The sequence below is a fragment of the Ammodytes marinus genome, assembly GCF_949987685.1.
Source record: "Ammodytes marinus genome assembly, chromosome: 10".
NCBI classification, from domain to species: Eukaryota; Metazoa; Chordata; class Actinopteri; order Uranoscopiformes; family Ammodytidae; genus Ammodytes; species Ammodytes marinus.
The window spans coordinates 21,741,480-21,885,658 of record NC_137214.1 but is presented as its reverse complement, the minus strand read 5'-3'; the positions used below and the strand labels follow the sequence as shown (position 1 = coordinate 21,885,658).

Below are 144,179 nucleotides of genomic sequence, written 5' to 3'. Positions count from 1 at the left end.
GATAAGTGCAGCGACGGATGTGTGTGGGGTGAAAATAGCAGGGGTTGGCTGGTGGAGGGCTGGAGGGGTGGATGAAGGATATGGAAAGATAGAGAGAAAAAGAGAGAGAGGGGGAGATGGATCACCCAGTCTCAGGATTCATAATGGCAAACAAAAGGGGAAGGGAAGGGAAGTGGAAGGGCAAAAGTGGAGATGAGATCTGCGTGGCTTGCTTTTCACACAAGCTAGAGAATTATCACGAGTTAAAAGTCAAACCACAAGAACGTGACTGGTGGCACCAATTTGAAAGATAAAGCCGAAGCTGCTCTGTTGCTACTCTGGTGGCCGTCACTCAGCCTACAAATGCATAACTCTGGTGACCTTTGCTTCTGCAGATCAATGAGACCCTGCTAGGTTGGAAATGCGTCGGTGCTGCGTCCTCTTGCCGTGGCCCCAGACCGCATGCAGCCCTGTTGTAACCCCCCAGTGCACAGCAGCTCTGAAAAGCACAATTAGGCAGCAATCTGCTCCCACCAAGCCAGCTTTCAGTCACTCCAGCATGGCTACACGATGTCCTGCAGACCCTCCTGGCTGGAGATGGCAGGATGAAGGTCTGAGAGGGAAAGAGAGAGAGACTGATGACCTGTTGATCCTATTTGACTCTGCAGGCTGCAAAGACATTAAGGATGAGGAACCATTATGCAACTAGGGCCGTTTGAGACCCCATACAAATGTTGCACTCAGTATACTGTATGTATTTTTCTGAGTATTGGGCTCATTCAGACAAGACTTAAAGTCAGGACAGTTAAGTGTTACAAGCTGAGTCAAGGTTCCTAAATGCACTGAAAGTATCAATGGTTGTTTGTTAGAATTAAAATGAGCTACAAAACATCCATACAATGTACTTTGCTCACGTTCTTTTCTCAGCGATGCCTTGTATGATTCCATCATATTCATTTGCTTTTTAATGAAAATAAATCTATCATATGTTTACAAAATGGATGCTTTTTGTTCTTTTAATTTGAGTTTTTTCAGTCATCGATGGAGATACATACAGAGGAAAAAGCACCTTTTGGGAAGTCCATTCGGAGTCTAAAGTTATAAAGTTAGTGCAAAATCTTCACAACAAACACACACATTTAACCAGAAAAACAACCATGTTTTCAGCTTTGTGACAATGCAATTTTCCAGCTAATCCAAGGGTGTTTTACAGAGTTTATTTGGTTTGAGAAGTTGGAGAATTCTCTCACTTTTTACTTCAGACACATTCAGATTCAGAATAACAACATTTGGACAGGCATTGTTTTCACTGGACATGATGGGAAAACCTCATCCTAAAATAAACTATGTAACTAAAGCTGTTCTGAGTTAGATTCCACCTCTGAGGCACAATGACTCACACTGTACATCCCAAAATGTATTTCATGGAAAGAGTTGACAATTGAAAAGGCCACATCAGAGTTGAAGAGCATCAGGGTGTTTTGATGAACGGGAATCTGCGAGGGAAACTACAGATCCGCAACCAGAAGTACGCAACAGACCTCCAGAGGTGACAGAACGGCTGAACACAATTTTCAGCAAAGAAGCATGCACTCTTCCTTATCATGGTTACACAACATTAGGAGATGGTTACACACCTCATGCTAGTCAACAAACCAAAAAACTGACTTTAGAAATAACTGTTCAGATGCACCCTGAAGCCACATGGTGCTCACTCTCATCCTCGCTAATATTTGACTCATTATGAAGTATAATAATGTTTTCAGGATTGTAATCAACGACTTACACTATTAACTAATGAACCTAAAACAGCCTAACTAGCATCAAATTACACCTTATTGCTTTACAGCCAATTAAAGCTGCACATAATCTATGTGAGCAGTTCAAAAGCAATAGGCTTATCAAAGCATAACAGTCTAACACGTCTTTATTGATATGTGATTAGTGTGGGGGGCTTGTTCGTGGGGTATCCATAACTTGATTCTGCCTCGGAATTTAATTGCCTAATTGGAGTAATAATTTAGCAATGGGAAACCGTTCCACCTGTTCCTGTTCTGTACTTCTGGAAGAGTCAATAGTGGTTGATAGGCATGTTGTCAGTTTCCTCATCTTGGAAGAAGTAGAACAGAGAAAATACTTGTTTACAAGTCCTGCATTCAAAATCCCACTGAATATATAGAGGTATAGTCAGCAAAATGGGCTTAAAGTATCAAAGTAAAAGTACTCGTTCTGTATCACCAATTATTTCTGCATTATAGGGCTCTGTCCTATAGCAGCTTTATACATTATTACATTTACCAAATTATGAGTCAGAACTTTAGTACATCTGAGTTTTTGAGTTTTGACAGTTAAGAAGGTGCTATGCAAAGATCAAAAATAGGAAATAGGGTTGTGAAATGAGTGAGTAATACTTTACATAATGGCCCCCAACATATAGCACTAAACCAGTTGATACATACATGCAGGTTAGAGGGAACAATGAAATAATAGAAAAGATCACTATTGTGTTAAAGTACTTCGGAGCTGCTAGCTTCTAGCCGAGATGCGAGGCTTAGGCTACAGAGCTCTGGTAAACTAACTTATTTCTAACTCCACACCTCCCAACTGACGTGTTTGTCAGATTTAGAGCGGCTCCCTCTGGAGACACTGAAGGCTCTGTATGTGCAATGCTACTCCCCAAGACCTATAAACAGACTCTGATGTGTAGAACTGGTGGAGTTTAACTTAAAAATTCTACTTGAGTACGATATTTAGTTATTTTCCACCACCACCTCCCTGTTTGAAAAAGAAAAATGACTCATCTAATACATAGGCCTACATCAAATATATCAATATGTATGCATCCAAAATATGATTCATGATGTCCCCTTTATGATTGACATGGTATTAACCTGTTTCTGTGCAGCATGAACAAATGTAATCCAGTTCGGGCTATCGGGCTGAGCCATTACCCCTCACTAAGCTGTTTCATATCACGGCTGTTGTTGTGTGCATAGTTGGTGGGCAGAGGTTAACAAAAGGCCAAGGCAAATCCAAGCCACCGGCGTTGGCCGCATGGGGAGATGTTGGCAAGCGAGCCAGAGAATAATCATAGGCTAATCTGATTTCCAACTCTGATAATGGAGGGCAGGCTAAATAAGAAAAATTCCAGGCAAATTTGTGCAAATGAAAAAGGATTCCTCCTGACATAATGGTATGGTGCAAGGCAGCCTCTAATGAGCAATAATCTGTCTAAGAGCTTGCCTGCCTCTCTCTCTCTCTCCTTGCTCCCTCCATCTTCTATCTCATCCTGTCTCACCTCTCCCCCCCATTCCCCCACTGCTCCAGCTCTCATCAGCTTATTGTCTTTTGCTGAGGAGGTGCCTGCCCCAGCTGTATGACACACATATGGAAGAGAGGAGGAGTAAAACCGCTGTGTTTACAGTATTCTTTGAGACCAGTCTAAGTTTTTTTTTTTTTTTACATTATTATGAAGGTTTATCACCAGGATATTACTGCATTACTCTTTTTTTGCATTAAGCCCTTAACAGTATGTTCTCTAAAGAAATTAAAAATAAATCAGTCAGTGCAGTTGGACAATATTTATGATTCATTATAATTATAATTGTTCAGAATTATGTGACATTTTCAGAATAATGTGACATTTTTGTGCCCTATATACAGTATTACCATTTAATTTGGGTCACCAAGCTAAGCATCTGAAAAACTGGAGCTCAGTTATGCTTTTACGACAGGTATGCTGTGCAGCAATGTGTGTAATCAAAGTCCTTGTTTTGTTTGTATCTTGCACACAGTAATAGAATTTACTGTAGAATCTTGAGATATATTCTTGCAGTTTAAAGTAAAGGGTCAAAGCCAAAGGTTAAGCTTGAACATAGCATTGATGCCTTGTCAAAAGCCCATAATACCTTTTTCCCCCAGTTTGAATGCACCTGTATCATATTACATATACATTTGTTGTCGATCAAAAAGCATTATTTAGCTTTAGCAGAACATCAAATATTGTGTATTTGTTTCATGACGTACACTTTTTAAAAATACAATTTACAAGGTCACATTGGTCCAGAAACATAAACTGTCATACAGTAAGCATGAAGAACACCAACATTACAATAACAACCTGACTACACCATGTGTGAAAATGGCACACAGTATATTCACACAGCAACAGCAGCTGTAAGGCAATTTTACCTCCATAGGAAAATAACACCCTGACTCCCCCTACCTCCCGCCTCTCTCCTCTCGGCCAGCAGTAGCAGCAGCTTGGCTCTGTGTTCCCGACAACTTCCATAAATTATTGGAGATTTTCATATTTCAAATTTCATCTGCATTCATGTGTAGCGGCCAAGGGCCCGGCTGAGGCTAGCGTCGGGGTGTCGGGTGTGGAGGCAGCAGCCCCCTCGGTAGCAGCGCTGCCACCGGCTGCCTGGCTCCGTGGCCCCAGAGACCCTTGGCTAATTGAATTGCATCCCCTGATTAGATTATCCTTGCGGCAGCTTGCTGCCAATCTGAAGTATGGGTGCCTTCTATCCTACTTAACCCTTCTGCCCCCCACCCGCTGCTGCTGCAGGCAAACACACACACACACACACACACACACACACACACACACACACACACACACACACACACACACACACACACACACACACACACACACACACACACACACACACACACACACACACACACACACACACACACACACACACACACACACGGCAGAGTGCCCAATATATTCAGGGGGCCATCAAAGTTGGCCAGTTTTGTTATTTTTCTTTTGCATTGTCTTACCTTGTAAAAGTGGCCATCTTTCAGCGCCTGGCCCTCACCACCGCTCTCTCTTTACCAAACAGCCGACCCTGGCAAAGCGTGAGTGTGATTACTCCCACTTAGTTGTTGTGTTTGTTCTGCTTATTCTCCACAGGTTTTGTTTAGAGATGGTGTGGCTGACTTACTGAGAGACTGGCTCACACTAACATGCAGGTCCAATCAGACCAAGTGGATGCTTTATTCACCACCTACTGTCATTTCTCAAGAGCAATTTAACATTAATCTATCACAACATAATTATAGTTATTTGTGTTTCAACAACACACTTTCAATGTGTCCTATTTGAGTATGGAACATTTAATAACGTTATTGTCTTTCTATTGTGTATTGTAGATGCTCATAACATATTAATTGTTACTTTTCTGTATTATCTTTTTTTTCTTTTGCATATCTACTTGCTACTGTGAAATTTTAATTTCAATGTTTGGCTTCATGTTGGGTTTGTGCATTATAACCAAGGTATTCAACTTATGTCTGCACATGTTGTGACTGCATTACATGTAGAACCCTTTTAAAATGGTTGTGATGACAAATTATTATATTGTCACAGTACTGTTCTACAATAAAGCCTATTGTAAACAAGCAGTGGTTACATAAGTATGTACTAAATGACAATTTGGAGGTACTTGTGCGTAACAGTCTTGCTAGTTGGTTCTTATATACTTCAGAGTTAAATAAAATATATTACATTCAATAATATGATCAGTTTATAAAATAGGATGCATTGTTATCGATTAAACTACCCAAAAATTAACATTTGAGAAGGAGGAACCAGTCAGAGAATTGTGTTATGACTGCACCCATCCCCCCCCCCCCCCCCCCCCCCCCCCCGCGCGCACACACACACAGTCTGTGGCATTAGCAGGCCATGTCAATGTCATCTCATGCAATGCCGCATTTCAGTTTTGGGCCAATGCATAACCTAGAAGATGAATATGAGTGTTCGCTGAGAAAAAGTCATGCTTTGATGTAATTATCATCTATTGCTTCCTGTAATCGTATCAGACCTCTTTTTGAACAATAATCTCATGGTGAACGCCTGGATCCGAGCCCTCCTCCCTGTTTATTGTTCTCCACTCCGGTAAAACACAATTGAATTGAGGACTCGGCTATTAGATTTTTTGCTCTGTAGAATAAACTGAAATCGTATTTTTGCTGGAAATTATCAATATATCTTGAAGAACAAAAGTAAGAAGACACAGAGCAAAAGTAGACCCTGGGTAGAGAGAGAGGGAGGGCAAAATGGATGAAAGATGAGGAAGAGTTGATGGGAAGACTTTCACCATCTGGAAAAGGGGATTTATTGACATACTGAGGTCAGATGTATATACTACAGTTTGTAAATCACATTGAAACGGCAAAATACTGCTGAGGGTACTTTATTGTGTGTTAAATCTAGTAGCTGTGTAAATCTAGTAGGCAAACTGGGTATATTGAAATGGGGAGCGGAAGTACAGTACATACAAATACCATTTCACTGTTACCAAGAATATAAAAAAACGTGGAGCATTGAAAATAAAGACAATTTTCTCAGTGAGCATGTCTGAAAGTTACACAAGTGACTTTAGCTCATTTATCAGACAAATGAGCATGTCAACCATTAAACACAAGAACAAAAAGCAACAACACTGCAATCAGGGGAAGATGATATTCTGAACTCCATTCCACACGTATACTGAACAGATAGCAATAACTAAAAAATAAAACACACAACAACTAACATAGTTTCAGTTCTGAACACAGTTTTCTGTTTTCTTTCTTAGTGTAAATGATTCTGACAACACACTCCAAAAAGGAAGCGAAATAATACTTGCCATGCCTGAGGTCTGCAGTGTTTTGCATCTGGTCTGCTGAAAAATTGATGACACAGGGTTTGAGGCGAACCAATATATCTTTAATTCAATCAGCCAACAGAGACAGTACACATGGACAGCTAAAGAAATCAGTTTTGAAATGGGATTTAGAAAAAGCTTCGAGACATTTGCAAATGAAAAATATCAGGAGAAATATACAAATATGTATCTACAATTACACAAGCAACTGGAATGCCTGTATGTTAGTACTTGGTGTTTAATGGTTTGTGACTGATCAGATGTATTGCTCAGAACTTTGGTTTGTTGTGAAAAGAACTGCCGTTTGACTCCAACTGTGACACCAAAAAATTAATAAAAATGGGTGACTGAAAAACCGGACACATGAAATAAATAAAATTCAATGATTGTTCTTAATAAAAACAATACGGTCAAATCAATCCTTGTTTAAGGAAGTAACACCAGTTTATTAGTCAGAATTATTACATTTTTTGAGACTGAATGACAAAAATCTGATAATGTGATAGGGGAGAGTGGCCTAAGTTGTGCGGTTGGGGAAGTGTGCCATCCCTTGTTTCTAGAAAAACATAGAAGAAATTGGAAATGTGACCACATATTTAAGAAGAGCCATCCATTTGACTCATCCTGTAAAGAAGAGAAACATGGAATAAGATATAAGCACATTCAAGCTCAAAAAACTGTTTTTTGCCTTTCAAATTAAACTTCCATGATCATGGTTTTTTGATTATTGTGTCTGATCAATTATAGACACGTTTGAAAACATTTTTTTATTTTTTTTAAAGATATTTTTTGGGAGTGACATGCAGAGAACGACCGCGGGCGGGAATCGAACCCGGGTCTGCTGCTGGGCCCGGCCCGGGAGGGGGACGCCTTACCGACTGAGCTAAAGGCGCCCCCACGTTTGAAAACATTTGACACATGTTTTAGTGCTTTAGTATGCTACACTTTGTGTCTATATAGTTAGCACAATGTCAGCCCTAAACTGCTGCATCATGCCTATTATCCAAAATTCTGGGGTTGGGGTGATTTGTGCCAAAGGGCCTATGTGAGTTATAAGTAAGTAGGTAAGTAAAATATATTTATAAAAGCACATTTATGACAGTTTGCACTGTCCAAAGTGCTGTACATAGTGCATTCAGTAAATAAACAATGAAGGTAAAATAACAATAACAAAAATAAAAGACATAAAGCCCATACATCCACAAATACAAACAAAGATAGTAGTGCAGAGGTAAGATAGTTAATGGGGAGGAAAAACCAGGGTGTAAAGATGGGGTTTGAGCCTTGATTTAAAGGCAGAAATGGAGGGGGAATCACATTTGTCAGGTGGCAGTCACAAGCACGGAGCAACTAGTACGAAGTACATTTCTGAGAGTTGTGCCAGTGGCATGGCTGTATACGCTGGTCACCAAAAAGAAAGTGATTGTCTACAGTAGCTCAGAAGAGACTGACATCTCCATTCCACTTAACAACACCACAGATGAGAGTTCAGATGGCCAGAAAGATGATAATGGTGACTTTGTCATTGTGAGCTTTGCAGGCAAAACCACCTAGATCTGCTAGGCCTTGTTTAAGAAAATTGACCTTCAATCTTTGCAAAATATTTACTTTATTTACTTTAAATAAACCTTAAATAAGTAATTGTCTTATGGATTTGTCTTGCATTACAGTTTATGAGATATATATCAATGGCACAATTTACCCCATGGTATTCTCTCTTGTGGCACAACTTACACCACACCGGGGGCAAGTTGTGCCACAAGACAACTTTTTTTCCGAAAGCTATATTTCTTAAACAGTTTATTCCAGATCCAAAGTTTTTATTGCCAGGGATGCACAACATCCTGAAATATATGTACATATTTGAGTTGGAGACACAACTGTCAAGGCCTCACTTTATAATCACTTTGAATAAAAAGTTGCACAACTTAGGCCACTCTCCCCTAATTTGTTTTTGGACACTTTTCTGAGCTCTGTAAGGCTGGAGGGTCATATCTTCTTGTTTAGCCTGTCCAAAACCAAACAAGCTGTAAGGTTAAATATTTAAGGATTAAACAATATTTTTAATCTTATCTAATACAGGGTGTGCGTTTTTTCCATTCCACATGTCTATTTCAAATGTTATTTACCGGTATATCAATTATTGATCCTCAATGTAATTTTGGATGGTAATATTCTGGATAATGTAACAGTCCTCCAGGTTTACCTTACAGCCAGTTTTACTTTTTTTTGTTTGCTTCTAAGAAAAATTGACTGATGTAAAAACTACAGTACCCATGAGCCTCAGTCAGTAAACAAAACACAGAGCCATTGTTGCTGATCCCATCCAAAAATGACCCAGAATCCTGAATTAAATTGATTTTATCTGCACATTCTGTTATGTTTTCCCAACAGTGTAATCTTCCACCTGCTGTTAGCGACGTACTTAAAATTGGTGATCGAGTCTTAATTAGCACTGGTGAATTTGGCCTTTTAAAAAAAATCTGCGCCAGTTGTCTTCCCTTCCCGTCAATGCTGGTCTGGATGATTGAGATAGAAATGTGCTCACCTGTGTCTGCCTGGCCAGGAGGGGGAGGATGCTCAGGCATGTGCAGAGGGACCGGCAGCCTCTCTGCCTCCCTCAGCAGCCAGCCAGCCAGCCATCCATCCATCCAGCCAGCTCTCATGAGTCACTTTTCATAATTATTGAATTACATTCCTGGCAACCCATTAAGCAGGACATTCTCTTCTTAACCACCTGCTCTTCCCCCCTCCTCAACCCCATTTTACGCCATCAATCTTTCAGCGTTACCGGAGCCCCTAAAAGCTTTCTGACTGCTCTATAATGGGGGACAGCATGGGGTCAGGGGGTGCTACAGGACTGTGTGCTCAGGAGCAGTGATGCCTCAGCATTTTGGCGGGGAGCAGGGCAAATGGACGGGCAGTGGGGGTCACTCTGTGCAGCCTGGCTGGAGCAGGTCACTGACTGGAGCTTTGGCTGGGAACAAGAGGGAAAAAACATGTTTGTTTGATTATGTGATTCTCTCTCTCCCTCTGTGAGTGCATATTGTGTGTTTATGTTGCCTGTCCATGTTATTCTTGAACAGATATTTTTCAGATATTATAAAGCTGTCATGTTTGTTACATTTCATTTTGATAATACAATTTAAGTTTGCATCTTTGTTCACCTAATGTTCTTCATTTCCCAGAATGCTTTTGACATCCTCCAAAGAGTCAGAATAAACCTGAAGCATCAGATGATGGGTCCAGATATTAATCACCCTATGTTCATTTGAAATGTTAGTATAAACAGTTGTATTTTACTAAGATGTAAAAAGCAGTTTCTGTTACCTCTAGTGAAAGTGGTTTCTATAGGTGATATCCCTAGCAACCTACACCATAATGTTGTGGGTTTATCTATTTGCTCAGTATTGCTCAGTTTCAAAACATTTATCAAATCGCTAAAATATGGCCAATTATGTTACTGGACTTTCAGAGCTTTGAGGAGGCGAGCAGATGACACAGACAGTGTGTGAGTGGTTTGAGGAGTTTGTGTGGAATTTTTGATACTTTTATTTTGCATTGAAAATCAGTAAGGTCACTCTTCTGCCAAACATGCCACCCTGGGACTGGAGAAATATGCCCCCTTGAATGTAAACTTCCCACTGCAAAAACTAAAAATCAAGACTCAGAGATTGAGATGAACAGACTTTCAAAAAGCATGACACTGCATGGTGGCTATTATAAGGAAGTGAACATTGGATTTTTAGGTTGGAGTCTGAAAAGCAAAACATCTTCAAAATAATCTAAATTGAAATTAAACACGTCCAAAAAAAGACAAATGTTTTGGAATGCCTGGAAGGTGCTGTAAAACATGAGCTTTGATTAACATTCCTTGAACCACTGCTATCATAGTGCTAAAGGTTCAGGGTATTAAACTACAAGTTGCTATAGCAACAGGCAGCCCTGTATGCTGTGTTGGGAATCTCTCCCTTGTTCTATCAAGGAGAAGTGTTAAATTAGGCCTATGGGGAAAATTAGCGGAAATCAGTTGGCATGCTTTCGACATTATTTGGTTTGTTCGAGTGAAAGTTCGGTCACTTAGATAAAATGGTGGAAATGACCAATATTGTGCTAGGTAGCATATTTACGGTGAAGTCATTTGTGGAAAGGGACCCAACATGGGTTAATGCTTTAGTATTCCCAAACCGAAGTCTCTCACACAATTCTGGACAGGCCATTATATCACTCACAGCGTAACAAGGGTTGATTGTCATGTTGTAATGTATCAGACTACTTATTATAAAACAGTACCAACTATAGAGGGAAAGTCACTTCATTTCCATTTTGTTATTTTTTTGTTAGTTGAATAGGCTACATCATATATTTTCCTTCTGGAAATATCTTTCAAAAACACACTTAACAAACCACAGATAACACTTCGCTCAGAGTTATATCATAATAGTGAGCCCTGTTGAAATGCTAAATGTTTTGACACTCAGAACATCGCTAACATTTTGGTATTTTTACTTGCAGTGCTCTTTTCATTGTGTTGTCCAGGAGATTCCACTCAAGTCAATGTTAATTGAATAGTAAGGTTAGGTTTGTCTTTACCCTGCTGGCTTATTGACTCGCCTGTCAATACCACTGCAAGGAAAATCCATAAAGCCTGCAAATGTTATCTCAACATCCGTTGTGTGTTCACTCGTGCACGTGAGGCTTTAAAGGTCTCACACAATTTTACTAGACTGTAGTCTACAACATGAATACTCCTCTTGCATAGGTTGGACAATTATCTTCATGAAATGGATTTTTATTCCCATGTCTTATAAGGGCAAGTGTCCTCATAAGAAGAGATATGAGAAATATCAAAAGGAACTCATGTGTAAGACCTGAGTTTACGTCAAAGCGGTGACAATGATTTGCTTGGTCAAAATGTACTCATACAGGCGGACAGACACTTTGCCTCATAAATATGTTTATCATTTTAAATGATGGGTTTTAAAGTCCAGTATCCAGTGTCAGCATTTAAAAGTAAAATTGCTTTCAGTTTCACCAATATCTGTGCATGCCAACAATCACTGTAAAGGTTGGGTAAATATTCTGTTTAAGGCATATGAGCCCGATAGGTGAATGTTAATTGCTGATCCCGACTGCACAACATTATTCATTGCTTTGCTAAAGGACATTAGAAATGAATAGGGGAAAAAAAACTTAACTAGCTCACAATTTCAGGGACGTTTTTGTGAAATTACTACGTTTTGCATGCGGACCAATGGAGTGTGGGCCTTGTGCAAAAGCATCAAACATTGATGTGATTCTAAGCTAAACTGATCTGTAGCAAACAGCAAACACGTCCAGCAGCAGCTCTTTTTGTTCTTCACCAACTCCTGTGAACAATATCTGTGTATTTAGCTGACAAAGACTCCTCTGTGTTCAACAGTTAGCTGCTAACTTATCCAGCAATCTAACATTTGGTGTTGGGAAAGATACTGTACTAGGGTTTTATCAGAAAGTTTCTGTTCTGCTGCTGCTGGAAACAAGGTGAATGCATGAAGACTGAGCTATAGTCCATACTATACTAGAGAGACTATAGCTCAATCTTCGTGCTGTTTAGGTTAAATGTGGGATGAAACAAAAACATTTAGCTAAAGAAGGCTAACAATCCCCATAAATCAGGTGTGATAGTCGTTTGTAGATTCTCATTTGCAATTCATTTGGTTTAAATATTAATGTAAACGTAAGATGTTTATGAGAGAATGAATAGATGTCCTCACAAGGATAGTATTATAAATGTGTGTGGATATAAGTAAACAGTAACGGTGCAAATGGCGGGCTTTTGCCTCACCTCACAGCATGCTGCTCATTACCTAACGCTCAGATCCCAACACCTATTATTCATCTCTGACAGCTCATCCGCTTTGCAGTAAACAAACACTCACAAACCAACATCTACTGCTCACACTCAAGAACACATGAATACTTATGTATACTGTACACAAAGCCAATGTACTGTGTATGTGGACACACAGCACAAATATGCTGTGTGCTAAAGTGACCTTGCACTCCATACTTCAGCATATGCCACACACACACACACACACACACACACACACACACACACACACACACACACACACACACACACACACACACACACACACACACACACACACACACACACACACACACACACACACACACACACACACACACACACACACACACACACACAATCACACACAATATGAGTAATGAACAACCTTAATAACACCTCTAACTTTTCCCTCTTCTCTCTGCTGGCTGTTTAAATTCACATCCCCCTTTAACGTCGGTCTAATCTGATTACCGCAGGGCTAATGGCTCTCCTTCTGCTCCTCCCAGACGCTCTGCCCAGACCTTGGAAAACACAAACACACACACACACACATCGAGAATGTTCAGGGTGTGTGCTGCTGCAAAAGAGCTTCATCTGGAAAGTATGGCCCAGGGAAAGAGCTGAGAGAAAGGGAAAGAGGGAGAAGTTGGTGTATGGTGTTTATATGCATGTGGGTGAGTGTTTCTGGGGGGTGTGGGGGGGGGGGGTGTAGTGGATCAGCAGCCAACTCCACTCCTAAACCCTCCCCTCACTCTCCCTTTCTCTTCCCTGCAACACCCCCCTCCCCTGGACTAAATCTATAGGGAGGGAAGGCAGAGACAGGTGCATTTCTCTACAAATTGAGTTAGCCAAGACATGCCACATCCAATTGGACTAAATTGATGTGAGAGTTTGTGATGTCTGCCGTGGGTATTACAGCAAAGGTCAGTGTGCCGAGACAATGACATCAATCTGGTCCACGTGGCCGAACTCTCGGGCCCCCGCCAGCCCCGATTCAGATGCAAACCTGCAAACACAGCCAGGGGAAGGAGAGGGCGGACAAACGCGGGTTGCGAACTGGTGGGCATTTTGTGATTGCTTTTGAATGGAAGCTAAACAAGACCTCGACATACACCGACTGTTGCCTTTGGGTGTTACATGCTGCTGATGGCCAATGAGCATTATAGATACCCCATAGACAAAGAATGATGATGACTGCTGCTGCTTTCCCATGTTATTGTTTTGATTGTAAAGCAGCCAAACCAGAGTCAGGAGGTATCGAGCGGCTTCAAGACTGCAATTCTGTGCAGAGTCACTCAGGGATTCAGTGATATTCAGTATTTTTGTCTTACCTCATGAAGCCACTTGGCAGATTGTTAATGTACTACTTTGCTGTCAAATCATATTGAATCCATAATGTCTTGTTGGTGCACTTTGTGTAATGCTCATATTAATAAAGGTGATACCATGCTACAGTAATTTTGCTAATACAGCTAATTTGATTAAACTGCTATATAAAATAATGGCATTCATTCATGTTTTCTCAATGCTGTCATGTTATTCATATAGAACCCATACCAACAATGAACACATATTGCCTATCAATTTCACATCCAACACGAGAGTGGTAGTGGTTTACGGCTACTTTGCCCTACTCTCAGGAAATCCAATAGAAACTTCATCATGCTGTCACCTCCGTCAGGGCCTGCAAACCCCGATTTCAGGGGTATGGCTTTCAGCTCTCCTCCATTCAGAGAGCCATTTTCTTTGATCACATTAGCTTTATTGCTCCTCTTACGGTTGCCTCCGTCTTCTCACTGCTACTCTATATCAGCCTGGGGCTATTGGTTTTCATTCTGTGGCTTCAATCTGGACCTGGACCAGGCTGAGCTAGGCCAGCTTACACCAACGTGAATTCATATAAAAGTTATATAAACAGCCAAGTTCATCTCCTGACTTCTCAAGCTCACTACATCAGAGGGACATTACATTTTAGAGTGTATTGAAAGGTTAATATATAATGTAACACTAATTTAAGGTCAAACTATTATTCTCCCTGAAGTGCTTCTGTTTATTTAGTTTGCTTGGCAGTATATTCATTTTATCAAATACCAAAATACATTTAAAAACATATGAACACAATACTTAAGAGTATTGAAGATACAATTAGGCGGTTTTCAGTGCAGCTTTACTTCCACTTTAATTTAACCAGCTAATATCAATACTGTGAGACTAACTGTGCAATTTGGTTTTGTACAATCTCACCTTCGTATTCGCCAAATGACCATAAGTGACCAATTTCACAGAAAAAAAGTATCCACTAATCCCAGCCGACTAAGGACAAGTCATGAGCTCTCTTTGACAAGGTTTCCTGGAACCCATGGGAGCCACGAAGAAGGTTCAATTCATCCCCAGTCGGTGGAGTCCCAGACCAGAGATTTATCTGAGAAGCAATTTACTGTCATTCGCCGAGAGAGTGCTGGCCTGATGCATAAACATCGTTCCTAATACGCCAATTCATCATCAGGCAGCCGGGGGGATTCAGGGTGTGTTCTGATCAAATTTGCAGCCAGCGATGATGAGGGGCATGTTGGTTTTGATGCAGAAAAGTGCAGATCCAGCTATTTGTCACGTCAAGCTTCCACAGGGGGAGGTAGAGGAGAAAAGATACACAGTGTAGAAATAGAAGCGATAGAATACCAGCTGAGTTACCTACCATAGCAGTTTGTTTGGAAAACTAAGCCTGACATCAGATATCATGTTGTGGTTGTAGCAGTTGTCATGCTGCAAATGGCCAGGTGTGCAAAGGTGATAAAGTAAGCAGCACTTGACCTTTAAAGTTCTTCGCAAGAGTGAGCCGTTATTAATACAATTGTCTTTGCTTAGTTTGCTATTTAACAGTGTTTGAGATTCAAACATGTGGAATAATCTGTCTTTGCAGAAGTCACTTTTAAAGAATAAGGCTGGTGTTTTTATGTTTGTCTTCCAGTCAAATCAGATCCAAAGAAAATACAAAAACTAACAATAATCCATGTTTCAATACTTTACTACCGAAGCTCCCCTGTGGATTCCAGCAAAAAGCCCATTAACTCTTGCTGGAGACTGAACATTTTTTTTTTTTTTTCGCTTAAAAAATAAAGGCTGAATAATTTGAGGAAACAGCTGGGAACTGTCGTTTTTAGCTCAGTCAAACAGATGTAAACCGTGCATTTGTTTAGGGACTATTTTCAGTAGCAGATTTGCTGCACCAAGGAGTATATTTACCGGCGCAAGATTATATATGAAGGATTGCCTCAAAATAGTCTACAGCGCCAAGGTTCATGATTGTACAGGAAAATGTTACCCAGATACACACTGATCTGTAATGAAATGTTATTGCACATATGAATGAGATGGCTCAGGATTTGGAAACAGACAATACTTGACAGGAACAGTTAATGGTTGGTTTGGTTTTTGCACCGGATTTATTGTGAATAAGAAAAACATACAATATCACAGACTTTTCCTTTAATGATGTTGTCAATGCTGCATCTGTCAGACTATTGTAGAATTTCAAATATGGTAGCTCATCCAGCCTTATTGCTGCTAAAAATCAAGTTAAGATCGTTGGTAACACTTTACAATAAGGTACACAAAAAAAGAGTAGGTACCCTTTTAAAAAGGGCAGTTTACTTTTGGTAAATGTACCTTTTTAAAAGGTAAACTTACCTTTTTTGAAAGGTAAACTTACCTTTTTAAAAGGTAAACTACCCTTTTTAAAAGGTAAACTACCCTTTTTAAAAGGGTAACTACTCTTTTTTTTCTGTACCTTATTGTAAAGTGTTACCAGATCGTTTAACAACTAACATATACTGAAGCTGTGTGCAATGCAACCCACTAACACGTATTTTCTGACAGCAATATAAAACATTTGAGGACATCCATTTCGCCCACCAGCCAACTCACAAACAGTATATTGATTTTGAGTTGAATACCGCATCTATGTCTTCCAGCTCTGTGTTGCAGCATCATCCTTCAGAGCCCAGAGAGCGGCCTTCTGGGAACAGGAAGTGAATCAGAGCCTGCAGTGGACAGACTGGCTCTGACGGCTCCCATCTGGCTGTTCTTTAAGGATTCCATCCAATCAAATTAGGTTTGATTGATCAACAGGCGTTGCCATTGGATGGTGGTCATGGCAATATAATTCACCCTCTGCCATTAATATGGATGGCTTTCCTGAGGAAGAGCAATAGTGACAAAGTGTACATGAAATTCAAGGTTGACTTCATTGTTGCCAATATAGTTTGTTTGTGAAGAGAGAGATAAGGATATAATAATGATTGTGATTAAAGATAGTTTACCATAAACTACTTTAAAACAAACAGGAAATCAAGACATTTTATGGTATGAAAAGATCATTATCAATTAAAGTTATGTGGTCAGGTTGTTCATACTTTACCAAATTCCCAAATAGTAAGTGCATGGTGTTGTGAATGCTTGACCCCTAGATTGAGGGGAACTGGTGTCTCTGTTATGCTATGGGGGGCATTGTTCTGCCATGGTTTGGGTCCTCTTGTCCCCTTGGAGGGAAGGGTCTCTGGAAATCCTTACAAGGTTGTTCTGCGTGATCACCGTTATCCTTTGATGAAATATTTCTATCCTTTTCCAGAATGACAATGTCCGAGTCCATAAGGCTCACTGAATGGTTTGAAGAGTATGAGTTTTCTAACAATCATGTGGCCCCTGCAAGCACCAGACCTCAACCAAATCAAACACCTATTGCAGATTTGGATCATGTTAGATGGCACTCTGGACCACCATCATCAAAACACCAAATGGAGGGAAAATCTTTGGAAGAAAAGTTCAGAGACTTGAAGAATCTTTGCTAAGGAGCATTAAAGCTCTTCTGGCAAAATATGACGATGTAACACCTCACTAAGGCACTTTATGTTGGTTTTCCTTATTTTGTCACCCATAAGTAGCACTACAATTTTTCTAAATTCAGGATGTGTTCAATAATTGATTAATGATTGAGTTTTATTTGAAACAATATTGGCCAGAGTATCCTGTTGTGTGCATGTTAGGACTATTGGAGGCCCTCCTTGGGACTCTTTTGACTATATGGAAATAATAATTAATATGAGCTGCCTGATGGTTTATGCAGATGGCGGCTGGGGGGCAAAACACAAAGTCTAATGTAAAACTGGGGTCACGTGTTCAGTCATAACATGAAAAGAATATGAGAACAAGAGGGGGGTGCATGAGGCGAGAAAAATTAGCAGCTTTAGAAATTGATAGCAGGTGTGTACATGTGGTAGTAAATTTTGCATATTATAATCAATATAATTCACAATGACCTTGACGTTTTATGATGGATTGGGAGACATAGCCTACTGTAATTGCTGCCCATTCTTCCCTGCCGCCTTTCACCCCTGACGCCTCCATTCCTACTGGCAATCTCTCTCTCTACTTTTTTTGACATTAAAAACCGCTCCATCATTCTCGATGCGCCGCCTTGTCGCCTGCCGCTCAGATGACCATTAATCGCTTAATTCCAGTAAACCTACGTGCGCACAAAAGACCGCTGTCTGCCGCTTAATGCATGTGTGATTAAGCTTTTAGGGCCGACCACACGGCATTATTAGCCAGCAGGTCCTTGTATAGAGGGGCCAAATGCCTTCAGGGGGCCCGAGGGTGGTGTGGGGTAGAGGAGGGTTTGGGGAGGAGGGGGCAAGTTAATGACACTGACCCTCACTTCCCCAACAGCTATTCAATTCAACAATAATAACGGGTCACGCAGCTGATTTATGAGGCAGGGGCTAATAATTGTCAATTGCTAATGTGGGGTTGGGGAGGGGGGTAATACCAGTAGACTATGCTAAATAAAATATGCTTTGACCCCGATGGGGGTGAAACGCAGGGGGGCGAAAAAAGAAAAAATTACATGATGTTTCAGATTGCAAACATTCAGCGAGAATGTGCAGCAGCAGCAATAGCCTAGCCTCGGCCATGCAGACTCAGGCTAGCCTGCATGCCCCATCCACCCGCCTGAATGGCTGCAATAAATTAATAACAACCAAACAATGTGTCGTGGAGAGGCGGATTCGATTACTTAGTTTATTTACAGGGAAAATCTCATGAAGGCCATTGACCAACGTTAAACAGCGCGAGATGAAACGATGACAAGAGCTCCGATAAGAATTTAATTCCATCTCATTTCAGACGATTTTATGAATCAAATTCTTGAACACTGGCAAGAGATCTAATGATCGCATCTTTGCGAAATCTTATTTCAGAGGCGGTCGATGGCATTTCTCTGCGTTAATGTCGACTTAGAGGTTGGAGTAATTTAGTAATTGATTCCTTGCCTGGCTCTCGCCCGTGCCAAGGCTGCGTTTGAGGGTAATATGTTTCCTAATCTTATCCCCTGGAATAAGATTTTTATGTTAATCCAGTGGCTGGTCCCTTTGGTCATTTGGGAAGCACAGATAAAAGCTCAGAGGGGCCGGAGAGGCCATGGGGAGAGGAGCCATGTGCTGCACGAGCCACGGCTGCAGCATCTGGAAAACAACAAGATAACAGGGACATGTCACAAACAGAGGAGGCTACACAACACTATAGTATGTAGCCTACCTCTTCTCCTCGTGTAGAATCTGAAAAAGAATAATTTTGTCTCCATGTAGGCTGAATAAAAGGTTAATAAGGGTTATACATATGTGTATACTTCCAATGTATGTAGTTATAGGTTGTTCTACTCTCCGAGGCCCACAACACCGTCACATGTGTACAAGACACAAAACAAAAGATACATCAAATGAAAATACGTCAGAAAACGTCCGATAACAACACGACCCTGCACGCGGAGACTGAGACACTGAAGTCTTTTGTGCAGTTTTGTTTTGGTGTGCAGACACAGAGAGAGGACACCAGCGTCTAATTTAATTTACCTCTTCTCCAGATGTCACTTTCCATCTGTGCGCTTGGAAACGCGATGCGCTTTTTACGCACCAGCCTGGAACACCTTTAACTCAGATACTCGACCCCACCTCCCTCTCTCTTGTGTAAAAAGTATCCATATATGCAGTTTCATAGATAAAGCCATTGCAGCATAGACACATTATCATTTATTACGAAACATGAATTACTTTTGATAATTATTTAGCCTAATGTTGTGAAGCAAATCAGATTTTTTTTCAGGCATTTTTCAGGTGACAGCGCGACCCCTCCATCCAGCTGTCAAATTGAGACATCAGACTAAATTGTCAGAATGAACAAAATGAATGAATTTTGTATGTGCTGGCGAGCCCCTCCTCTGCAACACGCGGCCTTATTAATAACCGTTTTGATAAGCGTAGGATTTCCTCGGGCGGAGGAGTGAGACATTGTAGGTGAAATGTGACAGCGGGACCCTCCCATCGCGCTCTCTATCTCTTTATCCTCCTCTGTTTCTTTTGCCTTTTCGGGGGAGTGGATCCATCCAATCCATCCAGAGACAATGGCATTTTGTTCCTCTTTTTGTCCCTCCTGTCGACCCGCATTCCTATATTGCTGAGCAACGATAGAGCGCACTAAATGGAGAGGAGTTCCTCCCGTATCCCGCCTATTGTCCGGCACTTGCCAGGGGAATTTAGGGTCTCGCGCACATCGCATCTTCCTGATTTATTTAAGTGAAGGCATACGGTTCAAGCCCTTGATTTGCCACATAATTAAGAATTAACTACCGCTTTACTTGAATTAGAGGATCATTATGTTACTGTAAATCACCGTTTGAACACGCTGGTGATGTTTGGGTGCACAATATACGAAGAGCAACCTGCAGCCTCCAGCAAAGGACTTAAACGGCTGGTTTTGCATCTTGCAATATAGATTAAAGAGACATAAACATGAAAAATAATAAATAGAGAATTTAAAAAAATCTATTTAACTGTACTCATTGCTTTGCCTTTAAAATGTAACATTCTCACATCAAAATATCAAACTGCGGCTTCCCATCTCATCCCAACCGAGCCAGCTGAAAGAATTAAAAGATGTTGAAACTATAAAGGGAGGCGTTTCAATAGCTGGTGGACTATGGTGTAGGGACTATAGACCACAAGAATAAAGAGTGGCTTCAGTGAAAGAAACCGATGGCTAAAAGCTATAATTGTATTTGCCTCGGCGAAATATCAGAAAAGACTTCTCGTTTCTTTGAGCTTTATTAGATTAATTCCCAGAGATGGTTTCTTTTCTCGCTGCCAGACGCGTGGAGGGAGGACGGTGAACCATTTGGCTCTTTGGTTTCAATAATCAAATTAACCATTTGGTACAACTTTTGGGTCCCAGCTCGTGTGTAGAAAGGAGAAAATAAAAAAATAAACATTTACATAATAGGCACCGGGTTGTGTCAAGAAAGAATTAACTTTTTTTCTCGCTTTTTTTGTTGTCGCTCTCTGGTTGATCTCTGAAAAGACAATGTACACACCAAAGAAAAGGCACAAAACACACTGCAACACGTCAGCAATTGTGGAGAAAAATAATTGATGCGCGCGGGTCTGGTCTTATTTTAAGGGATAATGTGGGAGCCGATTTTTTCTTCTTTTTTTCATGAATAAAAGCGACTGGTGCCACATTCAATCTGAAAACTTATTGATTTATTTTTCCTAAAACAATTAAATATTTTATCAAACGCCCACTTTTTTCTATAAATTGAAGCAGGTTGTGAAGTTGTGAGGTTTATCTGAACATATGACAATATTAAGAAAGCTGGAGTGCTGATTTCACATTTTCAGAGAAACAGATTATAGAAAATAAATTTTAGAGCAGTGACTTCAGACACTCACCTTTCTTTTTTTTAATATCTCACTCTATAGTCCCGATTTAAAACAAACAAATGTTTATTTATTATTTTTCCAGTCGTGTTTAATTTTGATGAAAAATGAAATCAATATTGTGAAGAATGAAATCAAATCAAAAGAAAAAAATAGTCAAAGCCACGATCTATAATAATCCTATAAAAAATTTCATAGGTTGTGAGACAAAGGTTTTATAATATCGAGTGTTGAAAATGAGGCTGCAGCCACCTATAATAAAAAAATAGCACCGTAGATAAACTCAGTCCCTATTGACTTATTAAAGGGACATTATAGAGATTTCTCAGAGTCTCAGAGATCAACACTTATCTGCGAAATTTAATTGGAGCAGCAGAATTCCTGTTGCGCCTTTTTTATGGTTGGATCTTTTGAAAGAGAAAAAAAAACTTGCAGCTTCACACGCGGACTTGAACTCGATCCGATGAAAAAAAAGAAAGAAAAAAAGAAAGAATGAAATGCTCAGAGTGTGTGTACGCGCCATACAAAACGGTTCACCTTATTACACAAACCAAATTAACCACTCAGCCAATATTGTGAGCCTAAGAGGTCCGATGACTGCCTCGCCAGTTCGTTACTTCCATTAGAAAGATGTTATTTGCCAAATAAACGGAATAATGAAAGTAATGAAGACAATTACAAACTCATTTGAATCATAAAAACACACCCGGAAGTTTAGCAGAGATTACACTGCAGCAGAGCGGGGAACGAATTGGGGAGGGAAAAACCTTGTATTTATTTGGCAAAAAAGGGGCATTATTAAATCGAAGCCGATATTCGTTCATGTATGCTCTAATATGTTGTTTTCTTAGTTACAATATATATCCAACATCCGTTTTTTAGCTACTATATAACCATGGACCAGGCCTGATTTAAAAGTCTAAATTACAATTAAGAAAAAGTCATAACCTGTGGAAATAATGCGAAATGCATCAAAAATAAATAAAAACAAATGGGCTTTCGGCAGAGACATTTTATCATCAGTGCAACAATAAGCATACAGTAAAAATCATATTTCCCTTCAAAAAAAGAAATGGTGAAAAATCAGGTGGTCGGTGGGGTGATAATATTTACTTCAGAGCACATTGTTGTTTGAGTGGTTTTCTTGCAAACAGTGTTCTAAAACATCGCAAAATAATGCGGGCCACACAAGGGGAAAAACAGCATCAAAACCAATTGTACTTGAAACAGGTAACCTGAATAGTCGTCATACCTGAACGACAACATCGGTCGTTACACATGATAAAAATCTACGTGGTTTGCTTCTTCGTCGCAGAAAACCACAGTCCAAAAAACAACAACAGAAGATTCTGAGCAGACGGGCAGAGAGAAGAGGCAGAGGGGGAATACTATGTGAAATCCTGCCCAAGGTATACGGTCGCTTAAAAGGCTTAAAAGCTTGGAGAAAATTGGATCAGGGAGAATCGTCACCCAACTTTCATTATTTCCAAGTGGTGTGATTGAATTAAAGGGCAAGATGGTGGTTGGAGAGGAGTGGGGTGGATGGGGAGAGGGGTGGAGTGGGGTAGAGAGCGGTGGTGGAGGGGTGCGTAATGGCGTGGTATTAAATTCTAATTAGAGATGCAGGGGATCAATGATAGGGAGGTTGGACAGCCCGGGCCCCCAGTGCCAGCCCAATAGACTGATGAGTTATTGTCATGTAAAAAAGCGCTAGCAATAAGACCAAACGCTTTGCTATTGTCCAAGCGGAAAGAGCCAAGTTTATTATGAGGACTATATGCTCTAGAGACCTCGGGCTAGGCGGCTCTTAGGGGGCTTTTCATAAAACAGGGCTAGGTTCCTATAAAGGAGGCCAGTTTTGGAGCAGGCGCTGAGCAGTGAACATCTACCCACCGTCCAGCCTCTTTCCAAACCAGTTCAAACCAAACAAGTCATCTTTCCCCCTCACAACTCAGACCGCGCGTCCTCCTCATTTAGATTTTTTAGTATTTTTTTTTACATTCCAACCCAATTTTTTCTTGGGGTAGTTTTTCTTTGTTTTATTTTTTCTACCGGGAAAGTGCAGCTTTCTATCGCCACCGAGCCTTTACAAATGTATAAAATGGAGTATTCTTACCTAAATTCCTCTGCCTACGAGTCATGTATGGCCGGGATGGACACGTCGAGCTTGGCATCGGCCTATGCGGACTTCAGCTCGTGCAGTCAAGCCAGCGGGTTTCAGTACAATCCCATCAGGACCACTTTCGGGGCCACCTCCGGCTGTCCGTCCCTCACGCCGGGCTCCTGCAGTCTGGGGACCCTGCGGGACCACCAGAGCAGCCCGTACGCTGCAGGTAAGCATGCGGCTCCGGAGCCTCAACACTGCGTATTATAGGACGTCTTGATTGCATTTGAAAATGGAAATGTGTTTAGTATTTACCAAACGAAATTTGCTTACACAAATGAAAGAATTTATCACGTTAGAAGCGATTGCAGGCAAGCGGTAATTCGGTTACCGGGTTACACTATCCCAGTCACACCCAAAACCGCCAACAGAATTATCTTAAGCTGCCAAAATGATAGGCATAATTTATTTACTTTGCGATGAGACATAAAGCTTCGAAAATAATTAGATAACCAAAGACTAAAGCTCATTATTGACACAGAATTGGAGTTACAGTAGCAGCAGCAAGCGGAGTGGATGGGAACATTATGACAAGTTTCTCAAACTTGAGCCTCAATCCGAGGATCAACAATTAGTTTAACATTACAATTAACCGCATCACAGGTCAGCGACGTTATCAACTCTGAAGTCATTCACAGGTAATCAAAGGCATAATACAATTGAAAGCATCCCTAACCGGATTTTATACAAAATATCGAGTTTGCGTTTGCGTCCATTCAACAACATCACAATTATACACGATCAGGTGTTTTTACAGCACAGATGAGACCACTGCACGTTCTAATGGTGACATTTTATTTCCTTTACAGTTCCCTACAAACTCTTCACGGATCACGGTGGACTGAACGAGAAGAGAAAGCAGAGGCGCATCCGGACCACGTTCACCAGCGCCCAGCTGAAGGAGCTGGAGCGGGTTTTTGCTGAAACGCATTATCCGGACATCTACACCAGAGAGGAACTGGCACTCAAAATCGATTTGACTGAAGCCAGAGTGCAGGTACGCAGTCGCCGGCTCTCCAACCAGCGCCATCCTGCTCCCGTTACGCACGATTACATACAATTACGCACGGGTGGATTTGCAAATTAGAAACATTTGAACATGTCTAATCACACTTTTTTATATACGTTTGAGCAAAATTAAAGCTCCATTGCTCTGACATGATGAACTATTGGCCTCAACTGAGGGAAACATGTAGTACACTCTTATGCGACAATGCGCAAATAAACTGATGGTGTTTGCGTAAGGACACTTTCAGACTTTTAAACCTCACTCCGCATTTATAAGCAAAATGGGTTTGAGTTAATCCATTTTAACAAATTTAAAGAGAATAATTATACATCATTTAAGACAGAAGTTATTTATATATGACAAGAACAAAGCATTTCTGATCGTTTTTTAACTTTTGGTTCCAGGTGTGGTTTCAAAACCGGCGTGCCAAGTTCCGCAAGCAGGAGCGCGCAGCTGCCGCGGCCGTAGCGGCTGCCAAGAACAATTCTGGAAAGAAGTCCGACTCCAGAGATGACGACATCAAAGAGAGCAAATCTACCGACCCGGACAGCACAGGAGGACCGGGCCCGAACCCCGTGCCCAACTCCAACTGCGGCGGACCGAGCCCCACCGGAGGCCAGGTCAATACCACCGGGAACGGGCAGGTGGACCAAATCAAAACGTCCGTGTCGAGCGGCATGGGAGTGACAGCATCGAGCCAAGGCTGGGCCACCGCCCCGGGGACCATCACCTCTATCCCGGACTCATTGGGCGGGCCGTTCGCCAGCGTACTGTCGTCTTTGCAAAGACAGAACGGAGCCAAAGCTACATTAGTAAAGACCAGCATGTTCTAATGATGCTTGACGGCGGAGGAAGAAAAACAAGAGCAGAGGGAAAGAGACGTGTTTCCTCATCTTCCGGAGACTGAAAAGCAACATTTCCCGAGACAGACTTGGGGACAATGAAAAGCAGTTCAAAAAGAAGATGACAACTCTCTTATTTAATTTTTTGTATGCCTTGCGCCGTTTATTGTGGTCAGTAGACACTGTCGCTGTAAAACTTTCTTCTTGACAAGTCATAGTCTCATTCAAGTGTTTCCAGTCATGTCATACTGGAACAATAGGTAAAAAGAAGCTCCAACAAAACAGATTAAGACATATAGCCTCACTATAAAGAAAATGATTTAGGATTGTTAATGCATACATTCAAGACAAGTTTAAGTAGGCTATATTATCCCAAAGCAAAATGTCTTTGTTTTAAGAAAAAAAATGCTGGATAAAGACCTACTGACGTGTTAAGATGCACATTTTGTGGGGCCAAATTCATGAGCAAACCCAAGAAGCATACGCGCTGGAAACGCGTCGTGCCATCAGTGAGCAGCAAAGGAGCCTCGTTAAGACACATCAAGAGTTCAACAGTGTTTGATAGAGAGACGGTTTATGTCAATGACTGTGAGGATGCTCTCTCACAAACCGACACAACGAGTATCCGGCAAGAAGCTGACACATTTCGCTTTCCCCGTTCTCTGTAGACACAAAGTGCTGTTCGGAAGCAGCGTCTTTACAGCTGTGTTTTCGTTTCCAGGGCTACCGAGAGTTTAGTTTCTTTAAATTATCGATATAAACACAATTATTTCCTCGAGGAAAAAAAAGGCACAAACTACTGCAATGTTCACCTCTGACAGGAAATCTGTATGTTTTGTGTGTCTTTCTACGGCAGTGTTTTTGTGGCTCAAATTATATAGTGTTAATACGTATTATTGTCTCCTATAGTTGAAACATAGGCCATACTCCCTCGTAGATCGATCAAGTCTTTTTGATGTTTTACAAAATTCCATCGGAAGAATTTATTTTGGGTAAAAAAAAAGAAAGAAAAAAGGGGGAATGGATGCAAACATTGTATTTATTTCTTTATAATTTGCATGTTGTCTCTATGTCTGATTTTACAATGATTTCCCTTCCATTTTGTGAGCATTATGTAACATGTTTTGTCCAGGATCTGAAAGTTATTTATATGTAGGTAATGAATGCTTATATTTAAGAAGGAAATATTTCTACATGTGCACATAGTTTTCCAGGTGTACCATTGAAATGGTTGTTGATGATAAAAAAAAAAAAAAGTCCACGTTGCTTCATCATGTTTTCTCTGGAAAATTAAGGAAACCCAGCAAATACCAGGTATGATATTGGAATTTGAACATATTTCTTTTCATTCCCATTATATAAACCTAAAAAGTCAGGATTGTTAGAAAATATGTTGGTTTCAGAACCATGGACAGTGAAACAAAAATATTTGCCTTTAAATCAATGTCATTTCACCCAATTTGATTTCAAATGTCCTCCAAAAGGGAGTTGGACAAAAAAAATGTTGCAGTGATGACAAAAATTTCAAAAGCTTTAGATGAAAACATGTGATCTAAATTCATATAAATGTGAACCATGTCACTCCAATAAGCAGACAATTTGAATTTAATATCAAGAAACTTAATTTCAAAGCTAAACATTGATAATAGAGAAAAATTACATGAAAAAACAGGAGAGGTTCAGAAAATAACGGCCAGACATTCACAGGGGAGATCTTACTGCTCTACACACAGATTATTACTGGACATATATTTTTTATAGCAGAACTGTTGGTATCAGCTCTCACATTTTATGACCCCGTGTGAAGATTTAAGGGGTCACAGATTTGGATTAACAGCTGTCATAATTTGTGACTTGATATATGATGGGTGCATTTTTTTTTACCAAGATGGCCACAAAAATCTATTTTTATATCAGGTCACAGAATACGATTTTACATATTTTCAGTCACCTAGACCTGAATCCAACTCTGTAATTTAAACCCCAACTATTTCTTCAATGAAGTCAACTAATCTAAATTCAAGCATGAATTAATGAATGTTAAGAGTCTAATTTAAGACCCCATTAAACTCTGTGTTTGACTCTAAAAACTTTCCAAAAAACGAAAACAAACAACAGTTTTAATTTATAACATTTTATTTATAAACATACAGTATGCCATAAATGCCATTGCATTTAAACATCAAATGAATCTATATTTCAGATAGTGTTCAGGTGAATATTACAATAAATACAGAACAGACGTAAAGGTTTCATTCCCCAAGAAGACCGTCTGAATATAGAGCTCCATCTCAAAGATCCCGCTATAAGAGACTCAGCTGAGATTTATTCATGAACTAAATGAGGATAAAAAGTTAAACGCACGATCGCAACAGAAGCTTAAAAATACTGTAGATCAGAGAAGTGAACCCAGAGGAGAAGCTTGGCTATAGGAAAGAGGAAGAGGACGCTGCTAGTTTGCTTTCATACAGCAACTCATTTGGTTGTAGGCTTAAACGTGCATTTTGTTTTAACATACACAATACATAACCCAGCTCTTCTCATACAAGTCCAAAAAATAATAAAGAAAAAAAAAAAAAAAAAAAGAAGAAGCAAGTGATTTATTATGTGCAGCTGGCAGCACAGATCTTTAGTTTTCTGCCAACCAAATATTGCACAGGTGCAAATGCTGCTGGTATGTGTGTTCAGATAACCTCTGCGGCTTAACTGCATGTAGCATGTACTGGTGATTTGTGTTTTGTAATTTTTTATTTATCTTTTATAAATGAATCCTATCGCTGAGCAATTATCAAAATTACCTCAATTTATAGCATACATAAGTCTATATCGCTCTAGAATAAAACAACATTCAAAATGAAATTAATGGTCTCCCCCAGCATATAATCTTAAGTGTGTATTCTTCCAAATATCCAACACATTTCTATTGTATTCCTTCGCAACTGGGTTGTATCACTGCAAATCACAGGGGGGGAAATAAAAAATTAAGTTTATTTAACATGAAAAGTACTTATCAACTGAAATAAAGCGTGATGTACAGGAGGGCTGCAGCCTTTCTGTCTGCAGTTTTAATGTTAAAATTTGGCCAAAATCCCTCCCAACACCCATCCCCCTCAATAAAAAAGAAAGAAAAGAGAAATAAAACATCATATAGCTTATGTTTTATTTTCTGCATCACCTTGCTTTCCTAAGGCACATTGAAGTCCCGACTTTCCGAGCGGACAGGTTGGCCGAGGAGCAGCCTGCTGTGGCAGCTCACAAGTCCTTATGTTGAAACTACATCCATAACATGCGTTTATATTAGAAGCTAATTCTATTGAGAAGCACAGAACGAGAGACACAGGAGGTCACTGTGAGGGCCAAAGGATACAAATATAGTGAGTAAACGGTGTTGCCTGTGGGTTTTATTATAGTGTCCTTTTCTACACTTTTTACATGATGTATCTATATATCTTTGTTTGAATAGTGCTCCTTTAAAGGGTGTGTAAAGTGATTATATGCTTTTCAGATCCAGCCTGTTAAGAGTAATGAAGAAATCCAATCTGAGCTGCCTCACCACGTAATTCAGTCCTCTCTCCCCTTTTTGGGATTTTGATCACTCCATATTAAGAAAATGTTTCTCAAATGATACAAAAAACTATTCAGTAACTATGTGATATACTGCTTTTTCCATTATATGGAACTGAATGAGAAATATCTGCATTTTTTTTCCCAACCAGGAAAACAATCTAATTCTTCTTGACCAATATGTCCACCATATTTTCAGTTTGTGTGTGTTGGTACAGGACGATAACGTTACAGGACGTACCTGTGTATCGAAGCATCTGTAAATGTTATTGTGTTTTCTTTTCAACATGGCCGCCACCCCAGAACAGTCTCCCTCTCTCGCTGCATGATGAAACAGAGTCTGTGTGGTGGTTAGTGGACCGATCAAATCCAGATTTCACTCACATATCCGATGACATAAACACAAAGCATATATATATTACCGGTATATATATTTTAAGACTATCCCCCAGATCGCCATTTGGCCCCCGTGATGATTCTTCATTGGTTATTGAACTGCAGAGGATGCAAAGATCCTGACACGCTGTGAAGGACATGATTTGCAGATAATTGGGTTAAAAGAGGGATGAAGCTTCTCTTCCGTGAACCTTGTGCTTTTTTTCTGTCGAGCGTCACAATGTGGTTGGCTGTCCTGCCGCTTGAAAAGGAAGAAGAAAGAGAAGGAAAGCCATGATTTTTATATAAACCATCATTGTTTTTTGTTGTTGTTGAGGGGTTTTAAAAGGTCAAGGGCATGCAGCTCTAATAAAAGGAAACCTCTTCAATTCAGGATAATGACTTTATGGGTCTTTTGATTGAGGCTCTGATTTCATTTTGTGGTTTTCTGATCCCCAAACGATAACAGCTGCTGAGGGTTGAGCTGCTTATATAAGTGGTAGTGTCGTTCTGAAAGCATTAAGGTTTGCTCTTTTGTGCAGGCAAGGTGAAAGGGATGGAAAGTTACCGTCATCCTCTCTGTTGCAGCCGTTTACTGTTTTTAAAAAAAAAATATCTTTAAAAGTAAATATCTTTTGAATTAAATTTACAATTAACTAAATTAAATGTAATGAAATATGATTTAATTTACTGAGTGTTTTCTGGTGATTCTAGTCCTTCACCTGGAGAATAGGTGTGTCCGTGGGTTAATGTCACGCTCTACCTGGAACCTATAGGAAGCCCTCATGTACTGGAGACATTTTTTTTATTTGATAGCAAGTTAGAAGTCGAGATGCAACAGTCTTCTTATCGCATTCATTCTAATTTTGTACCGCATTTGATCATTACTTTTTGCCTTACATGGTCTGGATTTGATCTATTTTCCTGGAAATGAATCACAGTTTATTGTTCAATAAATAATTTTAATTTAAAGTTAAACATTCTCTGAGGGAAATGTCATGTTAATGTGTGTTGGATACTCTCAGCCACTAACCTAAGATGGAACAAAGACTGTCGGGCAAAGCATTAGCTGCTTTACCCTTCCTGCTGCTACATTCCTCCCTGTACCTTTCTCGATTCCAGCTTCATTCCGCCTAGCCTCAATGTGTCTGACACTTCTTTATTAAAGCTGCACTGGCTAGGATTTTAAAAGGAGATTAAAATACACTCCCTCTATCATCCGCACAGCGTGGCTGCAATAAAGAATGAAACCTTTGAAATACACCTCAAGTTTTTATCGAAAAAACAGTGTCAAGTTTACTTTGAAAACAATAAACCACACAAACATTTGTGTGTTTTTTCCCCTGGTTTATGAACGCTGTGTTTACCGCTGCTGCTACGACAACACATTCACCTTATTGAAAAAGTGCATTTATTCATTCATCAGTGGTAATATGAAATATGGCTAACATTAACAGACAATAAGGAACAACACTTTACCATTTTAATCATTTCAGAGAATGATTACACTCTCTTCATGAGCATTATGTAACAGGAAAGTTATTTATTTGTTTCTTGTGTTCTTGGATATAACAATATTTTATGATTTGCACGGAAGCAGCTGACCACATTCAAAATTAGTTTTTGTTTTGAAAAGATGGATGTAAACATTGCTATAGAGAGAGGAAGGAGGTGAGACAACAAGAGGGACTTACAGCGAGAGCGGACGTAGCACTGGTGACAGTTGAGGAGGCCGTTTTTGATCCGGACGTCTGTCCCTGTGGTGGTGTCGCCTAACAGACCCTTACACACCCCACACTGGACAGAGAGAATCACAGGGCGGCACTTTGTTTAGTATGAATTATTTATTATTAGTTGTTATTACAGGTAAATATTAAAATGATGAGGCGGTAATCATTCAATCAACATCATGAAAAGACCAAAACCAAAATGTATTAAATCAGGCCTAAATAGTTCATTCAGGGAGATCATTTTTAGCTCCTGTGTATTTCTGGCAGCAGGGCAGCGTATGTGGGATTTCCTCACAGTAATGCCCATGTTCATGATAATGATGGAACATGTCATGCAGTACAACCGTGTGGCTCACTTATATGTGTCGAATGTATTTTGTGCAACGATAGAGTTCTATGGCACGGAGAAATAAGATGTATCAGCCTTTCGATACACAGACAATACACATTAAGTGGATAATTTGACTATTGGTTTGTGTCTTTTTGGGGGATACATTGATGATAAAAGAAACAGATCATTTCCTGCCTAGTGCTTCATTCAGATTAATAAAACACACAACACACCACCACTGATAAAGTGCAGGGGAATTTACACTTCTAACAGACACTTAAATTAATTAAAAAATAAAATGTATGAACGTTACTGAATCTTGAAGTAATCCCTCTGTCACTGACCTTAAAGCATTGAATGTGGAAGAAGAGACTGAGGGTTTCTATGATCATGGCCGCCCCCTTCCCTAACGGCTGCCCACAGCTGGAGCACAGCTTCTTCCCACTGACAGACCTACAGGAGGGACAGAGATGGAGTGACAGGCAAAGAGACAAACTGATACCAGGAGGGACTGTAAAAGACTTTGAGAGTTAATACACTGTTTATTGTTCACTGTATTGTTGTATGGGGGCACGGTCTGTGTGCTTGATCACTGCACAGCTGATGCCATTATGTGTCAACTCTTTCTGTGTTGTCACAATTCATAAGGTTTGACTTTTTCTTCTCCTTCAGTCACTGATGCCATCCTACACATCCTCTTGTGTTGCCTGTGTGCTATTGTTCATACACGTGTGATCAAAATAGCATGTTATTGACCAGGGACCATGGGTGAGCAGTTTAACTTTTTTTTTGTTAGATAACTCCGGGACATTTACTGTAATGTTTTCAAGTGTACATTTCAAAATAAAATAAAGAAATAAGATGAATTAGAAAAACTCATACAGTTCCCAGCACATTCAAGGGCTCTTGCTGCAGTGGCACATGTCACGAGATGGGTGGAGCGATGTAGGTAGCAAAGCAGAAAATGACAATGCAGAAATGAACTGCACCCCCCCCTCCCTCCCTCCCTCCATATGGGGCTGTTTGTGATGCAGTACCTGTTGGGTGCTGGAGGCAGTGTGTCTGGAGGTGGTGGACATGCTGCAGGGTTTTTGGATGAGCTGCGTCCCATGTTATTATCAATGGGACCGATCCTGGAAATGGACAGCAACATGCAACATGATGATGACTCACATCTACAGCGGCTCTCGATTGGCTGCCAGAGTCAGACATGAGCCAATCCGAAACCAGAACAAGCTGAACAACAACCGAAATCCACTATTTCGGTCAAACCAACAATGACAATTATTTTTTAAAATACATCATATATGATAGTAGTATGATGATGGTATGAAATAATTTTCTTGTTGTGGATGATCGTTTCTTTACGGAAGACTATGGTGGGAAAATACAGGTACAAGATGCCACCTGCTGGACAAAAAGGTTAACTGAAGGTGTTACTAAAAGACCATTATCACTATGCTTGTGTCTTGAAAAAGTAGGCGATTAAAACACAGCTATGAATCTTGTATTTTAAATTATATTGCAACTTATATTTTCTGTGGTGATGAGAAGTGTTGCGAAATGTGCTTTTATGTGTCTTGTAATCCACATGTTTGTAGATTGTACACCACCTTCTGTATGATTGCAATAGTGTGATAACAACTTGCAACAGATAACAGACATGTCAAATTTAAAGGGGACTGAACTCTTTCACGCACACACACCTCCTGTCTCCTGCAGGCCGGCTGGGCCTGTTGCCGTCTGCTCTGGGCTCTTGATGTTTCTTCACTGGAGTGGAGGTTTTGGTTGGCACCGGGGGAAGTTTTTGGCCGTTCTGCAGACTGTGAGCAAGTGTCTCTGGTTGACTGCTGCTCTGACTCACCGAGCTGAAGATCAGAAACATGCCTTCTGTTGTTCCTACATATGTCACAATATGTATTGTTTTGCATTTCATTGTTTATTTAACTGTTACTTGGTGAAGCTCTGAGATAGCAGTTGCAGACACACAACAATTACAATAATACAAAAGGAAGGTTTGTAATGGCAGTTAAAACCTTTTAAAATGTAAACCATTTAACCCTTTGGGACAGCTCACTAACCTTCTGCCTGTTTTCATGCTGTCGTCAGCGGTGCTGATGTCACTGGTCCTGTCGTTTTCTCTCCGTTTCCACTCAACACTCTCTGTGCTCCCTCTCTATACCGTCCAATTACAAACAGGAAGCAGTTAGCTGCACCATAAAGAAACACAAGAGCGCTGAGGCCACACAAGTTATCCTAACCAAAGAAGAGTGGCCCTTCCGGAATGGATACAAAATGAATGCATCCAACAAGAATCTATTTTCTCAGTCAATCAAGTCATTTACCGACTGCCTCTCCAACAGCTCCTGCTTTCGTTCCCAGTCGGCCAGCGAGCGGACGATGGCGTCTTGTGGCTCCGCGGTGGAGGACAGCTCTCCTCTGCTGGGAGAGGGCAGAGCTGAGGAGCGCGGAGTCAGAGGGGCCACAGTCTCCTCCAGGATCCTACGCTCCTGTTGTGATGGCAGAGAGTTGGATGAGTTGTCGACAACACGCAAGTACTACCATGGGTTAAGATGATCAGCCAAGCAAATACTCATAGTATACATTAAACTGTCATTCAGAACAACAAGTCCAAAATCACCCTGATTCTAGGTGTACAGGTCCTTCTCATATAATTAGCATATTGTGATAAAGTTGATTATTTTCCATAATGTAATGATAATAATTGAACTTTCATATATTTTAGATTCATTGCACACCAACTGAAATATTTCAGGTCTTTTGTTGTTTTAATACTGATGATTTTGGCATACAGCTCATGAAAACCCCAAATTCCTATCTCAAAAAATTAGCATATCATGAAAAGGTACTCTAAACGAGCTCTTAACCTAATCATCTGAATCAACTAATTAACTCTAAACACCTGCAAAAGATTCCTGAGGCTTTTAAAAACTCCCAGCCTGGTTCATTACTCAAAACCGCAATCATGGGTAAGACTGCCGACCTGACTGCTGTCCAGAAGGCCATCATTGACACCCTCAAGCAAGAGGGTAAGACACAGAAATACATTTCTGAGCGAATAGGCTGTTCCCAGAGTGCTGTATCAAGGCACCTCAGTGGGAAGTCTGTGGGAAGGAAAAAGTGTGGCAGAAAACGCTGCACAACCAGAAGAGGTGACCGGACCCTGAGGAGGATTGTGGAGAAGGGCCGATTCCAGACCTTGGGGGACCTGCGGAAGCAGTGGACTGAGTCTGGAGTAGAAACATCCAGAGCCACCGTGCACAGGCGTGTGCAGGAAATGGGCTACAGGTGCCGCATTCCCCAGGTCAAGCCACTTTTGAACCAGAAACAGCGGCAGAAGCGCCTGACCTGGGCTACAGAGAAGCAGCACTGGACTGTTGCTCAGTGGTCCAAAGTACTTTTTTCGGATGAAAGCAAATTTTGCATGTCATTCGGAAATCAAGGTGCCAGAGTCTGGAGGAAGACTGGGGAGAAGGAAATGCCAAAATGCCTGAAGTCCAGTGTCAAGTACCCACAGTCAGTGATGGTCTGGGGTGCCATGTCAGCTGCTGGTGTTGGTCCACTGTGTTTTATCAAAGGCAGGGTCAATGCAGCTAGCTATCAGGAGATTTTGGAGCACTTCATGCTTCCATCTGCTGAAAAGCTTTATGGAGATGAAGATTTAATTTTTCAACAAGACCTGGCACCTGCTCACAGTGCCAAAACCACTGGTAAATGGTTTACTGACCATGGTATTACTGTGCTCAATTGGCCTGCCAACTCTCCTGACCTGAACCCCATAGAGAATCTGTGGGATATTGTGAAGAGGAAGTTGAGAGACACCAGACCCAACACTGTGGATGAGCTTAAGGCCGCTATCGAAGCATCCTGGGCCTCCATAACACCTCAGCAGTGCCACAGGCCGATTGCCTCCATGCCACGCCGCATTGAAGCAGTCATTTCTGCGAAAGGATTCCCGACCAAGTATTGAGTGCATAACTGAACATAATTATTTGAAGGTTGACTTTTTTGTATTAAAAACACTATTCTTTTATTGGTCGGATGAAATATGCTAATTTTTTGAGATAGGGATTTTTGGTTTTTCTTTACTTTTTTGCCAAAATCATCAATATTAAAACAATAAAAGGCTTGAACTAATTCAGTTGTGTGTAATGAATCTAACATATATGAAAGTCTAATGTTTATCAGTACATTACAGAAAATATTGAACTTCATTACAATATGCTAATTATATGAGAAGGACCTGTATATTGCACTGAAAACAAGGTCAAAGACACACAAAAAAAGAAGAACAAACATTGCAGGTGCAGCACGAGCATAAACGCACCTCCTCATGGTACTTCCTCCCCTCCTCTGCAACCTCTCTTTGCGCTTTCTCCCATTCTTCCTTCAGCTTCTCCTGCTCGCACCGGTACTTCTCCTGTTACCATGGCAACAGACACATGACATACAGCACAGGGCCTCAACGGAGGAGAAAGACTATACTATCTGCAGGTGGATATTTTGGCAGGAAAACAGAGACGATTTGCAGACGTTCTTGGCAGCAAAAGGGCTCACAGAGGCTTTTACAAAGGCTTTGGTCGATAAACTTCTCTCCCAGTGCATCCTGCTTAATTTAATCAGAGAAGGTACTGAGACCTGTATATCCGGCTTTAACAACTGTTATATTATAACACATTTGACGTGGGAAGCCCTCAGCATGTACTTTAAATATAAGCTTAATCTTAGAGACATACATGAATGCAAAGGTATCTTGCTATTCCTCTGTTCAGGCAAAACACTTAATGACATAGTTATTTGGGTGTCGGGGATACAATGCAAACAAGAAGCAGGCACTGTGAAACAAAAGGCAAAAGTAAAACATGCAGAGCCTGTGTAGCACAGGGTTCCTACACAATTTTAATTTGAAAAGCTGTCTTAGGTTTCTATAGTAGTAACTGTGCAACATGACCAAAAACAGATCACATCTCACCAACATTTCATTTATTTATTTATCTTAGCTGGGAGGCACACACACCTCATAAGACTAGTGTTTCACTTTTTTTCAGACTTGTGTAGGAACCCAAAAAGAAAGCCAAATGTTAAATTCTGAGATTAAGATGGAAAGCAAGAGAGATGACAGATGAATAATCATGGCACAGAGACAACAAAGAATCCACCAGGGAGGCAGCAAGCACATTGATGCACCAGACATTCATCCATTTCAGCGCATCTCATCTCAAACAGTCCTGCAAACAACCAGGAAGCAGAGATAATCTCTCCTCCTCACTCTTTTTTTGTAGGATATATTTATCTCTGTAGATGAGTGCAGTGTAACACACCAATGAATCATTCACAGTGGAGGAAATAAGTATTTGATCCCTCACTGATTTTGTAAGTTTGCCCACTTACAATGTAATGAACGGTCTATAATTTTAATGCTAGGTTTATTTTAACAGTGATAGACAGAATATTACAAGGAAAATCCAGAAAATCACATAAAAAAAAGATAGAAATTATTTTGCATTTCCTTGAGTGAAATAAGTATTTGATCCCCTATCAAAACATTGCTTAGTACTTGGTGGAGAAACCCTTGTTGGCAAGTACAGAGGTCAGACGTGTCTTGTAGTTGATGACCAGGTTTGCACACATCTCAGGAGGATATTTGGACCACTCCTCTTTGCAGATCCTCTCCTAATCTTTAAGGTTTCGAGGCTGTCACTTGAGCTTCAGCTCCCTCCACAGATCTATTGGATTAAGATCCGGAGACTGGCTAGGCCACTCCATGACCTTAATGTGCTTCTTCTTGAGCCACTCCTTTGTTGCCTTTGCTGTATTTTTAGGGTCATTGGCGTGCTGGAAGACCCATCCACGACCCATTTTTACGGACCTGGCTGAGAGAAAGCGGTTGTCACCAAGTATTTCATGGTACATGGCCCCATCCATAGTTCCCTCGATGCAGTGAAGTCCACCTGTACCCTTAGCAGAGAAACACCCCCAAAGCATAATGCTTAAACCTCCATGCTTGACTGTGGGGATGGTGTTCTTGGGGTCATAGTCAGAATTCCTCTTCCTCCAAGCATGGCGAGTCACTATGATACCAAAGAACTTGATTTTGTTCTAATCTGACCACATCACCTTCTCCCAAGCATTCTCTGAGTCGTTCAGGTGTTCATTGGCAAACTTCAGACGGTTCTGTACATGTCCCTTCTTGAGCAGGGGGCCCTTACGGGCACTACAGGATTTCAATCCATTACGGCATAGTGTGTTACCAATGGTTTTCTTGGTGACTGTGGTCCCAGCTGCCTTGGGATCATAAACAAGCTCCTCCTGTGTAGATCTGGGCTGATCCCTTACCTTTCTCATGATCATTGATACCCCACAAGGTGAGATCTTGCATGGAGCCCCAGACCGAGGGAGATTGATGGTCATTTTGTGTTTCTTTCATTTTCAAATAATCGCACCAACAGTTGTCTCCTTCACACCCAGCTTCTCACCAATGGTTTTATAGTCTATTCTGGCCTTGCGCAGGTCTACAATCTTGTCCCTGATGTCCTTAGACAGCTCTTTGGTCTTGGCCATGATGGAGATGTTGGAGTTAGATTACTGGACAGGTGTCTTTTATACAGGTAACAAGTTGAGACAGGTGTGTTTTATACATGAAACTAGTTGAGATTAGGAATACTTTTTTAAAGCACAAGGACTAATCTGTTGGAGCCAGAATTATTTATGGTTGGTAGGGGATCAAATACTTATTTCACTCAATGAAATGCAAAATAATTTATATCTTTTTTGTAATGTGATTTTCTGGATTTTCTTTTTGATATTCTGTCTATCACTGTTAAAATAAACCTAGCTTTAAAATTATAGACCGCTCATTTCTTTGTAAATGGCCAAACTAACAAAATCGGTGAGGGATCAAATACTTATTTCCTCCACTGTAAATGTTTAAACATACGTGGACCTGAGATGCATCTCTGATTGGCTGAGGAGAGAGAGGGTGATTTGGGCAGCAGCAACAGCAGCAGTCCTTGTCTGCGTATGTGCATGAGATGGAGACAGTGAGCAGATAAAACCAAAGTATGGGTTCTTCCGCTGCACAGAAACGCTCTCTTGTGGTCAAAGTGTGCACAAGCGTAGTCGGGGTGTGCCTTAAGAGGGGGTATTATAAAACAAACATGGAGGCAGGCTTCGCAAGTAGCAATGAAACATTGTTAGTTAGTCCATCTGGTTCTGAGCTGAGCAAAGACTGTCACACAGCAGCTGCTTTAAATCCACTCAGTTCAGTTCCCCTTTCCCAGTTTAAACTTGTCTTAATATATTTAAACAATTGTTCAAATGTAAACTGGATGTCTCAAAGAAAAGCTATCACTTGAAAGTAAAGACGTCTATACATAATTTCCATCCACATGTAACCCATTCAATACATAAAAGGATAGCTGACTGGAAGAAAAGCCTGACTCGAGCTTAAATATGAAGTATGCCACCAGTGGTAAATATCACATTAACAATCTGCTTTAATCTCAAGCATCATGATCATTGTTCAATCATGTGGGTCACCTGCTTTAACTTCATTGACTTGCTGTGCCCATCAAGATGCATTATAAATGAACAAAATGCAGAGGGAGCCTCTGTTCTACTTTGCATGTTCCTCCGAAATACATATTTACAGCTAAAGGCCTGTCCTGCACCTAAACCTCCCAATACTAGTACCTTTCTCTACCTACCAATCCTCCATGAGCAACTGAAGCCCTAACTTTGCAGACTCATGCGCCATGCTTTATACTGTGGTATACTGTGTACCTGCAGCATGCGCTCCTGCTCTTGCTGCCACCTTTCCTGACGCTTTCGCTCCTCATCCGGGTCCCAAGACCAGCGGTCAGCCCGCCTGGCCTGGGGTAACACCGGGACTGACACCTGATAGACCCCAACACACACACACACAGATATCAACATGCGCAAACACACACACATCAACATGCGCAAACACACACACAGCACAAATATTCATACACAAAAAAATGCACCAACAAACCGATTGCCATTCACACACACACTCTCACACAACCATAAAGGCAAAGGGAGACAAATAGATTCATATGTCCCCAACTCACACACATATACACACACACATCCACCACAGGAGAAGAAGAAGAAGGAAAGGGAGGAGACAGAAATAGTTGGTCTACCACAACAGCACCAATGCTATGCCAAAGGACTCCTACTAAGGAGAGAGAAGACAGAGAGAGAGACAGATAAGCTCAAACGGAAAAACAAAAGCAGTCACGGCAGTTTTCTACAGCATCCTCATCTGGCATGCTAAGTGAATGTGTCCTGTAATGTGTAATAGGGCCTTGCAGTATGGCACACAGATTTGACACTGTTTTCTATTAAGAATAAATACTTTTTTATGAGGTATCTGGTGATTGTTTCTTACCTGCAAACTGATGGAATTATTTTTTTAATTTCTGAGAATTTTAAACAATAGAATTTAATTTCTGTTTTATCGTTGTGTGCATGCAGTATGCTGAAATGTTACACTGCTGTCACCCAGGAGTTGATAAAGCCAGATGAGAAGCAGTGAAAGGGGTTTTAATAGTCAGAGGACAAAATATTATGTCATCAAATGAGGCTTTTTACTCACGTTTCCACGACAATCCTTCTCTGTCCCTTCTGTAGAGCGAGTTTGAGAGGGAACATTAGTTAAAATACAATTGATCAAACACTTTGGATACAGGTGAAACTTAATGCCTTTTGATGGGCGAAATTATTTGTGAAAATGAAAACATACCAAGTGCTGTTTTGACAACCTAGTTGCGGTTGTTAAACCGCGCATTTGTTTGATAACTTGCACATGGCCTTATAAAAGCAAGTTATAAAACCATGCACGGTTTAAAAAAAAGAAGAAGTTATGTCCATGTGAACACCTAGGCTCCAGTAAAGATGCTGATAAAAGAAAACCAGTCCACCAAGAGCAACATACTACACCTAAAATTAACCTATACTTAGTTTTCCTTTGTCTTACTGTGTGTTTTAATTTATTAAGTTAAAAAAAAATGTAATGAGTGAGATTGATTCAGATGTTCAGGTGGACCTAATGTAGTAGCTTTTGGTGGAAGAGCCAGCAATGTGAAGCACAAGAAGCGGAAAAAAAACAAATACAACAGAATTTTTGTAAAGTTTAAGTCACCCATTAGTAGGGCAACCATGATTATTTCCATACATTGTCAAAGGTGACCTGCTATTGGTAGTTTGTAAAGACATTTTCATCAACATGATGATAACAGCATGAAGTACACTCTTTGAAAAAATGCAAACACACTGATGAGTTAGATCTGAAGCATCTCTGCACATGTTTCATTGAACAGTTTTAGTTTTAGTGCAAATCCAAAACAATTTGAAAAACAGAGCCAGAGCACATCACTGATCATCCACAAGACTCTGGAAATGAGTGACAAAGCAAACAATGGGACTGAAGGGATGTTTGCTAGCCCTTGAAGAAACTTAAGGGAAACCCTGTGCGTTCGCCACCCGGGGATGGAAACATGAGCTCCAGCGATGAATGAAGGGGTTTACCTGGTGGAGCGAAGAACTCCCAGCGTAATTTAGGGTTGCTGTTTGCCAGCGGAGACCTGATACTGTTAGCAAACTCTACAGCGAAATAAAAAAAGATGTGGGTGGAAAGGAAGGAGGGAATGAGGGAAGGAAGGGAGAGAGGAGAGCGATACGGGATAGACAGATGTCAAAACCAGGAGTAGGACAGAGTATCGGTGAAGGCTTATATAGTTCTGGTCTAATGTAGGCAGATTACATTTTTACAATATTCAGTCTTTTATGAGGTTGTAATTCGGATTTATTAAAAAAGTTAAGCATGTATTACCCCAAAAGAATTTCAAAAGTCTATAGAAAAGGGAATAACAACAAATCAGCGCTTTCATTACACTATTTGGAAAGGTAATAGTAAACCAGTTTTATACATTTTTTGTTGGGTCTATCAAAGATCACTGTCAGTTGACAGGATACAGAAAGGTGAAGCAGGAGTTTTTGTACATTGCCAAATTAGGTTGATAATAGTCACACATAAAGACCTCTTTGACTCCGATTTAAACATCTAGCTGTACAACAAAAACAGAAGGCTGAGAGGCAAACAGGGGAAAAAAAGCAAGCAAGGAGGATTTGCTTATCAAACTCAGAAAACAAGGAAATGGAAAATAAGTTGTTGGGCTTGGTATTTGGAAGTGAGCTGTCACTGACCTGCTGTGGTTTCCTCTGATGGTGGATGTCCCAATGATGCCGGTGCAGCTAAGCTTGGTACATTCTCTCTGTTCTGTGGTGTCTCCTGGGGGGTGGGAGCAGAGGAGATTCAAAGATTATCCCATTGGATGGTTGAGTTTGTTCTGTGTCAGACGTTTGTGTTAAGTTTGTTGAGCAGCCTGACCTGTAAAATGACGGGTTGACTTTGCTGAATGTTGGCATCTGACTGGACAGGGTTGGAAAGGTTTTGAATAGATGGTTCAGTTTTTTCTGGTTCTTGTTTGGCTTCTGAAAACATAAGACAACACAGTTTTTTTTATGTTGAGAGTGTATGAAAAACAACACTTTCCTATCATATTTTATTTCTCTCAAAATTGTTTTCCTTGAACTTGCTTTGCAAAAGCTCTGGGACAATTTAGAAAATCCCATGACCAGTAATAATACATCTGAGATCTCTTAAATCTCTTGAATTATGTGAACAGTTTCTAAAGCAACGTTTTTATTCCGACAGGCTTTTGTTTAACATATCCAAACTACTGCTCAGTTTCACTCTTCTTTCATTAATTGTGCTGCCCTAATCTTAACCTGTCTGTTATCGGCTGCTATATTCTACTTTTCTACTTTTAATTGTGTTTGTATTGTGTAGTTTTGCCTGGTTTTTAGTTTAAAGCACTTTGCGAGTTTTTATCTGTGAAAGATGCTATATACAAATAAACTTGACTTAATACAAGTCTATAAACAACCACTAGGGGTCAGCATAGCAGCATGCAGTTCAGACCTGCAGGTGGTGTTGGTTGAGCTGCAGCACTTAAATTCTGCTCCTCTAGATCAGCTACTAACTGACTTTCAGTCTTCCCGAGGCTTTCTTCTGGCTTCTTCAGCTCCTATAAGGGTCAAAAGATGGTTTCCAATTTAATAAATGAACCAAACTAGCCCAAGATAAAGAGTTCTACTTGGTGCAAGTACTACTTCTAGTCATATTACAATACTTAGACAAACTTGCCAACAGTTCACAATATGTGGAAATGTATCTAATGACAAAGAGAAGATTACATCACTAGTGTTGGAAATACAGTACACAAACGTTTGAAACTCAATTCTAGAGTTTCAACTGATCGCAGTAAAGATAACACAGAGGAGTTTCAGTTCCAAATAATTACAGTCAGGGCTTTCTGCTGGGGTGTTCATGAAAATGATCGCCCTAATCTCAGGATCTATCCAGCACCCGTTTATGATTTGAATTAATTGAAGGATTTTTATTTTAAAGGTTTTATTGTAAACAGATCTGTAAACAGATCCTAATCCGTACCGATGGGAGCGAGGTGGGCCGGCTGGGTGGTGTCGACTGATCAATGACTTTCTCTTCTTGGTGGTCTGTAGAAGCTGGTTCTGGTTCTTCAGGCTCCTTGGTCTTTGCTGATAGCGGGCTGTCACCTCCGGTTGAGGAGTGTGGACTGTGCGCTGGCGAGGCTGCTGACGAGGGAACATCAACAGTCCCGTTGCTGGTTTGGGAAGGCGACGCCTGGAATGCAGGAGGAGATTCCAGGCCGTGACTCTCAGGCGTGTTGGGAACGTTGGCACTTCCTACGTCGCCGTTGACGCGGAGCAAACCATCCGCCTGAATCGGAAGAGAGCAGAGTTTAGTATTGGCTTTATACACGCACTGTGCAGTTCAAATAGATAAAAGCATCAAAGGTAAGCTAAGAAACGTCCAGACAGTACCTTTGCCTGGAGATAGAGGGCAGCTCTCTAACCACTACACCTGGATGATTACATTTAAATGAGATTTATCTTACAATTTATTTTATATCATATCTATTGTGTTTATTTCCAAGGAATTATGGATCATTTATTAATATTGATAAGAATGAAACGTGCGTCCTCATTTGTGGTCATTACTAGCCTCTCATGTGTGTTCGTTATTAGCTATTCATCAAGCTCACCACATCATGCTGGCCTCTATGACAAAGAGGTACTAATGTATGTGTGAGGAGCCTCCAGTGAGCAGTAACTCAAGACACAGTGGTGGAGTTGGGTGAATGCAGGCTCTCAGTCGGGCCCCCCTCGGCCTCCACCTTCTCATCCCTCTCCTAGCAGCCTGTGTGGGCCCTCTTTGTCCGCTGGGAGCCCACTTCACATTGAGAGGACCCTACTCGTCAGCTTCTTAAGTCAATAGGGAACAGAGGGCTCCATTCAAAGCTGGGTTCTGCTCAGACTCCTGACAAGACATTCCAGCAAAAGCGCTCCGCTCCATTAGGTCTGTTAATAACCTGCCCCTCCCTATCCAGGCACCAAAACATAATATCTCATTCTGAACATTCCCATTTGGCAATTTTTTTCCACAAGAAAAGGAAATGGATCCCATTGATACTTTTTGGCTTAATTGAAACATTACATGCATCTTCTGGGAGGGGAAGTCTTGTGTTTTCCTAGAAGCCGGCCAGTTCATCACCATGGCGGCTCCGAGGCATTCGAATGGAATAGCCAAGAAAGCTTGAGAGGAATTCACTTACCAGCCTGTAAGGAGAGCAGCCAAACACTGGGAAGTAACCACATTTAAAGTGGTGAAGAACTGAGCCATGCGCTCTGCAGAACTGTTGTGGTTTACGCTAATCAGATCCAAATCATTTCATGTAAGTATGACCAAAACCTTAAAGTCACTGTGTGGAAGCTAAATAGAGTTGGTTTTTCTGTGGCCACCAGACATTTTAGAAGACAACAAGCAACATTGCATTTCTGAAATGCAGTGTTTTTAAAGACGTGCCCACACGGACAGAGGTATTTTCCTAACCATATATTCTTCTGTGCGGTTTGGCCTTTTATTCACATTCAAACCTCACAACCGGACACTAAACACAGATAGTGGAGATTTTGGAAAACTAAATTTTTCTGTTTTCGTGGGGACAGGGAAAGGTTTTTTTCTGAACGATGGCAACCTTAATTGGTGTTGTTGTTTACATCTACTTAGCATTCGCCAACCTCGCTCAAGAAGAAGCTTAAATGTGCATGCTCGCAATGTGTTTGACGGGACACATTATCGCCACCCACTGGCCTGCCCTGATTACGTGAGCATTTTCAATCGTTTTTTTGGGGCTGTGTGTGTGTGTGTATAGCAACTTTTCACATAGCATCCCATCCTGGAGTACTGCTGCAACCCAGCTGATTCAAATCATCAACCCCTTATAAACTCCTCAAGTTGCTTTATAACAAGCTGATCATTTGAATCTGCTGTGCTGGATCCGGGAGAGGATTAGGAAAACACGGCTATTAAGCATATTTACAGCAGCAATGATTCATATTGCGTAATGAAAAGTGCTTGTGTGTGTGTGTGTCACCTTGCTTTGCCATGGTTCAGCTCCTGTGGGTCGGGGTTGGAAGTAAGGCTTGGGCATCAGCAAAGGCACCGCTTTGGGCGACAGGCCGCGATTGGACGGCGGCTCTGACGAGCGCGAGCGAATCTGAGGACGCTGGTGTGAGGATTCTTTGGGAAACTCCTCAATTCGCGCCTCCAGTGTAGACGTAAACTTTGGAGCCGGGGAGGCCTGCTCACGTAGATACCGGATGGGCCCGTCGGGGTCCATATCGAAGGGGTCCGGAGTGGTTGGGGAGGCAGACAGGGAGAGGGAGAGAGGGAAGGGGGAGCAGGGAAAGGATGGGTCAGCTGATATGCTGCGGTCCAGGAGCTTTGGCAGCTGTAGGCGTTCCAGGATTGCGTCACTGATGGAGAACCGCTGGGCGTAACGTTGGAGGATGGATGATGCCTCCTCTTGGGTCCTGGCTCTCCTGTATGCTAACCGCAACTCCTCCTCACGTCGCTCTCTGTTAGAGAAATTAAGGACTTGATGTTTAGAGGAAACAAGTCAGTAGCAACTTTCACTATGGTTGGAAAAAAAAAAAAAAAACGTGTGGCTTGTCACAAGACGTTACAAAAATCAAGCACTTAAAATGTTTAGTTTTTTAAGCTGAATGAAAATGAAACACCCCGTTTGTGTGTTTTACACCTACTTGTCCTGCACTATCTCTCTGTAGGTCTTGATGCTTCTCCTCCTCTCTGCGATATGGGGGTCTCCTGACATCAGCCGCTCCATCGTCTTCCTCTCTTCCTCCTTCTTGATTAGGTCCTGGGAAATGCTCCTCCTCCGATTTTTCCATCGGGCCAAGTCCTGAAACACAAACATATCGGAAGTTATTGAGTTCCCTGTGAAACAAAGCGTAAAGGCTTTGCCAGTGGGCACTAACATCACGGACACAATGGAAACAGGAAACACAAACTGTACGGATGAGACTAATTTAGTCTCAACAGCTAAAAGTATGAAAGTATCTGAGACACTCACGTCCTGCCAGTGATCCTCCTCTTCCTTCATCTGGTTGTACTGGTTGTGTATCAGTTCATGACGCACTTGACTGTGTGGCGGCAAGATGGTTTCCTCCTCACCACGCATGTCAATCATACTCACACTCCTAGGGAGGAGGAGGGAGAGAGAGACAGAGGATATGGATAATAAAAAACACAATTGCTTTCATTGTCATTTCCAGAACATGAAATGGTTAAGTTTTTCATGATAATTTAAAATATATATTTTTAATAATGCTGCTAGTGATTCCGTAACCCCATCACTACATTGAACTGTCGATACAGTCTGTTTGTATCTGGGCGTCTTTATCCGTGTCATACAGGACATGTGGAACACAGTGAAAACACTGTGACCCCAAACCTTTTCCCAATGTCTAAAAGAAAAAGTTAATGTCACACGGTGATACTCTGTTTCAAACGTTTAGACAGTAACAAGTATCAAAGGAAACATACCATCCACAATAAAGAGCAATCCATCATGATACGGAAAAGACAATAACCTGTAAACAATGGCTCAGTACAGATACATAAGTTGCCATGAATTATTCATCTTCAAAGGCAACCTCATGCACAGCCAGTGGGCATAACTAAGATTGTAGAAGCAAAACAACTTGACTCACACTTTTTTCAAAAGAATCAAACTTGTCCAAAACATTTTTTTTGTATTTTTCCCCTTGGAAGTAATTTGACTTTGCTACCTTTTTTTAACAATCCCATATTGTTTCATGTCACATTCCAGCCTTCAACAGGAGATGCATTACGCAAATGACCTCTGAAAATATCAGCTTCAGTAAGTGTATAAGATACAGTATAACAAGCAATATGGTTTTAATATATACAGTTTTTTACATTGTTCAGTTAATAATGTTCAAGCATCTATTTTTAGATTACAGACAAGACAGTAAAGTGCAGCCTTATTGTTAGGAGCATGCAGCTGTATCGGTTATTCATTCTAGACTTTGATTATGTAAAATCATTATATTCTTATTTGAATAATCTCCTTGATGTAATGTTTTTTTGTTTTTAGGTACATTGACAGCATAGAAATGTATCACTTGGCTTATACGTTTGTTCAAAGTAACAGTGCTGGCTTGTCAACTGTCCTATGGAGCCCGCTGGTCATTGGGCGGGAGAGAGTTTTCAACCCACAAGATGCCTGCTGTAGTATGTTTTTTAAAACATTTTGACCAGTGGGTTAGGTGATGGTGGAAATGTAGTATGTGGACTGTGCAATACAGAGTAACTATCTACTTCACTAAATCAAAACTTTTAAAAACATGCATTTGAGTCATCCCCTCCCTAGTTGTGAATCCCCTCTCCTGCTTCATGAAAAGCTGCACTTCATGGGTTAGCATATTGTATTTTTTATTGTTATGTTTAGAGGATGGAGGGTGATTGAAAAGGTTGTGTTACATGAAGCGTGCAGCCGGCAGAAGCACGTGACGTGATGTCGGAGCAGCACAGTTTAGTAAGTCCACTCCACAGCTGCTATTGCAGGCACTTTCAATACATTTGAGAGTAATGGATCGTCACCAGCCAAAAAGGCAAAAAAGCATCTGCACTAGAACTACTGATTTTTTTTTCATATTTCAGATCAAGCGTAAGGACTTGGAACATGGTTTGGCAGTGTTAAAGCACACTGTCAAAAATGTCCACCTTGACAAGTCAAGACAAGACAAGATTTTTCCCACTTGCGTTAAGAAAAATCTAATTGTAACACTGAATGTTCAAATTACTTATTGAGCAGGCTTTGTTTAGCAGTGCAGAGCAGCGCTAGGCCAGACAGCTGAGCCTCTGAGTGACAAAAGGACAACTTACTGTGGGTCATCTGACACACTATGTGTGCGGTTGAATCTACAGAAGGCAAAGAGCATGGAGAGAGAGCACAATCACAAATGAATACAAGTGCACTCAACAGAGAAATATGTCATTCACTTGTGTGAATCTCGAAACACAGATATGATGATTGATTGTTAGTTAATGTGTAACATACTTAATTTGATCACCGCTGGCAATGAGTTGGTTATGACACCACCAGTACCACCTAAGCTTGATTACTAATGTTATAAGCATGCCTAGGGTTTTGGTGTCTATGCACATATGTATTTGTCAGTTTCTGAGTTTAATGATGCTTTAAACCAAGCACAAGGGGGCACTCTTATCCATAACACAGCCGGAGCAGAACAGAAGGTTTACTGCATTAAAGCAAACCAAAACATTTCTAGCATACAACGCTAGGCAGATGGCAACCATCTCATCATATAGCAGACACAAAACTATTAAAAATAAGCACATGCAGTTTCTATAAGACAGCACATGAGTAACATCAAGGATATGGCTCACGTTCTGCCTTTAACCACAACTTATAGGTTTGGCCTTAACCACAAAGGTCTTCACACAGTCTTTTACTGGAGCCTCTATGATGTTGGAGGGGTGTGAGAGAAAGTGTGGCCTGTGGTTTGCTGCCACAAGACAACAAGGAGACTAAATAAAGAGAAGCCTCTCCAAATCAAGACCAGATAGATTGTTTTTCAAGCTACCCGTTTACCATATGGTATGTTGATGTAAAATGTCTTTTTGCCAATACATTTTTTTGTAGGAAGATGTCAGACTATTAGAACCAATGTCATTATATTGCCATACAGGGAATGGTAAATAATCGATTAATAGTTAAACCAATTTATGCATTAAAAAAATTGACAAATAATTTGTTTAAATTGGATATTTTTTTTCAATTTGATTGAGTCCATTGTTGTTATCCCCTTATTAAGTAACATGCACAGCTAATCAAATGAAACAAACCATTTTACTCTCCAAATTTTCACAACAGAAATATATATTTTTTTGCACTGGCCATGCATAGCGTGTACAATAACAAGTGCAATATAAATTTGCATTCATTAATGTAAAAAAAGTATCATGCAATCTTTTGGCAGCCAAGCCATCCAAATTGGAGTATCGCCTTTTGAGGTTGAGGTCGCATGTTGAAAGACAGATCATTGAATAGTAGATCCCCCAATTTTAAAGTTGAATTATGCAGCTCTAGTTCAACGCAGGGAAAATGCATAAAATGTAGTGTAGTTGCTGGACGGTGCTCACGTTGCTGGAATATTGCTGTCCAACCAAGACGTCCCTCCATGTGGGTCGGCACTTTCACTCAGCGCCCTTCCCTTCCGTCGGACTGCATCTGTTTTTCCCATTGCAGTGGGCAAAGGAAGGAAGTGGGAAGGATTCGGGGTGGTGACGTGCGTTTGACGGGCACGGTTCTCACTCCGCTCTGTATCTGAGACAAACAGGGCTCCGGCACCTCCCTTCCTCACAGCCACCTTGTCCTGCTGCTCTATCCCATGTGGATGTTTCCCAGACGTGATGATGGGGCTTGTTGCTGCAACCAAGGGGGTTGCCATAGCGTTTGGTTGTATGGCTGAAAGGTGGAAGAGCTCCTCCGAGCACGAACGAGCTGGAGTACTGCAAAAAGCAAAGCAAACTAAAGTGTACTGCTGCCGTGTTATCATCCTAAACCATCAGACAGACAGCATTCCTTTGGAGGAGCCAAAATAGAGGTTTTTGAAAACATACTATAAATCTGAGAAAATAGCATAGCATGGTCACACATCCATTCAGAGTAGACTGGATGTGAAAACAAATTCGGAGCCCCAAAGTCACCAAGGCCTCTGTTGTTTGTCATCCTGTGATGAAGGGCGACTCTCTGTGAGGCGTATTATTGTACTGTAAATTCCCAAATTGCATGGCAGTGAAGGAAAGGCTTTCAAAGGGCTTCAGTCCAAGCCTGCTCAGGGTCAGGGAAGGAGGAAGGCCTCATTTCCTTACATCCTGAGGGTGGGTTGCATGTTCACGGACCCTGTGAGTGTGTTAGTGTGTGGACATCTTTGTGTGTATCTGCTGCATGTATTGGTTTACATTTCCAGCTGTGTGCCATTTTGTATATAGACTTAAACGGAAAAGGTTACATTGCAGCAATTTTATATTCCTGGTCCATGCTTCTTTTATCTCTAGATTTAGATTTGATCAATTCATAACAAATCATAGTGGATGTTTTTGCAACACAGCTGAATCCCAGGTTGAAGTGAGGAATACTCAGCTTTCTGAATTTTACATTTCATTTAGCAATTCCACCCAAGCTTAGAAACACAATAGACAGGTAACAAACATCACCATATGGCTAGTCTCCCATAGCCAGACCAAACTACAGCTCGTAGCACGCAATATCATTTCTGAGATTTAAAAAAAAAAAAATGGGCTGGCCTGTTTTCATACTTTTAAACCAATCACAATCATCTTGGGTGGCACTAAGCCCAGGAAGCAGCAACGTGAAAAAAAAGAGTTAAAATCAGGTACACACATAACCAACAAAAAAAATTATAAATTAGGTGACCAACACCGTTACTGAGCGGGCACTGGATCTGTTTTACAGTCTATGACCTAGATACTATTGGTGCTGCAGCTGCAAACAAGTGCACTTTCCGTTTCTCATTTTGAGCGGAGGAAGGGGAGGAGTTTTCCGACAAATTTTATCGGCAGCCCTATGATTGGCTATTTGCCCAATCTCAACTTTCTTCATCCGTGGAGCCAGACTTCCATACGGCTGGATGTCAGGGGCTCTCTACTAACTTTTCAAACAGACCGACTGAACTCCTTCTTGACATCAATCCCTTCTGATATGGTTGTCAAGAACGAGTTGGAACCGTTCCTAACATTTGCACATTTGAGTTGAACTGCAGTGAGCATTTAACAGTCCATAAAAGTTGCACTTATCAAAAGCACCTTCCATGTGGACATATAGTCATCCCCAAAGACCTGCCTATCACTTTAGCCAAGAAGGGGAAGATGAGCAATGAGCAAGGAGAATGTGGATGAATGTCAGTGTCGACAAGATACAGTCCCCTCCATAAGTATCGGAACAGTGAGGCCAATTCCTTTATATTTGCTGTAGACTGGAAACTTTTGGGTTTGACACCAAAAGATGAATATGAGACAATAGATCAACATTTCAGCTTTAATTTCCAGGTATTTAAATCTGGATCTGATAAATAACTTGGAAGATATCATTATTTGTAAAGGAACACCACATTTTTAGGGGAGCAAAACTATTGGAACATGTGACTGACAGGTGTGTTTTGTTGCCTAGGTGTGTCCTATTACATTGATCATTCAAACAATAAATAGCACTGAATGTCTATGCTTAGTTTCAGATTCGGGTTTTACCTGTGCAGAGTGCAATTATTATAGTTAGAGCTGTAACCAACATGAAAACCAGAGAGCTGTCTATGGGTGAAAAAGAGGCAATTGTGAAGCTGAAAGAAGATGGACAATCCACCAGAGCCATTGCACAAATATTGGCCATAGCCAGTACAAACATTTGGAATGTCCTGAAGAAGAAAGAAACCACTGGTGTACTAGGTAACAGACGTCGAACGGGTAGACCAAGGAAAACAACAGCAGTTGACGACAGAAACATTGTGAGAGCTGTAAAGAAAGACCCTAAAACAACTGTTGTTGACATCAGCAACAACCTCCAGAGGGCATGAGTGAAGGTATCATCATCTACTGTTCGCAGAAGACTTCATGAACAAAAGTACAGAGGCTACACCAGAAGATGCAAACCACTCATTAGCAAAAATAATAAGAAGGTCAGGCTAGATTTTGCCAAAAAGTACAGAGACAAGCCTCAAAAATTCTGGGACAACGTTTTATGGACTGATGAGACAAAGATTAACCTTTACCAAAATGATGGAAAGGCTAAAGTTTGGAGAAAGAAAGGATCTGCTCATGATCCCAAACATACAAGCTCATCTGTGAAACACGGTGGAGGCAATGTCATGGCTTGGGCTTGCATGGCTTCTTCTGGGACGGGCTCATGAATCTTCATTGATGATGCATGATGATGTAACACAGTATGGCAACAGCAAAATTAACTCAGAAGTCTACAGGAACATTTTGTCTGCCAATTTAAAGAAAAATGCAACCAAACTGATTGGAAGATCATTCATCATGCAACAAGATAATGATCCAAAACACACTGCAAAAACAACAAAGGAGTTGATCAGGGGCAAGAAGTGGAAGGTGTTAGACTGGCCAAGTCAATCTCCAGACTTAACCCCTATAGAGTATTCATTTAACCTGCTAAATAGGAGACTGAAGGGAGTAACCCCCCAAAACAAACAACAACTGAAAGAGGCTGCGGTGAAAGCCTGGAAAAGCATCACAAAAGAAGAATGCACAAGTTTGGTGATGTCAATGGGTCACAGGCTTGATGCAGTTATTGCAAGCAAAGGATTTGCAACACAATATTAAGCCTGAAAAGGTGCCAGGGATAAAGTTAGACATATTTTTGTACTTCATAATATATATATTTTCCCCAAATTCAGAATCATAACTGAGATTCCATAAGACCTGGATTTGTTTAGCAGAATCGGAATTGATAAAATAATAATAATAATACAAAAAGTAGGTACCATACCGTACATATCAGTAACAGAGTTATCGTAAAAAAAGATGAGTCAACACAACTTGGAAAGGCAACTGAAAAAACTGATATGTTAAGGTTATACAACATATAATCACCAAATTCCATCTTCAGTTTTCTCCTGGAAAAAAAGCAAGCAGTTACCAACTAAACCAGTCCATATCAAAGCCTTCAACAAACATCCTAGAAATCCCCTATTCCTTGGAATGCAGCAATACACAAATCAGATGTCTACTGAGGATTCTTTTCACTCCCTTTAAATGCTGACAATCCAATAAATGGCAGAACAAGCAGGAAACTGGGGGTGTGACACTAATCACTCTTCAACAAGACTGTGACTGAAACGTGTGTTGGACTGGGAAATAAGATAGGCCTGGATTGTGAAATAACAGACCTAAACTGACATGTGCAACAGTGTAGTCTAAGTATTATCTGCACAGTGAAATATGTAACAGCATTGTGTCTTGACAGCTCAAAAGCATCGCCTCCTGACCCCAAGTGTAATCTTAGTGACCTCCAACTGTCCTGCTGTGTCAAGACAGTACAGCATTAGTGTGTTCTGCGTTAAGCTTGGTTTCAATGAGCACTGGACCTCTGGCTGACACACTATTATGTTGCTCTGGATAAGAAGGGCTTTGGAAACGATGATCTGGTGATGGCAGTGTTAAGAGGACAAGGGCTGGATGAAAACACCAGCTGTGAAAATTTGAAATATTTTCTATTAAACCCGTCCTGATAAGAACTGTTCCCCAGACAACATAACACATCAAAAACAATATCAAAATGTATCACCAGAAAAATATAGACACATAATTTCAAATTCTATCAGACGGACAATCTATTGTTTTTTTAAAATTTGGTTGATTTAGAGGAACTATTTTGTGTCAATAAAAAGGGAACTGAGCTACGGATTTGGGCTATTAAGAAAAACACGATTCAAGGTAAGGACCTTTGCTCAGAAGTGACCATCAGGTGTGTGATAGCCTCCATGGGGGGCTCTGCATGGGGCTGGGGGAGGCTACAGGGCAGAGGCTCACTGTTCCTCCTCATGCCCGCTGTATGGATCTCAATGCAAGGTGTGGAGGCAGTCAACTCCTCTTCCTCTTCCTCCTGGTCCTGTTTAGTCTGGTTCTCCTTCTCAATCTGTATCTGGGGTTTGAGGGGCAGGGTGGGGGACGGGCTGGGGGACTTTCCAGGTGGGGCGTCTAAGCTAGGGAGCTCATTTGGACTGTTAAATCATCCATTCACATACAAATTGCACAGAGGAAAGGAAGATGGAGTTAAATTAGCAATTGACATGTGGTTGACCACAACATGGTCAAGTCAGGAAACACAAACGTGAAGAGGAAAAGGTTCACACAGACACACACACACACACACACAAGGTAGGGAAAACACCATGACAGATGCAAAGGAAGAAGATGGAGAAAAAAAGAAGGCAACATTAATGAATAAATGCATTTTGATGTAACACCGAACACAATGGACGAAGTTAAAGATACAGGGAATGACAGACATACAGGACACACTTGGCCGCAGTGTGCAGCCCTTCTTTGAAAATGCGACATACTGGGGTCCGATTATTTAGATTGCAGATATTTTGCTTTCAATTAATAAATATCTCATATATAATCTATGAATACAGCTAAATAATGATAGGTTCAAAGCCAAAAACATCAGCCTTCAAAAAGGCTTTTTTTTTTCTTTTACAACAACAACAACAACAGTAGAAATGACCAATATATTAACAAATCCCATGACTAAATGCCACACAACTCAATTCGGTATCCCTGAAGTCCAAAACAGGTGTAGGCGGAGGCTCTTGCTTATATGACTACCCTTTAAAAACAAATCTTATTTACAAACAAGAATAAACAAGACAAAGTCAGAGCGGGAGTCAATAAAAAGAAACGCACATCTGGTCTCCATCAGCCACTCCCAAATGAACAGTACAGCACAGAGAAAAATGATCAACAGATGAAGCATTACTTTGCAGACATCTGCTATTTGAAATGAAAACTCATGCTTTAAAGTAAAATAATGTTTGGTAACAGGGGATATGCTTTTTTTGGACGAAAAAAAAACATGCAAAATTTTGATTTAAACTTAAATTCTCAAGAAAAGAGTAGAAAATTAAACTATATAAAATAAATTCCGTGCTAACATTTCTTCTATGTGACAGTGTTTCTAATTATTGTAAACAGTGACACTCACCTGAATGGTCTGTCTCCACCTATCGGGGAAGTGGCAGTACTCCAACTCTTGCGTCCTCCATCCTCTTTATCGTTCCTCTTCTTGCGGAGTGGCGGAGGCAGATATCCACTGTGGTTGCTCCTATTGGGCAGGTACTGGTTGAAGGGCATGGCGGTGCGTGGCTCGCTGATGGACGTCCGCCGTGCTGACATGTCATCCTTGCGAACGTCTGGCACCTTCCTGTGGGGCGGGCCGTCGGACTCCGAGTCACTGCCGCGGCCTATTTAGAGGAGAAGATGGAAAAAAGGAAGATAGAAAATGGTGCAGTGGAACTCTTATGTCCATCACAGAGTATAATTAATATTAAATATAGGTAGGGTCAAGGTCATTTCATTATTTAGAGGACGTAGTGATGGTGAAGGAGATTTGATTTACACTGTACATGCTTTGATAGTGACTAAAAGCTTCAGTCAACATTATGTGACATAACTTTTTTTTTTAAACACTAAACATAACAATACTTTAATGCTAAAAGAACAAACTAGGTTTACTATTTCACAACACGATTTAAAAAAAATATCCCATTGTGTTCTTGTGCCAAAAGATTACAATTGTTGTAAAACATAGAGATTAACAAAGAGCCATTGACACTGCAGTTCTTTAGTCCACTCATTTCCCCACTTAAATCTTGTTAGGCTATACTGTAATTACAGAACCATCTAGACACACACACACACACAACACTGTCCCGGGCATGTTCAATAAGCCTTCTGAATGAAAAGTTTCGACCATGATTCACATTTAATAATCCCACAGAACAAGAGGCAACCAGCTTCCGAAAACATTGTTAGAGAAAGAGAATAATCAAAACACAAGTTGAGCAGAGAAACAGTTCATTGAGGAGTTGCATTGATATAACCCCAGAATTTTTATCTCAGAATCAGAAATATTACATCAAAATCAGAATACGTGTTGAATACAGAATTTCTCCCCCAAAACTGTTACATCATATAGGCCTGCAAAGCATTGGACTGCTGTTACGGTGTTATAATATACAGTGCATTCCAGTGGGGCGAACATAAATTATCTCCAAGCAGGCCGGTTTTTATACCAGAAAACAAGATACATAAATCATCACTAAGATTGTATTGTGCAGCTTCTCCTCCTCCAGTAAATTCTAGCCTACAGTTTGGAATAATTCACTTAAGATTCCAGCGTGTCTGTCTGTCTGTATATCATATTTTAAACACATAGTTAGCTCTTGAATATCAGTGGCAACACCTGGCCTTGCAGAAGTGCATCGCTCAAGGAATTTCCCTGCTCGGCAATTGGAATTCCTTAGTAAGCGTACAGAAGAGAAAAATTAAATAAAGCTGATTCCGGACATCACATGTTTGTTTACGATACCAGTGATGTATCGTTAGTCTACAAGTCATTTCCACCTTTCCTGTTTTTTGCTAATGTCAACACAAATTCAACACTCTTAAATCGGCCTGTAATGGATACTTGCTGCCTTGCTTTACTCAAGGTCTCTCTAAATTCCACTCCAAGATTCTCAGCACATGTGCTACTGGAATGCCCCTCCATTTGGATGCATGCGTACTCAATCTATGACCTATGAATTTACGACTCCATGTATATATTTTCCATGAATAAACCCACCACTTCAATCTAAACCGTCAAGTCTTTCCTTAGTTCTGAACAGATACATGCAAATGCAGCCACAGCTCGCCGTGGAAAGAAACGCCATATTCGGAACTTGAGACAAACCGCCCTTTCTATCAATAGACTTATTTTTTATGTGGTCTAAAAGATTGACAGATCAAGGTCCAAAAGAGGCCTTGGGGTATCTTCACATCCAACAATGAATGGTTCAATTATGACTCTTAACCCATCAATTGGAAACACGAGTGACTCTGCCATCCAAGTCTTTCAATACTTAAGGAACAACATATGTCTAACCGGCGTGATCTCCTCTCTTTGCACATATGGTAACACTGAAGCTCAAGGGAAGGTTTATCATGGGTCAGAGCCATACTGTAACAGAGCTTAAAAAAATAACTTATTTACATCAATACTCATAAAAATGCAAGTAATACTACAGGAAATGCTAAACCCACAGGGATCAGTTCCATGGGCTTTACAGTAACTGAAAAGCTGGATCGGCTTCACCAATCAAGTGTGATGCATTTCTCATAGAGTAAAAGATAAATGAAGGATGACACTTTCTGGGATTGTATCCATGCTTTTACCAGTTTTCCCATTAAATATAACACAGATCTCATAAGTCAGCACGGATATCAAAAGTCTGCAAGCAGTCACATTTTTAATGCTGATCGTGACCACACTTTATACAGTATACAGCACATTACTTCCACAAGACAAACAGCGTCCCTACCTCCCTTGAGAGAAATTATCTGAAATATATTAATATATTTTTTTTTAGCAGATGCCATCTGGAGCTTTTTTTCTTGCCGTTGCTGTCAGAGGGACTTAGTGTGCGGTGGAGAGAGAAAGACAGACGGACAGATTTGACTCCCGCTGTCAAAACACTTGATCTGATCAGCTGTTTGACACAGAGATGAAACAAAAGTGAAACCTAACTATCCTGACCTGGCTGGGCTGACTTAAAGTTGGGCTGCGAAAAAAATAAAAAATAAAATATTGTTACTACACACAATTACTGTGTTGTGTTATTTGCGTCAGTTCAGTAGGCCAGTTCTGGGTGTGCTCAAGTTCCCTGTGATTGGGTGATACACATATTGTTATCACTTTGATTAGTTTATTCCTCTTTGGTTTGATCTGAACGCGGTATGATGCCTTCAATTACGGCAAGGCCTAACAAATATTTACAGACATGCACATTTCTAGAAACCCTTTGGTCAAAATATGTAGACCTTGGCATTTACTTACTAATGACTGAATGACAAAGTGCTTCTTACAAATTTACCGCTGTAATGCATGTATAGTAAACGCTAGAGCTTTAAAATAATGTCTCTGACTGTTGGTGATTGAAACTTAGGCTTTGCAGATGGCAGCTTCCCTAGCACCTCCCTTAAAACAAAAACACACACACACTTGGCCCTTACTCCTTTTTCCCACATGCAGTTCAGGGATAAAACATACATTTAGATTTGTGACGACTGCTGTAACCTTTTATAGGCTGTCATTAAAGTTTAAAAGGGTCAAAATCAAATAAAGTGTAGCAATCAACATCTTTCAATTAAAGCATATGGTCGGCCTGGCATTATAAAAGTTCTTATACGTCCTTAAACTCTATTTTTGATACAATTTTTAATTTTTCAGCAAAAAGCATGAAACAAATTCACAGCTGTTTGTAGTTTGTTTGTCTTAAAAACTAAATATTATGTAAAAATGTTATGCTACCATTTTGGACACATTACATTACATACTGTAATAGTATACTTATATATGGTAATCTAAAAACCATGTTATAGAATGATGAACAAAGAATTATATAAAACTTGATCTTAAAATATGTGATTTTGTTCTGTCCAACATTGTAGCTCTGTGTGTTAACACCAGTGACGTCTATTGATTGATCCATCCTAAAAGGAGGCACAACCAACTAAAAACGCAGAAAACGAGAAAGGCATGGAAAATTAACAATACCCGTGATGTGCACATACATAGCATTATCCTGTTGCCAGTAAAGCTTTCAAATAACTACATAAAACAGTGGGTTAAAAGGGAGGTAGAACCAATTATAGATGAATGCCCTTTTATAGTCATTGACACTTGTCACACAACATGTTCTAGGAAATCTCAGCTTCAAAATACCAAAACATTTCAAGTGATGAATTCAAATGTATTACAGATTATGAGATGATTCAGAGAACCATGCATTGCCTATCAGCTTCACTGTTTGAAGATGAAGATGCATACATCATTAAATGGCATTTTGTTCTTTGTTCCTAAAACCAAAAGCTGGATGTTTCACTGACATATCTTTGTGTCAAACACCAACACTCAAGCCATCATTCAAACAACAACACCTCATTCACGTCTTTGTCTCACTAGAAGATCTCTTCCTGTCTCTTGCTGTCACTCATCATAAGTACACACTTCAAACAGCACATCAAACAGCTGTAACCAAGGACAACGGGCTCAAACACTGAACACAGAGACACTTTTGTGTGGATGTCAATGGCAGAGCTGGAAATCCTCACTGAAATGTGTCACACAAACACTGTAAGACTGCAAGATTGGACAAGCACGGTGTCTGAGGTACTCAATTACAGATAAAATGACATCATTTAAAAGGATATTAGAAATCCAAGAAGAAAACGAGCAGAAAAAGATGGACAGGAGTTGAGCATTGATTTATTTACTCTACCGGTTTTCTTTTGCATAACAAAGAAAAAGCTCTAAAATAGATTTTTTTCTTATTCAAAATAGATTTTTTTCTTATTCAAAATATTGACTTTGTTTGATGTGGATGTATGAGCACCTTGAGAGGAATATGAGAGGATCAAAAGACACAAAGCAGCAGCTAACATGAAACAATGCCCATAGCTTGACTTTAAATACAAATTGCACTGAGATCATTTTCTTTTTCCTTTCAAACAGCATTTGACTAACACTGGGTGTAGTCCTGCAAACATACAGGGAGGAGGACAGGCTTAACTACAGTAGCACTAGGAAGACAATGTACCTATTGTACCCAATATAATTATCATTATACTATATCTGTACACTGCAATTGACCCAAACAAAGCAGTACTGCATTACTTTCCTTCCATAAACAATATTGGCTGTGGCTAAAATGATCCAATGGCTATTGACCAGATTTAACCTGCAACCTTGTAGAGTTAGATCATTTCCTACCATCGCTGCTGCCACGGGGGACCAGGACGTCCGGCGACGGGGTCTGTCGTGAGCGAGAGCCGAAGGAGTCCAGACTGTCGAAGGAGTCCTCGCGGCCGTGCCGTGGCGGGGAAAGAGAGTCGCTGCGCTCAGAGTCCCAGCAGTCGATGTAGCCACTGTCCCGAATGCTGCGTTTAGGGCTCTCTGCCTCCTCCGCCTCCTGATCAAATATTTTTTTTTTTAATTACACAAAAAAGGGAACATTTTGTGAAATATAAGTCCACTTGAGTTGTGTACTCCTTACATTCATCTGACACCTGAATAAAATATCATTTTCACCTGGTAAAACGCAATCGTCCCTAAAGACATCAGCTTTCTGCAGACCTTTTGCCATTTCTCTCTGCATTTCTTATTCTCTCTCTCTCTCTCTCTCTCTCCCTCTCTCTTTCTCTCTTCACCTCAGTGACCCCTCCTTTGGTCTGGCTACTGTTGAAACATGTCTATGCGGCTAATGGAAGGTGGAGAAAGGCCTTTCCTGTCGGCTAAAATACTTCCTGTGATTGACCCCTGGATCGTCTGTTATGCAATTCTGAAAACATATGACAAAGTACATTATGTTTTGGACTAGACTGTACTGCCATATAGTTTATGACTCAATCTTTCTCTAACAATCAGTACACTGACATATTTTTTTGGTGAAGCAACAACGTACAGAAAAGGTGCTTCGTGCAAACAGGTGGATGGGTGTAAACATTTGCATTGAAATGCAATTTGCAAAGTTTAATCTCAGGTCAGTTTTTATTTCAGCATTGCCAGTGTTTCGTTCCAATATTAAATTTGTTCTTGTTTAGCATTTACAACTTTAGGTGTTTCTCCCCCCTCAAATTAAACACAAAGCTAGTAGAATAAGAAATCCAAGAAAGGGATTTCTCAAAACCTGGACAAATACAACAACAACTTATTGATGGCTAGATATCACCAGTGGTAAAGTCATGTATATTTTCTTCCTTATTTGGGTTTACTGGCCCTTTAACTGAGTTACTTACGATAAGCGAGCAGAAAAAACCGCAGACGCGTCACACAATCACCAGTTTTTTTGCATTTGACCCATAAGGTGCACTTTTCATTTTCGTAGAAGTGCAATTTAATTTGGAATGTGTGCACCTGACGTGTTTTCCTTTATTTTCACATCTCATTTCACAACTTTTTAGTTTCATAGCTACGTGGCTTTGTTTTCGTCAGCTGCAACGTGCGAAACATCTGGTAAAGTTATTCTGCTGAGTTGGCAGTGATTTCTCAGTTTTATGGAATAGCAAAGGGACATCTCATTGTGGAATAAATCGCATGGGGGTGACATCATGGTTATGAGTGGTGGTCATAGTTTGTGCGTGTGTCTGTGCTAACTTTATCTCTGTACCGTTGGGTCAGGGAAGAGGTGGAACCAGCTCAAGTAGATGATTGACTATAAAGCCTCTGGGCCGAAGGTTGTTATAAGCAGCCTAAGATGATTTCTGCTAAGTCCGTGCACATTTAACTAAGCATCCCAAAATAAGCGATCCTGCAACATTTTCATGATATTTTTAATCCTGGACATTACTAAACATGACTTTGCAAACCTTTCGCATCTGTAAGAGCAGGCTCTCAAACTCTTTTAGGTCCAGCGTGGGCCCGTTGTAGGAGGTACATCCGTTGGCAGCCCGACCCAACCAGTAGATGGTAATTAAAACCTGAAGAAAAGAAAAATAACGGCATCACAGGTCATCCAGTGATCAAGCTCCCTACTGCAGCCAATAGTCTTCATAATGTTACCATGGGTCAAGACATACTGTCCACAAGATAGTCAAGACAAGGGAAATTTACCCAGTGTGATTGAGTTTGCTGTTCAAAACCAATCATTGTCATACAATTAGTACAATTGCACAACATTAGGGTATTATACTGTTTTGTTTTTCAGGGGGGAAAATGTGCAATTAAGTCAAGTTGAAGTACTAAATGTGTGGAAATACAAGCCAGCGTATGAAACCGTTTACTAGTCTAGTAGTCTTCTAAATGGATGAAAGGCTATGAATAATATTTCTTCAGCTCAAGGTTGAAAGGAATTGAAAGATTAAAAAACAAACCTTGAAACCATTCTGCATTCAATTTCTTTCACTTTTTCCCCAACAAAGTAACAAAAGCTGGTTACAATCATTACCGTCCAGACTCTTCCAAAGAAGTTACATGTTAGCTATTGGATGCTGTACAAATGCGACAACACTAGACAACACTAGGCCATTGTTCTGACCCTGAAAGCAATCACAGGCACTTCTCCTGTGCAGCATCCTTTCAAGGCTCTTAATGATTTATACATGCCTGTTAGCTAACTTAAGCATGACTGCATGAATAACAAAGTCAATCTCATCTTGTTCCAACATCCTATGACTCTTGCTCATAATGTCTTGATATAATGCTGAATTTGACTGAGGAACCTAAGATAAAAGCATACAGCTTCACTCCCTTGGGGGTCAGCTAATTGCCTAAAATGCACTGATTGGCTGTAGCCACAAGGAGATCACAGGGGGCTGCACCTTTAGCACTGTTGGCCCAAGTGTTCCCAGCTATATTTACCGTGTCCATGTCAACTGGCACTCCGCTGGGATTGCTTTGATAAGAGAGCTCCGCATGGCTTAATGTTTTTTTTTTCAATCATACCATCAGTGTAAACACAGTCTGCCGTTTAAACACACTTGGAAGAAGAGCAAAGGAACTGGTGTGCTGATTTCTGAGGGGGAATTTGCCTATTGTTCTAAGGTAGAGAACTATTATCCTGCATAGAATGTTTCATGTTTTTACTTCATATAATACCACTAATATACAAGAAGTGTCCTACAGCAATATTGTACTGCAGAGGTTATGTATCATTATCTGCACACTTGAGCCCCATGAGAGACAGAGCATATTGCGTCTGTGTGACCACTTTAACGATTACATCTGTGCCAGCTACCATTGGAAGTGGGTCAGCACCAAATGTGTTTCAGTTGCAGTCTAGTATGCCTTAAATGCAGCCATATTGATCCCAACTTCACAGTGCAATTGGAAAACATGCCTCATCTGTTTCCGCATGATTTAGACAACAACCCCAAGCCTAAAACAAAAGATTGCACCTAAACCTTGGACACAAGCACCGAGCTACTGTAGTTTTAAAAACATATGTCTGTGGAGCTTGGACTGAAATATTAACGACAGGCCTGACAGTGGCAGCATCACACTTTGCCTCTTCAGTCTCAGCAGCTGTCTGATCTGCTTCATGTGGAAAGACCTGTCCAAGAGGTTCCATAGAAAAAATGACACCATCTCTCTGTTTCATGTGCAAACACATTTAAGTGATGCATACATAAGGGCATGAATAAACACCATTACGCACCTACAATATAAACACAAACACAGAGGCCTGTGCATGTACATGGTATAATCTGCAGATAATCTGTCATATATACAGATGCTGATTTCCTATACTAGTGATCACAGTATCCATATGCACAAGAAGCCCTTCTTCACAACTGCACCTGCTTAACACCTAAAATAGCTCTCATGACGCGATATGTGCGATATTCAACCATGCATTACCTCCGTTTTAGTTCAACATCTGATCTGTTTGCTAAACAACAGCTTTATCACCAACTCAGCAAGTTCTTCTTGGCGCAGTTCCTTCACCTTTCAATATGTGATGTGCTGCAGAGACAGCTGCTATCAAATCCTAGTCCTCAGCCTGAGTCTGCAGGGCAGATCCATATCGCTGTTGCATACCGTAGTAGCAGGCTCTGTCTAAAGCGCTGTCAGCAGAGAGTTCCCAAGCTGTTTGCTATTGCTGCAAATGCTAGATGTGGGCTGTGAGTCCCTGTGTGGTGTCAGCTAAAGGAGCTAGCAGCACAGGCCAGCTCTGCAGCTCCACATAATAAGGTGTACAGTGAAAAGCAGCATCACATGAGAGATAGAGAGAGAGAGAGAGCGAGAGACAGAGAGAGAGAGAGGGAGGGAGAGAGCGATAGAGATAGCGCAAGATCGAGAGAACGGGCTTTGACTGCAGAGTGGGCAGGGCTAGCATTATGTGTTCTACTTCTTAAAGCAGCATTATTAGAAAAAGAGAAGAGAGTGTTGGGATAAGTTTCAACTAAAATAGACAAAACTTTGACCGTTCAAATTATTAATAAAAAGGATGAATGAACAACAAATACACAGAGAATTTAAAAAGGACAAACTAGATGGAAAATGCAGAAGAGGAAAATAAAGCAGGTATAAAATAAAAGGGTATTGACTTAAAGATTTGAAAATTAAAACAAAAACGTGGAAGAATGGGTAACTGAATAAAACCAACGAACAGTATGTTGAGTTTTGTAAGTAACAATGCAAGAAGTTCTGTTGGAACTAAAGAAAAATGATAGAAGAAATAGAGACAATTGACAATACATGATGTTGAGGAAGATGGCACCTTTAACTGAAGATGTAGAGAAATATATAAAGAATAAATGGAACAAAAGCCTGTAGAGTGAATCAAATTGAATAATTTGGTGGAGAAGACCACGTAGGATAGATAAAAACAGAAGAGCCAGAAAATGTAGGGTTATAACAGCTCCACACAGTTAAAGCAAGACTATAAATCTTTAGAGGAGATTGTATTCTAGTGGAATGATACAGTACACACAGAGCTGGAACAGTCATGATAAGAACAGCTGAAAGAAGAGAGTGACAGCCACAGCACAAACAGAAACACTGGACCACAACAACAGTTCCCATCCCAACACACACTTATCACACAAACAAATGATCCTGTAATCCAGAGGTATCACTTACATTTCTGAGCTTTCGGCCACAGTCGCTTCCCCTGGGAGAATGAGAAAAGGAAGAGAGAGAGAGAGAATGAGACACTGGATGCTGGTGTTATTTAATGATATCTTGCAAATAAATAACAACAAACTTCTAGCAAACAAACTAACTCCCACATATTTATGCAGCAGGAACAAAACTTATTGAACATATAGGAGGAATCTGCATTGGCAGTAGCCCACACAAGGAGAACTAACAGACTCTACATTTGCATCACAGGATCTGGTTTGTTGTGTGGTTATCTATTTACAGTATTTAATATTGCCAGATGTTTCGTTCAACGGCTGCTGACAGCATTCAGCCATCTCAAATATTAACTACATAATGGAATATTTGTGTAAGATCATTTAGGAGAGAGATTAAGTCAGAAGTCAGAAGAGACAGATGTCACAGCGGTGGCCAAATGGTTTGACTGCCAAGTGATCTTTGGGAGGTGCAGTGCAGAAACACCACAGTAGTGGCCACTGAGGACCACAGGTGTTCCCAAAATTGAAAGATTTGGATCTTGCAGATCGTCGCTTAAATCTACAAACGGTAAGTGGAATGAAGCAGTTTTAAAAACTGACCCCAATACACACTTGTGTGGTAGAAACACAGTATATATATCTTAGGCTTAGATAGGAAGACATAGCAGCAGCGGAGAAATTGACTAAAAAAACAGACACACACTGGAATTTCTCTATTTGTCTCGACAAAATCCATCATCTCTGTCATTCCTAGGCATCGAATGTGAATAACAACAAATCTGCACAGCTCAAGGGGAGGTCGAAAATCTGACAAAAGACACTCACAATTCAAAATAAAGGTAAGTTCTATGTCACTAAAATATAGTATAGTAATAAAGCAGCATTCCCCTAAAGCACATGGAAAGTTGAAAGTCCTAAAGCGTGTCCTTAAGACAGTTGAAGCTAAGAAGGTATTGTGAGGCTGTTTGTAGAGCAGCGGCCATATCACTAGACAAGACCACAAATCTTTATCAGCAGTGCCAACAGCAGCACAGGCAGCAATTTGACAAGTGCCAAGCCAAAAAGTCCAGTCGAAGTACAATGCTCTTAACCAGTGTAGCACACAAACTACTTTTTTTTTAACCTTTATTTATACAGGTAAATCCCATTGAGACCGAAGACTCTTTTACAAGGGAGACCTGTTTTCCTTTCCCACGTTACCATTCACTCACACATTCATACACCGATAGCAGGCTAACTATCGACATTCACACGTAACAAAGTGAATATTGAACTTAAGCTTGACTTAGGAAATAATTTCGCTTTAATCACAATATCTGTCTGAAAAATGACATATTTTCCCCCAATCGTTTCAGCCCCTATGTACTGTATACTAAATGCAATTCACAGCCTGAGGGTTGAAAGGATTATCTCACGTAGCACACAAAGTGACACCCAAATTGCAGTTGCGTGAGTTTTCCATGAGAGCAGTGACCTGACAAAGAGAGGAGTGAAAGAGGAGAAGAAGAGTAGGTGAAAGTAGCTGGAGGGAATGATCTGTAAACACTCCTCCTCATCAGCCTCTCTTTCCGTCAGCTGACTAAATAAACACAGAGACAGGTTGCTTTTCTCAGCTGTTACCTTGTTGAGGCCAACCTGAAGGACAAAAACAACAGATTCCACAAGGTATTAGATCATATTTAAGGTACTCTCTTCCCCTTTCTCTATTTGTCTCTTTCAGAGTCAGACTCCATGATTTAACTTAAACAGTATGAGTGATGGACAGAAAAATAGTTCCGAGTTTCACTATCACTATTTGCTCCTCTTACAAACTATACATACGTACAGTATATACTATTTAGTGTAAATGCATTATCATATATCAATTATGATCTCTGTTTGATAACACTGACAAACTGACTGGCAAGATTTAATCCAAAATTAAACAATTAATTATTATTTTTTTAAATATTTTTTATTGTATTCATGTTGTCACACAAAGTTAAAAAAAAAAAAAAAACATATGAAAATGCTTTTTCTGACTGGAAAATGATGCAAGATTCTTACAACCAGTTTGGTTGTTATTACAAAATAACTTATCTGTCCTGGGAAGTCATAAAACGTATTTTCTTTCTTTTATCTGTAAAGAGAAACGTCCCAGAAATGTGCCTGGCAGGCTCCATGTAGTTTGGTGGTTAAGTGTCATTAATATTAACATTACCATGTGTAGTTATTTCATATGAAAACGTGATAACATTTTCCAGTACTTATTGACCGTCAACGAGTATTAGCGCCTCTATAGTCAGTATTAGGAAAGACTGAAGACCTTGAGGGAAATACATTTCACTTGTACTTTATTTCAATACTTCACATAAAATTTGCTAGACAGCTGAATGGAAACACAGCTTCTCTCATCTCATGGACTGCGCCTGGCAAACTGTCACTTATCTTGGAAATCAATCTGTTTCCATTAACACACAGGGGAATAGATATTTCAGGCCTGAGCTCATAGTTTACCAGAAGCTGCCTGTCTTTATACCTCCCTGTCAAAAGCTGTTTCCTGGACGAGTAAACACCTGTCCAGAGAAGCCTCCAAACTGCTTCCTCCCTTTAGGTACAAGCTACAAGGAAATGGCATCCTGAGCGACAGAGGGTTAAATAATAAGTAGAAATAGCAGAAGGCCACTTGAAGAATGACACCAATGTTCCCTTTTCACTTTGTAATAACTGTATACAGCATATTGCCCATCTATTCCCGATCACATCTCTAGAGGAAACCATTTTACAAAGTATGTTCAGTATGATAAAGACAATGAATTACAGCTAAGATGAAGCTTTCATTTGCTCCTGTCAATTATATCTGAACCTGGGGAGAAAATCGATATATCAGGATCTGTAGTCATATGCATCATTTGTGGAACATATTCTATGAGAGCAACAGGCAGTGCATTGTCCTCGAGTGTTGGGCACTCCTAAAATGCACTGCACGCTTACGTTTACTGACTCTCTTAAAGCTATACTGTCTCGTAATGAAGCTGGTCGTCTCTGAGGTGAGGCAGCGGAAGTTCAACAAATTAACGAGATACCATAATAAAATAATGCTAAAATATAACATTGAGGAAATATTGCATCATGAATAAATGGGCCATTACTGAAAATGACAGGAGCATCCACCTACTGGAGCTTAAACACGGCAATAGAATGATGTTTACTCTGTTTTACTGAAGCGCTTTTAAAAAATGTCTTGTCCTGACAGAACCCGTCAAGCAGCTCCTCCTGAGACCTGCTCAGATTAGCACTGTCCCTTCTCTCACTCTCTCTCCCCTCATCTCCAGCAGCACCTCTCTAAACACTCCTGTGAATGAAACCTTGTCGATGCAGAGCCAGCACGAGGACAGCATGTCAAACACAAGTCAACACACCCACACAAACACATACAGTAAGTATAAAAGACTACATGCACTTGGCTTTGTTACCAAGCAACAAAGCAGGATTTATGGATCAGTGAGTGGTGCAGACCCTTAAGTTGTTGTGTTTGGACAGAGTCTAGTTCTGTCTAACAAATATGCTATTGTTGCTTCCCTGACACAGGCTCTACAAACTACCATTGACTCATAGTTACCAATTCTTGTTGGCAATGAACTAGGTGATTGTCCAATGCAGAGAATGACAGACTGGGTGACTTACAGAGAGTGACACGCGAACGTGATACAGACAAGCTCTTTCACAAACAATTAAAAGTGTTCATTCATCAACACTTGGTCAATCGTCCTACAATGGTGCATATTGACCCTTAAAAAAACAAAAAAACAGTAGGGGTCCAATGGTCTAAGGCCTCACTTTCTTTGAATTGTGTATATTGTGCTTGGAAACCACATACGCATACACACACTAAGAAATAAGTTAAGACTGAAGCATTGAGCCTTACTTGTTGGCGGGGCGTGTCGACGTGTCCTGCAGGTCTCCAGGGTCAAACAGCTGGGAGCCTTTCAGACCCAAATCCTCACAGCCATGCAGAAACACACTGAGGTTGTCCTGCACAAATCACACAGACAGATTATTCTGAATAAATAGACATTTGGCAGAGACCAACACAAATATAGTACTGCCACCTGTATACTACTATACAGAAAAAAGAAGTTAGGTGTGTCTGGCCTATAAGCATTGAAGACACAGCTCACACATACTGCATGTTAACACATGTGAACAATTAACTTGACAATCAAACAATATAAATACACACTTTTGCTAGACTTAAACACCCAACACATCTACTACGTCCATTTTCAATTACATAATGACTTCCTAAAATTTAACATAATCTTAAACCAGCAAATAAACAATAATGGAAATAACGACTTATGACACAATGTAGACCATCTTTTTAAAATAAGAATCTAAAAATTAAATTAGTCATCATGGCACAAAACCAATTGTCCTAGAAAAGACTAAACTAGTCTAAAAAGTAAAAAAAAAATCAAAAATCAAATTGAGGATTTGGAGAATCGAGACATCCCTTTAGGCCAGAGACGGAGAAGTATGCCTGCAAGCGATGAGAATAATCCCGTCTTATTTTTCCTGATTTGAAGATGATTAATTTTAGTTTTTTGCCTGTATACAAACATGCATGTAATGAAAATCGGGATACCTGCTCGACGGAAATGTGACACCCCCAGGTTATGTGGCCAGCTCCTGTACGTCTCCACTCTCAGATTACACTAACTTTCACTCTTCACCTTTTGCTTTCTCTGTTTATATCTCTCCTCCTCCAGCAGATGTTCCTCTATCATTCCTTCTTCACCTTACTCTTCCTGCATCTTCTCATTCTTCTTCCTTCTCTCCCCTCTGCTCTCAGACAAACTCTTTGTTGGAAGCAACATGAGCCGAGCTCTCCTCTCCTGTTCCCAGGTTCTCCCTCTTTGTTTCTATGTTTCTCTATCCTTCAGAGGGCCACAGCCAAAGCCCTTCCCTCCCTGTGCGTGTGTGCGTGTGTGTCAACATTTCCCCTCCGCCCTGGTTGTCCCAAGCACTCTCTCTCTCACACACCAAAACACAAATACAATACATTTATACTTGCATACAATTTCGACACATTAAGAGAAAATGCTGTTTTAAACAACATCCTTTCAGGTTTTTATACAGGCAAAAGGACGAGACTTATTTATACACTAGCTTGTGTAACAGCACATGCATGGCTACAAACACAAACAGGCACAATACTTGCAAACACTTGTTCTCACGATCCTTTCACATTCGTAGCAAAACACCCCCTCCATACCCACCCTGCAGCTTCCTGTGTTTTTGGTCCAGCCCCATGTCTGCTCTCCTGGTGAGCCAATCCCACCCGCCAATATATACACACAAACTTGGCCATCCCTTTAAGATAGGAAACAGAAATCTCTTCCCTTTGAGGCTTTCAGTAATAGACACACCTACAGTGCGATTTATTGTTTGTATCTCTCTCAACTCAACACACACACACACACACACACACACACACACACACACACACACACACACACACACACACACACACACACACACACACACACACACACACACACACACACACACACACACACACACACACACACACACACACACACACACACACACACACACACACACACACACACACTCTAAAGGTCATATTTAAATGGGCTTTCAGTAGGGTGGGGACAACTTCCAACACTTCATTTGGTAAAAGAATCCAAGAAAACGGATCCAAATAATCCCCACTGGATTCTGCTAACTTTAATAACTGGGAGGATCTTTAATTTGTTAGACATACATCAACTACAAAAGCAAACTTCTATTGTCATAAAAAAACTTTCCTGACTGGAGTGTTTAAATCCTCCATGGAGCTGGAAGAAATATACTGAATATGCTTTCTAAAATGGATGCATAAGCTATAATTTCATTCTTCAATATCAAGGCCTGCTCAGTTAAGGGCTGAACTTAAAAATGTTTCACACGGTCTGATATCACAAATATTGAGATAATCATCAAGCAAACTGACATTTAAACAGGCTATTTGGAAGCAACTTGGTAATGAAAAACAGGTACGTAAGCAGGTGTTTGGAGTGTGTGTTTGTTTCTTAAGAAGTAAGCATAACTTTGCGGTGATTTGCAGGTCTCCTACACAAGAAACAGAGCATCTACAGCAAAAACCCTAACCGTAACCCTAACCCAATGACTGACAGCTGAATGTGTTTGGAAAAGGAATGGGAGGTTTGACACAAAACCCCTGACCACTCTTTTTTCTAATCAAAAGAATTGTGTCATACGACCTTTAGGCATGAAGGTATACCAGGTGTGGAAATACCAACACAATGGTTGAATTATAAAGTGATACAATTAAATAATAAATTACAGCAAAAGGAGCAAAGGAAAATAATATCCCTATAGGCATTGATATAAATGGCATTTAAAACCTAGTCAGTATATATATATATTCAGATCTAAATGTTGATATTATTTTGAATTAGCAGTAAACAAAAGTTAACTATAAACTAGAAGGTAAACCCCAACTGTGTGGGAGCCACATATCTAAAGTTCAAATATTAAATGGTGTGTATATGATCATGATAATTATTGTTGTGTTTGTTTGTTTGTTTGTTTGTGTGTACACTTTAACTAATTGTGAAAAATCCTTTGAACACACCATTGTAATCAATATCTGCCCTCCACGATTAGTCCAACAAAGTTTCTCAGGGAAAAGGATCAGTGTTCACACCCTGGTTTGGGACCATGAGAGAATCCAGAGGAAAGCTGCCCAGGATGAGGAAACAAGCCACTGGGGTGTCAATAAGATATGCTCTCAATAGTTTTTCTCCTGGACATAGATAACACCCAAAAACAAGACAAGAGCAAAGAAAAGATGTAAGGGAGAACTTAGCCGTGCTGCACTGTGCCTCAAATGTTCCAGCCTGAAATATAAACCCACACTGCAATCAATAATAGTTCATGTTAGGGCGCGCACTCACACTAGGCATTAATGCCGTCCCCAAGCGTGATTGACAGCTAAAGTCTAGTTTGTTGGTTACTACCATTATATGTGCAGGGCGATCTCCACTGTGTGTCCGTTTACACACTGTAAAACACGGTCATACCAGTCCACCCAGAGATGGCCGGGAACAGAGCACGCAACAACCAACCTGTCCAGACAAACACTGAGCCGTACAGGCCGAGCTGCCAAAGAACTGAGGTAGCTCTAATCACAAAACACCCAAAACTCCTCAGAGACTCATTTTCCCATTAGCCCCCCAAACAGGAAGAGGAAGGGGGAGTAGCCTGTGTTTTATTATGATGGGCCAGATAACAGCAGACCCCTTGTTTATTGTTTCTCACCTCTTCAATCACAGCCAAAAAGAAGAAAATCCCTGTGAAGGCACAGGAAGCTGAGAGACAGAATTATGAAACTTTCAGAGTATACAGGGTGATATTGTTTGAACTGGGATAAAACCAGAAGGTATTGTTTTTATTTTATCTTTAAGATATCCCCAGACTTGATTAATCAGTAACTGTGGTTTAAGAAAGCATACAAACTGTTTTACTGTCACACAATCTTTAACATTTCATCCACTCCACAACACAAAAACGCAAAAATACAGCCAACAATTGACAACCAAGCTAAGACAAGTTTAATGTATAGTGGTATTTGGGTCTGGGCTTTTATAATGCATAAAGCAGCTCCGCTTAAAAATTCCCTCATCTGATTTTGGCAGATTTGATTATCTTTTAAAAATGTATATTTGACTTGAAATAGACACAAAATTACACAAGGTGTTGAGGTCAGTAGTTTTCACGGTATATTGTTGCTGGGTACAGAACAGTGCCATCCTGCTCTGATTGATCTATCACAACCCTTTAAAAGCCTTTAAAACACGACAAAGATGTGGCTGTCAACTAGTTTAGATGAACTGATAAGAGTCCATTAGGCCACAAACAGAGGAACAGGACTGACAATAGTGAAGATTTCAGGATAGTACCATCAGGTGAGGAAAGGGGAGAAAGAAAACAAAAACAATTAACAAAATAGGAACACCGATTGCATTTGTATGTTTATGTTTATGCATAGATCGCATAGTAAGACTATCAGGATGGAGTGAGCAGAGTAGCTCTAACAGGATAATCAAATGTTATTCTAGCAGTGATTGCATGGTGGAAATAAATGCTTGTAAAGAATGTGGCTGTGTAATTATACGCCACAAAAAGCCACAGAAGCCACAAAATAACAAAGCCTTGTCAGCCCAACTCAGACTTCCTGGTTTGTTCTGTCATTCAGTGTTCTAAATAATATCAAGCTCCCCTTGGACTGGAAAAAAAATACTTGAACTTCTGTACTCATAATCACCTGTATCACACTTAAAGGTCATTCTTGACAATGTTTGTAAACAAATCACTTCAAAATCAGTGAATATCACCTCCCAATCTGCTACCTGTCTGTACTGTGTGTGTGTGCCAAAAAGAAAATCTGTGCAAATAAATTCCATTTGTTTACATATCATTTTACAGAGCCTAGGCTCTGTATTTACACCAGCTTTTTTTTTCAGTGCGAACACAGTAAGTAGAAGATTGTGAGATATTTACTGATTTTGACAAAAAGTGATTTGTCAACAAAAATTATCCCGAATTACCTAGTATGACTTGAACAAGATTAATATCAACACAATATTAAAAATATTGTTCATATGACTGGTCTTAGTCAGCAGTAAGAAATTAGAGCAAGTTTGGAAGGAAAGAAAGATACATTTGTATGTGAGCTCTAATACTATCAGCTCTTACTGTGCCTCTGAGTTTGAAAGGTCACTTTATCCACATTAAGGCCTTAATAAGTCATGAAAGGGCTCCCTTGTTTTACACTGTACTCTACTGAAATGTATCAGTGTTCAGGTCTACTGAAACTCAAAGGCTCTCTTTCAAAGCAGGAACCAACTTAATATTCTTAAATAAACCTATAACAACAATACACAATATTCAATTCAGGTTTTGGGATGTGAAATACATTTCTCTCTGCTAAGATAAAATGTGTACATCTGTGTCACTGAAAAACTTTGTTAGTGTACAATAAGTGAGCCATGAATGAATCAGTGTTGCATACAACTGCATATTGACACCTTGGCTGTCCTTGGCTGATCTTTCAGCTGCAGGTATCAAACCCTTATAACACATCTGGTATTGTATTATGCAATGTCTAGTCGCAAAATCAGAACTTGACATGTTCATTGTAAGTAGTGTAGGGCTGCTGTTATTGCCTTAGGTGACAGTGTAGTTCAACAGTCATAGTGAATTGCTTTCTTACGCCACACAGGCACAAGAATAATACGGAAACTGTTATTTGGAACTTGGAATTTATTCACATAACTTTGGCACTCATCCGCAAAAGTCATTGAGGTTATCAACTACACAATAAAGACATACACCAGCAATGACGAAGATGTACTTTATATGGAGGTTTCTCGAGTAGGACAAGGTTACTAACTTCTAAGCCATATTTCTGGTTTGTAACGGTGCACATTTATCAAATAGACCATCGCAAGTTACACGGCATGTAGCCACCATCCAGTACAATCCCTATAATACTGCTATGCCTTGTTATGTATTCAGTTTTGCATTTCACTGGGAACTGCTGTAAACGTTAGTCTATTAAGGCTGAGTGGGTGTAGGAGACTTACCAGGCCAGCAATGGGTGTGGGAAGTCTGTTGATTTTCTTCACCAGGCTGGGTTTAATAGAGCTCAGCAACCTAGCAAAAGACACACAGGGAAGAGAACACCAAGCTGAATTAACTTAACAAACGTATCTTAGTGGAAATTTGAAAATAGTTTTTCAGACAATGCACCTAGCTCAAGCAGAGTGAAATAACTGCAGCCAAAATAAGTAGAGTGTTAAACTGTGTGTGTGTGTGTGTGTGTGTGTGTGTGTGTGTGTGTGTGTGTGTGTGTGTGAGTGAGTGTGTGTGTGTGTGTGTGTGTCTTCAAAGAAAGGAGGGGAAACAAAAGGAGAGAAAGAAACAGTTTTGAGAGTCCCACAGTGGCGCCTGGAAGGTTCATGACAGGACCTAAATCAGCATTCAGGATCACTGCATCTCCATTTACCTACTGTGTGTGTGTGTGTGTGTGTGTGTGTGTGTGTGTGTGTGTGTGTGTGTGTGCGTGCGCGCTAAAGTCCACCATCACAAAAGGGATACAATTATTATTTATTTGTTTACATAGAAAAATGTACAGTAAATACAAACTGCCTGCTTGTCAGTCCTGAACAAGCAGTTTCAGAGTTTCCTGCTTATCCCTTTGTCACCGTCTCCAGTTTCATCTTTTGTGTGGGTTTTCATCAGAGGAAGCACTGTAATGGTTCTGCCCCATAAAAAGGAAGAACCCACCCTCGGATACTCTGACAGTATTGGATATCAGTGGTGCTGTGATGTTCACATGTTTTGCGATGAAATGTTGTAATTCACGTTTTGAGTGAACTCCTTCCCCGCAGCCTGCCTCGTCTACTTCAACATCAGTTAGAGATTCCCTGCTATACAGTAATGTCTCCCAGAATAACTTTCAACAAGCCCAAGAGAAGGCTGTTCTCTCAGTGCTACATACAATGTGTGTAGGTGGGGAGAGTGAGCAATGGATACAGGGAATGTTTCTACTCTTTAAAAATTGGCATAATGTCTGCCTTTTATTTTCCAAAATAATTTCAGGTAATCAAGTGGATTTTGTCTCTTTTAAGATTGATTTCTCCCCTTAAGATTTTGTTTATTTTTTTATATTTTGTAAAAATGTGTTTGGGGTAAAAATATACTAACAATCCCACTTCCCGTACCCGTAATAGAAAATAAATCATAAAATTCTTATACAAAAAATCTGATTACTTTGCCAGCTATCTGGAGGGATATTTGGCTGGTCTGTGTCCACTGAAGACTGCCCCAGTTCAAACTTGTTACAACATTAAGGAAGCGGTAATGACTACAACGTGGAGAGTGCCTTCCTGGTTTTTAAAACGACACTATCAAAACAAACAGTACAGGCCTCATTAATACATCATTATGAATTGGTACAGGGACAAACATTTCCTGACAACTTGTGCATCTAGGAAAAAGAGGAAGAGGTTGACAGGGGGGATTGAAAGCAAGCAGTACACTTCAGGAAGTTCAATCTGCTCTCTGCTTTGCTGCTTGGCTACCATTTAAGTCCATTACTAGACTAAAAGCTTGCGTGGTGACAAGAGGATGTGAGGTTGATGATTAAATCACATCTGTTGGGAAACTGTCCAAGGATGCCATTTTTTAAGGGTTTTTCCTGTATAGAGAATGTATTTCTTAATTGTGAGCTTTAAGCCAGTAAAATGTCAGGATATATCTTCTATTAAAAAGAAAAAAGCAGAAAAAGCACATCTTAACTTTGGATGTAGACGTAGACATAATTATATATTTTTTGGCTAGACAAGTGTGTTTAATGACTAAAAGATTATTGACTTCAGCACTAGCTGAGGATTATAACACCTTTAGTTTCCAATATTCTTTACATCTAACTTAATTTTACTTGAGACAAAAGAATGTTGCTTCCTAATTAGATTACATATTTAGAAATTATTATTACGACCACATTTTTAGTAATACTTTACAATGTTCCATGATATTCCAGAAATTCCAAAACCAGTGGGGACGCTGTTAAATTGGATTTGATGTCTGTATTCACAACAAAGATGGTGTAAACGTCGGGCTTGTGTAACTGAACTTGACAGAAGGGAATGTGGAAAGAGAAAGTGCAGGTGTCTGTGTGTGTTTTGAGTCTCCTCATGAGTGGGTAGACACAAGTTCAAGTGGTGGGCCATAGGAAAATTTACCAGGATGCCAGTCTTTGATCACTGGACCGCTGTAGTGAATCTAGTAAGTGCACTCATCCAAGAAAAGCCGTCTTTAAAACCTGCCTTACTACTCTGTTCGTCCAATACATTCTGAATCATATGTGGTTATTTTGGGTCAACACAATAGTGTTGTTTTTTTATTTGAACTGTCAGGCCATTGAGATTCTGAAACAAACAGATGCAAAGGAAGGCAGACCAAAAAACATCTGCTTTCAAATGAACTTTTTCTGTACATCCAATAAAAGAAAAATGCACTCATGAGTCCCATTTGTTAACGTTATGATTCTGAACCTAGCTCTCCTACTCTCAGGATCAGAGATTTATTTACCATAGCATCCATTGGGAGTCACAATAGCATCTGAGTGCTTACAATAAAATACAAACTGAGTCAAATTAAAACAGACTATACTGTATTAAATAGTCACTCAGTGAACAGTAAGCATGCATTATTTTCTTCGGGTAGCGAATAAGAGCAGCAAAGATAAAAGCAGAAGAGACGCCTAGAGGACTATTGAATTACTAAAGACAGTCAGTACTTACTCGCAAAGCAATATCCCATTCTCCAGACCTCCTCTGAAGTCTTTGTCACCAAAGCTTCTTCCTGTCACAGCCTACGGAGAAGAAACGGAGTGAGTTAGCTAAATGTAAACATAACATAAGAAAAGACAGAAAATCAAACATTAGAGTGAGACTCTAAATCTGACGTCTAGACACACAAACTCCGGTTGGAAACCAAGAAACAAACCTAACAACTTCGATCAGCACTCCTTTCACGTTTTTTCTTCACAAATAAATCCTGGGAATGGTATGAAGAAGAGCACAATGAGCTGCCGGCCGTATATCAAGGCCCTCTCTGGTTAACAGTGCTAAACACTAACAAGCTTGACTTAAGCTGCAATCATCCTGACCAAATGGCTCTGGCAGGTTAATGTGTTGTGACAGGGGATTTATAGGGTAATAGTTGCTCAGACCCTTGGAGGAGGAGAAGCTGCCTGTTTGCATGTATTTGCATGACTATGGCCCATAGGGCATTAGTGCCTTGCTTGGACAAATATTGTAAAACATATAAATGTTCCAAAAATGTGTAAGGTTCCATATGAAATCCTATGAGCCAAGATTGCTGTTTTTTCACTCCTGATGTACAACCTTCAGCAGATTGTTTTAATCTATTATTTTAGGGAACAGGACACCATATGACCACCCACAAACATCTCAAGTGCTAACACAAACAGCAATGTGATAAGATTACCCTCCACTCCGCCTACTTAAAATCAATTTATTCTCACAAACAATGGCAGCGATTTGGCAGTAAAAACAGGGGGACCCCCTTTGGACTGCTGTTCAGGGAAGCCAAAATAATTACAAGATTACATTTCCTTGGAGTTTCTTTTACATTTAATTGCACAGCTGTGGAAAAGAAAGTGTGGGGATGTAGACTGTCTGGCATGGCACTGTGTTTCTGTCGGCCTCTTGGCTCATCTGGGAGCCTGGACCTGTTACAAAAGAAATAGACTGATGTATGTCAGTGAGTAGAGCGGTAGTAAGCCTCATGTCTGCTACTGGGGGGACGGGATGGGGTCGCTCAGTGAGGCATCGTGTTTGGAGCTCAAGAATTAAGACGCGGGAGTGAATAAAGGTAAAGACAATCATAGAAAAGAAAGTAGCAGATATTGCCTGTATGCTGACATAAGCAATTCACTGCCACTACACAATGCCCTACTGAAGCAGAATTTATGAACAGGTCATTATGTGCCCAATGTTGACAGAGCAAAAACAGTGATGATAAGGACCTAAGTTTAAGGCCTAAAGTTAGCCTCACAGTACAAATATATGGTCCACAAAACCCATATTCTACGATTGCATTATATGGACCTGCTCTGGAGGGAGACACCAATGTTATTTTTTATTTTATTTAAACAACACTGGTCACAACAACAATCATTCAGTAATTTAGTATTTCCGTTTATTCCTAGCAAAGCATTAATGACCTCTGGAGGTCAGCAGGCTAGCCAACTACAATTTTTAAAAGAAAAGTTTAACATCTGTTCAGAGGTAACACATTCTGCCTACCACCAAGTTCAACAATTAACATGACTGTTATATCTAGTTCGTTATATGTACAAAAAACAAACTGTAAAAACAAGCTTTAGAAAATGCTAGGCTAGCTGTTTTCCTCATTTCCAGTCATCATGCTAAGCCAATCTTGATATTGCCCATACAGAAGTGGTCTCCATGTTCTCTTTTAACTCAGGGCAAGAAAGTACATTTATTTAGCATATTTATTAAATGTATGCTGAATGCCATGTCAAATGATAATTTTAAACATCTGAAAGCAAGTACAGCTGGTGCAACATGTAAACATTAAATAAGAATAGACTAACAGTAGGATTCATGTTAATTATCTTCCTTCTCTGTTGCGTAGTGCCTCTTAAACTGGGCATCAGGCGGATAAAAGTTAGACAAGACAAACTTATTTGGTTCTGCAAAAGTTCTGCTAGTTTAATAAAATCAATTAGATGAACTCCTTCTCCAGATCTTCCACTCAAAGAATATTTGTGAAACGAAAGTGAAATCGACATCAAACTGTAAATACCAATCCTAGTCAATATTTTTTCAATTTAATACAAAAATTAAATTTCAAGATCACACACACACACACACACACACACACACACGCGCACACACACACACACACACACAACAAAAGGTCATTTAAAAGGGCTTTCAGTCCAATTGTGTTGTCTTATACCCAAGGGAAAAACATTCCCATGTCGTTAATGGTACTGGAAATCCTAGGTTTAGTAAATTACAGAATAGCATCCCAGGAAGAAACATTTCATGCTGTGATCTCAAGTTAAGTTTAGGTGATACTTTTATATTTGCAGCTGAGAAGATGACCCTTATTTGGTTGCTCCTTGTTAATTGTGTCAACCCTTTGCTACATGAGGCATTCACAGTTCCTTAACGTATAGTAAACATAGTAGGGTTTCGTTTATTTCTTTAAAAAAGAATCATCCCGGTTGTGCCGGGGTTGATATACCCTGTTCTTTGAGTTACAGAACAGTTTGTTTGGTACCTAGCCTAGGTCATCTCCTCGCTAACCTTTACGAGGAGAGAATAGACTCGCCACCTTTACGAAGATTAATTTACCATTTGAGGACAGGAGTGCAACAAAAGGTGCAAGGTCGAACAACAATAAGACTAGCTATTACTATTAATAAGGTGAAAAGTATCAGGTAGACGTGGATAAATGAGGCTCATAATTTTCCACAGGTGGTATTGCACAAGTTTTCAATTGCTAAAACAGAAACTCATAATATTTTATGAGAAAGAAAAGACGAATCTGTGTATGCAATTGAAACATTCTTTCCTTATTCAATAAATTCACCAAATTATTGGATGGGCCTCTGGTGGGCCCAAACCTCCAGGTGAAAACCAATGTCTTAAAAGGTCAGGTCCATTAATATTCTGTCCTCTGGGGGTTTATGGATATTACCATAAATTACAAATTTGTCTTCTGGCTATGATGAGGTCTGAATGGTAGAAAATGTCTGGGATTCCGTTTTTCTCATTATCTTACTACGGTTTGGCAGTGACTGCAGAGCTATTAACATTGATTTGTGCACATCTGTCGCTCGCATAAGTGTCATCCTGAGCTGAAGTGCACATAATCCTGGATTAACACTACAACATACAACACAGAATGTATGTGTTTTTCTATAGACAGATGTGTGAAATGGTTACCCACATGCCCTGGACATTGATTGAAAGCATTCCCTTCCTGACTAATAAAACACCTCCTGAGACCAAAGCAAACAAACTATGTGTTTAAATGTTTCCATGTTACGTGTATTTAATTTAATTTCTGTTCTTGCAATTTGATAAGACCAACAACTCAATGGAAATATGCTTCCTAAACATTCTGGAAACAGTGTTTTCAAACCACAGCAGGGTCATATGAGGGCATTCAAATAAAAAGGAGGAATGTGTCCCCTCTGTCGTTTTCAGTGGAATGTTGCCTGCATTCTTCCACAAACAATTAGATGATGCTAGGTTTTTCCACCTTTTTATTTCCTTCCTCTTGGAACGCTTCACATCCATAACCATGCTCACGGATTCACATCAAGCGAAGATCACTATCACATCGGTCTCCAAAGAGAAAGGAAGTCTCTGTGGGTTTAGGAACAGTAGTGTGTGAATCTATTTTTTGCTTTGATGAATTACAAAATAAGAAACCCAATAAAGTTTGAGCATGATAACTCCCAGGAGATATTTCTTTCATGTTCAAAAAAAACATCAATTTGATGAGAAGGGACTCTTCTGTAGTTTGGCAGTGGACAACAACTCAAAAGGACATTTACTGAAATAACATTGCCAAGAAAATAAAAATGTTAGAACATGATACAGATGAGAAATATGTACTGCAGATTCAGTCAACACAACCGCCACATCAAAAGCTATATGGTGAATGGCGATCAAGTCCACAAGTGTTTTTCAGTAGTTTTCCATTTCCTTGTATGGGCTGCCTTACTACAATTTGTCCCCCACTAAGGACAATCCAAAATAAAGTACAATCTATTTCAGAGCAGCAGTAATCTCAAATCCTGCATTGAACAGCTATACTTGTCCTGGATTAATGACCAATAATTCAAGGTTCGAGTCAGGCTGGTTTCCGTGACTTGGGGAAGTAAAACACTACTTACTTCAAGGCCCTGAGGCGGAGTGTGATCAGCCTGTTGAAGAGTTGACAGCTGTTCACTCAAGGGCTGGTGAACATAAACACGTGCTTCCAACCCACACGCTGGCTTTACAGTCAGTCACACGCCTGCTTTGTAGTCAAAAGCATTCTTCTTTGTCTTAAGTGTGTTGCATAATACTGACTGAATCCAACAATCTGCATCCAAGTTCAAGAACACATGTAAACACGTCTTCTGGCCTTCAGCCAATAATCCCGGTAATTCAACGTGACAAGGGAGTTTAATCCGTACATGCTTCTGGTTCTTATAAATAGTACAAAAATAGTTTGCAACTTGGTTCGTGGCACACCAAAACACTGCTCTGGTACAGAAAACACTGAGTCAAGTGCCACATTTTTTTATTTATGAAAAAGAAACAAATCTTGCCTTTGGCTTCAGGAGAAATAGGACTTGTTCCAAAAGACAAACAACAGTATTGAAATTGGTAACATCTGAGTCTTCATAGGACGGGGGCCCTCTGAGTGGGGGTCTCCTCAAATCATGGAGCTTCAACACGTTCAGCCAAGGGTCAGGAGTGGTATCTGTCATCCGGACCCTTTTCACAAGCTGCCACCACTGTCATGACCACAGGGATCCCCCATTGTGATCATGTCCTGTCTGCTCTGTGCTCAGTGTGTTGGCATGTTGGCAGGTGGACAGAGGGTGGTGGGCAGTAGGAGGAGAGGGAGTCCCTAAACTAGTCTAATGTTAAACAGTAGTTCCAACTTGTCTGTGACAAAATACATTTAGTTTTAGTACTGAAGCAACTGTTGGAATGGAGAGCAGGGACACCATGGGCCTTTCAGTCAGGTCGATGACCAAAGAAAGTTTCAGATTAACCGATTGATTGGTTATTCATAGTTGATCCAAATATTTGGGTTTTGGTTTTCAAAAACAATTGATGTGAAATGTGATCTTTTACATTTTACAGACCAACTGAATAGTAATTTGCCCTACATAAGATACATTTTCTCTTTGAAGTGACACTGAGCAAAATAATTCTCAAAGGTTGTGTTTACCTAATAGTGAACAACAAAGAAATTAGGCAACCGCTGGAAGAATTATTTGCAATGACATTAAAGTGGACCTATTATACTTTTCGACTTTTATAACCTATAAACGTTGTTATAATGATTTATAGTCATGTTTAACCATACTAGCGTATCAAATAATTATGTACATGCATTTAGACGTATTCCCTGCTGAACGTCTGGGGTGGCTGTGCAGAGCGCTAAACACTAGGGCAGCCGGTCGAGAAATCACATGTTCAAATCGGTTCAAATGTCCTGCCATCGTGTCGTCACAATTTCGGATTTTTCCATATATGGTAATGCTGCAACGTGCTGGCGCGCTCCGGCCATGCCCCCACCTTCCTGCTTTCAAATCTGCCCGCATGCTGCTCGTGCTGCTGAAAGTGTTCCGGAAGGAAGGTAACCAATCACAACGGAGTGGGGTTTGCAGGAGGGGGGAGGGGGGGAGGGGACGGAAATGGCCGAAGCACAGTGTTGACAGGGCATGCTGAATCGCCCAGATGAGAGGAAGCGTTTCCCGAAAATCTACATAGTTTTTTGTGATGTGATTCGTGTCAGGTTGCTCTATAGCAGTTTTTAACAAGAAATTAAGACCAGAAAAGTAGTATAATAGGAGATCTTTAAGCAAGTCATATCAAATATAAGCTACCAAACATGACAAAAGCATGTGAAAACAAAAAAAAAATATGTTGTGCGTACAATATTCTGTTACAAACCGTCCCTTTTCAGGGCATCTGGGGCCAACGTGGGGCCTGAATACAAACTGTATATTTTTCCTTGTTTTTTCCTAATTTTTGCAAGTCGCATCATCAGGTTTCCCAAAGTGGCCCGAGGTTTTATAAGATTTGGGTTAAATTCCATCATGCTTTTAAAGTCTACATGGGAGATCACAACTAAATCACCCACAATCAGTTGCAAATCCAAGCATTTGCATTGCAGACTGGAGACAATGATGTCAGCACACACAGATGAGTATATTCTATAGATAATCCAGGCATTTTCGCACAGTCTAAAGCTAAATACGAATAACCTCCGATTAGTGACATTTTTGTAACGGAGACAAGCAAAGATTTATGGACCCTTAACATGCCACATATACAAATAGCTTTATGTCTCTCACCCATGCCTACAAACATCAGTGCACATAATGGATGTAAGCATGTGTTTATGGCTTAGCAAACACTCATTTTTGGCATGAGTTTAGATAGAACCGCTCTGAAGAAGCAGCTGAAGTTTTAAATAAATTGAGTCGAGCTGGAACCAAAGCTGAGCTGCTACCCAGGCCAGAGACAATGAACAACAGAGTATTATGAAACAGGGATCATCACAGGTAATGACAGTTAATAGAGCATAATTGGCATGGTATTATACAGTGGAATCAGCACTGAACCGCAGCAATCCAATCCCACAGCCAGACCATGGCTTCTGAGGGGGATATTTATAGGCTGATTGACTGTTACGGCCCAATCTGTCGGGATGGATGACAATGTTTCATAGACTTAAACTATTATCTGGAAAACCACCTCCAAGATCAAGAAAGGGACCTCTGAGAAACATAGGACCACATTTTATTTCAGAATGCATGGACTGCAAACTATTCACATAATTGTATTCCAGAAAAAAAAAACCTGAAAAAGCCATGAGTGCAAAAAGAATGTTATGCAAAAACTTTGTTCTGGATTACCACAAGTTTACCATTCACATGTGCCAAACACACGCTGTAGGCCACAGCAATGAATTATGTTGATTTGTAGTCATGGAGAGCAAAATAAAGGAGAAAGGAAGACATAAATAAGTGTTCTGTTCAAGTGTAGAGAAAAAGCACCCCCAGCCAGATCAGTTCAACAGAAGTGCATGGTACTATAAAACTAAAACTCGTTTGTGGAAAACAACAGTTAAGTGAACACCACCAGATGACCAGACTATTTGAGTGTATACTGTTAACAAGTTAGTTTCACAACAGCTTACCAAGTGCTGAAGTCTATATTAGGACACATTTGAAAGAATGTGAGCAGGGTTACAGCTCCCAAACAAACTTATACTCGCTGCTTTTCAGGTATTTAAAAACAAAAACATGCACCTTTTTCTGTTGCTTTCGCTTTTAAGTCAGAAAAGCACAATGTTCCTAGGCACATGGTGTATCCTCACTCAAGTCATCTGGTGTGGGAAACCTTACACACCCCCCGATTGCTCATGTATTCCTCCTACTCCGCAAGACACACTGGTTTCATCTGGTCAGAAGCAACATATATTTACATGATAAGACTCTAGCTGTCAGCTGATTCTCACCAGAAGCAACTGACACTGTATTAAATCGTTTTAAAATGCAGGTTAGTTCAGTTTGCTTTTTACTACAGGGCCACTTTTATGACACCAAATCATTGATACACAGTTTGACAAGTGTGGGTATCAAACCCATGACTCAATTTGTACAGGAAAATGTCATTTACAACTAAACTATTTTAGATGGTACATAAGAGGCGATAAACAGTGGCCTACATTTTGATTAACACAAGCTTCCTTTGGCATAAGGCCAAGTGTATGCAACAACAGATATATTATACACTTCTTTGTTTTAAGCTCTTGTCACGGTCAGGTTTGCCTAAGCTAGCTGACATGGAGGCTATCTACTGCAGGCCCACAGGATCAGCACCATAATCATATGCAACCATGGGTTTAGCAGCCAACCTTGGTATTGCAAGATTATTGTGGCCCCTAGGCCCAGATGTTGATCATGCAGCGATTCAAACCAATAAACGGAGAAGAGGATTCTCTGGATTTCAATCAAATCAAATGCTCATAATTATCTTAAATTCATGTACTTAAAATATGTAGGATATATATATATATATATATATATATATATATATATATAGGAAATATAAGTGTTTTATTTGCAAGAGAAGGAGACGGTCTGCAGCTAACAGCCGTAGTCAGTTTTCTGAAACACTTATACTTTAAAAGATGCTCGTACTTTTTGTGCTGTGTCTGAGTTTTTCAATTCAGTTTTCAGGTTTTTACAAGCATGTAACATGCACGTAAGTAAGCTCACGTTCATGTTGTTCCTTGAGAAAGAACCCACTGTGCATGCTCTATGGGTTCTCTATAACCAGGAAGTAAGTATCTGCTTCAAATTGCCCCATAAGCCACTGAGCAAATTTTCTTAGAAATGAATAGGCTACCATTTTCAATTTTGCGTCCTTATAAATATGTCCATGCTCTACTATTAAGTTCCCAATCAACAAAAAAATGTATTCTGACCACTTCTGTTCTGCAAAAATAATCATCTAAATACAACACCATTCAGCAAAGAACTCCACAGCAAACTCACTGTACTGAACAAACATTTTAAGTAATTAAAATTCATGGTTAGTCCTATTCTTAATTAGAATCAGCTAAATAACAGCACCCCAGGGTCTATTGATCTGTCAGCCACGACAGCCTGCAGGAACACATTTCCCGACAGCAGGGCTGTCCCTGATGTGACATCTTCGCCTCTGGAAACTGGCCCAGTATATGTCGAGATGAAATGACTGAAGAGCTCTGAATGTATGTTCATCTGCCGTTTGCATGCACGTTGTAAATATGGTGGCCACCAGGAGGTTTGGTCCTCATATTCACGCTGTAAATATGGAAGCCACCAGGAAGTTTGGTCCCCATATATGGGAGAATTCTAACACCAATATGTCATTGTAGACATACATTACTGTTTTAGCACAGACAGCAAATATTGTGTCATTAAGTGTACGTTAGTGCTAGCTAGCCTGTCTTTGTAGCGCTGTTAATCCTCATCGCTGATACAATATTTTCTGTTCTTGAGAGATTGATACTGATGCTGTCATAACACCAAATCGAGAAAACATTTAGTTTCTCTACTCAATTTAATAAGAGCCGCCACTCCTCGTCAAACGCTGCAGACAAACATGCCTGCAAGCAAAACACAGGCATGCAAACTCATAAGCCATGAAAAAGGTGAGATGTCCGAAAACAAACCCCTGTAGGGGGGTCTGGGGGCATCCCCCCCCTAAGATTTTTTGTGATTTGAACATGTAAGAGAAGCAATTTGGTGTATTCTGGTGAAGCGAATTAAGGACAAAGAACACTTTTATTTTATCAGATGAATAAATCAGATGAGTAAAATGGGCAAAACAAGTTAGTCAGACAACCTTTTTGACTTTTCCCATTGAAAGTGTGTATTGATCAAGAAAAACGTTAAAAACAGCTTAGAAAAACGGTTAAAAATGCTAGCAAAAACCAGCATTAAACAAGACAGAAAATAACATGATGCTTCAAATCAATCACACTGTTCCCTTACAATAAACTATTTATATTGTGGCAAACAGGTTTGGCAATATCTTTGCTACATAACCATCAAACAAACACATAAAAATACACTCTCTCTCGTGTTCACGCTCACAGACACACACACACATACACACACACCTGAGTCGCGTGCTGGAAGGCTGGAACATAACGGTGCAAAATATGACGATGGTGGAGGATGGTGTTGTTTTGGCGCTGATCTGATATAAGCACTACATTCACCTCAGGTGTGCCGGTCAGAACACCATGCACCATTAAAAAAAACGTGAAAACAGCAATACCCAAAAGCACATGATTAACTTGAGGTGACACGTTAGTCTGCAGTGAGTGACAATCCGCAAATCGCGGCCATTAATCAGAGCGCGCGTACATCAATGCAAACGGCCGTAAAACAACGGTTGGCAAACTCTGTGTATTTATTTATAAAAGTGATTCACATAAACTGAGTAGGCACATTAACACGGTAAAATAATTATACTGCGGCTACTTGAACCATGACTTGGACGCTCCGATAACTCGGAGAGCAAAAAAAGTAAACTTCCCTGCAGAGGATCTGGCTGTTTGACACCGCCCCTTAATGACAAATACTGGATCTGATTGGCCAAATGACCGTCAAAGCTCATATGATAGGAGTTACCATCCTTCAATCATAGTTAGTCACTATGGTCTCACACTCACACACACACTGCTGGCGATCAGACCCTCTCCCCCCCCCACCCTCCAAAATATTTTCTCACCGGATCCCCATGAATCACATAGGTGGCCAATGTTGTTTCCAAAACGGCGAATTTCACCGAAAGGTGACTAGTTTGCGTGCCTGAAAACAGTCTGTCACTTGCTCGTGGTTACAAGGTCATGCCATGTGCACAGTACACCATCCAAAAAGTTACATACATGTATGCAGAAGCTGTCATATCCAACTTAACACTGACATGTATTCTCAAAGACAAGTGAGGAACCTTGGTGTGAGTTTTCCAGACTTGACCCAACTTGCTATACGCAATAGCTCTTCAAGAGGAAAGAGTGCCATGTGACACATCAACATTAACAATGCTTCAATGTGACACAAGCTCAAAGGTCAAATTACAACCTGTATCTATTATCATTATAACCTTTGTCTCTTTGTAAGGGAGTTTACACTAGAGAACAAGCTACTGCTAATTTTCTAGGGACGTAACCAGTCTAACTTCCAGGTATGCTGCGAATCCCCTTCAGGGGTTGACACTAAGGTTTCAAATGCACTTGCCCATAGGGCAAGTACAGGTAATGTTTTACTTGCCCGAATGTTGTGTTCACTTGCCCAAAAAAAACTGTTAAACAATGATATATACAGTATAGGCTAATTGAATTATACATTTTAGCGATCTCTTATCTCTTAAATGCAAACACTGTTTACTAGTCTCATCCTGACCACATACAACGAACAACAATTCATATAAGCCTATATATCATGACATCACACACTACACCAAGCGCTTGGTCCTGCTGCAGCATCGTGAAAGGGCCTCTTTTTGCCATGCACCTTGCCCAGGGGCTCAGAAAACTCAGTCTAGCTCAGAGTCAAGCTGAATGTTAGCTTCCACAGAACAATTTTACTTATTTAAAACGGTCACATTGCCAAAAAGTGATCGTGTGCCATAAAATGATTAAAGTCCACCATGTTAAAGCTATTGCCCAGTTATACTGTAAGTAAGAGGGGGATCATTAATTTCTATTCATATTGATACCATTATAAAGACTCCACAATCCAAATCTTTATCGATACCTTTCTATTATTTTGTTAAAAGAGAACTGGTATTATTGCTTTAATTGCTTATATGATGAGCAGAGCTCAGGATAGGACTTTAAGCAGGTCATAATTCCATATTTAGGCCTACTATCTAGTTTATATTGCTGGGAAAACAATTTTTTTACCCAAACTATAGGCTATTATTCAAGCTTCCCGCGAAAAACTAAAATTTCTTATTTTCTTGATGTTACATTTGAACACATCATGATGTCATTTTATTGACCTGTGCCTAATAATCATTTTACTGAGCCGACCTGAACACATCACATTTGAACCGTTTGCGATTTTTTTTTAGCTAACTAGGTCTTATCCTGCAGATTTTAATATGGATTTAAAAACTATCAGATTTTTTAACTGCGGGACTTGCTACAGTCTCTCGTTTGTTGATCACCGCTGCATTGAATGAATGATGAGACGGTGCGGAGCCCGTCTGCAGCGGCAGCGGCTCAGCAGACAAGAGTTTTTTTTTTTTTGGAGACGGAGGGGGTTGAAGGAGTTTCTTCAAGACAGTCGAAGGTAAAACACTTTTACAGTCCGTGATGCGATCCAGTGATGGAATAATACGCTGAAGTAGGCCTAATTAGATGAAGATGACCCGACTCGATATTTAAAATTATATAATGTGACCTAGCCTACTGGACTCCATAGCGGTATCGATAAGCTCAAACGTTATTGATTTCTGGGTTTTGAATATAGCGGAACCAGGTCCGTAGGATAGAGCCGGCCTTCGGAACGTAGACAGCGAAACTGCGCGCACACAGGCTGTGTGTGTAGTGTGTGTGTGTGTGTGTGTGTGTGAGAGAGAGAGATAGAGAGATCGAGTGCGAAAGAGCGACCGTGATGCTGCTGGCTGCCGCGCGCAGCTGCTCAATTGCGAATATAGCCGATCTATTTTGTGTGAGTTAGCGGGAAAAAAAATGTTTTGCAGACTGTAAAACACATGAATACATAGCCTAGACTACAGACAAACCCTCTAAAATCCACTTGCCCGTCCGGGCAACCAAGAAGCAATCTCAACTTGCCCAAACATTATTTTCAGTTGCCCCGGGCAAGCGGGCAACCGTTAGTGTCAACCACTGCCCTTGAAATGCTGTTTTCATACAAGGAGTTGCATTCCTACCCTTTTCAGGAATCAATCAAACTTTAAAAACATATTGTCATTGGGTGTTCTGGACAGTTAAACACATGAAGTCAATTGGGAAACGTGTGAACATATCTATTTCTATAGGAGGGACCAGTTTGAAAAGAAAACATAATACCAATACATTATGTAATGAAATGTACACTCAACAAAAATATAAACGCAACACTTTTGTTTTTGCTCCCATTTTTCATGAGATGGACTTAAAGATCTAAAATTCATTCCAGATACACAATATTACCATTTCTCTCAAACATTGTTCACAAATCTGTCTAAATGTGTGATAGTGAGCACTTCTGCTTTGCTGAGATAATCCATCCCACCTCACAGGTGTGCCACATCAAGATGCTGATCTGACATCATGATTAGTGCACAGGTGTGCCTTAGACTGTCCACAATAAAAGGCCACCCTGAAATGTGCAGTTTTGTCTCACAGCAAAATGCCACAGATGCCACAAGCATTGAGGGAGCGTGCAATTGGCATGCTGACAGCAGGAATGTCAACCAGGGGCCGTATTCACAAAACATTTTATCTTAGCGCTATTTTACAAAACTGCACATTTCAGGGTGGCCTTTTATTGTGGACAGTCTAAGGCACACCTGTGCACTAATCATGATGTCAGATCAGCATCTTGATGTGGCACACCTGTGAGGTGGGATGGATTATCTCAGCAAAGCAGAAGTGCTCACTATCACACATTTAGACAGATTTGTGAACAATGTTTGAGAGAAATGGTAATATTGTGTATCTGGAATGAATTTTAGATCTTTAAGTCCATCTCATGAAAAATGGGAGCAAAAACAAAAGTGTTGCGTTTATATTTTTGTTGAGTGTATATGATAGGTATGCTAAATGTTCATCTGAGCCCCAGGTTATCTTTGTCACTCCAGCGAGGACAACACTTTGGTTCTGTGTCATGTTTCCGAAGTTCTCAATCCATTTCAGAAGAACAGCCTTTAAACCTTGTGAGAATGCTAGGTTTGGCTACAGAAGAAGTGCTTGTTCTCAACTTCCTTTCACATGAAAAATGAAAAGTGGAATGGCCTCACGCCAAGGTTCCCATAAATTCGTTGTCTGAGGAAGTTCTAAACTAAACAGGGAGTTCAACTTTGTCTCCAGAATTAGGCATAGCCTTTTCATGTCAAGCTGTATATTTGTCGAGACTCTCCTGTTGGACATACTGACTAGAAAACAAGATAGAAAAAACAGATACTCAATTCGAAGCCAGAGGAATAGCTAGGATCTCAAGAGGAACGTGCCAGTTAAAAAGTGACTGCTCCATAGATGTATGAAAATGTGTTACCACTGAAGGCGTCCCTTTTTAGTCAAGCAAATGAGTAAAGACGAATCAGATATACTGGAGTTGTTTGCAAGGTCCATAGAGACAGTGCATGAAATAGGCCACGCCCATTGTGGGGGAAACCGTTGAACACCGTTCCATTCACTTTGTATTGAAGGAGACCTGTCTTCTGCAAACAAACTTTATTAAAAAAATCAAACATCCATTTAACAAAAAAACTTTACTTTCTTTAAAGCCACGACTCTTGTCTGTCTACACGAGCTGTTTTTGTGAAAAATTATTGAGTAATTTTCAATATTGAGTTTTTTTTCCCGTCCGACCTGGCGAGGATGGAGTATACGTGAGGGTTAGCCTACAGCAGAAGGCTAACATTAGCCTAGCATACAGCATACATTAGTTAAGAGTTTTGTCTCGATATTGAAAATTACACAATAATTTTTCACAAAAGCAGCTTGTATAGACAGAGTCGTGGCTTTAAAGAAAGTAACGTGTATTCGTGAAAGGCATGTCTTATTAAGTTTTTATTAAGTTTGTTTGCAGAATACTGAGCCATTCAATACAAAGTGAATGGAGCGCTGTGAATCGCCTCCGATTATGACGCGTTCCGCACTTTCTCTATGGAGTACACATTTGAACTGATGGATGACTTCCTACACCAAAAGACAGAGACTGATCCCTCAATAGCTCATAGACAACAGTGATCAATTCCTTGTGATGTTTTGTTTACAAGGCAGAGCTCCAACTTTTTCATTGATTGCACTGGTGTGCCTAACTTTTTGGGTGCACCAGCACATATTTTAATGCCTGGTTGCCTTCTTTAGGTCTCCTATTATGCATTTACTCTTGATAAGCCCCTCTGATTAAACAAGCCAATTTTCCTGTGACTAAAATGGCCTAGCCCTAAGCTTAATGTTAGTATTCTAGCCAGTCTGTCCCATGTCCACCCTGATTATATGATGGAACAATGTTTGGATTTTGGATTAACCCCACTCCTGGCCCCCACTGGCGCTCCTCACTTACACACCCCTTTCCCTCCAATGTTTTTCTCCGTCAGTTCTGTTTTTGGTTTGGCAGGGTCTTGAGACCACATGAGGAGAAAGGAAATGTATTTGGCGTGAGCATGGCTTGTCAGGGATAAAGGAGAGGGGTAGACCTGTACTAAAAAGAACGTAGGAAACCCTGACTATTTTCCCGTGTGAAATGAGGGCGGCATGAGGCAGGTGGCAGTTGATTACTTTGTCCTGTTTAAGCCACAAACTGAGGCTGACAGTTGTGGCTTGCCTAACAAGTAATTTGCAATTTCATAAATCCACATGTGAGTGTGTATTTAGGAGTGGGGTTGCAACAGTTGCAGTCACATCATTGTATTCACAAGCCAATACTATACCAGACCAAAAGATGTGGGTGTGTACAGAGTAGGCAGGACATTTACAAGCACCGTGATTGTTTAACCTTTGAAAAATAAAAACTATAAAAGTAAAAAAGGTATCACCACAACACTGATACAACATACAGTTATTATTATGAACCTTGATCAACTTTTGCTGCATTGGGAGAAATTATGGATTCTTCAAACATGAGACCAAAATACAAGTGTCCCAAGTAAAGCATAACTTCTGAAGTACTGCATTAAAAAAAGTGTAACTTATAAAAACAGATCTTTGTTTCTTCACTCGAGTTCTCTTTATACAACTGCACAGTGACCAGGTTAAATATAAAAGGCTGTACTGTACTGTGTGCAAATGTGTGCAAATATCTGTAGAAAACGCTGAAATAGGTACCCAACCATAGATCCTCAACGGTTTACTGTTACGGCTCAAACTCTTACATTATAAGAGAAACAGAGATATCAATGTCACCTTATGTCTTCCAAGGTCTAATCATTTCTGGCATGTAAATTTCAGATATGTTTAAAATGGCTTCAAGGGACGTGCGTGAGGGGGAATGCCAGGCAAACCCCTTTGCTTAGTACACACTCCAGGGCACCCTGACATCCCCTCAGTGGCCCTTCAATTCAGCCTGGGTGTGCAGTTACAAATCCCCATTCTACTAACCCAGCTCACTTCATATGCTATCTCCTTCTAGTGAAATAAATATAGGGAGCTAAAGTGTCAATGAACACAACATAGCAATGCATAACATAAAGAAGAAAAATGAAAATGTTTAATCTTCCCTGAAATATGAAATGTGATGGGGACATTTAAAAAAAATCCAGAAGTGAATACTTAATTTCGTAAATATGTCCCCTAACTGTTCAGTCAATCAAACGCGTAAGGACAAGTGGCTCACTGTGGATGACTACTGCATGGATCGAAGATGTAACATTGCGGTTACAAGATAACCTGTCGAACAACCCTGGTTAAGTCTGTGTAGATCAAATACATCAAAACTCTTAGTTACCAACTTTTAACAGCAGAATCTCACATCACCATACATCCCATAGCTGCAAAGGATATTTGTGACAACCCCCCAGAGCTCTGCAAGATCAGAATGAAAGGGTCTCAGTGTCGACAACAGCTCTATGAGCTAAGCTTCCTAAGCAGCGGGGCTTTTCCAGGGGCCTCCACTAGTCTCCAATATCCTGCCTGCTACAGTCTCCACGAAGCCGAGGGCAACATCCAGCCAGCGGCCACACTGAAGGCAACAGTCAGGCAGACAGGCAGACGCCCCAGCCTTGACCGGTTGGGATGGACATTGTAAAGCCAGTGTTAGATCAAACACGTTTTAAAGGGGGACATTCATTTTATGGGTTTACCTAAAGAACACTTCTACAATCAATACCCATAGAAAATATTTGAGCATTTCTTCCCTATTTGAATTTTGGAATAAAATATGAAATGTTTTGGCATAAGGTTTTTGACACAGTTGGTTAACTGCTCTATTTGTAGAAGACTATTAATGACTCTGAGAGGGGAATTTATTTAATTAGTAACTTGTCATCCAGCCTCAGCATAACAAGACATTATCATAAGCTTAAATCATCAAAGACAGACACAATGACTTAGGGTCACCACTTACATCTTGTCACCACTTTACATCTTGTAACGTTCATCATTATTTAAGCACATTTTGGATTGAACCAAAACCCATCAAGGTCATTTTGCACCTTTACTGGGTTTACTGGGAGTTGGGTGGGACTAGTGTCTCATCAGTATTACCACGAGACATCTTTCTTCACCCAATTACTGCAGGTACCACATTAGTATCACTGACAATTGCTGCAATTATTTTAAATCACTGGATGTCCCCAGACTATAAACATCACATGGAAACAGGTCTTAAGGGTCCTCTATAGTAGATTATTCTCATTGAAATCAGTCAAGTGTAAAGTGTTATTTTCTTGGTAGACTGCAATACAAAATTGTGCACAGTGTGGTTGTGAAGTGCACCAAATACAGTATCCAGGCAACAGACCTTGGATTTCAGTAAATATAACATGAGAAAAAGCTTCCCCTTCATTCTTGTCATGAGAAGAGAGGGATGTCTGTATGCCACACAAAACAAACAAAAACCCAGGTTGACTTTCAACTTGATAAGATTCTGTTCTTCGTTGTACGTGTTCAGACAGGATTTTTCCTCTTCTCATTAGAAAAGCTTTGCCCCCCTTCGCCAGGCTGAACTAATCAGGAGCTTCAGTGACATACTGTGTCAACACAGAGCACAATTGGGTTAATCAACATGTTTACAAAAGCTTTTGCTCTCACAAGTGCTGGATGTTCAATGCTCAGTGGTGTAATCGTGTTGAAACATCCACTTGAGACAACTCGACACAGATTCAATTACAATTCGGTTTCCATTGCACCTTTAATCTAACAGGCTACTGGTTCAATGTTCAGGAATGTATCAAATCAAACCAATTCTTCCTCTGACAACCTGCTGATACACAGGCTGTATGAGGTTGAAATTCATTTTGTTAAAAATCTATTTGATAAAGACATTTAACAGACGTATAAAGACAACATGTATTATATACATTGTTTAATCTGCATATGAATGCAACCACATTCATCAAAATGCATTTTATACTAGTTGTTATTAATTAGGATTTAAGAAGGTAGGTATTTAAATGAGTGGATTTAAGACATTTTTATTTCAGTTGTGCAGACCTGTGAACCAAGTCCAAATGGGTAGACTGTAACCTTGCATGCATCCACTGTATAAAGATGAGTTAGCCAACTAAAGGTGTGCAATTGGAAGTGGCTTCTTCAGGATTTACAGTTGGCTGTCAGAGGACACTACAGGATAAGTAGTCATTTTAGAATAAAGCTGGAAATAGCCTCTCCTCTATCCAGTATTGTGAAATACAATTCTTAAATGTGTAAATTAAAAACAATGGAATTCCTGTTCCCTGACAGTTTCCCATCGCTAAGTTCCTCTGTCACCTCTGGGAAATAGGCATGATCTGTCAGTCCAAGTTATAGCCATAAGCTCCCATACAAAAAGGAAGCACTGAAGCCAGGCTTGCTTTACCCCAAATGTCTAGTGTAAGATTATAATGTCACCAAGGTATTGATTAGGTATGAGAATACCAAGCTGAAGATGAACCACTTGGGGGACCCCATCACAAATGCAATGCTTAGCTTTTCCAAATCATAAAATACTACCAACAACCAACAACTACAGTTTTGACGTGTACAGAATATTTTAATACATTTTACAGAAAATATTTAATATTCAGAGTGTACTGAATACTGTATAATTATTTGTGATAAACATAAGATTACATTGGCAAGATTACTCACAAATATTTAGTCATCTATTTTATTAAAAACACATGTTATTTGTTTGTGTAGGTGTATCAGATCCTCCAGTTATTTAATCAAAAATCACATATTTACAGAGAAATCACTAAGAGAAAAAGGTGAGATAGATTGACATTGAATGAATCCCTGGATCTTAGACAAATAATATTCCTCTGTAGAGTAGAAACATAATTTTCCTAAAATTATTCCCCGTTATATTCTGTAATAACTGAAAGCTCAATGGCAAGAATATCAATGGAGAAGTAAATTTAAAATAAAGAATAATTTTGACAGTATACTATATGTTCATGATTTAAATTACATCAAATATAGTTAGACAGGAAAGACGATAAAGACAAAACCACTGAAAGCTGGACGACGAGGGTTAAGTGCAATACAGGGTTTTGACCTGTAATCAACCATGTGTGACAAATGATTTAAATGCAGGACCAAAGAGAGCACTGTGTTATGGTAAATTGACTTGACTTATGCAGCGCTTTTTAGCCGATTTTCTTTCTTTACATTTCTTACCACATTCACCCATTCATACACACACTCATACACCGATGGCAGTAGCTGCCATGCAAGGCGCCCTCGGAACCCTCGGGAGCAATTTGGGGTTCAGTGTCTTGCCCATCGAACCTCAGACCCTGCACTCCAGAGGCGACCTCCCAACCCACTTCACCACTGCCGCCCGATTATTGTGAGCTAAACCCTAAAAATGTTGAAACGCAATTCAATTTTAATACTTTTTTAAAGCAGTTTTTAGAGGAATCTAGTTATTATGTCAAGCTCCGATTTCCTTTGTAGGATCATGTAACCCATTAGCCTACACTTTCACTTATAATGCCTACATAGACACATTCACACACTGTACAGCTATCTGAGATGAACTGATGACTGATCAGGTCTGATAAAGCAGGATTAACATTATTGCTTGCTTTAAAACTGGTTTGAGTTTGTTTGCAAGGCTGAAAAGATCTGTGAAGGTTCATTGACTGAAGCTTAGGCTTTTCTCACATTATATAAGTTGCTCAGAAGCTGTTTGAATAACTGATTATTTTTACTGAGAACATTAACATATGTTGTTGAGTGAGTGCTGAATGTGAGGGCTTAAGAGCTGATATTGCAACAACGAAGGATAATTATGTGGGAAAACGATGTAACTAAAACTCATAATATAATAACGATAATGGAAAAAAGCCTGAGCGCATAACGTAACAACTTCCTGGGCATAATGTAACAACGTATTACATTTTGCGTCAGTAATTACATTATGAAGCAAGCAAAAAAAAGTATTCAATAGTTTAAAATTGTAATATAACATAGATCGAGTCAATCATTAATGGATTAAAGGGGTACAATATCGTCCCTCCAAGGTGCCCGATTACAAATTGTAATTGCAATAACAATGTTTTACCGTACATGCAGATAAGCTTATCTTTTTGCTGATAATGTAAAAGTGTGACCAGTGACCACCCAGGGGAGCTGTCATGCTCACCCCCAAAAGAGGGCGGAGCACCTGATTAGTCGGGATTAGAGTTTATCCCCAGCTACCCAGCAGGCTGATGGGGATAGCACCACTCAAGAGACCAGTACTATAAACTCAACCATTCCATTGTAGGCATTTGGTTGACAATACTCTTAACTAACTTGTTTTGTTTGCTAATGACATGCCGGATGTAACAGTAAATGCTGAAAAAATTCAAGTATGAAGACATGGAATTTAGGGCAGGAAACATAGGGTTAGGACCACTCCAAAGAAAGGCATGAGTTAAAATCTAATAAAGCTAAAGAAAAGTCCAATCATCTAATTACATATGTATTACTAATTGAGTCTTAGTCATTCAAATCAATAAAGCAATTTTAACTGCATTAAAACAGTCCTTTTAACTGGCACGTGAGACTGTTTGGCCAGTTGGCTTCCTATCTAAAATGTGTTCTTGAGTGTGTGTGTATATGTTTTGCACTTCAATGAGAGCTGCGAAATGCCCTGTCACAATTAAAATGTAACCAAAATGTAACAAATAGCCTCTCTGAATTGCAGGGCTGAATGCCTGAATGTTTCAGGACTGTAGGAGCACTCTGCCTGCTGCCGTCCATACACAAGCCTGACCTGCGGCAGTCGGAGAGAACAGGACTCCTAGTGTACAAGTCAAACATATGCCATTCAGCGCATGCTTTTATCCCCTTCACTACAGTGAGTACTTGTATTTTCAGCATGGTTGGGCCCAGTGGAAATCTAAACCCTTCACCCTGGCAGTGAAAGTGGCAGGCTGTCGCCACTGAGCTACACACTATTGACAACTAACTGGTTGCCACACTTCAGCTTTTGGCTGCAAACGTTGAGAGAATGGTTGCTCTTTTTTAACCGGTACTATTGTAATTATACTAGTGGAGGAAAACACCAGTGAGGAAAACAAGTTATTGCATTTTTCTCACAAAGCTACATGATTTTTTTTTAGTCAGTTGATTATCTTTAGCAATGATGTAAAAATTAACAAAAACACAAGCAACTTAGATGGGAAATGTGCCAGATAAAGTATTAGAGGGAAAATTAAAATTGGCACACAATTCACCATGTGTCCTCAAGCCTGATAATATCAGTGCACTAATACAATGTAAGGTTTTATGCTATTGCCTAAAATGTTTTTGTCTGTGTCACATCTGCTACTATGTCTTGGTTAACACTACACTACCCAGCGAATGCATGTAAATCAAACAGCACAGCTAATATGATTGTGTCCATAGACATAATAAAGGATAGACGCCGCGTTGGCCACTACTGCCTATTGGCGCTGACGAGAAATGCGGCCGCCATCTTGAACCGGTCACACGTTCCACTCAGTGTAGTCTGTTTGGCAGGTGCAATGAACTGTCAGCGCATGTAATCAATCATATCTCATTAAATACCAAACTGATTTTCACGCTGTATTCTTTGCTGCAAAGATCATATATGTAGCTAAGATACAGGGCACAAGTTTCGACGTGTTTTAACATTCATAGTGGGCTTAACAGTTATAGAAGATTCTGATATGATATAAGTAACCAGACGTCCGAGATCAAAACGAGGAACATCCCCCGAAAAGGGAAGCAGAAACAGATAGGGGCAGTAAAGTCAGCTATTTTAATAAGTTATAAGTTAACAATATATGATTAGGCTATATATAAATATATTTATTCATTTACAGTGACGAGCATACACAATAAAGACAATCACAGGGATAACAAACAGAGAACAGAAATAAAATAGGATAAAATATATTAATTTAAATAAAGTAGGCCTATACAAAATACAAAACAAGAGCAAAAATAAAATACTAAATGAACAATGAATTCAGCTAAAACAGTTACAGTCAGATGTGTAAAATTCAGAAATCATAGATTCAAATAAACCAAGAGTAGGAAGAGCAGTCATTTTTAAATTGCTCTGCAGAGCGTTCCATGAATTAGGGGCACAGCACTACATGAAAAGGCAGTTATTCCTAAACTGGAGTTAGCTCGGGGCAATTTAGGAGGAGTAGTCGAGCATGGTACATATGAAGGGTGGATGTTTCCCATGAAGGCATTAAATAGCCTATAAATAAAAACCAGTGTATATAATATCTCATTAAAAGAGAAGGACAACATGAGTGTTCATGTAAAAATATGTTTTATTTCTCTAATTTAAAACACAAGCTTGTTAGGCAATTGCCTCTTAAAAGAGGACGGGATTATTTAAAAGCAAAGTCTTCTTGGTTGTCCAATGTTCTATACTAGGGGGGGGAATACCAAGTTCAGTCTAGTCTCGAGTTGGTTCCTCAGACACAGACAGGAAATCAATGCGTGCCTTGCAGCGCGGTACATTTAAAAACACATTCAATACAAAACCACAGCAATCAAAAGTATTAAATTAAGGGAAAATCAAACAACAGCAGCAAACAATAATACTCAAATGCATAAAATAAAGTTAACCATCCTTACAATCGCATTTTACTCCGAAGAGAAATTCAAGCGAGGCGAGTTTGGCAATGTGGTGCAGCCTTAATTTGTGAAAGACAGACACAACCAATGACAACAAGTCGGAATGGTGGTTGTCGATGCCAAACTGTGTCTCCTCAATATGTTCCCCAAGCAGAAACACATCCTCCGTTTCAATCTCCTCCCGGACGAAGTGTGTGACTCGGACGTCTGGTTACTTATATCATATTAGAATCTTCTATGACTGTTAAGCCCACTATGAATATTAAAACACGTCGAAACTTGTGCCCGGTATCTTAGCTACATGTATGATCTTTGCAGCAAAGAAAAACGAGTGAAAATCAGTTTGGTATTTAATGAGATATGATTAATTGACAGTTCATTCCACCTGCCAAACAGACTACACTGAGTGGAACGTGTGACCGGTCCAAGATGGCGCCCGCATTTCTCGCGCTCAACGCCCAATGCGGCGTCTATCCTTTATAATGTCTATGATTGTGTCACTTTCCAGATAGTCTGTCAATGGAATTTTACTTTCTGCCCGTCGCGGCCAAAAAAGTGCCAAGAACACACCGAGCCGACTACTGACTTTCCGTACGCTCTGCGCTTGCGCGGGACGTAATGTCTCCATAACAGCAGGCGGCGCTAATCTGTATTGTGGCCCAAAAAAATACGGAAGCCGGAAATGATGGGAAAGCTCTCTAGATCATAAACATAGATAGAAATACGTATTTATATTTATGGACCATAAAGAGCACCATTTTTAGCAGAGAGTGTCGAGCAGTCAACAAGGGTTGATGCATGCGAGTACTGGCTGAACGAAACAAACAAACACATTTAAACAATGGCTAGCTAGCTGTTGTTAGCTATTTGTGCTACCCGCCTCACTTCCGGGCTTCACTGATTCGCTAGCCCTCCACCAATCAAATTGCTCCAACTGAAAGACTGCCCACCGCCGATTTAACATGTTCAATCGGCTCAAAAGAAGCCCGACGACATCTACAACGACCGACGTCACGGCACACACCAAACAGATTTGTGTCCCCGCCCCTTCCAGACTCTCCGACGGCGACGACGGCGATTATCGGGCCGGTGTGTCCTGGCCTTTACAGACACTGTCAGAACAACTCAACAGACAGGTTTACTACTGAACATCTGCTGAAACTACATTTATGAGGATGTGTTCAAACCCAGCCAATTACGTATTTGGCAAGTGCGGATGAATTATAGGAAATCATCCAAACATTATTGGTAGCTGGACCACCTCAAGTTTTGCATCTGACAAAAGAAACTGACACTAAATGTTTCTTGTAATTCAATAGAGGTTGCTATTTCTCTCTGCGTCAGAAGCTAACTACATGAGCTAGTTTTTGTTCTAATGTGAAATAGTTTTTTACAATTGAGGCACTGTGACTGTCAAATCTAACCGAAGATCAAGCATTGAAACAACGTGGGAAATAGGAAGAAAGCAGTGCACACACATTTTCTCACACATGGTTTTAGCTGAATACTAAAGAGTCAGCAGTGGCAGCATGGGGGCAAGAACATGCATGTTATCAAACACCATTTGATTCATCACCAATATAAAAAATAACAGTTATTCTATTTCAATATCCCTCAAATACAAAAATAAGCACCATTGTTTACAAACATATGTTCATTGTTCAATACAGCTAACCAAATTATATAATAAGTGTACTCCTCTATACGACTACTAATGAAAGGCCTTCAGTAGAAAAGTAGATTCGATTTAGAGTCACGTACACCATCATTTCAAAAACAAATCTATAGCATAATGGAATTAATTCTTGCTTCAGCAATACAAATAAATATGCCATATCGACTGGACTGAATCGTGCCTCTGATCTGACAGAAATACACTAGTGACAGCAATGCTGTATCATGCAACCCTGTCCAGACGAAAGTCGGTCAGCTGAGGGGCAATTGTGTCACTTTCCAGAGTGGGAGACGGCATTGTTGTTGGGGGGCGACCAGCTGGGGTGCTCAGTGTGTGTGTGTGTGTGTGTGTGTGTGTGTGTGTGTGTGTGTTTGTGTTAATGCGTTTGAATGGGTTAGGGGTCGGATGGACTCAGGAATGTAGGGACGAGTGGACACAGAATCGTGTGTGTGACAATGAGACGCCCCACTCATTTCTAAAAGCCTCCATTCATGAAGGACCTGAGTCATCTGGTTCCCTGCAGTGAATACAAACTTGGTAATTTTATTTAGACTTGAATTGTGTAAGAAAATTTCACATTTTGCTTGAAACACCAGAACATATATTCATGCAATGGTTGGAGTAAATATGACTCAGGATGGTTACTGTCACTCAACAAATGCTATATTGAGGCTGAACAGTCCAACATGAAGAAGGCAGTTTGGCTCAAAATTACAACTGATCAACCATTTAATTTGCACTCAAAGGCAAAGAACAAGAGGAAGTGTGAAGTCAAAACCTTGGGCCAATTCAAGAACACAATATGATATTAAACATCAAGTCATGTACAATAGATCAGAGCACGATAAGATTACGTCGCTCATAGCTTTTTTTTCCTCATATGGTACACTGTTGCTATAAGACAGTTTGTCATCCAGTACAGGCTGCACTGGCTCCCTCGATAGTCAGAAAGAGTCCAGCTCCCCTGTGCCCCAACTCTGAAAACTAAGAAACCAGCTCAGCCTGCATGACCCAATTAGAAACATCCCCTGGACGGTGATGAAACATCAGTCTCTGTCCTATCCATCAAACAGCATATGCCCGCTGAGATGAGAACAGCTCCAAATAGCGCAAGGTGCGGGGAGAAGTGAGTAACACCTCCTCAATCCTCATGCAAGGTTTTTTAGGTTTGGTCTTTCTCTTTTTTAACAGAATTAACCGGCGTCTACACAGTAGCTGCCCATTACAAACTCAACGTGCTGCTAACCGAGCTCCAGCAGATGTGTGATAAAGACAGCACACGTTTTAAAAGCTGGACTGGAGAAAAATGTTGTACATTTGCTAAAAGTATCTTCAGATGATCCAAAAACCTGTGACCTTCATGCAAAAGCCCACAAAACAATCAATAAATCTGAGTTAAATGGGAGTCATGCAAAGTGACCCACATTGCCTGTGAATAAGGGCAATCAATAGTGATGGCAGATTCCATGACTGAGGCCTGTGATTATGGGAAAAGATTAGAGAAAAGGCTTGTGACAACCAATACGGCTCAAGTCCCTCAATGGGTCCAGAAATTCTGTCTGGAGATCGGGTAAGTATTTTGCAAACTTTCAGCAATTACCGTATTGTATCTTTCTCCCTGGATCTACTCTACAAATCCAGTGTTGAATGTTTTAAATGAACTGAATTAATTTAACAGACAACAGAAGTTTATTTGGTTTGCGGCTGCTGTTTAATGAAAATGAAATCAGATCCTTCATGTAAAAACTTTCATTTCATGTTTAGAACAAAGCAAACATTATTAAGTGTAAATAACTTCAGGGCGTTTTGGATGTGTTGTGGCTTTCGTGAGGAAATAGTGCAGCACGTTATAAGAAGACTGCATATCAATTCTACTTAAAGAGTGCTGTGGAGTGTTTTTTCTTGTAAAAAAAAAAAATATAAATAGCAATGTCTTAATTGAAGCAGCTGCAGTGAGTGCTCAGACCGACCGAAGGGAAGTTTCTCCGGCTCATTAGCTTTTATTTCCCCCTTGGATGTCTCATTGTAACTCTATAGGGCTTCATTTAAGTTTCTTTGATTCTTTATCAGGTGCAGAGTCTGGTCTCATGCTTGCCACCAACAAATCTACTGCTGGACACACCCACAGTGAAAATAAATAATTTGTCTGTTACATTGTAAGCCTTTTTGGATTAAGGCATTCCCTACATGCTTGGAATTTCCATCACAACACAGTCACATGTTGTCAACACCTGTCAGTTACGTGCCTTTTCTGTGAGAGCATTAGGTGCACTGGCAGTGGCTAGTATGGCAACAACTTTTAACAGGTTTGCTGCACAGAGTGGCTGTGTAGGCCTGGCACACAGCCAGCTGATCCTCCTTACCTGTGGTGCCAATTCTGCTGTTTGTGTGTGTGTGTGTGTGTGTGTGTGTGTGTGTGTGTGTGTCGCAGTTTGAGTGTCAGGCTGCCTTGCTCTCTCCTCTATTTTTCTCTTACAGCGTATGAACACACAGACGTGACAGTTGAACAAGATAAATATCTTCACCTTGTCACAGACTGACTTGCAACATCAGGCATTAGCAGACACACGCACACACACAAAGCCTGAAAGTCAAAAGGGAAATGCGGATTGAGCAGCGGATATTTACAGTGCAGAGGACTTGGTGACTGTTTTTGAAATCCCATCAACCTATCAATCGAGCCATTCTCTGCACTACATGTCTAATTCAGGGTTGCAGTGAGCAGAGGTCTCTCCTAGCTGTCGTGGATAGAGGCAGAGTACTTCATGGAAAGTTTACCACTGTATCACAAGAATAAAATAAAAAAGGTTAACAATATTTGGGAGGACATTCTTATTTTAGCCTTATGGTATCAGAAGAACCAGCCTCATAGAGATCATACCATATGTTGGCTTTTCAGATTGCCATCAAGTGTGGCCATTTAGACACAACTCTAAACAATTTGGATATTAGAAATGGTTAGACGTCCTACAAACTAGTTCTGAGTACACCCCGCTCATAAACTTGTTAAAACTTGTCCCATAAAAGAACTTTGGCAACAGTAAATCTTATCCCAGGAGAAACTATGGAAGACCTGCTAAATTTCTCTCTGAACTCTATTTGCCATATTGGCTATGAAAGGTCACAGTAAGAAACATAATATTTGTTTGTAGGGATATTGTTTGTGACAAGTTGTCATTAACCTAACTATTAAAGTTGATTTTACATATTCCAGCGGACGGCCTACTTTATTTGAATATATTTGGTTTTGAAATGAAGTACCTACTGTGACAAGATAAGGTTAGCCATTTAGCTTGTCTTTTCCTCCCTGCTTTAGATGAGCATATGTATGTACGTGTTCCTTCCCGGTCAGCTGTGCTATCCACTTTGGCAGGTATAGCCTTCAACTATCCACTTTACCCTTATTGGAAGTGAATGGCAGCCAACAAATCCACTGTTATATTTGAAAGCTCCTTAAGATGAAGGGCATTATAAGAATCAGCTAACAGGCAGCACACACATGAACTCCAGAATGGCTGATGAAAAGTGAAATTTCTACTTCAACTACAGCAAACCCGGAAACAAGGCAACCGTGGTCAATAACTGCCTCATAATATTATACTACTAATATGACACTGGATATACAGAAACTACAGAACATGGAATAAGCCTGAGTGGATTCATGTTCGCTCAGTGACTGCAATGTCCAAACATTCACACAAAGTGCAGAGGGAGGGGGGCTAATCTCCCATCTACTTTAGTAATCTACCACATGATCACCTTTCACCCCAAACGCGCGTGTGGTCATAAAGACCCATCTGGGCCCAGACTGCACGGCATTTGCTGACAACTGCAGCATTGACTTACTGTGTGGATTTTGGTTTGTAGGCCATATCATCCTCTTTACAATCCGTCCTAATCTGCTGAAACAAAGTAACATACATGAAAACATCTGACCATACCTAACCAAAAGTCCTCCTCAGATAGCGCTCATACTATTTAAATGATATAGCCAGAAACAAAAAAGGAATATGTATTATAAATAATAAAGATAAAAGTGTAATGACAATTACTTAAATCTGCCACTCCTAAACATCTAATCATTTGTTTATTATCTCACTAATGCCACTTTGTCAGCATTCCAGCACTCACCAGAAATGGTCTGTGCTGAGATAAAGATGATCAGAGCACAGGATTAGCCATTAGCATCTTACTTAGGTATTTCTCATTTGTGTGAGCGAGTGAAGCCGTGGGGCTGGTTTATGTAACATTGTTGTAATACAGCAGCTTCAGGTGCTTACATTTGGGCAACATAAATAAATGCCAAGTACTGTAACTGTGGCTAATAAAGTAAGTGTTTAAGCCAATAGCTTAAATATGACTGTACCTATGACCATAAGAAAGTGCTTTGGACAGCTGAAATTGATCATGTCCATGCACTTAATTTTCATCCTGGAATAAATGAATACACTTAACTGCGCACTCAAGCAGCACAGTGACAGCACAGGAGGGGGGTTCAGACTGTGGATTTCCAGCTCATCAGAACATTAAGGTGAGTGATGAAGGGGACATCCTCTATCCATCCTTAACCCTGCTCTGACAGACGCTTCCTTCCAAAATAACATTCTTACGTGGCTTGTTTTTATAATGGTGAATCTCATGTACTTGGAGAAACATTTTCAAGAAAGCTGTGCACATAACACGTCGCTTCATCCTGAGAAAAAAAAAATTACATTGTCCGCGCCAACTGGGAATGACATGGACGTATTCAGGAGCGACAGCAGATCTTGCTAAGCACATGGTGATGGATTTCCCCAAATCCAAGTCCTTTTAAAATATGAAGAGCCTCCTCCACTTTCATATTGGAGTTCAAGCATCATGATCCAACAAGAACAGTTAAAATTTTATTTTTTAAATTTTACCTTTATTTAACCAGACAGGCCTTTAAGAAAAAATTCTTATTTAAAAAAAAAAAAGAAAAACAGCCTTCATTCAAGGATGTCAATTAGCTGGATCAAAATTGAAGTAGCTCTGATACTAAAACATCGAAACTATTTTATATAAAAAAAGGGAACGGTTTAAAAATAATATAGAATGTAGTTGCAAACAATAAAGGTAACTATGTTAAAAAAGACTACATTTGCACACATTATTGTGGACTGCTGTGCTCCATAGACCACGCTCCCTTCTTTTCAATTTCAAGGAAGGAGACAAAACATGATGGAGAACGTCAGTTATTTGTGTCCCTCTGAAAACGTAGTCCGCTGCTCGGCAATAACAGTTGTGACTGTTCCTTTCTAAATCACAAAACCCTTGATCTACTGGAAATTCTGGAATATTGTCAACAACAAAATGAACAGCCACTCTCGGAAAACACTGTTTTACAAAGAAAGCTTAATGCACCGTTACAACAAACTGGTTCAGCTGTACAGTTAGATCTGCAGTTTTGACTGTTGACTTCTACACACATACTTTATAAACATTGCACACATACTCAAGACACTCATACATTTAGTCTCAAGATAATAGTGTGTGTGCATAATGTCAAAAGAGGATTCAATCTCATGTCACAATGAAAACAAACAAAACAAACAATCCAATAACACGGGTCAATGTGGTGATTTGACTGCTGGATATGATATCACTGGAACAATATCAGCCCTTGACATGATGATAATGATACCACTTGTTTTCCCTTTCCGGCATTGCACAATGGAAGTTTGTATCATTCAAAGCCAGGTCCCTAAACATGTCATGACTTGGACAGAAGGAGGTGGGGGTTCGGGCTTAGAGAGAAAGAGAAATATTGAGATAAAGGAACTAAAACAGAAGAGACACTGAACGAGTTTAGACAAGCCCTGGAATAAAAATATATAATTCCCAAGAACATTTATAAATATTATCCATTTGTGTGACACAACTTAGCTATAAAAATAACGTACTAAAAGCTGAGGGCACTCTTCAATCAACTAACAAATCACACTAAAAAGTTATAACCACAGAAGTATTGCATAAAATATGCCACGTAAGCTGACAACTGATTTGTATTCTGATGCTTTTCTGCAGAGACCAAAGCACAAGGCATGAAATAGACCAAGTATCACACATCTAATACTCATTTTTTGTAGACGTGCAGAAACAGAGAAGAACACCGTTCACAAACCACATTAAACAAGATGATATGGCAAGATTCCATTTATATTGTGACCGTTTGATAGAACTGCAATAGAGCAAAAACAACCAGTCAATTGACAGAAAAATAATTGTTTCTCTTCCAAAAATGTCTTTAATCACAAGGCGTTGAGAGATGGAATTATACAACTCTAGAGTTATTCTCTCACAGTTGTGCTTCCAAATAGATTTGCCAACAGCAAAATAGTCCTCAAACTCTATTCAGACCAAGACAATTAATCAAGCCACTAAGATGTTGCGCTGGGTGAAAAAATAATGTCCATTGATCATGCAGACACCCTGAGGATATATGACACACACAAATCATTCCACCTAACCAAGTGAATGTTTTCCACCTTCATCAAAGGGCCAGTCGTCTCTTCTGAAGTTCACAGGAGCCTAAACTCTGTCATTACTGACGAGATGGTGTCAGGAAGAGGCTGGCAAAGGAAGTAATGAGCGCAGGTGTAAACTGCTTCATCCAGGTGTTGGGTTTCACAGACAGGGCCATAGGTCGCCATTTGTCTGAGCTTCTTTCCCATGGTGACACATTTGAGCGTATTTTCTAACTGAAAGTTGAAAACAAGGGCTACGTTGGAAGAAGAAAATGATTCCTCCCAATTGTGAAGAAACTAGGAAGTGTGTTCTCTCTTTTCCCTTTCAGTAACACTAAATTAATCTGTATTTTCTTATCTAGCAACATTTCAGTGCAAAGAATCCATCATTTCCTCCCCCAGATGCAACCGTAGCAGGACCAACACGTTGACAGAGAAGCATCAATCTGTTTTTTAACAGCAGCAACAAGGGCTGCTCTGTGGTTAGCTAGAGCAGGGTTGAGTTCAAATTATTCTCACGAAAACAGACTTTAAATTTACACCCAGTGTGAACAAGCCTTCAAATAGCACATGGAAGTGATCAACTACTGTCTCTGTTATCTGACTGTTTCTTGTATGTGTAACATTGAAGGCCATTGTTCAGAATGCATAATTGACAAAGTGAACAATGAAAAGCATTGTGAAGACGCTGGCTGGGGTTACTCTGCACATTTAGATTTTCTACTGGCAATTCATGGCAAACAGGGGAGCTGTTGTTACAGCATTGAGCCTCTAGTCCTCCTGACATCATGTATGACACAGCAGTCTAATACAAGCAGTCAACATTAGGCTTGGGATGCTGATGAGGCTTTGTGTTGTTCTATTCATTTAGGAACAAGTGAGTTGTCTCTGTTTCCCTGAGGTGGATACAGGACTGTCAGGTGTGTATGGGGAATGAAATCAGTCCCCGCAGGGGAGGAGGGTGACAGAGGAACAAGACCAGAGTGGTATCAGTTCACTCCCGCCTTTTCAGCTCTTTGCCCTGATCTGCCTCAGAGATTCTAGGTCAGTAATGGCTTTTTAAAGATTGGATATGGGCCTCCAAGGACCTGGGTGCTGCTAAATAGGCTTGTAAAATTGAGCCTGACACTCTTTAAAGGGGACCTGCCATTTTCAATACTACTTGAGATGTAATACAATCGGATTAATTTGAAAACAGCATGTTTTTTACTACACATGAACACATAAAAAGGTTGTTTGTAAGATATCTAAAGAGAAAACATTCAAAAAAATGCAAAAACGTATTACAGTGTATAAATGCCTATTATTATTGATACAGAAGGCCACAACATTATAAGTGATAGGTGGAACAGTCAATACAAATGCAATCTGGCAGCTGATGATAATAAGGATTAATAAAAAATATGGCTATGCCACTTTCACTGTCTTATATCTACCATTTTGATGTTGACAAATATTGACACTGGCATTATTAGAGTGATCGCTACGGGTCACAAGTCATTCACTTTCACTCATGTTTATTAACAACAGTTAAACAAATGGAGAGTAAGCCCAAACACACAGCTGCAGTTCAAAATGTTACAGCGATTACAGTATGGTATGGTTAACACACCAAAGCCTGCTGTGTATTTTACAGTTTATACTTTAAAACATTTTTTTTTAGAAAACTAAAAACCAAAATATACCAGGATAACATATGCGTCAACTGAGAAAAGCAGGAACAAGTGGGCAATTAAGTGTGAGGTTTCTCAACGTGTCAATGATTAGTCAAGAGCTCGGGGGCCAGAGTCTTCTTCTTTGCAGACTGAGGCCCCATAATCCTTACTAACGTCCCTGCTACTTTGATCACTTACTCTAATACCTATGTGCCACAGTGGGCTTCAAGTCAGAGACTTAGGCCTGTATGTAAACCGGCCAAGCTGAGACTGCATTCCACCGGCGTGCAACAGATAATCAGCCAGTCATCGGGTTTTGATGGCTGACAAGAGGACGGCCCACTGCAGGATGACAAAGTCAAATGCAATAGGGGCATGCAAGTGTTGTGATTGAAACTCTCCTACAACAAAACCTCGTTTGTGTGATGATTGTTCAGCAGGCTCGCAATGAGGCAAAAATCCATTCCACATGATGCATTCATTGTTTCCAACCAAACACACAGGTCCTACGGCAGCCACAGCTACTGTACAATGGCCCTCAGCAAAAACAAGTGAAAGCCTACCGCAACATTTAGGATGGTCAAGCACAAATATTAGCAACATCCTATTGAGGTTATAACAGTATTATTGTAGTCAGGCGAAGGTTAACATTTTTACTTTTGCTGAGGGGAAATAAGGTACCTGATAATACAGTATTGAGTTTCTATGATGCAAGTTATTACAGGAATTTTAATATGTCAGATAATCAAAGCACCACTAAGCTGAACATATCATTTACTGAGCAACAGGCTCACTGTTACACACAACAATAACTTCATTGCATCATAATTGGGATTTTTGGTCAGAATCTCAGTAACATTATTGCACTTTGAGACACATTTCAACAGGTGACGAAGCAATAAAATTCATACTGTGTTAAAAGCAAGTAGACTGCTTGTACAGACTACAAACCAGTAACCAAGGCCACACATTGAAAACAAAACACCTGCGCAAGAGAAGCAAGTTGCTGAGCAGTTAATACAGCATTGGTGTACTCACCTCTATCCATTTCTGCGCCTCATGAAACGCCGTGTCTGCGGCCAACTCGGTTACGGGGTGATGCTGATGAGACGGTCCTATGTCTGCAACCGGACTTGCCATTGGCGAAGAGGCACTGCTCTCCAAGTCTCAAAGCCTTTAGAAAATGTTTGAGAGCAGCTCAGCGGCGCGTTATTCCACCTAAATAAGTCGTGAAGCGTGTCAGTCAGCCGGTTCCGCTCAGTCTGATGTATGTGGTGTTGCAGCAGCAGCAGCAGCACCGGCCAGGCGAACGAACCAGTCCCTGCTCTCCTGTGTCGCTCCTGTTGGAGTCTGTGGGCAGACACCCAGCGTCAAGTCAGACAGTCATTCATACAGCTTCCGGTGTGGCGGCTCAAAATAAAAGCTTTAGTCAAGGAACATTCTGCATTTCAACATACAAAAAACCATGTAACAGTCATATTTACACATCATTTACCTTCTGAATATATAATTTCAGCATTGTGAGCCATTTCACGCACGCTAACGTTAAGTTTATCAAAAGGCTAGCTGGTGGCATGCACTAGCTATCTTTCTGGCTTAATCCAGGTTAACAAATTAGCCTTAGCTAATTAACATAGTTTGCTTGTTTAAGGTTCAAAATACACATTTAACAACCACTTTGTGCTCTGCCACTTTCAGGTTACATGAGCTAGCTAGCCAATAATTAACACAAATTGGAGTAAGGTAAAGGTGTCGTCTTTTGTAAATAATTAGGTCGTTAGAACCATAGACATAATGTATTATGTCTATGGTTAGAACACCCTAACCTACCGCCAATTTGAAGACATTTCCAGGTTCCTCATAGCCTGGAAATCCAGACCCTGATATCTTGAACAACAGCCGCAGCAAATTTAATTTAATTTGCCAGCGCCTAGTGGCAAGTCTGAGAATGCCAGGCTAGGTCCCTCAATGACTTCTTCATTAAACAAAAATGGTAAATACTCAGCAACTGTTTTTTTTTTTTTTTAACTAAACAGCAATCAATTATCAACCGGAAATGACCACGGTTCGCGGCAAAAGCCAGCAATAGCATGGACATATTTATAAGCAAAAGCCAACAACAGGTAGGCTAACCGGAATTTGCAACAACAACAAAATGATCGTTTTGTATGTCCATTGACCAAGTAAAATATCCATTATCAAAAACGAAAATAAAACGTTAGGCTACATTAGATAACTCAATAAAGACAAGTGAACGTGAAGGTATTTTTTTCCCCCGGAGGTGCGTGATAGGCTACCACAGACAGTAGTTGATTCTGCTACTAGGCTTGCTGTAGTTTGTTCTGGCTTTGCGAGACTACTATTTTGAATTAAATTAATATTCATTTAAACATGTATGCTCTTTATATGTTTACTTGGAGTGTGTTTGTCCTTTGGCAGTTAGATGCCAATGTCAGGCACGGTTTCCAACACACTGGTCGTAAGGCTTTGTTAAAGACATGAGAACTAGTGTCATTAATTGCAACTTGTATGGTGCTGCGTCCCTGTTCTTATGTTAGGGTGCCACTGTGCCCATTGGCTTCCCCATGCTAAAGATATTTGTTTAGGCTCTTATTTTGGTTGCGACCCCACTTTGCTTCCGGTTGTAGTGTATCTTTTCATGGCTAACTTGATGCAGCTGGACTGACAGGACCTGCACGCCGCAGTATGATTCGCCCCAATGGCCAAAAATACACGGAGCAGCGCCGCTCCACCAGCAATGAGGGACCCCACATACCCTGTAATATGGGGCCGCTTTAGAGTGCAGAGAGGCACCTAAAGAAAACTCTGACTTCCAGTCATTGATTATTATGAGACAATAGTCAGTGGCGTGCACAGGTAGACCTGAAGTGGTGCTGAAGCACCTGCCCTTTTCCCCTGGCCCAATCAAGGGCCCTTTTGAAAAAAAATAAAAATAAAAAAAATATGAAAGTTAGTTTTTTATTTTATTTTATTTTTTTTACAGTGCATGTGGCCTATGCCGACATTATCATCTATAAATGCTCAACGATTAAAAACGTTTGACAATAATGCCCCAATAAATATGCCCCCCTTCCTCCTCCTCCTCCGCACACACTTCAACGTGAACGCGCAGAGTGGACACAAACAGAGGCGCGTTGCCGCAGCAGTTCACAGCTGCTGCACACACACACCTACTCCCCGGCCTGCCCTGCCCTGCCCCACCAGCGAGGTAACACATACATTGAATGGAGTCAAGAGTGTATTGTTTGCCCCCTAAGCCTCAATTGCCAAGCTATAACTTGCATTTATTTGTCTCTGTTTTAAAGTAGCCTCTATCATGCAGCGCCATAGCCTGGCTCCGCCCGCCCGCCTACTTCCGGCCAAATTTAATTTTCCTTTCAGTAGTCAGTCTGGGTGTACAGCGCATTTCCCAGATTCTCCGGAGAATCTACGATCGTCCAATCAGCGAACAGAGCGAGTGGCTGAGAACGCTCCAGTTTCAGTTGAATGCTGCGTTCATTTATACTCGGAAGAAGGAGATTTCCGACTTGGTAGTTCCGAGTTCCGACCTGTCTGTGTTCCAGTGCATCTGCTCGCGAAAGTATGGACGCCTAAAACCTTTCTCGTCCAAAAAACTAAACGTTAGGCTCTAACAAGTTACTGTTGCCAGGTACCGGTAGATTCATAGACTACAATATGTAGTGAAGTCGGAAATTTCCGAGTTCCCTGTCCAACTGGAACGCACCATCAAAAGCCGGCTCATGACACACGTGATGACCAAACATGATGCGATTGGTTGGCTAATCCAGAGTGGCACTGGGCAGATCCAATAGTTTTAAACTTCGACAGACACCCGCCTCCAAGTGAGTGAACGTTTGCCAATTACAGCACTTCCAGACCTTCTGTACAAATGAAATGAAGTACGATGGTCTGGTTGGACCAGGCTAGCAGCGCCACACAGCTGAGCATAAATTAGCCGACTGTCCTGCTTAACAAGCTAGCCCAAAAAAAAAAAAAAGATATGACGTGATGAACACAACTAATGTCAGCGGAGTTTGTCACTGGTACAGCATGTGAATCTATCAGTATGCTGAATATTTAGTGTTGTTTAGGTTTACTTTAGGCTATATAATTAACACATGCAGTAATTTATTTGCTAAATGACAAACAGGCAATTCCCAATTGCCTGCAGATAAAGTAGCCTTGTGCCTGGTTGTAATGTAACCAAGCAGTCTTATTTTATATGGTTGGTCTCTTTTTATTTACAAATTGCAGTATAATGCCTAGAAAGGAGAGGTTAAAAAGGCAAAAGAAAGGGAGCTACAGCAGGCAGCCCAGGGGAGCAGCTCTCTGCTCTCCTGGATGAAAGCATCCACCAGCAGCAAGGAGGAAGATGAAGATGAAAGGTTAGAGTCAAGACCAGAGTCATGTTAACTGTCCATTCTTAAGCCTGGTCTTAACTACGCCCATTCTTAAGCCTGGTCTTAACTACGCCCATTCTTAAGCCTGGTCATAACTACGCCCTACTTAGCAGTTACAACCAGGCTTAGTTAAGACCAGTTGTCCAAGCTGTCCACACATTTTATTTTAACTACGCAAAGTGGGTTGGTGGTACTAAATCAGTCATGAAGCTATATAAGCTAATTATATTATTTTGTCCCAACCATAAGTTATTTCTATGTTACCAGACTTGCAGTAATCTTGTATTTACCTTAGTAGGGTATTATTAGTACGGAGATCAGGGGCCTAACGAAGACTTTAAAGAGATAATTCGGAATAAGGGATTATTTAAAAAAATCCGAAACTGACAGTTTTTTTTTCAAACATGTACATTTTTTCTTTCTGCTTTTTGGTAATTCTGTGTCTCCAAATTATTCCAGAAAATAGTACTAAATAGCCCACATTGACACAGGTGATTTAGCCTTAGCTTTCTTCTTAAAGTGCACCTGGGTGATTCTCACGAAGTGTGTCAAAGTGACATCAAAATAAAATCACTCTTTTTGAAGGATTTTCTAGCTCTAGTGACTGAAATAGAATGTAGACTTTTAGTTTTTGATAAAAGTTACTAAGGGGAAAAAATAATTTCAATTTTATTCCAATTTCATAACCGCATGATCCAGATTAACTCTCATTACCGATATAGTGAATGAAGATAGCAGACCATTTAAAAAAAATCCATTTTGCTTAATTTTTCACATTTACACAAATGAGCACATTTAAGGAACAGCAGAGTTCATCAAAAGCAGTGTTTTATATATATTTTTATCATATTTAAATTGAAAAAACTCTCATTACCGATACACAGAAGTAATTTTAGATCCCAATTTTTCAAATAATCTCTTTGTAAACAAGAAATTATTTACGGAAAACACATGTGGGGCATACTTCAGGAACATAAAATCATAAATTAACACATTCATTTATCTGGTTCATAATAATATTAAAATATCTGTTTCATTGCATGCATAACGGTAATGAGAAGTCCATTACGGAGGATGAGATTTTATGTTGCGGTAATGAGAATGATTGTATTTCACCTAATTGAAAAGGTCCTTAGGACATGACATAACTGATGGACATTTGAAAGTTACAAGATTTAAATTACAAGCAATTGATTGAAGTTCCATTGAATCTAATTCAGTCTTTTGTTTAGTACTTTGCCGAAATTTTAGGCAAGACTAAAACATGTCGACCAGAAGAAGTTGCCGGGATTGGCTCTGGGATGACTTCCTTATCGTCTTGGAAGTACTACACTTTATCCCCCATGTTAGTTACAGTGGCGGAATATGTCTTCATACGGATTCTATTTCCACTCCTGCATCTACACGGATCTCTAATGGAGCCGGGAGCATTGTCAAACTCCTCCCCTTCCTCTTTCCCGCTGTAGTCTACCGTTTATGCTTTGCTCAGAACGGTAGACAACAGAGACTGCGAAGTGTGTTTGATACGGCTTGAAAGTATCCAGCTCATATTGTTGCTGCACACAGACGGCACGCGTGTGTGTGATTAACTGTTTTGGGTCGTCACCTTTTACAATAGGTCCATGGTCAGCATTAATTTGCACACGCTTTACTGCTTCCTGGGTTAGCGTCACCAAAGACGATTGTGATTGGTTTAAAGAAATAAAAACAGGCCAGCCCAGTTTTACCCCGTATACTAGAAACTAAATAGCTTCAATTCAGACCATACTACTAGCTGTTGTTTGGTCTGGCACTGCAAGACTAATTAATATGTAATAAATATAGTATTGCTGATTATGTTCGGGCAGTATAACGGTAGAGATTTGTCCATGGTATTTAGCAGGAAACCGATGGACTGCCTCCTCCGGATAGGGAATGAGTCCTTACCCCAAGTAAAGGAGTTCAGTTTGTCAGGGTATTGTTTGCGATTGAGGGAAAAATGGAGTGTGAGATTGGACAGAGAATCGGATCAGCAAGGGCCTTATTGCACTTGCTTTACCGAACCGTTAAAGAGAGCTGAGTCGGAAGGTCTACCTCTCCATCTACTGGTCGATCTGTGTCCCTACTCTCACCTATGGTCATGAAGGCTGGCTAATGACCGAATGAACTAGATCAGTCATCCTGAGAGACTTGGAGCAGAGCCGCTCGCGTAGAAAGGAGCCAGTTGAGGTGGTTCGGGCATCTGGTGAGGATGCCTCCTGGGCGCCTTCCTAGGGAGGTGTTCCAGGCACTACCAAGACCCAAGGCTAAGTGGAGATATTATCCATACTATACTGTGAACGCCTCGAGATCTCCCAGTCAGAGCTGGTTAATGGTGCCTAGGAAAGGGAAATTTGTGGTCCATGAGGGATCCGTTGCACCCGCGACTGGAGCCTGCATAAGCGGATGAAGATAAGTGAGCCAGTGATTCATTAATGAAATGCAAATGTGGGAATACCACTAGGGTGGAATTAGAATCATATTCACCTAGTGTTACTAAGATTGGCGCCGGCAGTTCCTTTGTGGATACTGTGCTATAACAGAGCTGATTGTGGACGCTATTCGCAGCAAATCCTGGAGCTATTAGTGCACACAATCCATTCTAAGTGGATCCGACCCATAGTTTCTCCCACAGTTTTTGCTTTGGCTGCCGCCTTCTTGCGCTGATTGTCTGTTAGTCTTTGCAGCAGTCACAAAAACATTCAAAATTATCATTTAGATATGGCCTCATACCTTTGTTCTCAGATTAAATGTGTCAGATATAATTCTCCCTTATTGTTAACTACCGAAGTAGTTAACATAGTTAATATTGAGTAATTATATTTTTAATAACTGTTCAAAGTAAATTAAATAATAATAATTGATAGAAATTAATAAGATGTTATATAAAACAACGGTTTATTTTTGATTTGAAGGATGTTATATTAAGATCTCATTACCGTACTACAGCTTCTCATTACCGATATGAGCCTTTAAAGTACGCGGTAATGAGAAAAATGAGTAACGGTAATGAGAAGTAAATAGCTAAATTATCAAATAACTTGAAATTCGAGCATGCTACACACCTTCCACCTTTGCTACATGTTGAAGTCTTATATTGTCTTAACCATCACAGAAAATTATGTAATATAAGTTTTAGAAGTATAGATTATCACCTCATATCGGTAATGATAATCGATAGTGAACCAGCAGGAAGATTGAGTGACGTTTACAAACATTTCATAATGTGAGTAAAGAGAGTGCAAATGACCTTGTGTCCATTTTGAATCTTCTGCTTCAAGTAATGCATCATGGGAGTGCTTGTATATTTAAAGTGACAGGGTAGTTTTTATAGGCAGGTGAAGTTGCGTTGCGGTGATGAGAAAATTTTTGTGCGGACACAGTAATTTTCCATTAAATAAATATTTTTTGGGGTTAAATATCATAAATATCCCTATTCACCATTAATATTGAAATGTTTTACATAATACTGCATACTTTTGTTTTATTTATATGAAGAGGAATTTTTAGGGAATTGAAAAGAACAATAGAATAATGTATCCGGACGCATTTCGGTAATGAGAATTCACCAGGATATTTTGCAAAAAATTATGAAAATAATGGTAAAATTATTTTAAAAACCATTTCACCCTATAGTGCCATTCAATATCTTTATAGAAAATATCTTAAGTATTAATAATAAAAAGCTGCTTTTGTGAAATAAGACTTGGACATGTTCACTTAGGCTTCATGAGAATCACCCACCTGATTGATGAATTTTACTTTAAAAGGTTCCCATTTTTCTTCCGGGGGAGCATTTCCCCTGACCCCCCTAGAAGGTCCAGGGACCCAAACACAGTCTCCCAAATTCCTTTGAGAAACACTCTATGTGTGGCCGGGTATTAAAAGTCATTAGGCCAGGGGGGGATTTTGTACAAGTACCCTTAAAATGATTTGGTCATTCATCAAATAGAATATATTGTGCGCTTTTTTTTGCAATGAGCACCTGCCCCCCAAAATGTCTGTGCACGCCACTGACAATAGTCCAAGGTATGCTTTTTAGAACATGTCCTTGTTAATGAATCTACTCTCCATCCTAGTCCGTTTGTTCCTGATTCAAATTATGGGGTCTAAGATTTGTGTTATCCAGTATTACATGTGTGCTTACACAGTTGGGTAAACTAGTAGTAGGCTACTAACTATTTTCACATGTGTTCCCCTCCTCCTTGCATAAGCTAATAGCCTAAAAGTTTAAATAAAAATATGTAGGCAACACAGACCTAAACCTCATGCTGAATAAGAAAGTTCCTCTTAGCCTACTTCTCAAGGTAAAAAGAAATTGATTCAAATAGATTTTCCTCAGTCACTAATCTTAACCCTTGTTGTCAGGTTGTTTGTCTGCTTTGGGAAACATGGTGAATTGGGTTAGGTGGGACAGGTTTTACTTTAGAAATTGCAATGCAACAATCCTGAAAAACATTGTTTTGTAATCAGTAGCCTAACCTGCATCTGAACTTTACCTGTAAACACACTCAGTAGTGTTTGCTGGAGTTTACAACCAAGTCAGATGTAGCACTATAATAGGAAACAAGTGTTTTGACCCTGTGTTCTCCTTATGCCTCTAACAGCATTTAAAACATCATTTTAACAGTAACTCATTTTTAAGCACTAAAAAGCAAAGATATTAGTTTATGAAACTGTATTTGATACCTTATAGTTTAGGTTATCAGATAATGTCAATCAGGACCTTTCCAGGGCCTGCAGACACCCATTGCTGCTGCAGCCACACACAGTGATATTCTTATATCTGTGCTGACCTCTTGTGGAAAAATGCAGCAGTACTGAAAAGTGGGAGGAGGAGCTTCCCGTGGTTCAATGTGCATGCTGCTTTACTCACTGGCCACTCCTTTCTCCTGTTCCTATGGCTTATCTATTTCCTCGATAACAACAATGATTCAATTTGGTTTTCTTCGCCCAGCAACATCTGTGTCTGAGAGGAGAATCTGGGAATCCGGATTTGTTTTTCAGGAGGCCCGGCTGTTTTAATTAATCTGCTATAGCATGACTTAACTTCAGCGAGTGACATCTGTGTTTGACAGGAGGCACTCTTCACCTGGACGGGCAACAGTGCAGCTTGTAAGTATTAGTACACCTCTATATGTTATAGCCTACTTCTCTTCCAGCAAATCTTTTTAATGTCATTGTGGAAAAACATTGAATGTCCTTATTGCGCCATTAATTGTGTCGATTACATATTTTTAGAAACAATTAAGCAAAGTTGTATTTCTAGTTATTTTGTATTTATTCCAAAATGCAGTAAGCATTTTGGGGCAACACCCCTAATAAAGATGGATAAGGTTCAAAGTTGCAAAAAACAAACAAAAAAAAAACCTTATTTTAATTATATCTAGCCCAAAACCAATATACTGCTTGGTTTCTCACCGAATGCAGGATTGTCTTCATGCATTAAAAAAATTCTTTGAAGTTTTGTTGTTGACTGTCTGCATGTTCCAGTTTATAGCAGATTGATTTAGTCAAAGCATTTGCTGTAATACTATATATTCAGACTTACTTTCATGACTTTGACATTCCCGCTTTTAAAAGGTGCAATGATTTAGGAATATAGACATTTTTATAGGCTCATACTGACAGGGGTACCACATTGTGTCTACAGGGGGAGCTAGAGGACAGTGTTTTTAAAATGTGTTTTCTAGTTACCTAAAAAAATGACATAATGTATCATAAAAATCATGCAATGCTTAATGGCCTTATCTAATGCTAACTATTATTATCTAACTACTATTATCAGAAAATCCTTCATAATTTATAACAAACAACAATTTGCATAGAGTAAAAGCTTGCTGAATTGAACAAGAACAAGAACTGACAAGCCAAAATTAGAATGACTTAAATCGAAGTCAAATCAAACGTGTCACATATCTCTCTTAGCCACACTTTAAACTTTCTCCTCCTTTTATCCACAGTTCTTAATTAACGGTTCTCACTATCTTCGTCACAACTGTTGAAATGTGGCTCATGGCTGTCTCTTTGCCGCTGCTTCCCGCCTTCATCATGGTATTGAGACGGTATCGTGTCAAAGCCGCTGCGCTGTGCCATGGAGCTCTGGCCTGGGCGCTGAGGCTGGTGCGATGGAGGGTGTGTGTAAGGAGCACCCACGCCTTTGTGTTCTCCCAATGCACCCATGGCAAAGCTGACAGCGTCCTTGAGACCTTTGACCTTTATGCTGACACACACCCCTCCCTCTGTATCAGCCCACAGATCGGTTAGTAGGCATTATGCATTAGAATCACTGTATTTACCAAGTGTAAGAAGTTACCAGACATAGTCTTTTTGTAAGTTAAAATCAGCGCAGAGGACAAGCCAGATTAGTTACAGTTTATAATGCATATGAAAGAAGTTGCTCTCTTTTCCTGATGTTTTTTTTCTGCATCATAAAGGTCACATATTTTGCCCATTTCCAGTTTCAAAATTGTAATTAAGGTTTATTTCAGAAACTGTTTTCATGGTGTTGTGTCAAAAAAAACAAGGTAATATTTCTCAAAGTCCCATTGCTGGATCTATTTTCAGCCTTTGTCCGAAACGCTCCGTTTTAGGTCTCTTTAAGCCCCACCTTCCAAAAAGCCAGTTCTGCTCTGATTGGCTCTAAATCTAACTGACTGGGGGTTTTGAAGACAGCTTTTCAGAAGTTGGGGTGGAGAAAAAGAGAGGGGGTTCGTTTTTCTCATACTATGGGAATCTAATTGTCACACTGGGCGGGGATCCATATAAAGGTTGAAAAAAACATGAAAAAGTGTATTTTGCATAATGGGTGGTTTAACTGAAAATCCATCAGCCATTCTTCAAATTATATAAATAATACACCAGTCATGTTATTTCCATATATTCTTCCTTGGAAACTATTAGTGCTATCTTTTTTAGAAATGTATGTTCACAGGTTTACAAACAGTGCTCTAAGTTTGAAAAAGGAAAAAGCAGATGTAGAAATCAGCAGCACCTCTGTTTCCTTTCGTCTCTGTCAGGTCAGGCAGTGGATGAAGTGATAAGGCATATCTGTCCCCAGAGGGTGTTGGAGTTGGGGATGCACTGTGGCTACACCTCTATCCGCCTGCTGCGTCTGCTGCCCCCTGCTGGCAGACTGATCACAGTGGAGCTGGACCCGTTCACAGCGGATCTAGGGGAGGAAATCATACTTGTAGCTGGTTTCAAACACTCCCAGGTACGCCCAGGGAACATGAGCTTTTTACTTTACTACAATCGATATAAAACACAAAGTGACAAACTCAAACCATTATTTAAGAGGGATTTTCCCCCTGCTCTTCTGATTCTTTGCAGTTCCGGGTGTTGACATGTAGCTCAGCTGAAGCCATTCCAACATTGCGGCCATTTCTTGAGCCTGACCAGGGGACCAGTAAGGGGCTAGATTTGGTGTTGATGGACCATGACCCCCAACAGTACCTTCCAGACCTTCTGGCTCTGGAGAGAGAGGAGCTCCTCAGGCCCTCTGGCTGCTCTTTGCTTCTGGTCCACAGGAACCCAAGAGCCCAAGATCTCAAAGAAATCCTGGACCATATCAGAGTGAGGGCCGACTGCTTCTGCATCAAGGCAGAGCTGCGGTCTATGACGGAGATCTTCTACCAAAAGGGAAGCACAGATAGGTGATAGCGAGATCTTAAGGTGTGTGTGCGTGTGCTTTCAGTTTGTGGACTATATTGACTTATCGTGTTAAGTACCTCACCATCTCTCGTATTACTTGTGGGTCAAAGAATTGGAGGATAATGCATGCTGAATAAATTGTTTTCTACAATTTCTCAAACTGTTGTTGAGGTAACTTATTGTTCTTCCTTGGCTTACTCAAATACAAACACAAAATCAAATAGATGTATCTTTGCCTTTGTTTGATTAGAATGTATTATTAGTAATGACAACAAGTTAACTGGTTGGTAAAACAGTACATTACTTAAATAAATATCTGATTGTGTTGCGCGGAATAATTTATGACAGAAAAGTAAAATATGATATGATGTACGTATATTTTAATATGATATGTTTCTGCAGGATTATCATACATGCCCCTGCCCTCCCAATTGACAAACAATAACAATGTTTACTAAATTACACACGGATAGAGAAGACACAAAAACCGCTCACTGTTGTTTTAAAAAATATCAAACGCCAGACACTATCATTATCACCTCTCCTCTCCTCACAGCGAGAAAAACAAAATAATGACGTTTCTAGATTTAGAGTAACCACTTGATGGCGCTGTTTGCTTTTTAAAAGAATAGAAAATCAGGCACTAAACTGTGTTGGACAGGCAGCCTGTAAAGGGAAATGCCACCCAATTTAAGAACTTAGATGTTATTCCTGCCCCCTGCCCAACAAATACTTATATACCTCTGATTTTATCCTGATTTATACCTGACGAGATGGACAATCCACAGCAGTCTTGTTTTGACCCACACTCCCATATCCCATGTTGATTAGTCTCCGACCGCAATGTCAATGTTTACATATAAAAATACAGCACTATAGGGTTAAATTGCTCCCAGTTTTTTACAGCAGCATCGTTGCCCTAATGTCTAAGATTCAGTGTGCCAGTGAGCACTGTATCATAAATGAGGAGAATCACTGTTGTCTGATGGCACTGCTGCGGCTTTAAAAGAAGCTGGAAAGCCATTACTTGGTTTAAAGACACTTCAGTGCAAAATTTAAAGAAATAATATCTGTGCAATTTTTTTTTAATTAATTGCAATATCTCCAGGAGCCTAGGGGTGGGTCTAGACTGGTGTTTACAAATGTTACACAACAGTGTGAGGAACATTGTCTACTATTACTAACATCAGACAAACTTAAGAAAGCTTGCTGCACTTCGAGAGACGAATATGATAAATGAATCCAGGGGAATTGGGGTAAATTGTCAACTACTATGAATTAGACATAAAAGTTAGCTAGTACATGGCCATTGAGGAAAACATAATCCAGTCTAACTGTTCAATGTGAATGTCTATAAAGAGTAAAACAAGCGGAATTCGGCAAGCTGCAAGATTGCTTAAAAAACTTACACATTGGTCATTAGTTGCATTGCAGTAAAGCGACAATTATATTTGCTGAACATATGCAATATTTATATATATAACGGGCGTAGACTACATGTGTTTGAATACTCCCCAACTGGTAATACAATAATTGCAGAAGTATAATTAACCAACTGATTATTACACAAAGTTAGTCCCATGCTCACTACTTTAACTCCACAGGAAGACTTGTTTAATTTGTAAAAAGGTGACGTCCACTCAGAGGAAGTGATTGCCGGCATGAAAGTCAATTTATTAGCGAACTGAAGTGTTTCACTTAGCAAATAGCAATATTCAGGGTGGGTGTAATCATCTGTGTGGATATTTTTTCTTTCATCCATTTAAAGAAGTTTGCAATGTGCGAGGCTGGAATGAAAGAAGTTGTGTCTTGATGAGAACAAACATGCAAGTCTTTGGATTCTGTTTTCCAGCAGAGTTTGTTGTCTCTGTAAATACTTACTGCACCTTTCTGAAACAGCATGCACCACTTTCTGAATTATAAACTGATATTCCCGAAAACAACATGGTATAAATGACACAGTAATTTGACTGAAATAAATTAAAAGCGCAAAGAAAAGCCATATTTATTTTAATTTATTTTTTGGTTGAAGGATTTACACTCATCCCCAGCTCATAGATTCCACACTGGTCACATGTTGGTGGACTTGATGCAAATAAACACATTTCTGTTAACCAGTCATGTTGTTGTTTTTACCTTGATGGTAGTACATACTTAGGTCTATTTGCCTCCAACAGACTGTAATGTACTAAGAGAGAAGGACTTTTTGATACTAGCAGGCATTTTAGAGACACTAATTGCAATCATTTTAGCTGTACGGCACCATGTCCCCAAATGGCAAGTGTGTGATATGTAATTACACAAAGTAGACCAACTTTAATGATTGCTCATTAGCTCCCACCGCCATCTCAGCACAGATACTCTCCCAACTTCCCACAACACAACCGTTAGAGCCAGGACGTGACCATTTTCTCAGATGTCAGATGTGATTGAACATTTCCTTGCCCGCCTTTTGGAGCACCACTAGACTACACAATGATGTACAAGAACATGTAAACAATGTGCTCTATGACCACCCCAACCTTTCGCTCCTATCCTCCCAGTTCCCATAAAATGCCTATTTTAATGGGTTGGATTTCCGGGTTCCTCCTCCATCAGGCGATGAACTGCTCTTTGTGCCGTGGAGGCTGGAGAGCTGATGTAAACACAGCTTTCAATTATAAATCAAACTCTAAAAGAGCCACACTCCACCGCCCTCAGGCTCTCTGCACAAAGGCCCAGCCTTCATACCCAAACACCCCACATCACACTGCTGGGAACTTATGGACAGCTATTCACTATAGGGTGAATTCACACAACTGAGGCAGAAACCTGTTTGGTGACTGTCACTCTCAGAGCTATGCAGGGAATGTTATGCTCATCTTTTTTTTATGTGTTTGCTGCTGTACCATATACAGTATGACTGTATACTGCTCTTACAGCTGAGGCATAGACTTTTGCTGGATTTTTGCTCACTATTTTTATTTTTGTTTATGTACACAATTTAATCACACGACAATGAAGGCTGATATCTTGTACGTCAACTTAATATGATTTCATACAGAATACTATTCCTGTGAACAAACGAAACACAACTGTACATTTTCACTGCCTAATCAATGCTTGTTAATGTCACAGTAAAGTCCTCCATGCTGAATGACATAAGTGCGGTGCCTGAAAAAGGCAAACATTCTGCAACAGCCCAACACATTTCCATTAGGGGAATTCAGAAACCCCACAAAGTCAGAAACACATCAAATAAAAGCCAAAACAAATACAAGACGTGCTGCCAATGACTAAAAGCACTGCATAAAACCTAAACAAATATGCTGCAAATACAGAAACTAAAGACTTTTTCTTTTTACATCAGCACATCTTTGAGGGAACAAAGCCTCACCCCTGCTCTGCGTCTAGTTCATCAATTGGAGTGGGCAGAGCAGAAGGAGAAAGGAGACTCTTGATGGCCTCTCAAGAGACCAAGGGACTTCTAAATTTGGTACACTGTGATAGCCAGCGAATCCCTCCACACACACACACACACACACACAAACACACACACACACACACACACACACACACACACACACACACACACACACACACACACACACACACACACACACACACACACACACACACACACACTCTCTCTCTCTCTCTCTCACACACACACACACACACACACACACACACACACACACACACACACACACCAACTCCTTTTCCTGATGCCTTCTTTCAGTTTCAAATAAAAAAAATTGTTGATTTAGTGCTTACATGTCTCAAAAAAATAAATAAAATTGATTTGATTCACTCTATGGTTACCAAGTTTGTTAATATGCTATTAGTTTAATGAGTAGTATCAATGCGGTTTACAAACAGTTCTGCTGCCTGTGGGACACATCCTGTCTGAGATTGAACATGATTTACACTCATTTAAAGTGTAGTGTCAGCTTGAAGAAGAAAAATGCTCCAGTTCTCTCTTTTAATCTGGGTATAGATCTGATCTGTACCACCCACTTCTGACCCAGACTTCAACCTACAACAAACACACAACACACACAAATACATTCAGTCACTCCTTCCCCCGTGGAGAGGGGAGATTGAGAGAAAATAGACCGCCAACCGTGCTTCATTTTAAGAGGGCTGAAGCCTCTCAGAAGGCACTTTCTCTGCTGTGGGTTGATGAGACCTCCAATGCTTGAGATTTTTTTTATTCAGGGAAGAACATGCTGTAACTACTAAGTTGATATAGTCTATATATGAGTATTATGCTTTATTACATTTATTCTTTCTCCATTTCAACGGATAATTACTTGAGACCTGCAGAGGTTGAACAGTTGGACACATCACGTCAATGCCTATATTCCATTCAAGTGCTTATATGTGTTTGTGTGTGTTTACTGTATAATCAAGGGAAGCTTCTTCTTGGGTTTTATGCTTATATATATATATAGTAGTAAGAAAGACAGAGATACAAGATAGAAAGAAATGGTTGATGAATGATGTCGGGAGTGAATACTCTTGGTGAAAATATGGAACAAGGGCAATTACTTCAATAAACGTACATTGACAAGACATCTTAATATCACTGACCTTTTGTGTATTTGTAAAGCAATTTCTTGGCCCACCTGATTCATAAAATAGATTGTGAGCGCAGTATCTGTTTGTGTTTATATGTATGTGAGTACGCACCTGTGAATGCATGTAGCCCAATGTTCATTTCCTTGTTCAGTGTTGATTAGATCAGAGTGTTTTATTAATGGATCAATTGTGTTTCTGCATCATCAACCTTTCAAAGCCCACTAAGGGTGTATCGATTTCAGCAGAAAATACACACAAAAAGGTGGTTAGGAGAGATGTGATTTAATTGATCGGTACGTTTCCAGGGAAATAAGAAATGAATGCCCACGAAAAAGTTCGAACAGGTGAGTAGAAGAGAGGGTTATGTGACTAAACTTTGCAGAGGATATTCGCAGTAAACTGTATTCCTCATTTGAAATTATCGCCCAAATGAATATATGGGATCATTATTGTGATTGTTGGGCTGATTGTAAATTTGTAGATTTGGATGTTTCAACTGATAGGATCATTTTGGGCTTAGTCTGTTCTGGCTACTTTGTGTGGACAGTCATCAAATAAAATCATAGTGTGTGGAGCTGTTGTATTCAAATGTTTTGTCTCTACTGATTTGATCATTTTAAACACAATTGACTCAAGCAACTGGAATCAGGACCCTTGAGTCATTAGTTTCTGAGGTTGACAAATAACCTATATTAACCTTGTGGTAGTGCTAGATAAAAAGTTGGATGATCACAAAAGTCAGTATAGGATTAGTCTTCTAAGGAGCATCGATCTCTGTACAAAATGTTATGTCAATCCTTATCATAGGTGTTGAGATATTTCAACTTGGACTAAACTGGACCGATGGCACTGACTTAAATCCTGTTTATGTTGGTTTTGTATGAGGGGTGTTTAGGTTTCAATCAAGTTTATTTTTTAAAAGAACCATGTGGTGTGAGTGACTACCTAATTAGGAGACTAAAGTTATGTTGTAAATCCATATTTAATTTGACAGGTAAACACAAAACCCACACAAACCCAACACATGCCATCCTGCCTCCAAAAGAACAGGGCATAATGACCTTATTTCAAAAGTAATTCCAATAAACTGCCATGGGTGGAGTTAAAACGGTTATGGAGCCGCTGAGTTTATTTCCCATGAGGCTATTGCTACTGAAGTAACCTTAGGTACAGTATATTAAGCCTGCAAGCAGAATAAGCATTGTGTGAACCATAACTGTTTTATTTTATTTGATGTATAATAGTTGGTAGTGCCACAGCCGTATATGCAATTTAAATTGTATTATTCTTTCATATTTGACCAACATACTTGAATTAAGGCCATCTCTGAGAATCTCTCTGGGGCCCTCCGGTCTTCCCTTTCACTCATGCCTTTCACAGATGTCTAATCTGATGCATCTGATGCCAAAGTTTCTTTCATCTTAGTTGAGAATGGAGGACAAGTGTTTTTCAATCCCCCGTGTAGACCCTTGTTTTATGAGCCCACATGAGAAGAGGAGGCAACATTGTTTGTCGTCCAAATGGACTTTTCATTAGGACGGAGAATGGGTTTGGATCACAGCAGCAGCACAGCTGATCAAATCTCAAACAATGGGCCTGAAGGCACTAAGATTATTGTCTGTGGAGACCGGAGAGTGGCTTTAACCTTCTCATCAAACTGTTAGTAAGGAAGCATTTTTTGAAAAATGGACATTGCACAAGTTAATGTTTTGTTCCAAAGACAACTCACACCAAAAGTTATATTTAATTTAGACCAGAAACAAACAAAAAAATAGACTGGCTTTTTGCATAGGTAACACTGCATCTGCCAAGATCAACCATTAACATGATGTACTGTATGTTATTTGTTTGATCTTTACAAAAATATAACTATAAAGGAAACTGTTAGTTACTTTGTGGAGAGTTATTTGACATCTTGTAGTATCCACTGGTTACTTTGGACAGAGCCAAAAGGATGGCTAGTTGTTCCCCCTGTTTCTAGTCTGTATGGTAAACTAGGCTATATACTGGCTGCTGTCCATGACTCGATATTTACAGACAGGAGAGTGGTATCAACCTTCTCACCATCTCTTTATAAGAAAGCAAAAAGGCATATTTCCCAAAGAGTCAAGGCATTTCTTCAAGTGGGAATCATAAATCATTAAGTAAACATTTAGTTGTAAAAGTATTCTTACCCAAAGGTCCTTTTAGCTAATATGGAGCGTACAGTTATATTTTCATCAGTAGATGGAGTTTGCCCAGTTGGATCTGTAAGTATGTTTACATTTTCAATACTTCTTACAACTTCACTTCTTGACCTTGAACACTGCAGTCGAGAAAACAATCAAACCACATGGTCCATTTAGTGGCTTTTATAGAGCTTTCTATTTCACCATCTGGCCTTTCGCACAGTTTCTGTAGTCTGATTTGTAGTTGAAATTGAGTGATCGTGTAATGTTGTCTTTCGTTTCTTAGAAATTCAGTGTCGATAACAAATCAGTGCTTATTAGGAAAATTTTATTGTTTAATGTTTGTTATGCACCCTGCTAAATTGGCTGCTGTTGGATGACTTGGTTATTTTATTCTTTTCAACTACAGGTCACCGCTGCTTATCAAATGTCAAAACCCAGTTGCGTATACCATAACACCAGAATATTGTGCTATATGTCCAGTACAATAATATTAGATTTCTTTTGCCATCTCTCTGTCCTCCCATTTAATGGCCATTAAGCTCTGTAAGCGAACTGAGAACACGGAAGTAGCCTGCACGCCTGAAATCCAAAACGTTCCCTTTTCCCCACAGATTTATTGTCGCTCTTTGATAGGAAAACAGATGAGTATATGATGTGAACGTGGCACTGGGACTTTGAGTGGTTAGAGGTTGTAAATCAGACACTGATTAAATCTGTCTGGGCCAGAGTTGTCCATTTGCCTTGAGTGCAAAGCTGACCTGATTTGGGTGATTTCCCTGTCAGGTCTGTACATCACAGGGGGTTATAACTGCACCGTCGCACACATCCCACGCCATAAAAGCTATGCATGGGTCTATTCTACTTCCAAGGTACAGTATCCTTGATAGCATTTTATGTGACTTAAGAATCCTAGTTTGTTGGCTGCATCTCGTCGGTATGAGGGAATTGTGGGAGTTGCTGGCATGTTAGAGTCAGCTTTCTTCTTTCTATGTGGTCTTTTTTTTTCTTGCTGAGTTTTTATTTTTTTTGTAAAACACGGATTTGAATAAGAGAAAGCACCACATTCTTTTGTTCTTTTCTCTCTTGCAGCATTTCATCAGGCAAGTGCTTTTTCTCCCTTTTGAAAAGTCAGACCTGTCAAGGCCAGTTTAAAACGGAATACTTCTCCTATTTTCCCTCTCTCCTCCTTGCTGCTGGAAGGTAGAAGGTCACCATGCTGCAGTGTCTCATGTTCCCCGTTAATCAAGTAGATGTGGAAATAAAAATAATTTCTTTATGTTTAAATGAATCATTGCACTTATACTCAGATTTCTTTCTTTGTGCGGTTATTAGTAGATGTCAAACTAGGAAATTGAAGTCATCTATAACAAAATGTAACATGTAGGCTGCAGGCACTTCTTTTTCTGGACCAAGAAACACGAGGGATGCTGCTGCATTTCCAATGGGAATGAAACACGACAGATTTTGAATTTGGCATCAGTTTAACTTATTGTGAATTAGACATGGCACACAGCAGTGTTATTTATCAGTAGGTCTGTGTATCTTTTTTACTACCAACAATAAAAAGTGTCCTGATACAATATGCAACTGATTGAACAATAAATTAGGAACTAACAATGTTACATTTATTTATGAAGCAATTGAGGACAACAATTGTATTCCTGCGCACTGAAGGTTTCAGAATGAGCTCTAGAACATACATATCACTCTTGTGAAAAATCAAATGGGAATCATTGGACAATGTTTCTGGAAGCCATTGCCACAATTGGAATATGTGGTTGAATAATGCAATTATAGTGCAATTAAAAAAAGGACAGTAAATACTGGACTTCTATTCATCAGGTGGGAGGAAACGCAAGCCCTAATGGATGCTTACGTTGCTCTGTGTCTATATAGGCAACTTTTTGCCAATACATCTGCCTTATAACATTTAAGAGTAATATGTAATTGCAGGTTCAAGTGACCTGAACATGGAACATTCTTGTGTAATGATGATGATGGCTAGAATACTTTAAAGGGAAAAGAATGGCAAAACATCTTGCACATCTCAGTTGTCTCTCAACTGAACATTGTGAATAGTCACCTACAGAGATGAATAAAGGTGAAAATTTAATTTAATTATTCGATCAACAGGATTGCTAATGTGTTCCCCGTCACAGCCTCTATTTATAAAGGTGGTAAAACATTTGTGTTTTGACAAGCAGCTGCTTTGTTTCTGAGGATAGCCTTTCTGCCAAATGAATAATAGCTTCTCTGATATACAAAATGACATTTTAACACAGCAAGTTGTCATTAGATCTGTAATGTTTTTCTGCACTGGATTGTGTGCTTTCAACCAACCAATATCCAAACTCCCTTTATAGCAACTGAAAGTTAATTGTGAGAATGGGTTAGAGAGAATCTATATATGAATCCAGTCAAGTGCCCATTGTATCGCAGCTCGTTTAGTATTCGCAAAGCGCTTGGATCACACTGTGTCCTGCCGTCACAACTATAGAACATGGGGCTCGACCTTGTTTTTCATATTATTCTCATTGCTACACATTATGTTATGTGACTATTCTTGTCAAGAGCAGACACCATTATAAACTATGGATGTTCAGGAAGGCGGAAGCTACTATAATAAGACCAATGATCTGCATGCATGCTGTGTGTTTTGCTCTGTTAGTTCTAAGATTCAAGATGCAAATTGGATCCCACAAAGCCTTTACAGTCACCTAACGAACCTCTTAATGCAAGCTTTGATTGCATTTCACTTGTCATAAATAGTGATTTAAAAAGCCCCTCTGTCTGCATTAAATCTCCATAATGAAGCAAGACAAAAATGCCAGTGCAATTAGTACATGGATTAAATTTTTTAATCTGCTGTGGCTCATTATGTTGAGGCTCTTGTGCAGAGGGGAGATTATTCAGAGGAGGAATTGCAATATTTGTTTTAATATTGGACGTAACATCTGTTGTTTACCAACAGCAAAATGTGCAAAATGTTTTGATAAAAGTACAAAAACAAAAAAACACATCTTCAGCCAACTGTTAAAGGTTGGTTGGTTTTGATATCTTTCGGAAATAAACTAGCTACCCCCCAAAAAAACACACACACACACACACACACACACACACACACACACACACACACACACACACACACACACACACACACACACACACACACACACACACACACACACACACACTCTCTACTTTCACTCTTTATTCTAGGATAAACTAAAGTTCTCCAGGCTTCAGCTTCACATTCAACAAACAGATATGAAACTGATTTTTGATCTTCTCATCTGCATTAAGTCTGAGGATGAAAGTAAATAAGTGTAGTTACCAGAGTAACTATTCCTTTGGGACAATATTAAAGCCTAATCTTACATGACAAAAACATGTAATGTGAAAATGTAAGGTCAACTTGTTTAACATAAATATGTTTGGGCAAAGAAACCCATGTTTATGACGCCTTAAAGGCAAAGAAGCCGAAGCCCAATTCTTCACGGTCCTTCTTACATTTTTCAACTGAACTTTTCGGTCAAGTTTTCTTTTGCTTGTGTGTCCCTGTGCAGGAGGTGCAAATATCCAGCAGTAGCAACAACTGACCTTGTGGGTCTCGTCTCTTGACAGCTCTCTGTGATTGTCTCTATGTTATTCTATAAATATGAGATAAGGGCCATGGCAGATCCCATGTGTAGCTGTGTGGTTAATTGAGACCTGGCATCAGTGACCCCGTTGTGTGCCCCGGCCCTCCACCTCACTGCCTATCACTCATGCTGGGTAATTGGTAGCAATGCAGACACAGAGAGCTAACATCTGCAAAAGCGGAAGAACTGTGACCGACAGAGTTATGTGGAAGCATCTTAATTATTGTAGTGCGTAATTTGTTTAGATGTTTCACCTTTTCAGATCATCATACTCCCATTTCAACGGTCTCCTTAAAGATATGTTAATATAAAATGAATTGGCATTGCAAATACAAATTTAGGAAAAGTAATAGGGTGTGGATTCGATTTTTACTTATTGGATTTAATTTCCACTCTATGTAACTAAGGCAAGACATGTTTTATGTTTATTTTTAGGCAACTTAAAGCTTTCTTATGCTTGGTTAAATATTGAAAAAGTCAACAATGACATGAAGCACGAGTCAGGATCTGTATTTACTATTTCGATATTTCCTCCAAACTACATTTGTTGCTTTAACTTACCAAGCATTTTAGTAGCCTAAGTCTGTAAGTAAGTGACTTCATTTACACAACACTTTAAGGATAGGACACATAGTGCTTCACAAAATAAATTAAAGCATCAAACGTAAAAAAAAAAAGATTTAAAATACAATAAAAAAAACAAAAAAACAATGTAGTACAGGGAGCTCCTGTGGCCAATAAACGGAATCTATGCAGCAATAACACAAAGGAAATTGTCTGTATCTAAATGTATTTTATTGGAGACAGGGTTGGCCATTTGGAACAACCATTGTGCAAAACTGCAAGGTGGATTTGATAGAGATTTTAAATAATACTGTTTAATAACGTGTAGAGACTTGTATTCTCTGCACACCCACACACAAATAATTAGTGGGGCACTCAAACGTTTGGGAATCAAATATGAAAATACAAAAAACATTCCTCGACATAATCGAGCGCCTCTGCACTCCCTTGTACCGAATATTCATCAATCAACAGTTAATATCTTCCTTTAGATCTCTGCTTGCCTTTGAGTTCATCGACTTTTTTGCATTCAATGAGCATCTCCCTCAAAAGAATATGCCCCTACGCTGCTGTTACTGCGCTCTGTTTCAATCCTTCCTGAATGCCATTTCCACCAACGGAAGAGGTGTCACAATGAGCAGCCCTAGGTATTGTTTCACCCCTCCTGAAATGAGAAGGGGGGATACGGAGGTGAGGGTAGGTTGCAGTATCCCCAGGGGAGGGCAGCATAAATCCAAGGGAACAGAAACGCATCCATATTTGGCAGGGCTTTTGTCTCCCCTGACAGCTGAGTGTACCAAGGGGGGCCCACAATAATGAATTGGATTAAATGTGAAAGTAAGAAAGCATGGCTCCTCAAAGGCTAGCATGGGGGTAGCAATAGAGGGGGGGTATGCTAATGAGTGTACAGTTTCAACACTGAAGCCGATCAAAAATGTGTTTTTTTAAAAGTTGTCTCACCTGATTAGAGATATTAAAAAAAGATTCCCTTTTTCTGTGCTTGTTAGACGAGCGTTCTGGAAAAGAATTCCCCCTTAAACGATTCCTGTGTTGCCCTTGTTGTATGTTTAATACAAACATGTAAAGAGGGCCCAAAGAAATTCCCCCTCTAATGAGAAAAGATGAGCCTGGCACCTCAGTAAATCATATATGGCCGTACACAGCCTCTAAGCTGATTAAACACCTGATTCTAAACCTTATAGTGCACACCATCACAGAGCTAATTTAATCAGCCATCTCGCTCATTCTATATTCCATTACTCTACACTCTTTCAACATGACCTTAAACCTCAGCGGATTCCTTTTATTGCTGCACTTTAATGTATAAATCTCCCAAAGAGGGAACAGCGGTGAGTTTGATTTGCATTTTATTGAGCTTCAGATTGCGCTGGGATAATGATGAGATGTGGGGGCAGCGTTAATGCTCTCAGTGTTGACCACCACTGTTCACCCTCTTTGTCTCCGCGGTGTAGTCTCTACTAGATCTGCTGCTTGTAATTACTTTCAGATATCCATAGCTTGGTAAAGGACAAGGCAGGGTGACCCCGCTGTGCTCTGCTGACAAGGAAAGAACACGAGTGTATGAATAAAAAGAGCGTACAGTCACATTACTGACATACTCTTTGACACACTGAAGATTAAAAAAAAGAAAAAAAATATTGGCCAACATATTTGCAGTGCAAGGATATAGGGAAAAAGGAAAATCTCTTCAAAGATTCGTAATTTGTAGAGCTGGGAAAACACTATGGATTAAGGCCACATTTTAGCCTACATTCGGTCCTCCCTGTGTTTAGGTTTCTGAATTGGTTCAGATTTCCATCAGATCAGCTGTTTGACATTTAGGTGAAGGGGAGTCGTGATGCCTATAAATTGGCAGAATGATCAAGAATGAGGCTGTTGGAAGATCAAATGGCAAGTCAAGAATTCTAGTCAGCTGTCATCAGTTTGAGCTTTTATGTGATCTGATTTCCCACATGGCTTCTGTCAAAAGATCTATAATAAACTTAGTGAGCATTGTTACAGAAAGAGTATAGACATATTCTCAAAAACTGCCCAACACACATGCCGCAAAATCTAAAATCACATGTTTTAAATATTCCTATTTCTCTATTTTACTTTTGTTAGGTTGTGTAATTTATGTTAGCAGGCCACAGCATGTTTTTGAAGGTTTATTTCCTGGAGGAGAATTCAATTTATTACCGTGTGTGTATCTGATGAATGACAGAAAGTGAACGATAACTTAATGCAGCACTCATGTGAAAATGGCCATTCAGCTATGTGGTAATCAAATGGCAACAAAATATAAACTTTGACTATACCAAATAATGGCTTAGTGTTTCCTATGATGAATCATCTGACTGTGTGGAAGTTGTTTTTCATAGTGTGCAAGAATGAATGGCAGCTAACAACCTCTTCTGAAGAGTGGACACACAGTATGCTGAGTTATAACATAAATGATTGGCACAAACCCAACAGAAACACTTCTGCTCAATGCTGTCCAACATTTGTCAGTCAAATATCACATGGAGTATTTAATCTATGACCCACTAATTGAGCTTCTTTTATTTACTCACAAAATGCACTTTGTGTATGTCTGCATGTATACTTACTTTATTGATTTGTCATTTGTTTAATTTGTTCTGATCGGCTTACTGCTTATACGTACAAATAAGCTAGTCATTACACTAGCTATCTACGTCTAATCTATTACATTCTAAGAAGGCTTACTGTTTAATTCTTAGGACTGAACTGGGCTTTAATCAGTGCATATTTTTCCAATTGTTTTTTAACCAATAAATCCTGATACGACAAATGTTGAATGCATTTAAGCTTTTGCTCCACTGATGGGTTGAAAAACAGTGGCAGATGAAAACTTGACTGACATTAGTACATGTAACATGGATAAACATATAATACTATTTCCCTCATGTCTTCCTTATTCGTCTAAGCTGTTTGCGGTTCGACTGGCACCTCTTCTGCAATGGTTAAATGGCATCTGAAAATTAGCTCCACCATCTGTTTGTCTTTAGGCCTTTAACTTTCTTTAGCAGATGTTATGTGAATTTGGTTCAAGTCTGCAGCACAAATGGATGGACAACTGGCTAACTAGGCTATTATTATATTTTTTATTCTTTTTTATTTATTAATTTAAGTTAGTAAAATATCATCATTATAGGAATATCCATAAGAAGTTCATTGTTAGGATGTACGTTGTGGACTGCAGACTCTCTTTCTACACTCTATACAAGTTACGTCTTCCTGAAGTAACAACAACAACTATGCTTTATACATTTTCCTTTAAAAGAGGACAGCCATCTTCACAACTGCAAGGGGACCATTATTGTGTGGATGTAAACAATTTCAGTTGTCATATTTTTAGCATTCAAGCAAACAAACAAACAATGTCAAACAGGAGCATGAAGACTTTCTCATTCTGCACTTGGTAAACTTTAGCAATTTGGTCCCTTCAAATAGCACCATGAAGCAAAGATCACATAACACAACACATTTCACACTCTTATTTACAAACACAGCTTTGTGGTGTGTTATTCCCAAAGGGGACAAGGGAAGCAGATGATGTGTCACTGATGGAGGTGCTTGTTTTCTGCTCCCTTTGACAATTTTATACCAGAATTAAACCACTGATAAATAGCACACTGACATTTGCTGGTGCAGCTTTGACATTGCTGTTCTTATCAACTAATGTGATTAAAAACTGTCTTTGTTCAAGTTCAGTAGGAGTAATACCAGAAATTACTCTTAATGCCTCCCTTGACGTGGTAAAACTACACTGGAATTGCATGATATTGCCCTCTGGCTGTAGCCCTCTTGAAAGCCCGGAGGGGAGCGCCTCTCCTCTGTGAATTTTAAAGGTTACGGCAGTTTCAATCTCTCTTTCTCTCTCTCTCTCTCTCTCTCTCTCTCTCTCTCTCTCTCTCTTTGGCATACTGAGAAAAGAACATGAGCTGATGGCCTATTGAAAATATTGTTTTCTATTTCTGGGCCCCTATAGCGCATTTCCAATGCTGCCCTTGGAAATGCGTTGAAAGGCAGCTCACAGCATGGCAAAACACACAACACGCTCTTGTTGATGCCCTTGGTGCCTCGCAATATGCAGACCATGGATAATGGCATTCACTGCACAGTTGGTACTGACTTCCTTGCCCATCTTTTCGACGGGTACACTGCCTCATACTGCGCTTTGTGTTACGCTCTCTAAACAATGAGAGCCGCATTGATAACGAAGGAGACATGGATACAATCTAGACTTCAGCGGCCCTCGGGGGAGGATGAGCCGGCGTCTCTCTTAAGCAATATCATCATGTATTTTTCAACAGGCGGCACAGGGACACGCAGGACACAGTTTGGGTAGTTTGAAGTTGTACTGCCACAGATAACAAGCTGCACTCACCCCTCGCTGTATCGCAGCAGAGGAAACAAGATTATACTCAGTTTATTGACACTCAGGTGAAATGATCATTTACAGGCAACTAGCCAAACATATGGTGTTACATTTGGGAAATACTGTTGCACTGTAATGAAATGTTCTCCCTGGTTGTGTTTGTTTTCATTCATCTGAATCAAATAAGCAGTAAGCAAAACGAGCAGGGAGAAGGAAAAAAATGATGGTTTAATCCACTGAGACTTCCCGTTGTTGTGACCTACGCTTGAAGTCTATGGCTGCAGTTAGCCAGATCATGCTCCCATAGCTTTGTGGCTTTTTGAAATGAATTATGCTGAAGTTCAAGTGTGTGCTACAATATTATATGCCATGAGACAATAAACATTTTACACTGTCAGACATTTTGATAGCCTATGACTATGTAACTATCTCTTTAAAATATTTCTTGTTGTAAAAGGATGTAGTTATAATTTTAATTCCTGTCTGGTTATCTTTACGAGTTTCTTGTCCGGTTTCCAAAAATCTGCATACACAGGGATTTGATCCATATCACTGCACTCTTATACCTGTTTATTATATTCCATGATTAAGGGGATATAAGAGGCTAAACACCTTAAAGCCTGACTCATAACTGTAATTCTCATTCCAATCCCATAAAGTTAAAGGAGAAGTAAGTGATATTTCTTTGTTAATATATGTGTTAAATCCCTCTATATTGATATAGCAATCTCTTAAACAGTATGCACAGTTAATAACACAGGTCTCCCATTCATTCAGCTTTGCTATAATTGCCAGATAAAACTTGGAGTATCCTGCTCGTTTTATCCAATAAGGAGACACAACGCTATAAAGAGAAGGGTCTCTGTGCCTGTGATTGATGACTCGCTGCTCTCCATCACTTTCTGACGAAGACGGGACAGCGTTCATGTGGTGGTGATGTAGGGACGAGGGAGGGGAATGCTAACTGCAGTCACTGACAGGGAGTTAGCTAAAAGGACCAAATCACTTACTTCTCCTTTAATGAAAACATAATTCAGCACTCAATGTATTAGGACGGGCCATAGATACAACTTTTAATAAAGCTTGCTGGCTAGATAATTCTTAGTTTGAGAAAAGTGTCCTTTTCTTTGAGTTAGGACACGGGAGATTTGTTATTAATTTATCAAACATATTAAAGCATTCATTAATGCAGCATGTTACAGCTGTGCTTCAGATTTATGGGCAGATATGGTTGTTTCTATAAAAGCACAAATGGACACTTTAAACGTGTCCTTATGAATGTTTACAAGTAACTTTTAGTGTTACACAGCATTTGTGGGAACAGTGCTGGCAGTGCTGGGAACTTTTATAGCTACTGTGAAAGAAAGATTTACCTAAAGGCAGTGTTGGACATGGCACTTAGTATTTGACAACAGATTTGAAGCTGCTATCACAATGTGAGACTGAAGATATAAGCAGTGTTTTAAATTATATCTGGTGTTCAACCTGGCAGATTGACCAAGCACTTTCTTATTTGCTGGAGCAGCTGCCTAAAGGAATAGCTCCGCTGGGATGTAGGGGTAAACACACACATGCATACCCATGACCACTTGAGCACGTTGATGGTACTTGGTTTGTTGTTTATTTAAAGTTTTACTTGGCAATAATATACATTTGAATATAAAAGGGAGGTGAACAATAGAGATGAGCATCACAGTGCTTCAAAATGAGGAGCTGTAGATTCACATTAAGCCAAACTTAATGGTTTTGGTATTCAGTACCAAAACACAAATTGTTTGAGGAGTAAGCTGTTTTCTGAAGTGTTGCAAATGTTGTCTGTCTCGTCACTTGTGTGCCCTTTTTTGTGACGTAGCATTGGGTATGTGTATGCATCCTGCATGCACTGATGACATGTAATATGATTCCCAGGTACTTAATGTATATACAAACTGTCCACTGCCGACATTCAGAGTTGTATACTAGTTAAGCTTCCTGCAAGTTTCATTCAATTTGTAGAGAACAGATATCAATACAAAATGAACAAATGCTAACTGACCTGCATGGCAAACAGTGATCACAGCAGTACATTGAATAAAAGACAAAATGCTATATACAGCATAACATGCACCAATGGGAGACTGATATTGTGACTAATGCTACTTGTTTCAATTCTCAATCTAGCTGAGAACATGCTGCAGCAGCCCGAGCTGATTGAGGCTGTAGTCTCAATCACATAGTAAAAGTGGGGAAAAAACTCTATACAGATAAATAAGAGAAACACGATAAAGTGTAATAATGTGCAGTTACAAATGAAACCCAGGCCGATCTTACTGTACATTTCAGTTGTCCTGCATATATTATATTGCAGTAGAATATGCTGATAAGAGTATATCTGCACATTTATGAATCTGGCTTAGCTCTAGGGGTAAGCAGGTTCACAGCTAAAACATTTATAGTGACTGACACTGGCTAAATAGCTGCTGCCTAATTCTGGCTCTCCCAGGCTGATTGTTGACGGCATTTTCATTTAAATATTTATCATATGCATATTGGACCCCTAAGGGCAGTATTTGAAATTACAACAGTCAGACCGTTAATTGCCAAAAATGCCACACAAGCTTTGGGATCTGGATTGTCCATTTTATTATTAATGAGCCAGGGAGTGCAGTTTGACATTTATGTTGGGCCTGCAGATGCAAATGAGTCTCTGTGTGTAGGGCCAGAAAAGAAAGCGCATCCACAAACAATCTGATTTGTGCTAAAATAGGACTGATGGAGAAGCCCATATTCCTCATTTAAGTTATGTATCTATTAATTCAGATATCAGTGTTTCTTTCAACAGAAACAATTTCACTTAAGACATAGTTTATTTATTCAAGGTTTTTGAATGTTGAATAATAGTAAAGGGGACTTTTTATGTGAATTGAAGTGGACCCCTTCTTGAAAATGCAGTATAGACACTTCCTTCAATCCAGACTCTGCTGCATGCATGTTACCTCAGGATAAAACTAATGCCTTAAAAATGAATAATATACCAGTGTTTTTTTTTTCCACTTTTCAATACTGGAAAAACCACTCGTCTGAGTTTTCCCCAAATTCAGACATCAATAGACATCCTCGTCCATTCAGTCAAACCTAATCTAATGCCAGCGTTCAGGTAATGTCCAAAATGATGAAATATAGCACAGACAGAGGGCTTAAAAGGTCATTTCTGATGCAGCCTCTAATGGGTTTTCCATATGTTGTTAGCTCCTGCCACCTGAATTCCATCAGGTTAGCTAAGTGAGGGGGAAGCCGGCCCCTTCCATAAACATCTGTCGTTAGAGTTTAGGCTGCAGAGGGCGGGGTTTAAGTCTCCCGGGGTTCCTGACAAGATAACTTGTTAAAGCTTGGCTGAGGGTCAAAGGTAGCAGCTATCAGACAAAGTTTACTCCCCCAGTGAACTTTCCTGTAAAGATATATAAATCACATGGAAAGCTGCTGCAGCCCATTTGTATCTGTCTCTCAACATTGCTGTTTTTTTTTCTTTCTTCCTTTTTGCGAGCCTTAGAGATTTTCACAGATAAATCCTCCACTGTAACTCCCTGAACTTTGCAGCTTACTGAAGGGAGGAAATGAGGACAAGGCAACTGCTGGCACAGTGACATTGATCAAGTACAACACCAAGGCCTTGGACCACTACAATTTAGAAGAGATTGATTATCCAATTAACATCTGGCATGATGGGGAACGTCACATGTTTTGGAGTGACACTAACAAAATGCAACAGTCCAGTCATGCATTCCTCACGCATTATGCAACCCCTTGTTGGCTGGAAGCATTGGGCACAAGCAAAGACAAAAACACCAAAAGTGCAATATTCTTTATGATAAAATTTTTATTTCTTAGTGGTCTGACACTCCATTATGTAAGTTTTCCATCCAGCTTTTGGCTTTGTGTGCTTTTATGGACCTAAAATATTGAGAGGGTTAGGGAGAATGGCTTTGGATAGGAAAATAGTCAAATTAAGTGAAAAGGTTCTATACTGAGATACAAACCCAACGTGTTATGAATGTATTCAGCCTGCAATCAATTGCTGGTCTAATTTAGGAGTAACATGTAAGATGATGGCCATTTGGAGCCATATTTAAGTCAAAAGTTACAATTAATTAAAATGTGACTTGCCCCTGTTCTTTAGTGTTCACTTTGTTCTCTGTGAAAATGTCATCTCCTTTATCTTAAATGAACAAAATCGAGTCAGGCAGAGTTTAACAGTCTGCAGTATTCTGCTAAAAAGACAATCGTGTATTTGTTCAACACCGGCTGCAACCTATTGGTGTCCATGCTCAAGCCAGCCTGAAAAATGAGATTAGGGGTACTCCTGTTCATCACTATTCATGGTTGTAATGTCACGTTACACAGGTCATTAAGCTAGCAGGATAAAGAATGATTAGTCGAGTTCCACATTTGATCTCACCTCAGCTCTATTGTTGAGGCAAATTTGTGTCAACACAATGGCAATAGGCTGCCCCACGTCAAGTCAGCCATTCTAAAACAGGATTTAAAGTCCATTGTGTTCTCAGCACGCTTGATGTATGTGAGGGAATTTGGTCTCAGATGTTCCTAATGACTCCCTGTGGTGAGTGCTTGTGTGCACTTATTGATTTTACGCCTGCCATTCTATTGCCATAAAAGCTTTTAAAGGTGGAAACTTTTACCACTGCCTATGTGCTTTGATTGCGATATCGATTTGTTTTGAATGCTCAATAAGTACACAAAGAATATTTTCAATGCACAGATGAATAGAAACTGCCTAATAAAAGCACTAACCAACATAACTGTGTGTAATTGCAGTCAAGATGGTTGTTATTCTCAGTATTGTGTTGCTTGTTGTTGTACAGTTTAGATTTTTTCTCCAGCTTGTCTAGTCATGTAATCTGGTGACAATCACATATATACTTCCATATGGACAAAATTAGGAGTTGTAAACTGAAGTGTTGCTGAAAACCAAATCAGTGACATCATTCCTTTGCATACATTTATTTTCCTGCAGATCCCAAAGGATATGGGCTTAAGTAAGCACATGGGAAAAGACACAAACAACGACAGTTTTTAACAGATTACAGTTGCCAATATTTTGCATTCAGATTACTGTTATCCCCTTTACATAGAATCTGTTACTCCTTAACCACTCACCTCTTTCTCTGGGAGCAATTAAAAAAACAAACTCTTGAAGCTCTGGTCCAACAGGAAGCATTAGCAGATTTATGACTTCAAAGGCTGAGCTCAAATATATCACGGTGAGATGTGTTTTCAGCAACGGTTCCTTCACAACAGACCGGCTATCTTTTTTTTTCTCCGTAATGCACAATATCAGTTTGTCCTTTAGTGTTATCAAAGGACATATTGGGGGGGAAACTGAAGAATCTACATTTCAATTACACAGAGTCAACATCTGGGAGCAATACATGATTAACAGTGCATGAGTGCATGTTGCACAAGCTGCTCAACATTATGGACAACCTCACACTATAGGTCGGACAACAGAGTGTCTTGGGTCAGAGGCTCATTCAGCTCTGGTGGTGCAAAAAGGAACGTTACAGGAGGTCATTCCTGCCCACAGCAATAACATCTACAATGACTCCCCTCTGTTACCTCATTGCGAATGTATTTTATTTGGTAAATTAGGTGTGTGTTGTCATTTATGTGAATTACTGCTGCAACACTGAAAACCTTTGGGCATAAATAAAGTACTCTATCTATCACACAGTACAAAAGAGCAGAAGGAGATATTTGAAGTCAGTTTTTGAACCTTGAGCAGTTTTAAATGTGTCGCTCACACAACCCCTTGATTGTCATTCTTTTTTAAAGCCTTAGTAATTGGCCATATAATGCTTTGCTAAGACTTTTTGGCAACAATAGCCATATTTCTGTAACCTCCCAGGGCACACAAACACTGTGGTATCTTTTCTAATCATGACTTCCAGGTGAAGAGCCTTTAAATGAAAGAAGGATGTGAAATTACCAGAAGCTGCATGCTGGTAAATTTGGCTGTGATACTTGCATTGTTTTGTACGCCTTATTTGGCAGGAGGTCAGATCTCAGGATTAACTCATGCCTATCTAAAATTGCCCTGTGGTTTAGGAAAAAGGGAAATCGTTGTATATTTGCCCTCACAGTCCATGGATTCTTTGTTTGCGACGTCCATTTTCTTTGTGTTGCTCCCCCTCTCACTATGTTGCCTCATTGCGTGCAGACATTCTACTTGAAATATGCAACCATGTGAGTAGGTTAATTGCCCTGCGCCCCCTAACTTGCCCTCTCCATTCTCAAAATTCATCTGTGCCTGGAATCATACATTTTTCTCTGTGGAGTTGAATATTAATGGCTCCACAAACTGTAGCACTGCATGGAAGGACAGGCAGGTTTCTGTGGCACTCTTATCACTGCCATTGTTTATCCCCAACCTGTTTCACTCTGCAGTCCAGTTGCCACTAATGTAATTACCCTAAATCAATAAGACGAGCGGTGGAACTTAAGGGAAGGAGTAATACAAAAGAACGTCAACAAACTGAAGGAGGTGTGACTGTGGGCAGTCCAGCGCATTTGAGTTGTCAGCATTTCTCCTGTTTATGTGTTTTGTAATTTGATGCTATTACCAGACCTTGGTGAAGAGGCACTTGCACATAAATTGTATATAGTGTTGTGACTTGGACCACAATATGAATGGTGTGGCCTATACAAGCACAGTTTAAGTGCTTTCTGGCCCACAGGCAATATGCATGTATATGATATACAGTATATATATTATTATTGAATAACAGTTAAAAAAAATTATATAATAAAGTTTATAATAAATACTGAATATAAATGTTAACCAGCATTGGATCTTGATGAAAGTATCATCACAGTCAGGACAACCTTATCCTCTTCTGCTCCTATTAATGATCCATACATGTCCTTGAAGAAGAGATAGCCCTTTCCCTCTTTATCCCTGATTAGATAAATAATTCTAATTGTAATGGACTGTCCTCACTTCCCTAATTACTTGGTGCAATTAATATACACTAGCAAGCTCCCACAATCAGTAGTGAAAGCCAGGCAGAAGCCCCTAATTGGATTTTTGAAATCCATTGCTGCTGTTTTTATTCTGCAGAAGCTCAAAAGATTGGATTCACGTCATCAAGTCGGACACATTACTCTCAACACAGACAAGATGATGTAATACCCAGGATTAACATAGTCATATCATGCTGCTTAATCCGTACCAACAGGACTGCAGGAAACAAATGGAAACGTGAGCATGCAGAAGGAGTGGTAATAAAGTTTCTAGTTCAGTGGGCTGTATGGCTTTCTGTCTTATGTAAATGAACACCATAGCAACCTCTGTTTTCTCCCAGCAGGGAGAACATGAGTGTCCAAAGCATGATGAATGTAGTCGGTTTAGTCTGTAAGTGGCATCATTTCACCACCTGCATAAGCAGAAAACCAGCTTAGACTAGCACTTTGTAAATTAGCTTCTGTATTAGGAGAACATGCACCCAGTTTATGGCGTCTTGTAATTCCATTAATTGATACTGTGTTTTCTCTTGTGACGGAGGAGGCATGGATGTAGCAGAAATATGACGAATTCAAAGGGTGCCAGTGGTCAAAAGGTGTTTATTTCATGGGCCCCTGCCCCACTGACAGCCTTTTCATATCATGACATGATATACAGCCCTGACCTGGGGATATTAGGCTTCTGGAGTGCAAAGATAGCTCTTCCTTTTGAAATCCAGCAGACCAGCAAATGCAGGAGCCGTGAAGCGGCTAACCCCTCTGTCTTGTGTTTCAGTTGAGAAAAAAGGGAGCTGTAAGTAAAGTGTCATCAAAAGCGGCACAA

The 144,179-nt window shown here is 40.0% G+C and overlaps 3 protein-coding genes across 4 annotated transcripts; 2 read left to right on the top strand and 1 right to left on the bottom strand.

Annotated features, from left to right (window-relative positions):
• Positions 1 to 23,358: 23,358 nt before the first annotated feature.
• On the top strand, positions 23,359 to 25,272 carry phox2bb (paired like homeobox 2Bb; the record flags this gene model as incomplete). Its single annotated transcript, XM_080035096.1, has 3 exons — positions 23,359 to 23,599; positions 24,240 to 24,427; positions 24,844 to 25,272. 3 exons carry the CDS (start codon positions 23,359 to 23,361, stop codon positions 25,270 to 25,272), a joined length of 858 nt encoding a protein of 285 aa, XP_079891222.1.
• A 3,164-nt stretch (positions 25,273 to 28,436) lies between these two features.
• LOC307256787 (LIM and calponin homology domains-containing protein 1-like) lies at positions 28,437 to 110,232 on the bottom strand. Of its 2 annotated transcripts, XM_080035881.1 has the most exons (26): positions 109,945 to 110,232; positions 76,606 to 76,676; positions 73,882 to 73,951; positions 68,133 to 68,239; positions 64,227 to 64,257; positions 61,013 to 61,123; positions 59,418 to 59,616; positions 54,591 to 54,849; positions 48,989 to 49,357; positions 47,708 to 47,743; positions 45,870 to 45,996; positions 45,541 to 45,698; positions 44,871 to 45,354; positions 42,845 to 43,153; positions 42,314 to 42,419; positions 41,720 to 41,823; positions 41,536 to 41,620; positions 39,926 to 39,954; positions 35,630 to 35,722; positions 33,627 to 33,791; positions 33,363 to 33,457; positions 32,988 to 33,149; positions 32,319 to 32,414; positions 31,626 to 31,734; positions 30,915 to 31,017; positions 28,437 to 29,482 (listed from the first exon to the last, which is right to left on the bottom strand). In XM_080035881.1, the coding sequence occupies exons 1-26, from the start codon at positions 110,044 to 110,046 to the stop codon at positions 29,457 to 29,459; spliced, it is 3,606 nt and encodes a 1,201-aa protein (XP_079892007.1). In that variant the 5' UTR covers positions 110,047 to 110,232; the 3' UTR covers positions 28,437 to 29,456. The 2 variants fall into 2 exon arrangements, with proteins under 2 accessions (XP_079892007.1, XP_079892008.1); XM_080035882.1 differs by lacking the exons at positions 47,708 to 47,743; positions 48,989 to 49,357.
• A 9,119-nt stretch (positions 110,233 to 119,351) lies between these two features.
• Positions 119,352 to 121,004, top strand: LOC307256969 (catechol O-methyltransferase-like; the record flags this gene model as incomplete). The annotated part of the gene is made up of 3 exons (XM_080036084.1): positions 119,352 to 119,607; positions 120,365 to 120,561; positions 120,678 to 121,004. 3 exons carry the CDS (start codon positions 119,352 to 119,354, stop codon positions 121,002 to 121,004), a joined length of 780 nt encoding a protein of 259 aa, XP_079892210.1.
• Positions 121,005 to 144,179: the final 23,175 nt, after the last annotated feature.

Coding starts and splice junctions, on each gene's coding strand:
- LOC307256787 (XM_080035881.1), bottom strand. CDS start 110,046: ATGGCAAGTCCGGTTGCAGACATAGGACCGTCTCATCAGCATCACCCC. Junction 73,952..76,605: donor AATGGGATATTGCTTTGCGA/GTAAGTACTGAC, acceptor GTCTTTTGCTAG/GTTGCTGAGCTCTATTAAAC. Junction 33,458..33,626: donor AGCTGTTGGAGAGGCAGTCG/GTAAATGACTTG, acceptor TGGACGGTATAG/AGAGGGAGCACAGAGAGTGT.